The sequence below is a fragment of the Scyliorhinus canicula genome, chromosome 15 (genome assembly GCF_902713615.1).
Source record: "Scyliorhinus canicula chromosome 15, sScyCan1.1, whole genome shotgun sequence".
NCBI lineage: Eukaryota > Metazoa > Chordata > Chondrichthyes > Carcharhiniformes > Scyliorhinidae > Scyliorhinus > Scyliorhinus canicula.
Window position 1 is genome coordinate 143,653,611 of NC_052160.1, and position 144,179 is coordinate 143,797,789.

The following is a 144,179-nucleotide window of genomic DNA, read 5'->3' on the forward strand; positions in this document are numbered from 1 at the left end:
TCCGGGCCCTGGTTACAGTTACACTCCCATTCCCATCAACAAGATACACAATGGTAGCCACCAGTGTTAGTGGCCACACGGAAAAGTGGACCCAGCTGAGAGAACACTTTGGACTAACTAAAATGTCCCTGATTTCCCCCAACTGCGGCAATCACAGATTTCCCCCCAGCCATGCTAGATACCACCTTCAAAAAATGGAGGCGGGACAGGGGCACACTGACGGCCGGGGACTTTTACGCAGGGCACAGACTGGCGACACTAGCCGAACTGATGAGGAAGTGGAGGCTAGCAAAAGGACAGGAAATGACACACCTCCAAATAAAGCACTTCCTCCGCAAAGAGACAGTAGGGTACCCCAGGGCCCCAGAAACCACACGACGAGAGGACCTGATAGGCACAAGCAGCAAGAAGGGGGGCTTTGTGGGTGTGGCAGTCGGTATTAGGGGTATTACGGTATCCAGGTCGATGCTGTAAGACCATTGGTGTGGAAGGTACCTGAGACTGCTATATCATTGGTGAAGCCTGCCTACTGGTTCCGCCCAGTGAGGCGGAGTATAGGAGCCTGTGTCTCCCCAGCTGCTGCATTCTGTGCCTGCGCTGCTGGGGGTAACATCTAGTCCAATAAAGCCTTCAATTGTCGTCCAATCTCGCTTCCAGAAACATTGATCGAGCATCAGTGGGAAAATATATGGACAGCTACTGGACAAAGCCCGGACTCCACTGGACGAGACTAGACAAAAATGGGAGAATGAACTTGGAACAGAGATAGGGTGGGGATTCTGTGCGAAGCACTGAGCAGGGATAGCTCCACCTCCTCCTGTGTGTGGTAGTCACCACTGATGTATTATGCTGTATATATGGGTTTTACGGTAAGGCCCCTGTACTACAGGTACGGGGGTAGATCCCTGCCTGCTGGCTCCGCCCAGTAGGCGGAGTATAAATGTGTGTGCTCTCCGAGCTGCAGCCATTTCGTCAGCTTCTGTAGGAGGCCACACATCTCTGTGTAATAAAGCCTCGATTACTCTCGACTCTCGTCTTGTCGTAATTGACAGTGCATTAATTTATTGCACAGAGATTTTTCAGACCTCCGCATCATGCCGATCGCCTGCAGCTGCATCCTCAAGCAGACAACGCCAAAAAAGACTTTGAACATTGGCTGGCCTGTTTTGAAGCATACATCGGGTCTACGCCAGACCCAATCCCAGAAGCACAGAAGCTCCAGATTCTGTACATGCGGCTGATCTCCAAAGTTTACCCCCTTGTCCAGGACGCGCTGACCTACACAGAAGCCATGGCGCTACTGAAGGAGAATTACGCTCAACGGACCAACAAAATCTACGCCAGGCATCTCCTATCCACACAGCACCAACTTCCCAGTGAGTCTGTGAATGATTTCTGGCATGCCCTGCTCGCCCTAGTGAGAGACAGTCACTGCCAGGCAGCGTGGACAGAGTGGATAGTTCCAAAGGTGGAAGAGTCAATTACTAGGGGGCATAGGTTTAAGCTGCGAGGGGCAAGGTTTAGAGGAGATGTACGAGGCAAGGGACGATAGTGACATTTAAGGGGCATCTTGACAAATACATGAATAGGATGGGAATAGAGGGATACGGACCCTGGAGGTGTAGAAGGTTTTAGTTTAGACGGGCAGCATAGTCGGCACAGGCTTGGAGGGCCGAAAGACCTGTTCCTGTGCTGTACTTTTCTTTGTTGTTTTCGTTCTTTGAACACACCCATATCTGACCTTATATTGGAAGGAAGGTCATTGATGAAGCAGCTGAAGGTATTTGGGCCCAGGAAACTAACCTGAGGAACTCCTGCATTGATGTAGGTGCTGGTTTAGCACAGTGGGGTAAATAGCTGGCTTGTAATGCAGAACAAGGCAGCAGCGCGGGTTCAATTCCCGTACCAGCCTCCCCGAACAGGGGAAAATAATCCAACACAAAATACCCAATACTGACCAGTCAAGAGAAGCAACTTCCCCATCCTGGAGCTGGGAATCTGCTCAGTCACTGGATTTCCGTCTGGTGCCTTTGAGAGTCCCAGCACGAGACTAAATAAAGGATCTGGAGAAGAAATCAGAGAACAGTGAGGAATTTGCAAAGAAGCAATGGGTGGGATTTAATGGGGTCACTGGGCTGGGACTTGGTGTGGGGGGAGGTGTGGAATTGAGCAGAACCTCTCCAGTTGGAGGCTGACCCCAGGAAAGGAGAAGTAGGGTCAGGCAGGGAGCAGGAGGCAATGTTACATGGATTGAGGTCTATGACTGGAGCCAGAGGGCACTTGCGCGGCATGTTGGCGCGGTGGTTAGCACTGTTGAATCAAATCACCAGAGAGCCAGGTTCAATCCCAGCCTCGGGTGACTGTCTGTGCGGAGTCTGCACGTTCTCCCCGTGTCTGCGTGGGATTCCTCCAGGTGCTCCGCTTTCCTTTCTCAGTCCAAAGGTGTGCAGAGTAGACAGGGTTATGGGGTTGCGGGGATGGGAGTGGAGGGGGGGGGGGGGGGTACTAGGTAGGGTGCTATTTCAGAGGGTCAGTGCAGACTCCTTCTGCGCTGTGGGAATTCTATGTCTCTGTGGGCTGAGTGTTGAATGAAAACTTCACATCTGTCTTCACCCAAGAGAAAGAGGATGCAGATGTGGAAATCTGGAAGAGACACTGTGAGGTTTTTGAGCAAGTTGATATCGGGAGTGACAAGGTATTGGAGGTGTTGGCAGGTGTAAAAGTGGACAAATCTCCAGGTTCGGATGAATTGTGGGAGATGAGGGAGGAGATTGCAGGGCCTCTGACACAAATTTTTAATTCCTCCCTGGCCACCGGGGAGGTGCCAGAGGACTGGAGAACGGCTAATGCAGTCCCACTATTTCGGAAGGGTTTAACAGATAAGCCAGGGAACTATAGAACAGTGAGTCTCACGTCAATGGTACAGAAACTATTGGAGCTAATTCTGAAGGAGAGAATTGATCTCCACTGAGAGAGGTAAGGTTTGATCAGGGATAATCAGCATGGCTTTGTCAGAGGGAGGTCAGGCTTAACAAATCTGATTGAATTTTTTGAGGAGGTGACCAGATGTGTCGATGAGAGTAGTGCAATTGACGCAGTTGATACGGATTTCAACAAAGCCTTTGACAAGGTCCCACATGGAAGACTTGTAAAGACTGGTAAATGCACATGGAATACTGGTAACCTGATAAGGTGTATTTAGAATTGGTTTAGCTGTAGGACACGGAGGATAATGATAGATGTCTGCTTTAGTGACTGGAAGCCAGTGTCCAATGGAGCACCACAGGGATCTGTGCTATTAATCTTCATTGATATAATTGCCATATATGGCTATGGGGTGATAGGATCAGTAAGTTTATGGATGATACAAAGACTGGCTGGGTGGTTAACAGTGAGGTGGAATGTCGTGGGTTACAGGAAGACATGGACAGGATGGTCAAATGGGCAGGAAAGTGACAGATGGAATTTATCCCTGAAGAGTGAGGGCAAGGTACACTTTGGACGCAATAATTTGACAAGGAAGTATTCAGTGAATGGCCTGACACTGGGATATTTTGAGGAACAACGGGACCTTGGTGTGCTTGTCCGTAGATTTCTGAAGGCTGAAGGGCAGGTTAAAAGGGTGGTGAGAAAGGCAGATTGGGACACTTGCCTTCATCAATCGAGTCATCGATTACAGAAGCAGGGAGGTTGTGTTGGAGTTGTATAGAAATTTGATGATGAAGCCACAGCTGGAGCACTGTGTGTAGTTCTGCTCGCCACATTATAGGAAGGATGTAATTGCACTGGAGAGATTGGAGAAGAGATTCATCAGAATGTTGCCTGGAATGGAACATTTAAGTTATGAAGAGAGGTTTGATTGGCAGAGGTTGATTTTGTTGGAGCGGGGAAACAGAGGGACAATGTGACTGAGGTGTACAAGGTTATGAGGGGCATGGGCAGAGAGGTAGAAGCAGCTATTTCTCTGAAGAGTCAGTCACAAAGGGACACAAGTTCAAGGTGAGGGGGCAGGAGGTTTAGGGGGGATTTGAGGAAAAATGGGCGGGATGTTCGCAGCCCGGGGCCGGGCTGGAGAATCCCCGCAACCGGCGCGAATCGCACCATGCCGCCCCGACGCAATTCTCCGCAGAGCAGAGAATCGGCGCCATTGGTGCCGCTCGGCCCCCTCCCTGGCCAATTCACAGCCCGAAATGGGCCGAGCGGCCATAGCAGAAAACCCGAGTCGTTCCGGCGCCGTTCCAATCTGCTCTCAGCCGGCGGGGACCTCGGCGTGGAAGGGTCCGGGGGTCCCCTGTTGGGGGGGGGGGGATCGACCCGGGTGGGGGGGGGGCCTCCTTTGTGGCCTGGCCCGCGATCGGGGCTTACTCGGCCTTACGAGGCCTCTCGGGCTGGGGGCCTACTTTCTTCCGCGCCGGCCCCTTTAGCTCTACGCCATTTGGCCGTTGAGTCCAGTGCAGGAGAACGGAGCCATTGTGCACTCGCGCGTTGTTGCCGTTGCCACTGCGCATCCGCGGACGCCGCAACGTCCAGTTGACTCCGGAATCAGCAGCTGGAGCGGCGTGGGTCACTCCAGTGCCGTGGTGGCCCCCTGTAGGGGTTACCTCACATACTTTAAAACAGAGTTTTTCAAAGTGCAGGTTACAACCTGCTGTGCGTCGCGGGCGGGTGTCGAGTGGGTCGCAGAGCGATTGGTTACACCGTTCCCGCGGATGTCTGAATCACAGGTGATGTACCCAAAGGCCCTGCCGGCTTTTTTTTTAAAAATGAGGCTATGTGGAGTCTTCCAGGCAGAGGTGGCAGCAGAGAGCAGGTCAGGTGTCCGGCACATACACGTGATGTCAGGCGCTCTCCGCGTACATGCTTTTGACACCAAATCACAGAGCAGAGTTGCTATCTTTTTTCAGCTGCTGGTTGGATTGGATTGGATTGGATTTGTTTATTGCCACGTGTACCGAGGTACAGTGAAAAGTATTTTTCTGCGAGCAGCTCAACAGATCATTAAGTACATGGGGAAAAAAAAGGAAATAACAGAAAATACATAATAGGGCAACACAAGGTGAACTATTTACCTGCATAAGCTCCGGCATCGGATGAAGCATACAGGGTGTAGTGTTAATGAGGTCAGTCCATAAGAGGGTTGTTTAGGAGTCTGGTAACAGCGGGGAAGTAAGCTGTTTTTGAGTCTGTTTGTGCGTGTCCTCAGACTTCTGTATCTCCTTTCTGACGGAAGAAGTTGGAAGAGTGAGTAAGCCGGGTGGGAGGGGTCTTTGATTATGCTGCCCACTTTCCCCAGACAGCGGGAGGTGTAGATGGAGTCAATGGATGGGAGGCAGGTTAGTGTGATGGACTGGGCGGTGTTCATGACTCTCTGAAGTTTCTTGCGGTCCTGGGCCGGGCAGTTGCCATACCAGGCTGTGATGCAGCCAGATAGGATGCTTTCTATAACGCATCGATAAAAGTTGGTAAGATTAAATGTGGACATGCCGAATTACCTTGGTTTCCTGAGGAAGTACAGGCGTTGTTGTGTTTTCTTGGTGGTAGCGTCGACGTGGGTGGACCAGGACACTTTTTGGTGATGTGGTCAGAGGACTCTAAGATTGGCCATTGTCTCAAAAGTCAGAGACAGCCAGAGACTCAAATAGGCAGTGTACCGATTGGACATGATCTCACAACAGAATCTTCTGGAGAGAGCTGCCCAGGAAAGTCCAGGTCAGGACAGAGCAGTGCTCGTGTTATTTTTGTACAGAGTTCCAGGGCCTCTGATTAATAGCCTAGAAAGAAGAAAATGAGAGGTCTTTGATGGGTAGGATCAAGGAAAACCCAAAGGCTTTTTACACGTATGTGAGGAATAAAAGAATGACCAAGGTGAAGTTAGGGCCGGTGAAGAAGAGTAGTGGGAATGTGTGCATGGAGTCTGAAGATATAGGAGAGGCCCTAAATGAATACTTTTCTTCAGTGTTCACAAAGGAGAGGGGCCATGTTGCTGAGGAGGATAGTGCGATACAGGCTGGTAGGCTGGAGGAGGGAGATATTCAGAAGGAAGATGTGTTGGAACTTTTGAGAAGCCTGAGGATAGATAAGTCCCATGGGCCGGATGGGATATATCCTCGGATTCTTTGGGAGGTGAGCGATGAGATTGCAGAGCCTTTGGCTTTGATCTTTATGTCCTCACTGTCTACAGGAATAGTGCCAGAAGACTGGAGAGAGGCGAATGTTGTTCCCTTGTTCAAGAAAGGGAATAGGTATATCCCTGGGAATTATAGGCCGGTTAGTCTCACTTTGGTCATAGGTAAATTATTGGAAAGGGTCCTGAGGGATAGGATTTATGATCATTTGGAAAGATACAGCTTAATCCAGGATAGTCAGCACGGATTTGTGAGGGGTAAGTCTTGCCTCACAAGTTTGATTGTATTCTTTGAGGAGGTAACTAAGTACATAGATGAAGGTAGAGCAGTTGATGTCATATACATGGATTTTAGTAAGGCGTTTGATAAGGTGCCCCATGGCCGGCTCATGCAGAAAGTAAGGAGGCATGGCATAGAGGGAAATTTGGCCGATTGGATCAGTAACTGGCTATCACATAGAAGACAGACGGTGGTGGGAGATGGTAAATTTTCAGGCTGGAGACCAGTTACCAGCGGTGTACCACAGGGATCAGTGCTGGGTCCTCTGCTATTTGTGATTTTTATCAATGACTTGGATGATGGAGTTGAAGGTTGGGTTAGTAAATTTGCTGATGACACCAAGATTGGTGGAGTAGGGGATAATGTGGAGGGCTGTTGTAGGCTGCAAAGAGACATTGATAGGATGCAGAGCTGGGCTGAAAAGTGACAGATGGAGTTTAACCCTGATAAGTGTGAGGTGATTCATTTTGGTAGGACAAATTTGAATGCTGAATACAGGGTTAACGGCAGTGTTCTGAAGAATGTGGAGGAGCAGAGAGATCTCGGAGTTCATGCTCATAGATCTCTGAAAGTTGCCACTCAAGTGGATAGAGCCGTGAAGAAGGCCTATAGTGTGTTAGCATTTATTAACAGGGGGCTTGAGTTTAAGAGCCGTGGGGTTATGTTGCAACTGTACATGACCTTGGTTAGACCACATTTGGAGTATTGTGTGCAGTTTGGTCACGTCATTATAGGAAGGCTGTGGAAGCATTGGAAAGGGTACAAAGGTGATTTACTAGGATGCTGCCTGGATTGGAGGGTAGGTCTTATGAGGAAAGGTTGAGGGAGCTCGGGCTTTTCTCATTGGAGTGAAGGAGGATGAGAGGTGACTTAATTGAGGTGTATAAGATGATGAGAGGGATAGATAGAGTGGACGTTCAGCGACTTTTTCCTCGGGTGGATGCAACTGTTACAAGGGGGGATAACTATAAGGTTCATGGTGGAAGGTATAGGAAGGATGTCAGAGGTAGGTTCTTTACTCAGAGAGTGGTTGGGGCGTGGAACGCACTCCCAGCTATGATAGTGGAGTCGGACACTTTAGGAACTTTCAAGCGGTTATTGGATAGGCATATGGAGTGCACTAGAATGATTGGGAGTAGGTTGATTTGATCTTAGTTTCAGACAAGATCGGCACAACATCGTGGGCCGAAGGGCCTGTACTGTGCTGTAAAGTTCTATGTTCTATGTTCTATATAACTCAGAGACAAAGCAGTGTAAAGATGATTTCTTGAGGTATTTGTTTTCAATTGTGCCAACGCAAATAAGGATACCAACCCGAAGTGTGTCATATGCAGAGAAGTACAGGGTAAATGAGAGGAAAAGTTTCAGAATTTAAAAGAGAATGGGTGGGTGGAAAATTTGTTTTGAGGTTTAGACACCAGAGTCAGTTATCAACTTACAGCTGACTCCAAATGAAAAGACTACACTGCTGTAGCTGACCTGTGATACCACATTCAATACACGGTAAAAGCTCAATTGACGGTCAGCATTCTGGAGTAGTATCTCCCAGGAGTATCCAGTGCTGAGTAAAACAAGCATTTTGTTTCTATTGCCTTCACGACGACCTTCATGTGCGAGGTTGGATTTCCCATTTTCATAAAGGTGAAGACGGCACGAAGGAACTGGCTGAAGTCTGCACCTAATATGCACATTGCCCTCTCCTCCTGTGAACCTGATTCAAGTGAGATCATGAGGACCCAAGCAGGCTCCCATTCACCTTAAAGGCAAGCGAATAAGCCGTGTTTAGCAAAGGATGGCCAGCTGGGTCGCGAAGGTCGGCCGGTTGGAAAAAATGTGTCCTGGGAAAGAAAGTTTGAAAAACACTGCTTATAAAATACCTGGATGAGCACTTAGCACATCATAAAGTCAAGGTATGGGATTAGGAAGTTAGGTCAGATGTTTTTCACTTGTCGGTGCAGACTCAGTGGGCTGAAGGGCCTCTTCTGCGGTGTGTGATCCTGTGACAGAGTGGTCATGTGATGATGCAAGTACGAAAGGGTCCTGTGTCAGGAGAGCTGGTGTCTCCCCGTTAGCACAGGCAGAGTATAAACCTGAAGTATCTGCTTAGCTAGTGAATGTGTCGGTGTTTGGGAAACCAGCACTTTGACATAGTGTCAGGTTTTGGCAGTTGGACACGAGGGGCAGGAGTCACCACCGGCGGGATGCTCCGTTTTGCCGGCAGTCTGGGGTTTCCCGACGGCGTGGGGCAGCCCCACAATGGGAAACCCCATTGACCGGCCGGCGTGGAATCCCACCGGAGGGTCCAGGCAGAAATGTGGTGTGGTGGGGCGTGGCGGAGCCCGAGGACTTTGCCGCATTTTTAAAAATTTGTTCATGGGACATGAGTGTTCCCTAATTGCCCTTGAGGGGACAGTTAAGAGTCAACCACATTGCTGTGGGTCTGGAGTCACGTATAGGCCAGACCAGGTAAGGATGGCAGATTTCCATCCCTAAAGGACATTAGTGGCCCAGATGGGTTTTTATGGCGATCGACAATGATTTCATGGTCATCATTAGACTTTTAATTCCAGATTTTCATTGAATTCAAATTTCACCATCTGCAGTGGTGGAATGTGAACCTGGGGCCCCTGAGGAGTACTCTGGGTCTCTGGATTTCTAGCCCAGTGACAACACCACAAGGCCACCGCCTCGCCATCGACCCGCTTGTCTTTGAAGGAAACATTGCAACAGTTGGGAAAGGTTTGCGAAGGAGTGACATATTTACTGCTGTGCTGCATTATCTGACAAGTCAATAAAGGCACAAACTTTTCTCTTATTGAGCTTAGTGGCCGCTGAAGCCATCGAGAAATTCAAGTTTTTTTTTTAAATAGATAAGAAAGCAGACTCTGAAATAATTCTGCAAATAATTGAGAATATTCGTCTTCTGGTAAAAATATGATCCTCAACATGCGTGTGTTTAATTTAACAAACCAAAGGGCAGATGAATCAATCCAATTCTATATAGTGACCTGAGTAATCTTGTCCACAAACAGCTGCTACGAGAGAAAGATTCAGCACAACAGCAGCCATTAGCATCTGCATGTGAAACAATCAGAAAAAGCAGCATAGATTTTAGGTAGGAAACAGAAGTTTTCATGAAACAGGGCACCATCCATCCTGCTCCAACTGCAGTGGTCATCACCCTCAGAACAAAACATGTTTTGCGTCTGGTAAAAGATGCAACAGATGTGGCAAGTGGAATCATTTTGCTAAATGTTACAGATACAAAGCACAGCAACCTTCCTCTGCCATCTTTCACATTGCAATCGGTTAACTCTCCAGGGTTCGGAGCATCAGCAAGATGGACAAACTGAAGCTCAGCCAAGACACTGAGCCCCTGACAACACTCCACTGTGAGAGTTTCAACAATCACAGTCAAGGGCGAGATCTTCACCACCCTCAACATGATGTTCAGCAAGGCAAGACTGAAAGTAAAGGTTGACACTGGAGCAAAGTGTAATGTATTGTGCAGCCAAATCTCTGGGAACGAGATCCATCTGCAGCACCGCACCCAGGCCCCCAGGTGGACCTCATGGCTTATGGCAGACAAACCAGTCACATCAAAAGTATAGCCACTATTCACTGCACACAGAACAACTTCAAGTTTCAAATCGTTAGCCAGAAGAAAGGGGCAGTTACACTGGAACTCACTCAACTTGGTCCAGAGATGCATGAACTGCAACACCAGGCCCAGAAATGATAGGGTGAAAAGACCTCTTGAAACGTGACATCATTGCAAACTAGTTGTTTATCACGTTAGACAAGATGGTTTGGTGCCTCCGAACAGTTGGTGCACCGAGAGGAATTCCAAGAACCATGAAGCAGAAAGTGGTCAGTTAGGTGAATCAGATGACACTGGGCATCGTCACGCCTGTGGATGAGGCCACAGAATGGGTTTCAGTAATGAAGGATGGCTCGGCCAGGATGTGCACCGACCCAGTGCATGTGAACAAGGCGCTGCTCTGACCTCATCACTCTATGAAGACAGTGGGACAGGTGATAACAGACATGCCAAATGTTCAGGCTTTCAGTGTCTTGGATGAAGGGTTAACCGATTGCAAAGTGAAAGATGGCAGAGGAAGGTTGCTGTGCTTTGTATCTGCAACATGTAGCAAAATTATATTTTTCCGCGGGAATTCAGCGTTAACTCTGCAGAGCTACAGAGTCGAGCGGTGAGTATTTAAACTAGCTGCTTCGCGGATTCGAGTCTTTTTGGCGGGAATTCAGCTGTTGGAGTGGGTGGAGTTGCTTCGCTGCTTAAACAGCGGCCACAGGGTCTTTGGGGATAAATTTGAAGAGTGACATCACAGCAAAGCAGTGACCTGACTGGCTGGTAAGGAAAGTGCTCCAATTAGCAGTAACTGGGAGAAATGTAACTCTTCGTGTGTTGGTAAGTATTGTGATTGGTAAGTAAAATCTTTATTCCTTTTGCTTATTCATTATTTGATATTATATTTGTAATCAGTTAAGGTAAAGTGTAAAAATGGCAGGAGATCCCAGACCCGTGTTATGCTCCTCGTGCTCAATGTGGGAGTTTAGGGACGCGGCCGATGCCCCTGACTCCTTCATGTGCGGGAAGTGTGTCCAGCTGCAGCTCCTGCTGGACTGCATGACGGCTCTGGAGCTGCGGATGGACTCATTTTGGAGCATCCGTGATGCTGAGGAGGTCGTGGATAGCACGTTCAGTGAGTTGGTGACCAAAAGGCAGAGAAAGAGCAGGAAGGCAGTGCAGGTGTCCCCTGCGGTCATCTCCCTCAAAACAGGTATACCGTTTTGGAAACTGTTGGGGGAGATGACTCACCAGGGGAAAGCAGTAGTAGCCAGGCTCATGGCACCGTGGCTGGCTCTGCTGCACAGAAGGGCGGGAAAAAGATTGGCAGGGCTATAGTCATAGGGGATTCAATTGTAAGGGGAGTAGACAGGCGTTTCTGTGGTCGAAAACGAGACTCCCGAATGGTGTGTTGCCTCCCGGGTGCTCGGGTCAGGGATGTCTCCGATCGGCTGCAGGACATACTGAAGGAGGAGGGTGAACAGCCAGTTGTCATGGTGCATATAGGCACCAACAATATAGGTAAAAAAAAGGAATGAGGTCGTATAATCAGAATTTAGGGAGTTAGGAGATAAGTTAAAAAGTAGGACCTTAAAGGTAGTAATCTCAGGATTGCTACCAGTGCCACGAGACAGTCAGAGTAGAAATTCAAGAATAGTCAGAATGAATACGTGGCTTAAAAGATGGTGCAGGAGGGAGGGGTTCAGATGTTTGGACATTGGAACCGGTTCTGGGGGCGGTGGGACCATTACAAATTGTATGGTCTACACCTGGGTACGGTATGGGACAATTGGGCGCAGCCGTTTTGGCGCGGCCGTTTGGACGCAGCCGTTTGGGCGCCATGGGACAATTGGGCGCAGCCAATTTGGCGCGGCCGTTTGGGCGCAGACGACAGAATTTTTTTTATTTTTTGTGGCTATTAAATTGTTGCAAGTAAATTGTTGCAAGATTCAGTATCATTCGAAGGAAGGACTTAAAAGCAAGCTTAAAACTGTAAATTAAAAGATGAGCTTTAAAAAGTTTTTAAACTGACTTTACTGTAAATTAAAAACCTTAAATTAGTTCATTTAGTAAAAAACCTTAAATTAGTTCATTTAGTTTAGTTCATTTGGTAATTATGAGCAAGGCTCCTCAAGTACTCGATAGCATCCATGTTTTCAAATTTAAGAACAGTTTCATGTATTCTTTTATCTTTATTGTAAATTAAAAACCTTAAATTAGTTCATTTAGTTAAAAACCTTAAATTAGTTCATTTAGTTTAGTTCATTTGGTAATTATGAGCAAGGCTCCTCAAGTATTCGATAGCATCCATGTTTTCAAATTTAAGAACAGTTTCATGTATTCTTTTATCTGCATCTCTGTACTTTTTTAGTTTTTGTGGCGGTTCATGGCCGGCTAGTAACCTTTCATAATATGCATCTCTACCTTTCTGTACTTTACGCAGGCCATCAATTAGTTTCCATATGGTGGGATGATGCATGCCAAGTTCGTATTTCAATCGACGGCGGGCTGCCTCCGCATTATTGTTTGTGCGGTCTTCCCCGTTTAATGTTCTCTGATAAAGGTTCCAAATCCCAGGGCGAAATAAAGGTGTTCGTCTACCATTTCCAACGAAACACTTGTGACAGCAGACCCGCACCAGCAGCCAACTCAACTGAGGCTAATTTACAAATAAAGAAATGTTATTATGGCCAAAACGGCCGGCGCCAAAACAGCCGGCGCCAAAACGGCTGGTGCCAAAACGGCCGCGCCACAACGGCCGCGCCCAAATGGCTGCGCCACAACGTACCTAAACCAACTGGGTAGGACTGGAGCCAATGTCCTAGGGGGTGCTTTTGCTAACACTGTTGGGGAGGTTTTAAACTAATGTGGCAGGGGGATGGGAACCAGATTAGGAAGTAAGAGGTCAGTAAAGAAGCAGCAACTAAAGCCAGTAAGGTACTAGATAATGAACTCAATGTGACTAAGGAGAAGAGTAGACAGGGAAGAGATGATGAACGCAAAGGGACAGATAGTCTGAGGTGCATTTGTTTTAATGCGAGAAGTGTAGCAGGTAAGCCAGATGAATTTAGGGCTTGGATTAGTACCTGGGAATATGATGTTATTGGTATTACTGAGACTTGGTTGAGGGAAGGGCAAGATTGGCAACTAAATATCCCAGGGTATAGATGCTTCACGAGGGATAGAGAGGGAGGTAAAAGGGGTGGAGGAGTTGCATTACTGGTCAGAGAGGACATCACAGCTGTGATTAAGGAGGACACTATGGAGGATTCGAGCACTGGGGCAATATGGGTAGAGCTAAGAAATAGGAAGGGTGCAGTAACATTGTTGGGACATTACTGCAGGCCTCCCAAAAGCGAGCATGAAATTGAGGTACAAATATGTAGACAGATTATAGAAAAATGTAGGAGCAATAGGGTGGTCGTGTTCGGAGATTTTAACTTCCCCAACATTGAATGGGACTCATGTGGTGTTGGAGGCGTAGATGGAGCAGAATTTGTACGGAGCATCCAGGAGAGTTTTTTAGAGCAGTATGTAAATAGTCCAACTCGGGAAAGGGCCATACTGGACCTGATATTGGGGAATGATCCCGGCCAGGTGGTTGAAGTTTCCGTCAGTGATTACTTTGGGAATAACGATCACAATTCCGTTAATTTTAGAATACTCATGGACAAAGACGAGAGTGGTCCTCAAGGAAGAGTGCTAAATTGGGGAAAGGCCAAGTATTACAAAATTCAGTCGGAGCTAAGGAATGTGGATTGGGAGCAGCTGCTTAAGGGTATACATTTGAAATGTGTGAGTCTTTTAAGGAAAGGTTGATTAGAGTGCAGGACAGACAGGTTGCTGTGAAAATGAGGGATAGAAATGGCAAGATTAGGGAACCATGGATGACGGGTGGAATTGTGAGACTACCTAAAATGAAAAAGGAAGCATACGTAAGATAGAGGCAATTTAAAACTGATGACGCTTTGGAGGAATATCGGGAAAGTAGGACAAATCTCAAACGCGCAATAAAGAGGGCTAAAAGGGGTCATGAAATATCTTTGGCTAACAGGGTTAAGGAAAATCCCAAAGCCTTTTATTCGTATATAAGGAGCAAGAGGGTAACTAGAGAAAGGATTGGCCCACTCAAAGACAAAATAGGGAATTTATGCGTGGAGTCAGAGGAAATGGGTGAGATTCTTAATGAGTACTTTGCATCGGTATTCAATAAGGAGAGGGACATGATGGATATTGAGGCTAGGGATGGATGTTTAAATACTCTAGGTCAAGTCGGCATAAGGAAGGGGGAAGTTTTGAGTATTCTAAAAGGCATTAAGGTGGACAAGTCCCCAGGACCAGATGGGATCTATCCCAGGTTACTGAGGGAAGCGAGGGACGAAATAGCTGGGGCCTCAACAGATATCTTTGTAGCATCCTTGAGCACGGGTGAGGTCCCGGAGGACTGGAGAATTGCTAATGTTGTCCCTTTGTTTAAGAAGGGTAGCAGGGACAATCAAGGGAATAATAGACTGGTGAGCTTGACGTCAGTGGTAGGCAAACTGTTGGAGAAGATACTGAGGGATAGGATCTATTCACATTTGTAAGAAAATAGACTTATCTGTGATAGGCAGCATGGTTTTGGGCAGGGAAGGTCATGTCTTACAAACCTAATAGAATTCTTTGAGGAAGTGGCAAAGTTAATGGATGAGGGAAGGGCTGTAGATGCCATATCCATGGACTTCAGTAAGGCGTTTGACAAGGTTCCCCATGGTAGGCTGATGGAGAAAGTGAAGTCTCATGGGGTTCAGGGTGTACTAGCTAGATGGATAAAGAACTGGCTGGGCAACAGGAGACAGAAAATAGTGGTGGAAGGGAGTGTCTCAAATGGAGAAAGGTGACTAGTGGTGTTCCACAGGGATCCGTGCTCGGACCACTGTTGTTTGTGATATACATAAATGATCTGGACGAAGGGATAGGTGGTCTGATTAGCAAGTTTGCAGGTGATACTAAGATTGGTGGTGTTGCAGATAGTGAGGGGGACTGTCAGAGGATACACTAAAATTTAGATAGATTGGAGAGTTGGGCAGAGAAATGGCAGATGGAGTTCAATCCAGGCAAATGCGAGGTGATGCATTTTGGAAGATCCAATTCAAGAGCGGACTATCCGGTCAATGGAAGAGTCCTGGGGAAAATTGATGCCCAGAGACATCTGAGAGTTCAGGTCCGTTGTACCCTGAAAGTGGCAATGCAGGTTGATAGAGTGATCAAGAAGGCATACAGCATGCTTGCCTTCATTGGACGGGGTATTGAGTACAAGAGTCGGCAGGTCATGTTACAGTTGGAGAGGACATTGGTTTGGCCACATTTGGAATACTGCGTGCAGTTCTGGTCGCCACATTACCAGAAGGATGTGGATGCTTTAGAGATGGTGCAGAGGAGGTTCACCAGGATGTTGCCTGGTTTGGAGGGTGCTAGCTATGAAGAAATGTTGAGTAGATTAGGATTGTTTTCGTTGGAAAGACGGAGTTTGAGGGGGGACCCGATTGAGGTCTACAAAATTATGAGAGGTATGGACAGGGTGGATAGCAACAAGTTTTTTCCAAGAGTGGGGGTGTCAATTACAAGGGGTCACAATTTCATGGTGAGAGGGGGCAAGTTTAAGGGAGATGTGCGTGGAAAGTTTTTTATGCAGAGGGTGGTGGGTGCCTGGAACGCTTTGCCAGCAGAGGTGGTAGAGGTGGGCACGATAGCATCATTTAAGATGCATCTAGACAGATATATGAACGGGTGGGGAACAGAGGGAAGTAGATCCTTTGAAAATAGGCGACAGGTTGAGATAAAGGATCTGGATCGGCGCAGGCTGGGAGGGCCGAAGGGCCTGTCCTGTTCTGTAATTTTCCTTGTTCTTTGTTCTTTGAAAATGCGGGTATTGGCAGACCCCACTCAATGAAGAATCTTCAAAATTAACCACATTCATCTTTCATCGTATACCCTATTGGAATCTATATTTTCATCATATGGTGTATCTCGTTGCAGGCTTGTGAAGTCCTTGTCGATGGTATCCTAATTTGTGCTTATATTATGCAAGAACATGATGCACGTCTTTGTCTCAAATTCGATAGAATCAGGACCATAGAACTGACAATTAATCCTGTGAAATGAAGTTTCAGGGTCATGGAATATAGCACATAGAATATACAGTGCAGAAGGAGGCCATTCAGCCCATCAAGTCTGCAGCGACCCAATTAATCCCTCACTTCCACCTTATCCCTGTAACCCAATAACCCCACCTCACCTTTTTGGTCACTAAGGGTAATTTATCATGCCCAATCCACCTAACCTGCACGTCTTTGGACTATGGGAGGAAGCTGGAGCACCCGGAGGAAACTCACGCAAACTCTAGGAGAACGTGCAGACTCCGCACAAACAGTGACCCAGCAGGGAATCGAACCTGGGACCCTGGTGCTGTGAAGCCACTGTGATATCCAATTTCCCTGGTGGCTCAGTTCCTCACAGTCAATGGTGTGAAGACAGATCAAGCCAAGACAATGTCTGAGACAGACGGCCATCTCCATGGACAAGCACGGTTTACAGCACCTCCTCGGTCTGACAAATTATCTTTTTAGTTTCATTCCGTGTCGGAATGAGGTCACTGGACATCTTTGTCATCTTCTCTACAGGACGTTGAGTGGTGCTGGCAAGAGTACCACACAGCATCATCGACTGACTCACACCGGCACTCGCAGCCCCCCCCCCCGCTGTTACCATACTTTAACCCTTGATCATCCGTACTTATATCAGCAGAAACCCCCCCAGCATTGGTGCAGTCTGCATCCCGAATATCCGGCCAATAACCTTTACTTCCAGGGCTCTCACTGACACCGTGACTCATTATGGACACATTGAAAAGGATCTTCTTGCTTTTGTCTTTGATGACTTCACATCTGGTCATCCTGCAACTGTTGAGACAGATCATCGGCCACTCATAACAATCTTAAAAAAGCCTCTTCACACTGCGTCTGCACTACTGCATCACACGATGTTAAAGCTGCAATGCTACAATCTCAGCCTCGTCTACAAAAGCAGGAAGGAGCTGTACTTGGTTGATGCCCACACCAGAGCCTCTCTACCCACTATACACCAGACAGATTGTGAGGAAGACAGAGACACCATGACAATAGATTTGCTGCCCACTCAGAATTCCACAGAATTCCTACAGTGCAGAAGGAGGTCATGTGGCCCATCGAGTCTGCATCGGCCCTCTGAAAGACCTCCCTACCATTCCCCCGCCCTTTCTCCATAATCCTATCACCCCACCTAACCTGCACATACTTGGATTGTGGGAGGAAACACAAACACCCGCAGGAAACTCACGCGGACACAGGGAGAACATACAAAATCCACACATTCTCCCAAAGTCAGTATTGAATTCGAGTCCCTTGCATTGGGAGGCAGCAGTGCTAATCACTATGATGCCTTAGAAGTGAACATCACATGCAGACGACTGCACAAGTGTATCTGTACTGGTGGAGGGTGTAAGGGAATGAGGTGGTGCTATATCCTCCAACCTTTGGACAAGGAATCACTGAATCACTTGGGGCAGCACGGTAGCATTGTGGTTAGCACAATTGTTTCACAGCTCCAGGGTCCCAGGTTCGATTCCGGCTTGGGTCACTGTCTGTGCGGAGTCTGCACATCCTCCCCGTGCGTGCGTGGGTTTCCTCCAGGTGCTCCGGTTTCCTCCCACAGTCCAAAGATGTGCAGGTTAGGTGGATTGGCCATGCTAAATTGCCCTTAGTGTCCAAAATTGCCGTTAGTGTTGGGTGGGGTTACTGGGTTATGGGGATAGGGTGGAGGTATGTGTCATAAGAAGTAGGCTGACATTAACACTGCAACTAAATTACTGTGAAAATCCCCCAGTCGCCGCACTCCGGTGCCAGTTCAGGTACACAGAGGGAGAATTCAGAATGTCCAATCAGAACTGCACAGAATACTCTAGCTGTGGCCTAACGAACGTTTTATACAGTTCCAGCATAACCTCCCTGCTCTTAAACTCTATGCCTTGGCAAGTATACCATAAGCCTTCTTAACCACTGTATCCACCTGCTCTGCTACCTTAAGGGACGGGTGTACATGAACACCAAGGTCCCTCTGATCCTCGGGGCTTCCCAGGGTCCTGCCGTTTATCACGTATTCCCTTTGCTTTGTTTGTCCTGCCCAAGTGCATCACCTCACACTTATCTGGATTGAATTTAATTTGACACTGATCAGCCCATCTGACCAACCCGTCTATATCCTCCTGTAATCAAAGGCTACCATCCTCACTATTTACCACACCACCAATTTCCATATCATCCGCAAACTTACTGATCAACCATCCCATTTATATCCAAATCATTGAAATAAACTACAAACAGCAAGGGCCCCAACACTGATCCCTGTGGAACCCCACTGGACACAGGCTTCCTGTCAAAAACACACCCCTCGACCATCACCCTCTGCTTCCTGACACTCAGCCAATTCGGGATCCAAGTTGCTACATTTTCTTGGATCCCATGGGGCTCTTACCTTCATCAACAGTCTATCATGTGGAACCTTATCAAAAGCCTTGCTGAAGTCCAAGTAGACTTCGTCAAATGCATTTCCCTTCAACAAATTCCACCACCCAATACTCTCTGGGTGAAGAAATTGCTCCTCATCTCTGTCCCCAATGGTCTACCCCGTATTCTCAGACTGTGACCCCTGGTCTGGACACCCCCACCATTGGGAACATCCTTCCAGCATCTGCCCTGCCCACTCCTGTTAGAATTTTATAGGTTCATATGAGATCCCCCCACATTCATCTGATCTCCAGCGAATACAATCCTGACCTACTCAATCTCTCCTCATATATGTCAGTCCTGCTATCACAAGAATCATTCTGGTAAACCTTCACTGCACTCCCTCCAGAACAAAAACATCCTTCCTCAGATAAGGAGACTAAACCTTCACACATAATTCCAGGCGTTGGCTCACCACGGCCCTGTATATTTGCAGCAAGACATCCCTGTTCCTGTTCTCGAATCCTCTCGCTGTGACGGCCAGTATATCATTTGCTTTCTTTACGGCCTGCTGTACCTGCATGCTTACCTTCAGTGACTGTGTACAAGGACACCCAGGTTTCGTTGCACATTCCCCTCTGCTCATTTTTGGCCATTTAGATAATATCTGTCTTCCACCTTTTTCTACCATAGCGGAGAACCTCACATTTATCCAAATTATACTGTATCTGCCAATCTTTTGCCCACTCACTCAACTTGTCTAAATCACAGTGAAGGATTTCTGCATCCTCCTCACAGCTCACCCTCCCATCCAACTTGGTATCATCTGAAAATTTGCAGTTATTACATTTTGTTCCCTCATCTAAATCATGAATATGTATTGTGAACGTTCCCTGCAGTACCTCACTGATCACTGCCTGCCATTGGAAAAAGACCTGTTAGTTCCTGCTCTTTGTTTCCTATACTTCAATACACGACCCCGAATCCCAATTTTACACGCTAGCCTCGTATGTGGAACTTTGTCGAATGTTTTCCAAAAGTACAAATAAACCACATCCACTGGCACCCCCTCACGAATTCTACTAGTTACATCCTCAAAGAATTCCAGTAGATTTGTCAAGCATGAGTTCCCTTCATAAATCCATGCTGACTCAGTCTGACCCTGCCACTGTTTTCTGAGTGCTCTGCTATAAAATTTTGATTGTGGATTCTAGAATGTTCCCCACTACCAACGTCAGGATGACTGGTCTATAATTCCCTGGCCGAGAATCTCCGGGTCTCGGCGCCGCAATCGTGCTCAGTGCTGGGGCAGAGAATGGGGCATCAGACCCGCCATCGAGTCCGAAGCGTGCGGTCGACGTGGCAGCGGTTGGGAGCCATTGAAAGAGGCTCCCGCAGCGATTCTCCGCCGGCAACTGGCCGAGTTCCCGCTGGCGTGGTTCACTTGTGGTTCCACCCGGCGGGAGATTGGAGTGGCGGCTAAGGACACAGTCCACAGCTGCCCTGGTGGGGGGTGGGGGTATCCGTCACGGGGCGGGGGGGGCTCCAGGATGGCCAGGCCCGCGATTAGGGGCTACCGATCGGCGGGTGCGCGCGATCTGGGGGGAGGGGAGATTATATTGTTCGGGCTGCCCTGCTGTGTGGGTTCCGCCATGTTGAATGGGGCCGCCGGCGCAGGTAGCCGGCGTGCGTACACGCGGACCCGCGGCCAGAAGTGCAGGGCCCCGTATCGGCAGCCGGAGCTGCATCGAGCACTCGGGGCCCTGCCGGCCCCCTTCAAAATGGAGAATCACCCTGGACTTTCTAGAAAAAAGTCCAGAATGATTTGGCCCATTTTCCCGCAGGCGTGGGGACATAGCCCCATTATCAGAGAATTCCGCCCCCTGTTTTCTCTCTACCTCCCTTTTTAAATGATGGGGTTACATTAGCTACCGGGGTTTATATTAGCCATTGTCCAATCTGTGAGGAAATGTTACAGAGCCAACAGAATTTCGGAAAATGACCATCAATGCATCCACTATTACTAGAACCACTTCCTTCAGTACTCCGGGGTGTAGATTATCAGGCCCTGGGAGTTTATCAGCCTTCAATACCATCAATTTCCGCAACACCATTTATCTACTGGTAACGATCTCCTTCAGCTCCTCCCACCCACTAAACCCTGTGTTCCCCAACATTTCTGACACCTTATTTGTGTCCTCATTTCTGAACACAGAACCAAAGTATATATATAGTGGCTCTGCCATTTCTTTGTCCTCCATTATAAATTCCCATTTCTGACGGAAAACATTTGTCTTCACCAATTTTTTTCTCTTCACAAACCTACATGAACATTGACAGTCAGATTTTATGTTCCCTGCAAGCTTACTCTCGTACTCTATTTTCCTCTTATTAACCAACCCATTGGTCCTCCTTGGACAGCACAGTAGCACAGTGATGAAATGAAACGAAAATGAAAATGAAAATCGCTTATTGTCACGAGTAGGCTTTAAATGACGTTACTGTGAAAAGCCCCTAGTCGCCACATTCCGGCGCCTGTTCGGGGGGGGCTGGTACGGGAATTGAACCGTGCTGCTGGCCTGCCTTGGTCTGCTTTAAAAGCCAGCAATTTAGCCCAGTGTGCTAAACCAGCCCCTATTATTATAAACCAGCCCCTGATTGGCACAGTTGCTTCACAGCTCCGGGATCCCAGGTTTGATTCCCGGCTGGGTCACTGTCTGAGCGGAGTCTGCACATTCTCCCCGTGTCTGTGTGGGTTTCCTCCGGATGCTCCAGTTTCCTCCCAAAATCCAAAGATGTGCAGAGAGATAAATAGAAATGAGAGTCCAGGTCACTCCAGCTCACCTGGTCGTAACAGTAATACTTGGTGAGATACATGTGACCCATAAAGACAGCAGAGCTAAAATAGTTTATTAATATGCTACAGCAGACACTACTCTGCTGAATATTTCCCATGCTTCATAATATTCATACACAAGACTTTTGGGGGGGGCGCACACCCCCACACACACCCGCACACACCCCCACACACACCCGCACACACACCCCCACACACACACCCCACATACACCCCCACACCCCCCCACACACACCCCCACACCCCCCCCACACACACACATACACACACACACACACACACACCCACACACACCCTCACACACACACCCACACCCCTCACACACACACATACACCCACACATACACACCCCCACACACACCCTCACACACATACCCACACACACCCACACACATACCCACACACACACCCACACAAACACACCCACCCACACACACACACACAAACACACCCACACACACACACTCCACAAACACCCACACACACCCACACACACAACCACACACACACACACACCCACACACACACCCAACCAAACCCCCACACATACCCCCACACACACACACATAGAAACACCCACACACACACCCACACACACCCATACACACCCCCCACAAACAACCACACACACACACACCCACACACACCCCACAAACACACACACCCACACACACACACCCACAAACACACACACACCCCCACACATCACCCACACACACTCACACCCACACACCCACACACACACACACACACCCACACACACACACCCATACACACACACCCACAAACACACACACACCCCCACACATCACCCACACACACTCACACCCACACACCCACACACACACACACACACCCACGCACACACACCCACCCACACACCCACACACACACCCACACACACCCCCCCACAAACACCCACACACACCCACACACACACACACCCCACAAACACCCACACACACCCACACACACACACACCCACACACACACATACCCACACACACCCATACACACACCCCCACAAACACCCACACTCACCCACACACACACCCACACACACAACCACACACAAACCCACACACACCCATACACCCCCCCATTAACACCCACACACACCCACACACACAAACACACACCCAGACACACACACACCCACACACACCCATACACACCCCCACAAACACCCACACACACACCCACACACACCCACACACCCACACACACCCATACACCCCCCCCCCCACAAACACCCACACACACACACACAAACACACCCACACACACACACTCCACAAACACCCACACACACCCACACACACACCCACACACACACACACACCCACACACACACCCAACCAAACCCCCACACATACCCCCCACACACACACACACACATAGAAACACCCACACACACACCCACACACACCCATACACACCCCCCACAAACAACCACACACACACACACCCACACACACCCCACAAACACACACACCCACACACACACACACCCATACACACACACACCCACAGACACTCACACACACACCCACACATCACCCACACACAGTCACACCCACACACCCACACACACACACACACACCCACGCACACACACCCACCCACACACCCACCCACACACCCACACACACACCCACACACACCCCCCCACAAACACCCACACACACCCACACACACACACACACCCCAAACGCACCGACACACACACACACACCCCACAAACACCCACACACACACCCACACACACACACCCACACACACACATACCCACACACACCCATACACACACCCCCACAAACACCCACACTCACCCACACACACACCCACACACACAACCACACACAAACCCACACACACCCATACACCCCCCCATTAACACCCACACACACCCACACACACACACACACACCCAGACACACACACACCCACACACACCCATACACACCCCCACAAACACCCACACACACACCCACACACACCCACACACACCCATACACCCCCCCCCACAAACACCCACACACACATACACACACACACCCCACAAACACCCACACACACACCCCCACAAACACGCACACACACCCACAAACACACACACCCACCCACACCCACACACACAAACACACACCCATTCACACCCACGCACGCACACACCCATACAACCCCCCACAAACACCCACACACACCCACACACCCACACACACACCCACACACACTCACACCCACACACACACCCACACACCCACACACACACACTCACACCCACACACACACACCCCCCACAAACACATTCACACACCCACACACACACACACACACACACCCACACACACCCATACACACCCCCCACACCCACACACACACACACCCACCCACACCCACACACACAAACACACACCCATTCACACCCCCCACACACACCCCCACCCCCCCCCCACATACACACATACACACACACACACACACCCTCACACACACACCCACACCGCCCACACACACACATACACACACACATACACACCCCCACACACACCCTCACACACATACCCACACACACCCACACACATACCCACACACACACCCACACAAACACACACACACACGCAAACACACCCACACACACACACTCCACAAACACCCACACACACCCACACACACACCCACACACACACACACACCCACACACACACCCAACCAAACCCCCACACATACCCCCCCCCACACACACACACATAGAAACACCCACACACACACCCACACACACCCACACACACCCATACACACCCCCCACAAACAACCACACACACACACACCCACACACACCCCACAAACACACACACCCACACACACACACCCATACACACACACCCACAAACACACACACACACCCACACATCACCCACACACACTCACACCCACACACCCACACACGCACACACACCCACGCACACACACCCACCCACACACCCACACACACACCCACACACACCCCCCCACAAACACCCACACACACCCACACACACACACACACCCCCCAAACGCACCGACACACACACACACACACCCCACAAACACCCACACACACACCCACACACACACACACCCACACAAACACATACCCACACACACCCATACACACACCCCCACAAACACCCACACTCACCCACACACACAACCACACACAAACCCACACACACCCATACACCCCCCCATTAACACCCACACACACCCACACACACACACACACCCAGACACACACACACCCACACACACCCATACACATCCCCACAAACACCCACACACACACCCACACACACCCACACACCCACACACACCCATACACCCCCCCCACAAACACCCACACACACATACACACACACACACCCCACAAACACCCACACACACACCCCCACAAACACGCACACACACCCACACACACACACACCCACCCACACCCACACACACAAACACACACCCATTCACACCCACACACACACACACACACAAACACACCCACACACACACACTCCACAAACATCCACACACACCCACACACACACCCACACACACACACACACCCACACACACACCCAACCAAACCCCCACACATACCCCCCCCCACACACACACACATAGAAACACCCACACACACACCCACTCACACCCACACACACCCATACACACCCCCCACAAACAACCACACACACACACACCCACACACACCCCACAAACACACACACCCACACACACACACACCCATACACACACACCCACAGACACACACACACACCCACACATCACCCACACACACTCACACCCACACACCCACACACACACACACACACCCACGCACGCACACCCACCCACACACCCACACACACACCCACACACACCCCCCCACAAACACCCACACACACCCACACACACACACACCCCCAAATGCACCGACACACACACACACACCCCACAAACACCCACACACACGCCCACACACACACACCCACACACACACATACCCACACACACCCATACACACACCCCCACAAACACCCACACTCACCCACACACACACCCACACACACAACCACACACAAACCCACACACACCCATACACCCCGCATTAACACCCACACACACCCACACACACACACACACACCCAGACACACACACACCCACACACACCCATACACACCCCCACAAACACCCACACACACACCCACACACACCCATACACCCCCCCCACAAACACCCACACACACATACACACACACACCCCACAAACACCCACACACACACCCCCACAAACACGCACACACACCCACACACACACACACCCACCCACACCCACACACACAAACACACACCCATTCACACCCACGCACGCACACACCCATACACCCCCCCACAAACACCCACACACACCCACACACCCACACACACACCCACACACACTCACACCCACACACACACCCACACACCCACACACACACACTCACACCCACACACACACACACACCCACAACACACCACACACACCCATACACACCCCCCACACCCACACACCCACACCCCCCCCACACACACACACACCCACACACACCCCCCACACACACACGCCCACACACACCCCCACGCACACCCGCATACACTCACCACCACGCACACACACACACCCACATACCCACACACACACCCACATACACTCACACACACCCACACACACCCCCACACACACATGCCCCCACGCACACACACACACTCACACACACCCACCCACCCACACATACCCACCCACACCCAACCACGCACACACACCCACCCACCCACACACACATCCACACACAGACACCCACCCACCCACATATACCAACCCACACCCAACCACGCACACACACCCACCCACCCACACATCCACGCACACAGACCCACCCACCCACACACACATCCACACACAGACACCCACCCACCCACACATACCCACCCACACCCAACCACGCACACACACCCACCCACCCACACATCCACGCACACAGACCCACCCACCCACACACCCACACTCACCCACCCACACCCAACCACGCACACACACCCACCCACCCACACACACCCACCCACACCCAACCACGCACACACACCCACCCACCCACACACACATCCACACACACATCCACACCCAACCACCCACACACACCCACCCACTCACACACACCCACCCACACACACACACACCCACCCACACATACCCACCCACACCCAACCACGCACGCACACACACCCACCCACAAATCCACACACACACATCCACACCCAACCACCCACATACCCACCCACACACACCCACCCACTCACACACACTCACCCACACACACACACAAACACATCCACACACCCACACACATACCTACCCACCCACACACATACCCACAAACTCCCACCCACTCACATCCACACATACCCACCCACACACACACATCCACACACACACCCACACACACACATACCTACACACTCCCAACCACCCACACACATCCACACACACCCACCCACACACAAACACATCCACACACACCCACCCACCCACACACATCCACCCACCCACACACACACCCACACACCCACCCACCCACACACACCCACCCACCCACACACATCCACACACACCCACCCAAACACACACACACAAACACATCCACACACATACACCCACTCACACACACCCACCCACACACACACACACAAACACATCCACACGCATACACCCACTCACACACACCCACCCACACCCTACCACGCATACACACCCACCCACCCACACACACCCACCCACATACACATCCACACACACACATCCACACCCAACCACCCACACACACACACCCACACACACACATCCACACACACAAACACATCCACACACCCACACACATACCTACCCACCCACACACATACCCACAAACTCCCACCCACCCACTCACATCCACACATACCCACCCACACACACACATCCACACACACCCACACACACACATACCTACACACTCCCAACCACCCACACACATCCACACACACCCACCCACACCCAACCACGCACACACACCCACCCACCCACACACACATCCACACACACATCCACACCCAACCACCCACACACACCCACCCACTCACACACACACCCACCCACACACACACACCCACCCACACATACCCACCCACACCCAACCATGCACACACACCCACCCACCCACACATCCACACCCAACCACCCACATACCCACCCACACACACCCACCCACTCACACACACCCACCCACACACACACACACCCACACCCTACCACGCATACACACCCAACCACCCACATACACCCACCCACATACACATCCACACACACACATCCACACGCAACCACCCACACACACCCACCCACACACACCCACCCACACACACAAACACATCCACACACCCACACACATACCTACCCACCCACACACATACCCACAAACACCCACCCACCCACACACATCCACACACACACCCACACACACACACACACAAACACATCCACACACATACACCCACACACACCCACCCACCCACACACATACCCACACACACCCACCCACCCACACACAAACACCCACACAAACACATCCACACACACTCAACCACACACACACATCCACACACACACACACACCCACACACACACACATCCACACACGCACACACACATCCACACACACACCCACACACACCCGCGAACCCACACACACCCACCCACCCACACACATCCACACACACCCACACACATACACCCACCCACACACACATCCATACACACATCCACACCCACCCAACCATCGACACACACCCACCCACCCACACATTCACATACACCACGCACACACACATACCACACACACCCACCCACACATCCACATACACCACGCACACACACATACCACACACACCCACCCACACATACCACACACACCCACCCACACACATTCACACACACACATACACCCACCCACACACACATCCACAAACATCCACACATCCACACCCACACACATGCACACACACAGATACACACCCACACTCGCCCACCCACATACCCCCACCACACCCACACAGACACACACACATACCCAGACACACACACACACAAAGACACAGACACTCACACCCCCCACACACACCCCCATACACCCAAACATATCCACAAAAACACACCCACACACGCCCACACAAACACACACACACCCACATGCACACACCTTCACACCCCTACGTACACACCACCACCCACACACACACACCTACACACACTCCCACACATACCCACACTTACCCACAAACTCAGATACCCCCACACACACATACAAACACACCCACACACACACACACCTACCCACACACATACACAGTCACTCACCCACCCACACATCCACAAACACTAAATCGCGGAGGTCAGGAGGATGGGGGATAGAGATTCAAGGACCTGAATATATTGAAAGCTGGTTCATGTGAATTCCAGAGTCCAAAGTCAGAATCGAACGAGAAATTATTTCATGTCAATTTCAAGTTAATTTGTCGTGTTCACATTTCTGTTCTTGTTGTTGAAGCAGTTTCGCAGAGACGCTGTTTCTGTAGGCGCTGGTGTTAAATGTTCCCCCTGAGTCAGGGTAACTTGTTAATGGATAAATTGTAAGTTTTCACAAACAGCAATTAAACCTGGAACATTTGTTAATTTTAAATCTGAGATGGATAGATTTTTGTTCAGCAAAGATATCAAGGGATACGGGCCAAAGGCAGGTACATGGAGTTCGATCACAGATCAGCCATGATCTCATAAAATGGTGGGACAGGGTCGAGGGGCTGAATGGCCTCCTCCTGTTCCTATGTTTCTAAGAGCCGATGTTGAGCTTGGAGGAAACGCCTCTTGGCAATCAGGTCATTGCAGTTTCCCAATAATTAATTTCTGGATCCAACAAATTCAATCATGTTCACAGCCTTTAACCAACAATTACCTGAATCAAGGTCAGATATCCCAGCTCTGGGTTTCGGGGCAGCAAGGAAACATGGCAGGAGCAGGTCGTGTTCAATCCGCTGCGTTTGCTTCTGTTCGTTTATATCATTTTTCTTATGGTTGTTTGTCCACGTCTGTCCTCGGATCCGTATCAGTCAAAACTCATTGGCTCCAATCTGTCTCATTTCAACTAACCATTATCTGACACAATCACTGTCCAGAAAGCGACATAACCTTCCAGCAACCAAATGCCGAACAATCCAAATATAAATTGTTAAAAATTAACGAGATTAAGGACATCCAAGTCCATCTAACCATTGAACAGTTACACACACATCCTGATTGTGGCTCCACTCTGTCTAGCTTCAGCCAATCATTATCTTGCCCCATTGCTACCCTCCCTCTTTTTGTCTTGCACCATTATTCATTTTGCCATTTACTCACTCCTGCTTTCCACCCAAGCAGAGATATTCCCTTTTCTTCTCAACTCCCCTCCCATTTTTCTCTGCCTCTTACTGGTTAAAGGTGGTGACATCTCGGACCTTGACTACGTTTCCTCACAACCCACTTCTGTGAGGACTCTATTGTACTCTTGCAGTTCCCATGTCTCCACGGCAACTGTTTGGAGGATCCAACCTTCCACATCAGCATTTCCGATATGGTTTTCCTTTTTTCTCAATTGAGAATTCTCCCGGACTCTGATTGACTGGATCCTCATCAGTATCGGTTCTATTCCACACACTTCTGCTCTCATCCCTTCCCCTCCCTCCCACATCTCAATGTTGTTCCCCATAACAGTCCACCCAGCCTCTGTATTCAAAAGATCCTCCACTATTTCCCCCATGTCCTGTGTGATGCTTCCATGATACACATCTTCCCCTCCCCTTGCAGCGTTCCAAACAGACCATTCCCACTGCTCAGTCCTCATTCACTCCAACATCTCCTCGCTTTCAGGGGCACCTTTCCAGAAAAGCACAGGAGATGTGAGGACCTCGACCCCAAACACTCCCTCCAAGTGAAGCAGCGATTTCTCTGTACTTTCTTCAATTTAGTATATACTGTATTCACTGTTCACAATGCGATCTCAACACGGGGAAGGCCAAATGCAGACCGGGTAACTGCTTTGCCGAACATTCAGTTCACAAACATGAGTCCAAGCTTCCTGTTGCTTGTTATTTTCATTCTCCACCTCGCTCCCACTCGGACTTTTCAGTTTGTGATCCGCGACAATGTTCAAATAAAGTTCAACACAAGATTCAAAGCAGCAACTCGTCTTTTGACTGGGCAATTTGCAGTCTTTCCAGAAAGCCATTGTCCTGTAAGTGCTGTATTGAGTGAATGACTGAGCAAAGAGGACTATTACCAGCTGTCAGATTACTGGTTCCTAAAGGTGGGGTTTGTGATTTTGTAGAATGTGAGGAAAGATATGTGTGATGAATGGTATCGGTATAACTGTTGTAACCGTACCTTGCCTTTAATACATTGGCCCTTTAAGACCGGGCTTGGAACCCTGGGGGACTCCGCCTCTGGCTCCGCCCCAGGAAACGGTATATAAGATGATGCTCACTGGGCAGCGTGCTGTGACCACACTTCTCGGCAGCTGTCCGGTTCTCTGGTAATTAAAGCCTTTGAATTACTAATCTTCTCACCTGAGTAGTAATTGAGGGTATCTCAATTTAATTACCAGAAACATCAAGATGGACAGCGCTCTAAAGCCGGAGAAACTCAACCTAGACGCTCGGTCGCCGAGGCCCCAGAAATTTTTTAATATTGGCTCCGGTGCTTTGAGGCCTATCTAGACTCCTCAGAGACTGAAGTCGACGGCACTCGCAAGCTGAGCTTACTACATGCCCGGGTGGGCCACTGACTCTCCTCCGTGATCGAGGACGCTACGACATACGAAACTGCGGTCGAAATACTAAAGAAAAGCTTTGTAAAGCCGATTAACGAGGTACACGCCAGACATTTGCTCTCGACCTGCAGCCAGCGCTCCGGGGAAACTCTAGACGAATACGTGGAGAGACTCACTGCGCTCGCGAGGAACTGCAATCATAAAGAAGTGACAGCAGAAGTCCACATGAACTTACATATTCGTGATGCTTTTGTGTCCGGTATTAGGTCCTCGTACATCCAGCAGTGGCTCCTAGAAGACGGGGCAAAGGACCTCCAAGGCACGGTAATGGCTCACCTCTTCTCTAGAAACGGCCCACCGTAACCTCCGTACATACTCCACGGACCTTGTGAAACCCTCTCGATCCCCTCCAGACTCGGCCATACTACAGGCCTGCGCCGCGCGGCGATCCGCTCACTCCGGGGGTTCCCCATGCTATTTCTGTGGGCAAGGCCAGCGCCGATGTCAGCGTTGCCCGGCCCGCTCCGCGATCTGAAACAACTGCGGGAAGAAGGGGCACTTCACTAACGTCTGTCTGGCTGGGCCCAAAGGCTGCAAACAAAAGTCTCACCAGGCCCAGAAATCAAGCTCCCGGTCTCACAGGCCCCGTAACGCGGCCACGCAGTGGCCGGACACGCCTACTTCCGACGTGTCATCGACCTCGTGCAAGTCATGGGGGCGGCCATCTTGGCGGCAGCCATCTTCGAATCCCGACAGGTGCGACCGACGGCGGTGGCCATTTTGTGACTCCCGGCAGCCATTTTGTGAGTCCGACTCAACCGAGGACTCTGACTACCTGCAACTAGGAGCGATCACGCTCGATCAATCGCGGCCGAAGCACCTGCGGAACTCAATGATGTGGGTACAAATCAACGGCCATAACAGTCCCTGCCTATTCGACTCTGGGAGCACGGAGAGCTTTATTCATCCGGACATAGAACATAGAACATAGAACGATACAGCGCAGTACAAGCCCTTCGGCCCACGATGTTGCACCAACATGGGAAGTCAAAAAATAAAGGCCATCTAACCTACACTATGCCATTATCATCCATATGCTTATCCAATAAACTTTTAAATGCCCTCAATGTTGGCGAGTTCACTACTGTTGCAGGTAGGGCATTCCATGGCCTCACCACTCTTTGCGTAAAAAACCTACCTCTGACCTCTGTCTTATATCTATTACCCCTCAATTTAAGGCTATGTCCCCTCGTGCTAGCCACCTCCATCCGCGGGAGAAGGCTCTCACTGTCCACCCTATCTAACCCTCTGATCATTTTGTATGCCTCTATTAAGTCAGCTCTTAACCTTCTTCTCTCTAACGAAAACAACCTCAAGTCCATCAGCCTTTCCTCATAAGATTTTCCCTCCATACCAGGCAACATCCTGGTAAATCTCCTCTGCACCCGTTCCAAAGCTTCCACGTCCTTCCTATAATGAGGCGACCAGAACTGTACGCAATACTCCAAATGCGGCCGTACCAGAGTTTTGTACAGCTGCAACATGACCTCATGGCTCCGGAACTCAATCCCTCTACCAATAAAGGCCAACACACAATAGGCCTTCTTCACAACCCTATCAACCTGGGTGGCAACTTTCAGGGATCTATGTACATGGACACCGAGATCCCTCTGCTCATCCACACTACCAAGAATTTTACCATTAGCCAAATAGTCCGCATTCCTGTTATTCTTTCCAAAGTGAATCACCTCACACTTCTCTACATTAAACTCCATTTGCCACCTCTCAGCCCAGCTCTGCAGCTTATCTATGTCCCTCTGTAACCTGCAACATCCTTCTACACTGTCTACAACTCCACCGACTTTAGTGTCGTCTGCAAATTTACTCACCCAACCTTCTGTGCCCTCCCCTAGGTCATTCTGAACATTTGCCATCAACCACCACCCTCTGTCTTCTTTCAACTAGCCAATTTCTGATCCACATCTCTAAATCACCCTCAATCCCCAGCCTCCGTATTTTCTGCAATAGCCGACCATGGGGAACCTTATCAAACGCTTTACTGAAATCCATATACACCACATCAACTGCTCTACCCTCGTCTACCTGTTCAGTCACCTTCTCAAAGAACTCGATAAGGTTTGTGAGGCATGACCTACCCTTCACAAAACCATGTTGACTATCCCTAATCATATTATTCCTATCTAGATGATTATAAATCGTATCTCTTATAATCCTCTCCAAGACTTTACCCACAACAGACGTGAGGCTCACCGGCCTATAGTTACCGGTGTTATCTCTACTCCCCTTCTTGAACAGAGGGACAACATTTGCTATCCTCCAGTCCTCTGGCACTATTCCTGTAGCCAATGATGACATAACAATCAAAGCCAAAGGCTCAGCAATCTCTTCCCTGGCTTCCCAGAGAATCCTAGGATAAATCCCATCAGGCCCCGGGGACTTATCTATTTTCACCTTGTCCAGAATTGCCAACACTTCTTCCCTACGCACCTCAATGCCATCTACTCTAATAGCCTGGGTCTCAGCATTCTCCTCCACAACATTATCTTTTTCCTGAGTGAATACTGACGAAAAGTATTCATTTAGTATCTCGCTTATCTCCTCAGCCTCCACACACAACTTCCCACCACTGTCCTTGACTGGCCCTACTCTTACCCTAGTCATTCTTTTATTCCTGACATACCTATTGGGTTTTCCTTGATCCTACCTGCCAAAGACTTCTCATGTCCCCTCCTTGCTCGTCTTAGCTCTCTCTTTAGATCCTTCCTCGCTTCCTTGTACTATCAAGCGCCCCAACTGAAGCTTCATGCCTCATCTTCACATAGGCCTCCTTCTTCCTCTTAACAAGAGATTCCACTTCTTTGGTAAACCACGGTTCCCTTGCTCTACCCCTTCCTCCCTGCCTGACTGGTACGTACTTATCAAGAACACGCAATAGCTGTTCCTTGAACAAGCTCCACATATCCAGTGTGCCCAACCCTTGCAGCCTACTTCTCCAACCTACACATCCTAAGTCATGTCTAATGGCATCATAATTGCCCTTCCCCCAGCTATAACTCTTGCCCTGCGGGGTATACTTATCCCTTTCCATCACTAACGTAAAGGTCACCGCATTGTGGTCACTGTTTCCAAAGTGCTCACCTACCTCCAGATCTAACACCTGGCCTGGTTCATTACCCAAAACCAAATCCAATGTGGCCTCGCCTCTTGTTGGCCTGTCAACATATTGTGTCAGGAAACCCTCCTGCACACATTGTACAAAGAACGACCCATCTAATGTACTCGAACTATATCTTTTCCAGTCAATATTTGGAAAGTTAAAGTTTCCCATAACAACTACCCTGTTACTTTCGCTCTTTTCCAGAATCATCTTCGCCATCCTTTCCTCTACATCCCTAGAACTATTAGGTGGCCTATAGAAAACTCCCAACAGGGTGACCTCTCCTTTCCTGTTTCTAACCTCAGCCCATACTACCTCGGAAGAACAGTCCCCATCTAGCATCCTTTCCGCCACCGTAATACTATCCTTGACTAGCAGCGCCACACCTCCCCCTCTTTTGCCCCCTTCTCTGAGCTTACTAAAACACCTAAACCCCGGAACCTGCAACAACCATTCCTGTCCCTGCTCTATCCATGTCTCTGAAATGGCCACAACATCGAAGTCCCAGGTACCAACCCATGCTGCCAGTTCCCCTACCTTATTTCGTATACTCCTGGCATTGAAGTAGACACACTTCAAACCACCTACCTGAACACTGGCACCCTCCTGCGAAGTCAAATCTGTGCTCCTGACCTCTATACTCTCAATTTCCCGTGCCCATGGTAAGGCGCTGCTCCCTGCGCGTCCACCCCACCTCCCAAACTATCGCCTTCGCATCGGGGTCCCATTCGGTCCAAATCACGGGGTATTGTGTCGTGGACCTTGCGATTCAAGGCGCTGAATACACCCGCTTTAAACATTACATGCTCCCTCACCTCTGCGCCCCCCTGCTGCTCGGTCTGGACTTTCAGTGCAGCCACCGGAGCCTGACACTGAAGTCCGGCGGACCCCTGCCCCCACTCACAGTCTGCAGCCTGGTGACACTCAAAGTGGCGCCACCCCCCTCTTCGCGAACCTCACTCCCGACTGTAAGCCCATCGCCAGCAGGAGTCGCCGGTACAGTGCCCAAGACATGACTTTTATAAAGTCAGAGGTTCAGCGGCTACTAAAAGAGGGGGTCATAGAGGCCAGCAACAGCCCTTGGAGGGCTCAAATATTGGTAGTCCACTCCGGGGAAAAGCAACGAATGGTAGTGGATTATAGCCAGACCATAAACCGCTTTATGCAACTCGATGCTTACCCACTTCCCCGCCTAGCGGAAATGGTGAATCAAATCGCCCAGTATTGGGTATTCTCCACGGTCGACCTAAAATCGGCCTATCATCAACTCCCTATCCGCTCAGAGGACCGCCCCTATACGGCTTTCGAAGCAGCCGGTCAGCTGTTTCACTTCCTCAGGGTCCCTTTTGGTGTCACAAACGGAGTCTCTGTTTTCCAAAGGGCGTTGGATCAAATGGTGGACCAGTATGGCTTACGGGCTACCTTCCCGTACATGGACAACGTCACCATCTGCGGCCATGACCAGCAGGACCACGACGTAAACCTGAGGAAGTTCCTCCAGACTGCCCAGGCCCTGAACCTCAGATATAACAAAGAGAAATGCGTGTTCCACACAACCCGGCTCGCCATCCTCGGCTACGTCGTGGAAAATGGGATCCTAGGCCCAGACCCCGACTGCATGCGTCCCCTTAAGGAACTCCCCCCCCCCCCCGGTGCTTGGGGCTCTTCTCCTATTACGCCCAGTGGGTCCCCAGATATGCGGACAAAGCCCGGCCACTCATTATGACCACGGTTTTTCCGCTGACGGCTGAGGCCCAGTCGGCTTTCAGCCGTATCAAGGCCGACATCATCAAGGCCGCCATGCACGCGGTGGACGAAGCCATTCCTTTCCAGGTAGTAAGCGACGCGTCAGACGTCATCCTGGCTGCTACCCTCAATCAGGCGGGCAGACCAGTAGCGTTCTTCTCCCGAACCCTCATCGCCTCAGAAATTCGACACTCTGCAGTCGAGAAGGAGGCACAAGCCATAGTGGAGGCCGTGCGGCACTGGAGGCACTACCTAGCTGGTAGGAGATTCACCCTCGTCACCGACCAACGGTCGGTCGCCTTTATGTTCGATAACGCACAACGGGGCAAAATAAAGAACGACAAAATTCTGAGGTGGAGGATAGAGTTCTCCACCTATACGTACGATATTAAATATCGCCCGGGGAAGCTGACGAGTCCCCGGATGTCCTGTCCCGTGGCACGTGCGCCAACGTGCACAAAGACCGCCTGAGAGCCACCCACGATGACCTCTGCCACCCGGGGGTCACCCGGCTTGCCCATTTCATCAAGTCCCGCAACCTACCTTACTCCACAGAGGAGGTCAAGGCCATGACCAAGGCATGCCAGATCTGTGCGGAGTGTGATGCACCATCAATTGGACACGAGACGAAAATGAGATCCAAACAAAAGGCTTTAATGCACAAGATGTGTGCCCGACAGAAGAATGGCCGACTGCCGGGAAGCATGGGTTCTTATATCCCGCCTTGTAGGCGGAGCTACCTACCTCTCAGCCAATCGGCTGAGAGGCACATGACTTACCTGGGCCAATGGGCAGCGAGTCCTCTGCACCAATAGCAGCTCACTTCTAAGGTACCGTAATACCCCTAGTCATACTACCACATTCACCCCTTGTTGAAAAAGAAACGGGGGGGGGAAACGCGGGCATGAGGGGGCGGTGGTGTCCCGTGAGTACGTGAGACTGGTAGTATGACTAGAGATGTTTATGTCGTACCATCGCATCGACGATGGCTGCCCACCGACCCGTTACTTATGTGCAAAAGGAAAAAACAACAACTATGTACAGTGTGCATAATCGGGGGGGGGGGGGGGGGGGGGGGGGGGAGGGGGGAGGGGATGGGTGAACAGGTAAAGAACTAAAGAAAATCACAAGAGTCCATCCACAGGCAGAAGTCCACCAATAGGTCACATCGATTCAATCAGTCGAGTGGGCGCCTTCGATGTCCTGCTTGGCCTGCACAGCGGTGCCGGCAACGTCGGAGCGTTGATCGCCCGTGACTCCGGAAGCGATCATCTTGTTTCTGTGTCCGTACCCCTAGTCGGAGCCAGTGGGGGCCAGGCCGGGGGAGGGGGGCCCTGGCCGCTGGGCTGTGGGGTCGTCGGTGCTGGGGGCAATGGAGGACGGGGGGGGGTGTGCGCTGATGTTGGGGGGTGTGGCCGAGATCCGGCGGGTGCCAGGTCCGGAGGGAGACCGTGTCCTGTCGGCCGTCAGGATACTCCACATACGCGTATTGCGGGTTTGCGTGGAGTAGCTGGACTCTTTCGACCAACAGGTCCGACTTGTGCACCCGCACGTGTTTCCGGAGCAGAATAGGCCCGGGGGCAGCCAGCCAGGTCGGGAGCGGAGTCCCTGAGGAAGACTTCCTGGGAAAAACGAGAAGACGTTCGTGAGGCGTTTGGTTAGTGGCGGTACAGAGAAGTGACCGGATAGAATGGAGGGCGTCTGGGAGGACCTCTTGCCAGTGGGAGACTGGGAGATTTCTGGACCGTAGGGGCAGCAGGACGGTCTTCCAGACCGTACCGTTCTCCCCCTCGACCTGACCGTTACCCCGGGGGTTGTAACTGGTCGTCCTGCTGGAGGCGATGCCCCTGCTGAGCAGGAATTGACGCAGCTAGTCGCTCATAAATGAGGACCCCCAATCGCTATGAATGTAAGCGGGGTAACCGAACAGGGAGAAGATATTATGCAGGGCTTTGATAATGGTGGTTGTGGTCATGTCGGGGCAGGGGATGGCAAATGGGAAGCGGGAGTACTCATCAATCACGTTGAGGAAGTACGTGTTGCAGTTGTTGGAGGGGAGGGGACCTTTGAAGTCCATGCTGAGACGTTCAAAGGGGCGGGAAGCCTTTATAAGATGCGCTTGTTCGGGGTGGTAGAAGTGCGGCTTGCACTCCTGCAGATGTGGCAGTCCCTGGTCACTGTCCTGACCTCCTTGATGGAGTAGGGCAGGTTACGGGTCTTTACAAAATGGAAAAAGCGGGTGACCCCCGGGTGGCAGAGGTCCGCGTGGAGGGTTCGGAGACGGTCCACTTGTGCATTGGCACAGGGGCCATGGGACAGGGCATCGAGAGGCTCCTTTAGCTTCCCAGGACGATACAAGATGTCGTAGTTGTACGTGGACAACTCAATCCACCACCGCAAGATTTTATCGTTCTTTATCAAACATGAAGGCCACTGACCGTTGGTCTGTGAGGAGGGTAAACCTCCTGCAGGCCAGATAGTGCCTCCAATGTCGCACAGCTTCAACTATGGCCTATGCTTCCTTCTCGACCGAGGAATGGCGGATTTCGGAAGCGTGGAGGGTACAGGAGAAGAAGGCCATGGGTCTGCCCGCTTGATTGAGGGTGGCCGCCAGAGCAACATCAGACGTGTCGCTCTCGACTTGAAAGGGGAGGAACTCATCGATAGCGCGCATCGTGGCCTTTGCGATGTCTGCTTTGATGCAGCTAAAGGCCTGGCGGGCCTCCATCGACAGGGGGAATGTGGTGGACTGGATGAGGGGACGGGCTTTGTCGGTGTAATTGGGGACCCACTGGGAGTAATATGAAAAGAAGCCCAAACAGCGCTTGAGGGCTTTGAGGGAATGGGGGAGGGGGAGCTCCATCAGGGAGCGCATGCATTCGGGGTCGGGGCCTATCACTCCGTTACGCACTACGTAGCCGAGGATGGCTAGACGGTCGGTGCTAAACACGCACTTATCCTTATTGTAGGTCAGGTTAAGGAGTTTTGCGGTACGGAGGAATTTGCGGAGGTTGGTGTTGTGGTCCTGCTGGTCGTGGCCGCAGATGGTGACATTGTCGAGATACGGGAAGGTTGCCCGTAAACCGTGTTGGTCACCCATTCGGTCCATCTCCCTTTGGAAGACCGAGACCCCATTCGTGACACCGAAAGGAACCCTTAAAAGGTGGTAGAGTCGCCCATCCGCTTCGAACGCAGTGTACTTTCGGTCACTAGCGCGGATGGGGAGCTGATGGTAGGCGGACTTGAGGTCCACCGTGGAAAAAACCTTGTACTGCGCGATCCTGTTGACCAGGTCGGAGATACGTGGGAGAGGATACGCGTCCAGCTGTGTAAACCTGTTGATGGTCTGACTGTAGTCTATGATCATCCGATTTTTCTCCCCGGTCTTAACCACCAGCACTTGTGCTGGCCAGGGGCTGTTGCTGGCCTCGATAACCCCTTCCTTCAGAAGCCTTTGGACTTCGGACCTGATGAAGGTCCGGTCCTGGGCACTGTACCATCTGCTCCTGGTGGCAACGGGTTTGCAATCCGGGGTGAGGTTTGCAAACAAGGACGGGGGATCGACCTTGAGGGACACGAGGCTGCAGACAGTAAGGGGGGGCAAAGGGCCGCTGAATTTGAACGTTAAGCTCTGGAGGTTGCACTGGAAATCTAACCCCAGGAATGCCGCCGTGCAGAGGTGGGAAGGACGAAGAGCTTATAATTTTTAAACTTCCTCCCCTAGACCGCGAGGTCCGCTATGCAGCACCCTGTGATCTGGACCGAGTGCGAACCGGAGGCCAGAGCGATTCTTGTTTTACCGGGTAAACGGGAAGTGCGCAGCGTCTTACCGTGGAGGGGTGGATGAAACTTTCCGTGCTCCTGGAGTCCAACAGGCTGCTCGCCGCGTGGTCGTTGAGAAGGATCTTCATGGTCGCCGTGGACAGCGTGCGGGGCCGTGACTGATCCAATGTTACTGAGGCGAGTCGTGGCAGGAACTCCGATTCGTCATCCGGCAGCGAGTGGTCACTTGCGGGGTCCTCGGTGCCGATACAAGATGGCGGCGCCCGTTGGCCGCACGTGGTGGGGGGTGAACAAAATGGCAGCGCCCGGGGATCGCACGTGGCATCGGGGGCCAACCTGTAAAAGCTGCGGCAAAAAGGGCCATTTTGCGGCCGTTTGCCAGTCAAAGGCGTTCGCTGCAGTCCCGAGCATCGACCGCGGGTCCCCCCCCCGCGCGGCCCGCGGACCTCGCTACCCCCATCCCCCACCGTCACGAGTGATCACCGGGTGCCGTTGCGATTAGCGACATCTATAGAGGAGGCGAGGGCCCGTGCCTCGGTGCGGCTTAAAGTTTCTTTCTCTAAGAGTCTCTGGCGGATCTGGGAAGATTGAATATCCGCAACGAAAGCATCTCTAATTAAAAGTTCGGTGTGTTCGGCAGCAGAAACCTGTGGGCAGGCGCAATTTCTCCCCAGAACAAGGAGGGTCTGATAGAATTTGTCTAAAGACTCACCGGGGAATTGCTGTTTCGTGGCCAGTAAGTGCCGTGCGTAGACCTGGTTCACCGGCCGGATGAAATGTCCCTTAAGCAAGTCCATGGCTGCGTCACAGTCTGTTGTGTCCTCTATGAGCATGTACACGGCGGTGCCAACGCATGAGTGGACGATATGCAGTGGGGGGGGGGGGGATTGACGTGCGTCCAAGACGTGCCAGATCATCGATATCGATACCACCATTACAAGAGAACAGCACCCACCAGGTACGTGATACATACACATGCGACTCGGCCAACATTGTCTACCTCATACGCTGCAGGAAAGGATGTCCCGAAGCGTGGTACATTGGTGAGACCATGCAGACGCTGCGACAACGGATGAACGGACATCGTGTGACAATCGCCAGGCAGAAATGTTCTCTTCCAGTCGCGAAACACTTCAGCAGTCGAGGGCATTCAGCCTCTGATCTCCGGGTAAGCGTTCTCCAAGGCGGCCTTCAGGATGCGCGACAACGCAGTATCGCCGAGCAGAAACCTATCGTCAAGTTCCGCACACATGAGTACGGCCTCAACCAGGACCTGGGATTTATGTTGCATTTTATTAGATTGGATTTGGATTTGTTTATTGTCACGTGTACCGAGGTACAGTGAAAAGTATTTTTCTGCAAGCTGCTCAACAGATCATTCAGTACATGGAAGAAAAGGGAATTAAACAAAATTCAAGAAAATACATGAGAATACATAATAGGGCAACACAAGATATACAATGTAACTACATAAGCATTGGCATCGGTTGAAGCATACAGGGTGTAGTGTTAATGAGGTCAGTCAATAAGAGGGTCATTTAGGAGTCTGGTGACAGTGGGGAAGAAGCTGTTTTTGAGTCTGCTCGTGCGTGTTCTCAGACTTCTGAATCTCCTGCCCGATGGAAGAAGTTGGAAAAGTGAGTAAGCCGGGTGGGAGGGATCCTTGATTATGCTGCCTGCTTTCCCCCGGCAGCGGGAGGTGTAGAAGGAATCAATGGATGGGAGGCAGGTTTGTGTGATGGACTGGGCGGTATTCACGACTCTCTGAAGTTCCTTGCGGTCCTGGGCTGAGCAGTTGCCATACCAGGCTGTGATGCAGCCCGATAGGATGCTTTCTATAGTGCATCTGCAAAAGTTGATAAGGGTTAATGTGGACATGCCGAATTTCCTTAGTTTCCTGAGGAAGTATAGGCACTGTTGTGCTTTCTTGGTGATAGTGTCGACGTGAGTGGACCAGGACAGATTTTTGGTGATGTGCACCCCTAGGAATTTGAAACTGCTAAACATCTCCACCTCGGCTCCATTGATGCTGACAGGGGTGTGTACAGTACTTTGCTTCCTGAAGTCGATGACCAGCTCTTTAGTTTTGCTGGCATTGAGGGAGAGATTGTTGTCATTACACCACTCCACTAGGTTCTCTATCCCCCTCCTGTATTCGGACTCGTCGTTATTCGAGATCCGGCCCACTATGGTCGTATCGTCAGCAAACTTGTAGATGGAGTTGGAACCAAGTTTTGCCACGCAGTCGTGTGTGTACAGGGAGGCGAGTAGGGGGCTACGTACGCAGCCTTGCGGGGCACCGGTATTGAGGACTATTGTGGAGGAGGTGTTGGTGTTCATTCTTACTGACTGTGGTCTGTGATTGTGATTTGCCCCCCCACCATCTGGCCTGGGCTTGCGAAATCCTACCAACTGTCCTGGCTTGAGACAATTCACACCTCATTAACCTGGGATCACCCTCTACCTCTGGATCTGTAATGATTTGATTACCCGCAAATGCTCGCATTCCAAGCATTGTCTGGCATCTCTGACTTTGTTGTATAAATGTTTCTAGATCATATCTCTCCATTCACCTGAGGAAGGAGCAGTGCTCCGAAAGCTAGTGTTTGAAACAAACCTGTTGGATATTAATCTGGTGTTGTAAAGCTTCTTACTTTGGACAAGTAAACCATCAGCTGGTTACCACTTACTGGGCCCCATTAGCTGATTAATCAGTACTCTTCCACGTTGAAGACAATTTGGAGGTAGGACTGAGGGTGACGAAAATACTCTTTGCCCCTTTGCCTTAAATCATGCCACCTTGCCATTTTCCCCAGCCTTCCTTCCCCATTTCCCCCATTTTATTTATCAGCCTCACCCTCAGCATGCACCCCACCCCCGGTCAAACTTCTTATCAGTCAAGCTTGGGGCGGGGGGGGGGGGGGTCTGAAGGAGTTCCACAGCACAGAGCTTTTGTGGATAACAATGTCAGACACCAGGGGCAAAAGACCCCTGTTCACTCCCCTACTGCAGGCGTAGTACTGGCAACCATCTGAAGTGGAGGGTATACAAGTCCCACAGCACAGTGCTGTCCTCACAGATAACATTGGCATAGAGCAGGAGGGCACCAGGCTCAGACCCAGCAATGTAGTATTACTGCAACAAGAATAGCGCAGCGCTATGTCAGGTCGGCTAAATATGTTACACTCACCTTGAATTAGCACTGAACTGAGGTCTGACGTCTGCTCCTCATTTATTTTCAAACAGTTTTGTGATTGACATAAGATTGAAAGGCATGAGGAGATTGGGACAAGCAACTGTTTAAATTCATGAGATGTAAACGGTGTTCATGCCACCAGACAGCAGGAACACCGAGTTGCCATTACCCACCATTGGGAGAATTGCCCGATGTTTATGTCGGTGGATTTCCAGTTTTGGCTGGCTGCCAGATTCTCTGCTGTCACCCACCTCGAATCCCACCGCGGCCGAGTTGGGAGATTTCTGCTCAGTTTCAAGTCTGTAACCTCCCAGCAGAACCGAACATGACAATCGTCTGGCCAAATATCTCCTCATATGGCACAGTGTCAAGTTTTGTACAAACACCCTCCTGTAAATTGTATGGAATATTAAAATGCAATTTGTTATTGTGCTGAAAAGATTTTAAAAATCCTCAGAAATCAAAAGATCGAGCAGGATCATCGTTTACAGTGTCCAGATGTCGTTTTCAAATTCATTCAATTCCAACACCATTGTTTCTGTTGCCATTGACAAACAGTCACACTTTTCTGTTTCTGCATGATTCTCTGCTATCTATTTTTACAAATAAAACATCTTTCTTCTGAACAGATATATGTCATCGCAATCAGTTCACTGGCATGAAGATACAGCTGTGGTTATTTTGACACAATCTTGCCTTGATGCTCGACAAACACATTATCAAACTGATTTTCATTTTCTGTGCTTTAATTTACATTCATATTTTGATGCAACAAGTCACAATCAAATCTGTTCATTACTGTTACATTAATTAAGGCCAACTGCATCAACAACAATTTTCATCAAAGATCAAATTATCAGGACAAATCATGTATAAGGGATGGCCTTCATCACAAAGGTGATGTTTCTGCCGATCACTTGGTTCAACATGAAACCCATTAGACTTGCCACACCACCCTTCAATTATATTGGTGTCAGATCCAATAGCTGTGATTTGAGGGTGTTGAGAATAGTGGTTGTGATGTGATCCTGGATCCGATCAAGTGCTGCATCCTGGAAAACAAAATGGGGATAGTATTTGAATAACTTTGGCTTTATCACTTTGATGGAGATTTTCATTCTCTTGTCAGACTCCATTTCCACCACCCCACCCACCACCCCGCCCGCCCACACACACACACCCACAGTAACACACACATACCAACTCACACGCACACCCAGACAATCCTATAACACACATTCTCCAAATGCACGCACACACACACATATACATAGGGCAGAATTCTCCGCTCCCCGCGTGGTGTGGGAGAATTGTGCGAGGGCCTCCCGACATTTTTTATGTCCCCCCTGGTGCCCCCGCGATTCTCCCCCCCCCCCCCCTCGGGAAAATTGGCGCTCGCCGTTTTTCACGGCGACCGGCGATTCTCTGAGCCCGATGGGCCGAGCGGCCGGCCCTTCACGCCCGTTTCACCACGGCAGCAACCACACCTGGTCGCTGCATTTGTGAAACGGGCACCGGATGCCCGTTTGGGGCATCCAGGGGCCCGATTAGGATGGGAGAACCGCGACTGTGCTCCGGAGGGGACAGGCCCGCGATCGGTGCCCACCGATCGTCAGGCCTGCGTCCAAAACGGACACACTCTTTCCCCTCCGCCGCCTGGCAAGATCAAGCCGGGCGGCGGTTGAGAAAGATGGCACCGCACATACGCGGGTTTCTGCGCATGCGTGGATGACATCCGCAAAGCGCCATTCGGGCGTCATTTCCGGCGGCCGAGGTCGCGGCCGGGAACGACGGGGGCCCGCTCCTATCCCCCCGGGTGGGGGTGAATTAGGTGCGGGGAGCGGGCCCTGAGGCCGTCGTGAACCTCGGTCGAGTAAATTCTATGGCCGATTTTTGGAACCGGCGGAGAATACCGCCCATAGAATTTACAGTGCAGAAGGAGGCCATTCGGCCCATCGAGTCTACACCGGCTCTTGGAAAGAGCACCCTACCTAAGGTCAACACCTCCACCCTATCCCAATAAGCCAGTAACCCCACCCAACACTAAGGGCAATTTTGGACACTAAGGACAATTTATCATGGCCAATCCACCTAACCTGCACATCTTTGGACTGTGGGAGGAAACCGGAGCACCCAGAGGAAACCCACCCACACACGGGGTGGATGTGCAGACTCCGCACAGACAGTGACCCAAGCCGGAATCGAACCTGGGATCCTGGAGCTGTGAAGCTATTGTGCTATCCACAATGCTACTGTGCTGCCCTACATACACGCCCACCCTCACATACACACATATACCAACACCCACCCCCCCCCACACGCTCACACATATACACATACACACCCACCCTCACAGTCAGATACACAAACACCAAGACATACCTACGCATACCCGACACACCCACACACATACAAACACACACATATTCTCATATACACATGCACGTATATCCCCTCACCCCCCCCCCTCCCCCCACACACACACACTCACATATAGACCCACACAAACACCCTCACACACTCACACTGACATGGAGAAGGCAAAGGAGACACTGCAACAGTCAGAGTGGACATGACTGAAGTGATGGAGGAAGGATTTTAGGAGGATCTATAGGGAGACAGGGATGGTGAAAGCATTAGGATCAAAGCTCCGGACAGTAAGACAGTTGGAGTAAAGGATAAACGAGAGATAGAAGTAGGAAATGCCGGGCACGATTCAGTGACCGCATTGCGTCTGGCGTGGATCCAGGTGTGCCAGGTGAATAGTGGGAGGGCAAAATCGAGCTTCGTACTGGGCGCAAACTATGTAGCGATTCATACGACCTAGACCCGATGTCGAGCTCCGGCTCGCACCCAGAAATGGAGAGAATATCATTAGCCCTCATTTGCATTCATTTCAATCTCATTAAAGAGATTGAATTTGAATGCAGTGGCCTCCTGGGAATTACCAGATTCCCCAGCGGGAAATCACAAGGGCGTCGTTTAGTACTCCTTTTCAAAAACCTAAAACTGCCGCAACGGTTACTGAGAGAAAATGAGGAGGTGAGTAGCTATTTCCATTGTCCAGCATGCAGCGTAACGGCATCAGAGCTGCTGCATCAGTGCTCAGAGTGGGTTTGGTATCCCTCAGGGGGTGTTTGACCGGTTGGCGGGAGGGGGTACACACACTCAGGGCAGCTGGGCTTGTTCGAGTGGCATCCCCATCAGGGCCCGCCGCTGGGTCGGGGTGGCTGAAGGATTTTGCGTCTGTGAGGCCTTCAAGCCATCTTTAAATATTGTGGAGACCCATAACAGGGGCAACTACAGCCGCTACATATCTGCCCGACCAAACGCTTCCAGGACAGAGCCCTGCTATCCTGAAATTAGATTTCACTCCTTTTAACTGTGAGCAGCCTCTAGCTTCACAGCTGAAGGTTATTTCAAATGAGGAATCAGTCTTATTAGTTGCTCCTCAACTCTCAAGACCCTCTCGAGGGTACACGTGCCATGCCTCAAGAGGATAATGAATGAAGTGGATGTTCAGCAAACTTTTCTTTTGCCCAACAAACTTTGATGTCTAAACAGTGTGCCTGAACTCAAGGAGTAAAGCACCATAGATGCAGCTGCCAACAATCAAACACTTAAGAACAGCGATTTACCACTGATGGATCTTCTCTCGGCCACAGGGTAAGTGTGTGGATGAGCAGAGGGCAGCTGAGCTCCTGAATGTTGCCAGCAGAGGTCTGGCATCTGGTGGTTCCTGATGTTGCTGGGGGTACGTGAGGAGAGCAAGGTTAGCCAGCACAACTGGCCCGCTGGTTGGAACTCTGAGAGAAGGCAGGGCAGGTAAGAGTGGGGAGGCTTGAGGTATTTGAGGGCCAGGGGTGGAAGCCCTACCTAATTGTCAGTCTCTTACCCTCTCCAAATCCTTCCAGGCAAAACAATGTTTGCTGGAGTTGATACCGCTAGGCTGTCCAGGCGTTGCTTGTGGCAGCCGAGGTGGGCAGACACCAGAGATGTCATCAACACTAACGCAGGAAGGGGGTGGCACATGTGCAGGGGACTGTCACACACAGGGAAGACCAAGGCAGTATAGCTGATCCTGCTACTGGTCCTCTGACTCCCTCGGAGGAACAAGATAGCCGATATCTCCTCCAGGGCATCTAGGAGTTTGGCCAGGTCGTTATCTTCAAAGTGAAGAGCCGGTCTGTGCACTGCTATGCTTGTGTGTTGACTGGGATTAAGTAGTGAGGGAGCGTTTAAACAGAGCTCTCCTTTGTTACCAGCGAGGTACTGAGGTGTGATTCAGCTGAATCAGACGCCGAGGCAGCCAGTAATGTTGAGAATCTCGTGGGGCCCATTTTTTGCACTAAATCCTATTGAATATGGGCCACAATCTTCTCAATGCGGCCATTGCAAAACACCCCGTTAAACGCACACAAAACCGTACTTTGAGATTTTTCTGTTGAATCGCGTCTGTAGATATGGAGGTTAGCGCACAGACCTGAAGGAGAATGAGGAGGATACGTGGATTGAGACCATGGAAAGAATTTGAAAGCCTCATTGAGAACTGGCTTTTGCATTTGACCTACTCACACCTTCTCCCAAGATCATTGAAACATCATTTGTAGTTTCAAATCTCTATACTTTTAGACATCTTGACATTGCCATTATTTGTGTAGCATTTATATCTTTACAAAAATACCATTCAGCCTCCCATGGCCCTGGACATGAGTAAGTGGAGACTTCAGGCAGGAATTGGGTTATTGGGTGGGGAATAATTGGATCAATGCTTTGATGTCATAATGTTCTCATTGGGAGTCCAAAAATATGCCATTATTGTTAGAATAGAGTTTCATATTACTATGTCACGTGTTACAGGAAAACATACTGCAAATTGCAAACCAGCTATGAGGGAATTGAAACATTATGCTCTATATTTCTCTTAGAATATTTAGAAAGACATGCTCATTTCCACCTCGAAAGAATCCAAATTGAGTGGCAGGATAGCACACTGGGTCACTGTCTATGCGGAGTCTGCACGTTCTCCCCGTGTCTGCGTGGGTTTCCTCCGGGTGCTCCGGTTTCCTCCCACAAGTCCCGAAAGACGTGCTGTTAGGTAATTTGGAGATTCTGAATTCTCCCTCTGTGTACCCAAACAGGCGTCGGAATGTGGCGACTAGGGGCTTTTCACAGTAACTTCATTGCAGTGTTAATGTAAGCCTACTTGTGACAATAAAGATTATTATTATTATTATACCTCGGTCACTAATACAAATCAAGATAAGCAGTGACCCAAATATCTGAAGCCCCACAATGCATCCATTCACCCCTAACTCTGTCTCCTGTCATTCATTCAACTTCACACCCATGCTGCCACTGTTGCTTTCATCCCATTGGCCTTGACTTTGATGATGAGCCATTTCGATGGAACCTTTGGAAGTTTTTGCACACATCAGTCACTTCACTCTCAACAACCCTGGTCTGTTGTCGGGATTAAATAAGTTAGTTAAACGGGATTTTCCCTTCACAAACCCAGGTTGGCTTTCTTTAATTAAGGCACATTTACCCAACTAACTGTTCATTCTGTGACGGGGTATCATTGCTAAAGTTGAAATAGTCTGGATTGCCATTGCTTGGGTTAGCCTACATCCTATTTTGAATAGAGAGGAAACATTTTCAAATCTCCAGACTTTTGGCACCACTCCTGCTCCCTTACATGAAGCCGATAGGTCTTCAATTTTAGCTGGGTTACATATAATAATTTACCAGAATCATTAATGTTCAGGTGTATCTTCAATGTGCTGATCAAAGGATAAGCCCCTTGACCACAGTGAGACCCACTGTAATCATCCAGATCCAAAGTCCAGACCATGGCACCCCCAAAGCTGTTGTCCTTCAGCCACTGAACCTACAAGTGAAAAGATATAAAAATGCAATTAAAATGTGATGAATAAAATTGGCACTTTGTTGATAATGTAATGCTTTTCCTTCTAAAAAATATTATTTCTGATTTATTGGCTGCAAAGCGACTCTACTAGCCTCTGAATACTCAATTCCCAAACATGTAGAGAAGAGGCAAAAAGGAAGGAGACCTTCACAATGAATGGTTAACATGCTTTTGTTTTGTCATTTCTGGGACGTACTCTGGGGAAAAAGAAACAGCAGCAGGCTTTGTAATGCCATGGAAATTAGTTGGGAGAAGTCGAACTGGGCCTTCTACTTCAGTTTTCCTTGGGAATGATAATTGTTTAGTGGGATACATGAAGAAACTGTTACTGTCCCTCAGACCCAGCTCTCCTCAGGCAGGAGGGTCTGAGATTGCAGGCAATAAGAGGACCGGGCCTAACAGGGTAAGATGCCTTTCAGGCCACTCTGGAATCAGCTCAGGTGAGGCACCGTACACCTTGGGGATGTTGTGGCAAGAGAACAATGAGGCATTGCTGCCATCATTCCCAGATGTTTCTTTTCATGTCAGCATGTTTTCCAATGAAAACTGCAACCAAATTAGATTGCACTGAGCTGCTTTCTATCAGAATTCACATAATAGCTTGAGATCAGCTTATAGCTCTTTTGTTTATTGTTCCTTCGGTGAGTAATGTCAAAGGGCATTCTACTGGTCCAAGCTGCCAACATTAAACATCCAGAGTTCTGTCAATAACCTTTCACCAGACAAGGGCCGGAATCTCCGATGACTGAAATCGCGTTTGGCGACAGGGAGGAGAATCCTCAATGACGACATTATCAGGAGCGGGGCTGCTTTCGGAATGCTCCGCTCCATGCCGCACGGCGTATCCAAGGCCTCAGACCATTGCCCCCCCGTGATGCTCCGTCCCGGACCGACCGAGTGGGTCTCTCATGGTCTCGCCCGTCGGGAACTCAGTGTAGCAGCTGCGGACTCAGAGCAGCGGCGCCACAGTCAGGGTAGGGCCAATCCAAGGGCAGAGGGGGGCATTATTCGGGGCTGGGGACACTGAAGGGGGGCAGTCCTGGTGCGCGAGCCAGCTGAAGGGGGGGGGGAGAACTATTTTTGCGGTTCGGGTCTGCGGGCTGCGTCAGCCATGAAACACAGCATGGCCGCTGCAGGTGGCCGCCGTGCGCCTGCGCGACCCTGGACCCCGCAATGCTCCGGGCCGTATCGGTGCTCTACGCTGCCTGGCTGCCAGCCCTCCTCCCCCAGAGCAGAGAATCGGTGGCCGTCTTGCGCTATTTTTCCTGGTACCACCGTTTTCACGCCGGCGTGGGGACTTAGTCTCCCAAACGGAGAATCCAGCCCAAGATCTATTTACTTCCACTATAAGAATGGAATATTATCCATGCTTCTTATTTTCCAATATTTAAAAACCTTAACACACTGAGTGATTTTTTAATAAGTGAACAACATTACTGAAAAAGAAAAACGATTTCCTGGAAAAACGCAGCAACTCGATCGGCGCAGGCTGGGAGGGCCGAAGGGCCTGTTCCTGTGCTGTAATTTTTTTTTGTTCTTTTGTTCTAACTCGGGCATTTATGGAGAGAGAAACAGTTAATGTTTTGAGTCAGTAAGGCTCTTTTTCCAAGCTAAAGAAAGGGTGAAACTGTGGTGAGATAACCACTGTAGTTATGCGTACTGCAGTAGGGGGATGTATGCCTGTACCTGTAATACAGGTTCCTCCGGTCAGCCCCTGCCGGCTAGCTCCGCCCACAGGGAGCTTATGTATAAATGTATGAGAGCTGCTCAGACCCTCAGTCTACAGTTGCGGATGGAGGGACAACATCGTACAGCAATAAAGCCTCTATTGTACTAGTCTCTCGGCTTTGAGTATAATTGTTAGCGCCACAGAAACGTGCTAGATTTTATATTGTTAGAGAGTGGGGTGGAGCAGACGGAGCAACTCACCACCTTGCTGTCCTGCCCACAAGTCCATGCTGTTCCAGTGATACCCTATGCCAACTCGAGGAACAGCACCTCCTCTTCCGATTAGGCACTTTACTGCCTTCTGGACTCCACATTGGGTTCAAAATCTGTGTACTTTCTTCTCCAACTGGGGCTCCTTTTTGAATCCAGAAATGTTGTTGCCCTAAACGCCACCATCCTCAACCCCCACAACAGGGCCATCTGTCACTTGTTTTTCAGTTTTGTTTTCACTGAGCACTGAACTTTGCTCTCCTATTAGATATTCTTACCTTCTATAGCTCTTCACGGTGCCATTAACACTTCCTCTCTCTTGACGTGTGTAGTTTCTCCCAGCTCACACCAATCACTGACGTTCTATTTGGCTCCCCCTCTCTAACAGTACAAAATCCCTCACATTTCTCCCTCTCTCCAACTCAGAAGGAGAGCCACATAGACTCAAAATGTTAATACTTCTTTATCTCTCCACAGACGCTGCCAGGCCTACTGAGGTTTTATGGCATTTTCGTTTGATTTCAGATTTCCAGCGTTTGTAGTTTTTTGCTTTTATTTCAATATTTCATAACCAGGCGTGGGCAGCACAGTAGCATTGTGGATAGCATAATTGCTTCACAGCTCCACGGTCCCAGGTTCTATTCCCCGCTGGGTCACTGTCTGTGCGGAGTCTGCACATCCTCCCCGTGTGTGCGTAGGTTTCCTCCGGGTGCTCCGGTTTCCTCCCACAGTCCAAAGATGTGCAGGTTAGGTGGATTGGCCACGATAAATTGCCCTTAGTATCTAAAATTGCCCTTAGTGTTGGGTGGGGTTACTAGGTTATTGGGATAGGGTGGATGTGTTGAACTTGGGTAGGGTGCTCTTTCCAAGAGCCGGTGCAGACTCGATGGGCCAAGTGGCCTCCTTCTGCACTGTAAATTCTATAATTCTATGACTATGATTAAGCTGATGATTGAACAAAAATCCCCACTGATTAATAAGATTAACTCATGGGGCCCTGTGTAGCTCTCGGCTCTTATTGGACCCCAAGTTGAATACTTAAGCAATAAGTGTGGCAGTACATTTTGAGCACGTACTTTGGTTATAAAACTCTGCTGATTGTCATATCCAAACCATTGATTATCTGAGAATGCATAAGGTGCTTGTTGGTCTTGAATAATTACTGTTGTAGCAGTTCTCAAAAATGGGCAGAGCTGTGAATCAAAATTAATAAGTATTATTAACACGCCAGACAACTTAATGCTGTTTTGCAACATTTTAGTTCAGTTTGCACTCAGTATTTTGTCAAATCTCATCGTTAATTAATCAAAGATATTTAACCAGAGCTGAAAAGAATGTTGATGTTACCAGAAAAGAATAATTCTCTTAAAGTAAGCTATTACCAAAACACATTTTAAAGGGTTATTGAGCAATGAATGGGTTTGTTTCTTTTTTAATAATAATAGCGAGGAATCACAAAGCGACGGGGAGTTATCAACTCAGCAAATCTTTTTCAAAGACAGAGTGTGTGAACATTTTAAATGTTCACAGCTCAGTCGTGTACATTTTATCTCCTTTTCTAATAAATATCATACAGGCAGATCATTCCTGTAGGATCTTGCCACTTGCCAAATGACTGTTGTGATTGTTCGTTGTACTTGAAACACACAATGATGTCTCTGCCACCTGTTGGAAGATGTGATATAAAGCTGCTGGGTCTTCCCTGAAAGTTCCATTGACCTCCAATCAGATTTGGTGGAAGATGTACAGAAATTCTGCAGGAACAACATTATTGTCTACGTATGCCATTTTGTTAGGTTTTGTGCTGCAGCTTTTGTTTTGGGTGGGGGGGGGGGGGGGGGGCTGTTTGTAGAGGTGGATAGGGAGCAGCATAGGGGACACTATGAAAATTCTGCCCAATATTTTTCAACAAATTTAATCCTGGTTACTTTCCTGATTTACTTTGAATGGAATTCTCTGTTTGAGAGTCTAAGGGGTGAATTATCCGCCGTCGGGCTTTCTCTATACCTGGCAGGATTCCCGCGCGTTCCCGCAGGACAGGATCGGCCATGATAAATTGCCCTTAAGTGTCCCAAAAAAGGTTATTGGTTACGGGGATAGGGTGGAGGCATAGGGTTGGGTGCTCTTTCCAACAGCCGGTGCAGACTCAATGGGCCGAATAGCCTCCTTCTGCTCTGTAAATTCTATGATTCTCTGATTGAGCTTGGCCACGCCCATCCCGGTAATGGAGCTTGGCCACACCCAGCCCAGTGATGGCTTCGCTGTGGTCTGAGGGTTTCCAGAGTGGCGGCCTGGGTGGGCTCTCAAATGACCAGAGGCTCTCAGTCAGCAGAATGAGCAGCCAGGAGCCTGTAACTTGTACCAAATGTGTGTAGTAATGGCGGTCTGCGTGAGGCCACCTTCATCCCGGGAGGGGGGGACCCCGAATCCACAGCTCTGACAGTAAATATCTCCCCGCTACTCCTCCCAGCCCTGACAGCCACCCCAACCGCCCCCAGCCCACCCCATCCCACTCCCTAGCAAGCGCTGCAGTTTTTAACAATTTTACAAACTTTTCTTACCTTCTCTCTCCTCTCCACAGCCAGGTCGCCCAGTCCTCCTTTGTAAATACCTGTAGTAAACCACGCCCATGTGACTTCCATCAGACAGGGGTGGAGAATCACAGAGGCCCGGATCAAACCCTGTAATTATATGCCAAACGTGGGGCACAAATTGCGTTATCGCCACCAGGGAGGCCTTGGAGCATGTCTTCCAGCTCGGCGACAGAAGCGAACCCCGATTTTCTGCGGATGCCCGATTCTCTACCTGATCGCGATTCACGCTTCCAGTGTCATGGGGTGGAGAATCCAGGCCTATCTTAACATTTAATAAAGTAATAAAGTTTCTCGGCATCATTACCTCAAAGTAGGACAAGAACCCAGGTGCCCTGGTGTATGGACCAGCTTGCGCTGATCCTGATACTGGAGCACCAAGACGTGTTTCCGAGGTGCTGAGGGTGAAGCCACGTCCATACGTAGGAAATCCAACCATTAATTTCTCAGCTGGGGCACCATTATCTCTCCAATATTTTACAGCAAAGTCCTGGCAAGATAATTTAGCTGGATATATTTATCCAGGTTTTACAAACAGAAATGTTTCATTATAATACATTGGCAGGGTATGACAGGAGTCATAAAAACAATAGGGCATGTATGCCTCTTTATGTAGATATACTTACAACATTAAAATAAATCACAACTCCTCGGTCAATAGAGCTACGATACAGAGGGCTATTATGTCCAGTCACTGTTTCCCACGTCCCATGAAAATCATATGTCATCACACAGATCATGTCCAGGTATCTGTTAAATAAAGTTGTTGTATGTAGCATTACACTTCAAAGTTCTGTTTCATGGTTAATTATGAGAAGCATTATATGGATGGGCCAAGGATTCTGACAGTAAAACACTGATTTCCAGTCAAACCTCCAGGATTGAAGTCAGGAATATGAGAAAGAGGAGAGGGAGCAGCCAACCTGAATCTTCAATCATGCTCCACCATTCAACATGATCATTTCTGATCTTCTGTCTCAACTCACCCTTCCCACATCATTCACAGAATCACAGAATAATAGTGAATGGCCCTTTGGCCCATCGAGTCTGCACCAACACATGCAACACCTGACCTGTCTACCTAATCCCATTTGCCAGCACTTGGCCCACAGCCTTGAATGTTATGATGTGCCAAGGGCTCATCCAGGTACTTTTAAAGGATGTGAGGCAGCCCGCCTCTACCACCCTCCCAGGCCGTGCATTCCAGATCGCCACTGCTCTCTGGGTAAAAATAATGTTCCTCAAATCCCCCTTAAACCTCCCCCCTGACCTTGAATTTATGTTCCCTCGTAACCGATCCTTCAACTAAGATGTTCCCAACCACCCTGTCGATGCCCCTTGTAAACTTGTACACCTCGATCAGGTTGCCCCTCAGTCTTCTCTGCTCGGTGAAAACAACCCAAGCCAATCCAACCTCTTTCATAACTTAAATGTTCCAACCCAGGCAACATCGCCTCTGCACCCCCCCCCCCCCCCCAGTGCAATCACATCCTTCCTATAGTGTGTCAACCAGAATTGCACACAGTACTCCAGCTGTGGCCTCATTAAAGTTTTATACAACTCCAACACCACCTCACTGCTTTTGTAATCTATGCCTCAACCAGTAACGGCAAATGTCCCAAATGCCTTCTTCGCCACCCTATTAACCTGCCCTTCTGCCTTCAGTGATCTATAGGCAGAAATTCCAAGATTGTTCCTCAGAACTTCCAAGTGTCAGGGCAGCATGGTGGCGCAGTGGTTAGCACTTCTGCCTCACAGCACCGAGGACCCGGGTTCGATCCCGGCCCCGGATCGCTGTCCGTGTGGGGTTTGCACGTTTTCTGCATGTGTCTCACCCCCACAATCCTAAACATGTGCAGGGTAGGTGAATTGGTCACGCTAAATTGCCCCTTAATTGGAAAAAAAGAATGGGTACTCTAAATTTATAAAAAAGGAACTTCCCAGTGTCAGGCCACTCACTGAATATTTCCCTGTCACATTCCTTTCAAAGTGAATCACTTTACAATTTTCAGGGGTAAATTCCATCTGCCACTTTTCTGCCCATTTGACCATCCCATCTGTATTCTGCTGTAACCCAAGACACTCAACCTCACTGTTAACCACCCGGCCAATCTTTGTGTCATCCGCAAACTTACTGATCCTACCCCCCACATAGTCATCTATGTTGTTTATGTAAATGGAAACAATAGGGGGCCCAGCACAGATCCCTGTGGTATGCCATTGGCCACTGGCTTCCAGTCACTAATGCAACCATCTGTCATCACCCTGTGTCTCCTACAGCTAAGCCAATTTTGAATCCACCTTATCAAGTTAACCTGTATCCCATGAACAATTGCCTTCTTTATTAATCTCCCATGTGAGGCCTTGTCAAAGACTTTGCTGAAATCCATGTAAAAATCAACTGCTTTACTCTCATCTACACATCTGATCACATGTTCAAAAAATTCAATCTCATTATTTTGGCATGACCTCCCTCTGACAAAGCCATGCCGACTATTCCTGATCGAACCTTACCGATCCAAGTGGGGATAGATTCCCTCCTTCCGAATTTTCTCCAATAGTTTCCCTCCCACTGATGTGAGACTCGCTGGTCAGTAGTTCCCTGGCTTATCTCTACACCCTTAAACTCCCTTAGTATCAAAAGATTTATCCACCTCTCTCTTAAATATACTCCATGACTGAGCATGGGGAGTCAATTGAATGAGGAAATGGCCCCTCATTTCAGCCCCAAATGGCTTGCCTCATATTAAGAAATTGTCCCCATGTTTACATTCCCTAGCTATGGGAGTTATTTTCTGAACTTTTAACATCTTCATGCCCTTAAAAATGTTATATATTTCTATTTGCACACCTCTCATTCTTCAAAGCTCCAGGGAATATTGGACTTGTCTACATAAACTCTTATCACAGGACCATTCCCAACTTCCACGAATAATAGTGGCGATAGTAATCTAACATTAACACTGCAATTAAGTTCCATTACTGTGAAAATCCCTTAGTCACTACACTCTGGCGCCTGTTCAGGTAACAGAGGGAGAATTCAGAATGTCCAATTCACCAAACAAGCACATCTTTCGGGACTTGTGGGAGGAAACCAGAGCACCCGGAGGAAACCAACCAGTCTGGTGAATCTTTGGTACACTCCCTTTAAGGAAAATCTGTCCTTCCTTTGTGTCATGCCCAGTGATGGCATATCCTTATGAAAAAAGCTTGTGAGAGGAGGAACCTGGGACTGTGGCAGTCAGCAGCACATAGAGGAGAGGGCAAGAGGAGGACTTTGAGTCTTTTTTTCCCTTTCTAAATTTTTTTTTTAAGAGTACCCAATTATCTTTTGTTTGAATTAAGGGGCAATTTGGTGTGGCCAAGCCACCTATCCTGCACGTCTTTGAGTTGTTGTGGGGGTGAGACCCACGCAGACACGGGGAGAATGTGCAAACTCCATGCAGATAGTGACCCTTGACCAGGATCGAACCCGGGTCTGTGCCGCTGTGAGGCAGCAATGCTAACCACTGCACCACCGTGCTGCCCGAGGGCCTTGAGTCTTAACTATGTGTAATGACCTCTTCTCTGGCTTACTTAATACTGATTAAAAATTCAAACACACACCCATCGGTTCCCCACTTATCCAGCCCACTAGTCACACCCTCAGAAAAATGCTAAATGATTTGTCAAATGTGACTTCTCTTTGATAAATGTGGGTCAACTCAGCTTCATCACATTAGGATTTTCCAAGTGGCGGGGTATTTTGCCTCATGATGATGTTATGCTGATTATATAGGTCCCCATTTTCTCTTCTTCCTTTCCTAAATAATGGGGTTATGTTTGCTTCCAATCCTTAGGAATTGTTCCGGAATCTATTAAGTGCCAATGCATCCATTATCTCTACAGCACCCACTTTTAAAATCTTAGCATGTAAATGGTCAGGTCCTGGAACATCATCACCACCTCCGCTTATTCATTCCCTAAGCACTCTTCCTTTACTTCCACTGATTGCTTTAGGTTCCTAATTCTCGCTAGAATCTCGATTCCACATTATTGCCAACGTATTTTAAATGACATCTGTCATTAAGATCGATGCAACATATTCATTGATTTCGCCATTTTCCCTCTGACTTATAATTTCATGTCTCCGCCTCTAAATGGCCCATGTTTACTTACACTCAACTCTTGCTTTTACAAACCTATGGAAAGATTTACAATCTAGTTTGCATATATCTTCTCTTCTATTTCCTGATACATTTCGTGGCCCTCCATTGCAGAATTAAGATGCTTCAGTCCTATTTATGACTCTTTTGGCAGATTTATTCCATGTTCCCATGGGATATGGGAGGAAAGTTAGAGTTGGATTACTAGCCATGATTATAATGAATGGCGGAGCGGGCTTGAAGGGCCGAATGGTCTCCTCCTGCTCCCAGTTTTTTTCTACGTTTCTTTCTATTTATGAGCCTTTTCCTTGTGTTAATATTATCTTTCACTCTTTCTGTTAACCATGTTTGCACCCTAGTTTCCATAGAGTTTTGTAGCCTTTAGGAAATATATATCTTTCAAATTCTTGATAATACCAACAATGCAGAAGGAGGCCATTCAGCCCATCGAGTCTGCAATGACCTTCTGAAATAGCATCCCACCCATCCCAGTAACCCCATAACCCCGCGTCTTTGGACTGTGGGAGGAAACCGGAACACCCGGAGGAAACCCACGCAGACACAGGGAGAACGTGCAGACTCCACACAGACAGTCAACCGAGGCTGAAATTGAACCCAGAACACTGGTGCTCTGAGGCAACAGCGTTAACTACTGTGCCACCATGCTACCAAAGGACATTTTTATAAGAATGGTTTCATGGTCATCTATTAGACTTTTTAATTCCAGAAGTTTTATTGAGTTTAAATTCCACCATCTAACGTGGGATTCAAACCTGGGTACCCAGAACATTACTCTCTGTCACTGGATTACTAATTTAGAGACAATTTCACTGTGCCACCACTATCTGTGATGATATGCATAAAGCATTTCTGTCCAAAATATAATGCATAACCTCCAACCACTAGATGGCAATGTAAACCCACCACGTGACCCGGTGTCTGGGGAGTTGGGACTCAGTCATGTTGGAGAATAGATATATTTTGCAGCAATTCTATAATAATTAGCTAGTGTTAGTAGTTTGTTATTTATTTATTCCAGTTATCTTTACCACACAGTTGTTTCATGATAAATTATTTAAACTAGATGTTCTACAGTTCATCATTCACATCGGCCAGTCTACGGAACATGACATGGTACCAGGATTGATGATTGACTAAGAACAAGAGGATTCTCAAACAATTCAAACCACTAAAGTTAACTTTGAAGAAGAACAAAGAAAACACTTTTTTTCTACTAAGCTTGAAAGCTATTGGCAACTGGTGCTCAACGCACAGTAAAATGTTGAACCCAGGTTGGAAGGTATCAAGGCACCTCAACAACTTTGGATTACCGGTAATGTAGACAACAATTGGAGGGTGATTAAGCAACAGTTTAAACTCTATGTTGGAGCCCTTGGTCTGCAGGCACAGCCCAATGGGAGGAGTATCATGTTGCTGCTCACTACAGCAGGTTCAACACATTTGTCTTTGAAGGCGATCCAGACAGTGAGAACTTTGCCGAAGTTCTCTAGCAATTCAATCGGCATTGCTCTCCTAAAAGAAATGAAATGTTCGAAAGGTATTTATTCCGTTCGCACGCCCAGAATGTGGGAGAGGTATTTGATAGCTTCCTCACTGACTTGCGGCTAAAGACGCAGTCGTCCAATATTAGCACCCTCCAGTCATCAATGATATGCGATCAGATCGTTTTCAGGATTTCTAATGATAAGGTGCATGAGTGGCTTCTACGGGAAACCAACCTTCAACTCAAAGATGCTTTCCAATTATGTCATGCTAGTGATCGTGCAGCAAAACAGATCAGCACGTAGAATCTCCGGCATTTTGGCGCGAAGGTAGAAGAGGCGGCTGATGTCATTAGTGTGGTGACGAAGTCGAATAAAAAATGTGCGCCAGTGCGGGTGGCCATTTTGAACGGCTGATCCGATCCTCCATTTTATGTCCACGGTATTTGCCACGACAATACCCAGCGTTTGGAAAAACATGTTGCAAATGTATGGCAGAAATCACTTTGTGACACTGTGATATTCTCCCTCATCAGTAGCTCACCTCCTCCACCCCTTTTACATCTCCCTCTATACCGCCTGAAACACAACCTTCTCCACTCTCCACGATCTCACCAATCTTGGTGTCATCTGCAAACTTACTAACCATATCTCCTAAATTCTCAGCCAAATCATTACGATAAACAACAAATAACAGTGGACCCAGCACTGACCCCTGAGGCACATCCCTGGTCACAGGCCTCCAGTTTGAAAAACAACCCTCTACAACTATCCTTTGTCTCCTGTCGCCAAGCCAATTTTGTATCCAATTGGCTACCTCACCCTGGACCCCATGCGATTTAATCTTCTGCAACAAACTACCATGCCATCTCCCTGGCTACTGGCACAGTATTCACCATGGGCAGATCACAGGAGTAAAGCGATAACAAAAAAATATAAACCTTCACAATCTAATCTAGCTCTCACTCAAACATTCTTGATTGTTCAAAACATGAAAAATGAAATGAAAATCGCTTATTGTCACGAGTAGTCTTCAAATGAAGTTACTGTGAAAAGCCCCATACATCCCATACATGCAACCTAATCAAAGGCCCCACATCAAAGACATCTAATCCTTTAATATCCTGTTTAAGTTGTCAATCATCTCTATCATCAGTATCCCTAGCTCCAGGCTACTACATGTCATTAAAAGTGTAAGTTGCCACAGCAAATCATACTCCTTGGAGGTATGAATCAGATTAGTGCCAACAGCAAGAGGTTTGATCCCCTTGTTGGCCATAGTGGACTCTCAAATTGCTTGTTGCCCGACCTATGGTGAAGATTAAGATACTGTATGATGGATCTGCCTGTGGGCAAAGAATTAAAGAAGAAACTGTCAATGAAACTGTGAATTCAGAACATCATGGCAAAATAATTAAAGCTTTTGAAACTCAACCAAGCGTTCATAATGAAATTATAATAACGCTTGCAGAATGTAAATAAAGAATTCTATTGAAACCAAATGAACAGATGGTTATTTTTCTCTGTCAACACCAGATAACATGTCAATAAAAGCTATCAAGCAGGCAGTGCTGTTTTTAATCCTCAATGACTGCTTAATTCTGTTTTTGTTTCTCTAAAGAGCAGGGGATTTAGGAAACTTCAGACCACGAGACTTAAACCATCCTTATCCACACTTCAAGAGAATTTATGCTGACTCCATCATTTTGTGATAGTGGATTAAGGCTCTTGGACCAATCAATATGGGATATGTTTGAACTGAGCACTAAGTTCAAATGACTAAGTTTAGGTTTCACTCCTGTGTCATTCACAATGCACCCTCTTCCCTCCTGGTTAAAATTAGATCTGTTGGAAATGGGGCAGAGCTTCAACATTTAAGTGCCACTGAACATTTTTAAAGGTTTGTGGAGTAATAAGATCCCACAAAAAAATCTGGCCCAGTATCTCACCCAATGGAAAACGTCAAATGGCCTCATGCTCCTGGAAACCCGACAGGTAAACACTGGAAAACTGCCCAGGAATTAGCGCTGTCGCAGAGCTCGGTGAAATTGGAAACTGTACAGAAAGAATAAAAAAGATCCAAAGAAAAATGAACCAATATTATTCCAATTGTGGCCAGAACGGTGTGATATTGCTAGTGCAGCTCTGTGTTCAATTTCATTGTGGGGTGTGTGACATCTGCTGGTCATCTGGAAATATCATTGGAACAGATAATTAACTTGAGGCAGAGGGCGAGGTGCATTGAAAGGGGAAGAAAGTGATTTAATGAGGCTTTTTGTACTGTGATTGGGGTTGAGGAACATTTTACCCTGGACCATATTCAAAATTACTCTATGTCAAAAACATTTCATTGTTCTTAACAAGACTCAGTGAAATTCCTTGAATTAGTCTGGTCATAATTTTATTTAAAAACCTTTCCCAAAGACTATTTCAATCTTTCTCAAGACTCTGCCCCGACTATGTGACTATATCACAAGACAGCCCCGAACGTCACCCAAGCACAATGTAAGGCCACCCACGCTCTCAAGACCAACTGCTACATTGTCATCAAACCAGCAGACCAAGGAGGGGCATCCATCATACTGAACAAAGCGGACTACTGCAAAGAAGTCCACCAACAACTCAACAACCAGGAAGACTACAGACAGTTACCCGCCAACTCAACTGATTGATCAATAGCTTGGATTCAGATCTTCAGTACACCCTATGTACTCTCATCCCATGTACTCCCCATGTTGAAGATCTCTACTGCCTCCCGAAAATGCACAAGGCCCACACAGCAGGCCGTCCTCTCATATCAGGCAATAAGACCCTGTGTGAGAACCTCTCGGGCTACAGGGGCTGCTATAGCACACTGGGCTAAATAGCTGGCTTTTAAAGCAGACCAAGGCAGGCTGGCAGCATGGTTCAATTCCCGTACCAGCCTCCCCGAACAGGCGCCGGAATGTGGCAACTAGGGGCTTTTCACAGTAACTTCATTTGAAGCCTACTTGTGACAATAAGCAATTTTCATTTCATTTACGGGCAGCAGGGTAGCATGGTGGTTAGCATCAATGCTTCACAGCTCCAGGGTCCCAGGTTCGATTCCCGGCTGGGTCACTGTCTGTGTGGAGTCTGCACGTCCTCCCCCTGTGTGCGTGGGTTTCCTCCGGGTGCTCCGGTTTCCTCCCACAGTCCAAAGATGTGCGGGTTAGGTGGATTGGCCATACTAAATTGCCCGTAGTGTCCTAATAAAAGTAATAAAAGGTTACGGGTATAGGGTGGATACGTGGGTTTGAGTAGGGTGATCATGGCTCGGCACAACATTGAGGGCCGAAGGGCCTGTTCTGTGCTGTACTGTTCTATGTTCTATTTTCAATTCGAGGACATCTTGAAACGCATCGTAGAAGGAACCCCCAGCTTCCGTTGCGATATGACGGGCTTCTTACAAAAACTCAGCACCCATGGACCAGTTGAACCAGGAACATTCCTCGTCACAATGGATGTCTCGGCACTCTACACCAGCAACCCCCATGACGACGGCATTGCTGCAACAGCCTCAGTTACTGTAACACCGAAAAATGCCAATCTTCAAATGCAATTCTACAACTCATCTTCTTCATCCTGGATCACAATGTCTTCACCTTCGACAACAGGTTCTTCATCCAGACACACGGAACAGCCATGGGGACCAAATTCACACCTCAAAACGCCAACATTTTCATGTAAAAGTTCGAGCAAGACCTCCTCACTGCACAGGACGTTCACCCGACATTATACACCAGATACATAATGAAAATAACCGCTTATATTCACAAGTAGACTTCAATGAAGTTACTGTGAAAAGCCCTGATGTGAAAATCCTCAAAAATTCATCAATGACATTTTTTTCCTTTGGACTCACGGTGAAGAATCACTGAAATGATGACACGTTGACATCAATAAGTTCCATCCTACCATCAGACTCACCATGGACTACTCTCTAAAATCGGTTGCATTCTTGGACACACTCATCTCCATCAAGGACGGTCTCCTCAGCACTTTGCTTTACCCCAAGCCCACGGATAACTTCACGATGCTCCACTTCTCCAGCTTTCACCCGAAACACATTAAAGAAGCCATCCTCTATGGACAAGCCCCACAGGATCTGCGCAGATGAGGATCATAGAATTTACAGTGCAGAAGGAGGCCATTCAGCCCATCGCATCTACACTGGCCCCTGAAAGAGCATCCTATCCAAACCCACACCTCTAACCTATCCCTGTAACGCAGCAACCCTACCTAACCTTTTATACTCTAAGGGGCAATTTAGCACGGCCAATTCACCTAACCTGCACATCTTCAGACAGTTGGAGAAAATGTCCGTCGATATAAAAAAAGGCTTTGTTCTTGGGAAAAATAAACTTCAATTGTGCGGCAATGGGTTTTAATATTTTAACTCCATTTTCTCGTTGCATAGAAAGAGAAGGAGGGCTGTGTGGGGTGGCAAATAGCATTGGAATTGCATTGTCAACCATTGAATGATACGTAGCTAGATTACAATATTAGCACTGGACTCTGAACGCACGGCTCCTTCACTTGCTTGTATTTCCCAATATGCTCCTGTGCAATAATCAGTTTCTGGATCTGAGCAGTGCCTTCGTAGACCTGGTAGATTTTAGCATCTCTCATCAGTTTCTCCACAGGATATTCACTGTTGAACCCTTTGCCGCCGAATATCTGGATGGCGTCATTAGCGACCTGATTGGCAATGCCGCCTGCAAAGGCCTTTGCTGTGGAGGTGTAGTAAGTGATCCTCCACCCCTGATCCACTTCCCAGGCTGCTCCCTGGTAACTGAGCTGGGCCAATTCCACCTACAGAGCCATTTCCGCCAGTGAGACTTCCTGATGCTCTGCAAGTAACTTTCCAAAGGTTTTCCTTTCCAAAGCATATTTGGTAGCTTCATCCAAAGCTCTCTGGCCTAAACCAACTGCTCCAGCAGCGACCGGTGGTCTGGTTTTATCTAATGCTCCCATTGCAATTTTGAAGCCAGCCCCCCCACCTCCAATGAGGATATTCTCCTTGGACACTCGCACATCTTCAAAGACAATGCCTCTGATACCTGAGCATCGCTGACCCATGCCCATCTCCTTTCTTCCAATCTGGATTCCGGGAGAGTCAGCGTCCAGAATGAAGCCAGTGAAGGACTTGTCCGCAGAGGCTTTGGGATCTGGGTTCGAGCGGGCCAGGAGGTAAAACCAGTCAGCCTTGCCCACGTTCGTGATGCACATCTTCTGACCATTAATTATGTACTCGTTGCCCTTTTTCTCTGCTCTGGTCTTCATCCCAGCCGCATCAGAACCAGCACCTAGTTCTGTCACACAATATGCACAAATCAGCGGAGCCTCAGTCATTCACCCCAACTACTTCTTCTGCTGTTCCTCATTGCCTGCGAGGATGACGGGCATTGGCCTCAGCGAGTTGGCCTCAATTGCAGTCTGAATGCCGGTACAACCGTACATTATTTCCTCAGTGATGAGACAGGAATCAAAGATGCCTAGCCCCATTCCACCACAATTCGCCGGCATGTGTGTGTTCATCAGACCCAGCTCCCATCCTCTCTTGATAAGTGGAACTGGATACTCCCCACTCCTGTCGTACTCACCAGCTGCAGGAACCACCTCCTCCCGAGCAAATTTCCGTGCTATGGTCTGGAACTCTTTCTGTTCGTCCGTGAGTTCAAAATTGAACCCGGGTGCTGCTTGGCTTCCTTCAGTACAGCTGCTGAAGCCCTGCTTGTTGACCGAAATCGCAAATCAACTCGGACACTGGCCTTCAGCGCACGCTCAGTCTGAAGCCACATCACCACTCCCCTGAGGAGGAATGTAACAGACATCTGCAGACAAGGAAAGATGCCCTCGTAAGAACAGGATATGGCGCTCGACTCATCGATCGACAGTTCTAATGCGCCAAAGCAAAAAACCGCACCCACCTCCTCAGAAGACAAAAGCGGGACACAACCGACAGAGTACCCTTCATCGTCCAGTACTTTCCCGGAGCGGAGAAACTACGGCATCTTTGCAGCCTTCAACACCTCAGCGATGAAGATGAACATCTAGCCAAGGCCATCCCACGCCCCCACTACTTGCCTTCAAACAACTGTGCAACCTCAAACAAACCACTGTTTGCAGCAAACTACCCAGCCTTCAGGTGAACAGTGACCACGACACCACACAACCCTGCCATGGTAACTTCTGCAAGACGTGCCAGATCATTGATATGGGTACCACCATTACACGTGAGAGCACCACCCACCAGGTACGCGGTACATACTCGTGCGGCTCGGCCAACGTTGTCTACCTCATACGCTGCAGGAAAGGATGTCCCGAAGCGTGGTATATTGGCGAGACCATGCAGATGCTGCGACAACGGATGAACGGACATCGCTCAACAATCGCCAGGCAGGAATGTTCCCTTCCAGTCAGGGAATACTTCAGCAGTCAAGGGCATTCAGAGTAAGCGTTCTCCAAGGCAGCCTTCAGGACGCGCGACAATGCAGAATCGCCGAGCAGAAACTGATAGCCATGGCCTCAACCGGGACCTTGGATTCATGTCGCATTACATTCACCCCCTACCATCTGGCCTGGACTTGTGAAATCCGACCAACTGTCCTGGCTTGAGACAATTCACACTTCTATAACCTATGATTATCCCTCTCTCCAGTTGAACCAGCTGGACCTGTAAAGACTTCATCACCTGCAAAGACTCGCATTCAAAGTATCATCTTGCATCATTGAATTTGTCTATACATGTGTCTGTGGAACCCACCTCTTCATTCACCTGAGGAAGGAGCAGTGCTCCGAAAGCTAGTGACTTGAAACAAACCTGTTGGACTTTAATCTGGTGTTGTTAGACTTCTTACTGTAATCTTTCTAAAGGTTGTACTCACTGTGAAACCTCGGCTATCTCATATCCAGCATCAATACTTGGTTTACCAGCAGCAACTGCAGCTATAACAAGGAGCCTGTTCTGCCCAGAAGATTCTGCCTCTTGTTCAAATCCTTCCTTCAAGTCCTACAAAGGATGGGTTTTTAAGCGGTGATATTCTTCAGAACATAATCAGTGTCAAAGAACAAAGAACAATACAGCACAGGAACAGGCCCTTCGGTCCTCCAAGCCTGTGCCGACCATTGTACCTACCTAAACTAAAACCGTATGCACTTACGGAGTCCGTACCCTTCCATTCCCACCCTATTCATATATTTGTCTAGATGTCCCTTAAATGCCGCTATCGTACCGGCTCCCACCCCCTCCCCAGGCAGCGCGTTCCATATATTTACCACCCTCTGTAAAAAGCTTGCCTCGCACATCTGTTCTAAACTTTTCCCCACGCCCTTTAAACCTCTGTCCCCCAGTACTTGACTCTCCTACTGTAGGAAAGAGCATCTGACTATCCACTCTGTCCATGCCACTCATAATCTTGTAGACCTCAATCGGGTCGCCTCCCAACCTCCGTCCTTCCAGTGAGAACAGACCGAGCTTATCTAACCTCTCCTCGTAACTAATGCCCTCCATACCAGGCAACATCCTAGTAAACCGCTTCTGTACCCTCTCCAAAGCCTCCACATCCTTCTGGTAGTGTGGCGGACGAGAATTGTACACAATATTCCAAATGAGGCCTAACTAAGGTCCTGTGCAGCTGCAACATGACTTGCCAATTTTTATATTCAATGCCCCGACCGATGAAGGCCAGCGTGCCGTATGCCTTCTTGACCACCGTATCCACATGCTTTACCAGACCTCCTGTGACAGCGTACCCTTCATGGGCATTCTGTCCTTCTTAACCTGTTGCTATTAGATATGTATTAGTCTCATTTCGGATGAAGCAGTGGCCTAGATTTTCTGGCCTATCCCATAGCGGGATTGTCACAGGTGGAATGGACAATGTGACTGACCAGCAAAAAGCATGTTGACTTTGGGTGGGAATTTCCAGTCCAATGGCAGGAGGGGTAGGAAATTCCAGACCTGTACGTACCTCCCTGCCATCCTGCTGAAACCAAATACGCTAGGGTCATTTTCTGTGGTCACTCTCCCATTTCCATGAAGGTTTGGCTTTTCCCTGATAATGGAAATGCATTTGTGGTTTTCAGAAACTTATTTACATATGCTTTGTTGCTCCACAGTTTCTTAATGATTTTAGTGGAACTAAAATCTTATCCTGGGGGAATGAGACGTAAAATATTTGATTGCTGAAGTTGATGTAAAGCTATTTTTTTCTGAACTCTTGCCACAAACAGGGGGCGTGATTGTCCCACCCCACCTGACTCGACGCAGAGCCGGCGTGATGGGTGAAGTGCGGTGGGTCCAAATTGGGCTTTGCGTCGGGTGCAACACCTCGATGCCCGGTGTGATTTGGGTCACACCCTCACTGGGCTGACCCAGATAATGATTTTTCAATGAGAAATTAGGCTCATTTAAATATGCGCGGCCTATTTGATGTCGCATCCACCCGGAGCCCCGGGGACACCGGCCATACCGGAGAGGCCTCAATCATGTGCCATTTAGCACTGGTCTCCACAAGCAGAGTGACCAGTCGTGATGACCACTCTGGTGTCTCGGAGGCCTTTTGAGCCCACCAGGTTTTCGGGGATGGGCAGGCAGTGTCCATCATGCCAAAATGCGTGAGTGCCAGGTTGGCACTGCCAAGGGTTGGGGCCTAAGGGGGGCAAACCCCATAAAAGGGAGGGTAAGGGGGTATGAAGGTTGTGAAGTGAAGAGGGTGGTCCGGAATGTGCCATAGAGAGGCGTCCTCACTTGAGGGGAGAGTAATGCCCACGTCTGCGGGGGTGGCATTTAGCCTGGGTGGGGATTTATGGGACCTTCAAGCTCACTGAGAGATTGTGGCACCCTTTCAAAATGGCGGCCCGCTCACCGAGGAACCAGTCTCACCAGCTCCCCAGTGCTGAAAAATGTGGGTAAATACTAGTCTGGATCTCATCCCAATAGCCAGTGGGAACCACCTCTCCAACCTGTCCAAAATTACACTTTTTTCAAAATGAGATTTTCTGGGTGAATCGCCCAAGATGTTACATTGAAGACCGTTCACCTTGATCAAGAGTGTGAAACGGTGTTTATCTTCAGGTGGGCTGTCTCGAGATCCAGGATACTCCCAGTCCAGGTCTAAACCATCAAATCTGTGCTGCCGCAGAAAGCCGATGGCAGAATTGACGAATGTTCTTCGCGTTTGCGCTGTAGCGACCATGTCAGTAAATCTAATCACAGGAACAGATTGGAAATAAGGAAAGCAATAAATTCATCAATCTCCTTTTGAAAACCAATGAAGTATTTATTTCTGAGAGGTGCTGTTTCTTCAAACACTTAAAACGTTCTCACATTGAACACATTTTCAAAATAAGGTTTAAAAAGGAAGCACAGGGAAATTGAGTCTGATTGTGTTGAAGTTTCCCAAAATGAACAGTGATGCTGTGCAATGGTAAATCTGGGATTTATCTGGGATTTATTTTACATTCCAATGTTTCGGGTTATATTTCCGCCTCAGATTGGAACTCAAATTAATCACACACCGTATGTTCAATGAGTGGCTTCTGGAATGAACTGCTGATTAATTAATGCTCACTTAAGGATCTCCCAATACTCACCCAGTGAACCCGCAGAACAGGAATCCCCAAAAAACGTACACCATTGGGTTTGCTTGAGGGATCTCGGAGAGCCACCCTCTTTTGAAAGGCACTCGGTGCCTGGCCATGGAGCCCAGCATTGGCAAAGTTGGGTGCTGGGGCGGTGGTGTTGGTGTGGTGGTAGCCACTGACAGACACCTCCGCTGTCCTTGCTGCTGACCGATCGTCGGGACTCCCATCCCGCACCCCCCTCCCCCACCACCATCCCTCTCCTCAGGCCTGGGTGTTGGCATTGCCAAAAGCAGCCACTGTCTTCCTGGTTGCATTGACCAGCGATAGCGAGCTGCTGGACCCTGATTGGGTGAAACCCCCCCCCACCTTCTTCTGTGATGTTGATCCTGAAGGAGGTCTGTTACTGCCCAGTTAATTCCCTGACTGCATTTAATGCAGCGAGCCTACCCAGAAAGAGGTGACGCACTTTTCTTGCCAGTGCTACAGCCCTGCCGCCTACGTGAAATTCTGCCACCTACGTCATTGGCTGTAGAACACTTGGGAGGTCCTGGCAATGTGAAAAATGCTGCATCAATACACGTTTTTTCATGGGGAAGACTCCACTTCTGCTATTCCCCTTCAATGTAATGCTGAAGTCAGTAACTGTACATTTTCAGATCAATACATGTTCTGTACATGGCACACACATGGACAGGATTATGAAGCAACAAAATCAGGCCTTGTTTGTCACAATAATCTTCCAACAGGTCTTCAGTCGGTGCAACACTATGAAAATAATGACAATTTTCTCGGGATATAATACTAACTTCTGAAAGACTGTGTCAGTTACCGAAAGTCAAATCGGAAGATAGAAATTACAATCCCAAAAAAGATTTCTCACCAGGTGTTCAAAATAGAAATAAATGTGTGTTGGTAATGAAATCCCAGGTATCAGCTTGTAAATGGTAAATTTTGGATTGAGATAAATGGCTGGATTCTCCGATTTAGGGGTTCTGTCCAGAGGATCCATGGCGTTTTGTTCACAATTTACATCGATGATTTGGAGTTGGGAACCAAGGGCAATGTGTCCAAGTTTGCAGATGACACTAAGATGAGTGGTAAAGCAGGGCAGCACAGTGGCGCAGTGGTTAGCTTTGCTGCCTACGGCGCTGAGGACCCGGGTTCGGATCCCGGCTCTGGGTCACTGTCTGTGAGGAGTTTGCACATCCTCCCCGTGTCTGCGTGGGTTTCACCCCTACAACCCAAAAGATGTGCAGGATAGGTGGATTGCCCACGCTAAATTGCCCCTTAATTGGAAAAAATAATTGGGTACTCTAAATTTTTTTTTTTTAAAAGATGAGTGGTGAAGCAAAAAGTGCAGAGGATACTGGAAGTCTGCAGAGGGATTTGGATAGGTTAAGTGAATGGGCTAGGGGCTGTCAGATGGAATACAATGTTGACAAATGTTAGGTTATCTATTTTGGTAGAAATAACAGCAAAAGGGATTATTATTTAAATGATAAAATATAAAACATGTTGCTGTGCAGAGACCTGGGTGTGCTAGTGCATGAGTCGCAAAACGTTGGTTGACAGGTGCACCAGGTGATTAAGAAGGCAAATGGAATTTTGTCTTTCATTGCTAGAGAGATGGAGTTTAAGACTAGGGAGGTTATGCTGCAATTGTATAACGTGTTAGTGAGGCCACACCTGGAGTATTGTGTTCAGTTTTAGTCTCCTTACCCGAGAAAGGATGTACTGGCACTGGAGGCTGTGCAGAGGAGATTCACGAGGTTAATCCCAGAGCTGAAGGGGTTGGATTACGAGGAGAGGTTGAGTAGACTGGGACTGTACTCGTTGGAATTTAGAAGGATGAGGGGGGATCTTATAGAAACATATAAAATTATGAAGGGAATAGATAGGATAGATGCGGGCAGGTTGTTTCCACTGGCGGGTGAAAGCAGAACTAGGGGGCATAGCCTCAAAATAAGGGGAAGTAGATTTAGGACTGAGTTTAGGAGGAACTTCTTCACCCAAAGGGTTGTGAATCTATGGAATTCCTTGCTCAGTGAAGCAGTTGAGGCTCCTTCATTACATGTTTTTAAGGTAAAGATAGATAGTTTTTTGAAGAATAAAGGGATTAAGGGTTATGGTGTTTGGGCCGGAAAGTGGAGCTGAGTCCACAAAAGATCAGCCATGATCTAATTGAATGGCGGAGCAGGCTCGAGGGGCCAGATGGCCTATTCCTGCTCCTAGTTCTTATGTTCTTATGTTTTACTTGGGAAACATTGGGCCAGAGGAGTGATATGATTCAGCTGTCTTCTGATTGTTGGGCCTCTCACACATATGAATAATTTGTAATTGTCCATAATGTCCCGTGAGAGAAAATCCACGCCGGGCAGTTCCTGATGAAAAATCTACAATTTAGATTTAAAATTCTGATAGAGCTGACCTCTTTTCTTTGACTTGTCTGTCTGACTGGGTAACAAACACTTTTCATTGGCTGCAGTGGAATTCTAACAGGAAGAACGGAGTTCCCTGATCTAGCTGTCTGTCACCATTTTTCTGAATGAAAATTGCCAAGTTCATTTTCCTGTGCTGACCACAGAACAGCCAAGGTTGATTTTTCACAATCCCTGGCACAGAACTTTGGGACTATTTTACGATTTTGTGAAAATAAACATATTGCAAATTTTACCTCCTGGTACCAAATGACCAACTTCCAAGAGCTAAAATTGTTTTCAGGTTATTATTTCTGAAAAAAAAATAGAGAGGATTTTCAATATTGTAGCAAGGTAAAAGTATATGACATCAACATTTATTCTCTCTCCCCACACAAATATGCACAATAATTAGTTCAGCGATCAGTTTATTAAATAGATTAACGCAAAATAATTGTAAATGGATCTGAAATTTGTATCCCATGTTGTAAAGAGGGAGGGATATGAGTTACCTATTTTTCAGATTGTTGAATCTCTCATACATAGCGACATCATTCCATTCGTAGGTGGTGAGTTCATGGTTTGTCATGTTGGCAAAGGCGTAAATCAAGTGGGTGCACAGGCAGGGGTCAACATTTTCTGGGAAGAACTTACTGCCCTCTGGTCTGTACTGTGACCAGTTTGTGTAGTAACAAACCAGCTGGCAGGAGGAGGCTGAAAAATAAAGAACATTTTGCAGTTATTCCAAATATTAAAGACAATTAAAGTTGGTAAAACTGAAAATAAAAGCAACTGATGATTTGTGATGAGCCCTTGGCCCTGGTGGGGATAAATAGCATCATAGAATCTCTGCAGTGAAGAAAGAGGCCATTTGTCCAATAAGTCTGCACTGATCCTCCGAAAGAGCAACCTACCTGGGCCCAATCGCCCGCCCTATCGCCATAATCACACCTAACCTTTGGAGCAATTTAGCCTGGCCAGAGCAGTCTTGTCTGAAGACAAGGAAGAGACTGAATCAACCCAGTTGAGCAGATACTGGAAGATATTCAGCCAGAGTCTGAAGGGGTTCTATCCAGGGCCCAATCTGTTCTGCAGAGCAAGTATTCATCTATGCCCTGCTGATTCAAAGCTAGATTGAGAGCTGTATGTTTCTCTTCTTGTTGTTTAATGGGGAATTGGGTTGCCGTGTTTTCTCAAATTATTTTTTTCCCAATTAATGGGCAATTTATCGTGGTCAATCCACCTATCTTGCACATCTTTGGTTTGTGGAGGTGAAACCCACACAGACATGGGGCGAATATCAGTGACCCGGGGCCGGGATGAAACCCGGATACTTGGCGCTGTGAGGCAGCAGTGCTAACCACTGCTCCACCATGCCGCGCCAGGTCATGTTGAGGGGTAATTGTAAGGAGTAATTTTTGGGTGTGAGGTTAAAGAGTTTAATACTGTATTGATAATTAAGTTTTGTTTCGAAATACCAAAGCCCTATTTTTTCATGCAATCAATCCTGGAGTGAAACAGCAGAATCATACAAATTAAATTAAAATATTGGGGATTTGGTCCAGTTTCCTAGCTACTGTTGGGGTCGGGGGTCTGGTCTGGGACCGAAATACATCTCCCACAATTTTTTGTTCATTAATATTAATTTGAACTTTCTCATCCTCCTTTTCCCACTCCTACCCCCTGCTTCACTGACATGAGCCAAACCTGTTTTGAGAAATTTGAACAACAGACAGAAACAGGAAAACTCTTAACATCTTTTAGGATGTGGAAGGGAATCCTTACATTTCCCTGGACACGGTTTTTATAATTTGATTATGGCTTGGGAATCCAAGATGCGGAGATTATTTGGGTGGAGTTAAGAAATAGCAAGGGAATGAAGTCATTGGTTGGAGTAGTCTATTCACCCTCTAAAACTAACTCCAATGCAGGGCAACTTTTGAATCAGAGAAATCAAGAAATAATGGGAAGTTGTAAGAAAAGCAAAACAACAATTGTGCATCAGTTTAATCACCATACAGATTTGACTGAGCAATTTGGAAACAAAATTGCCTTGAGGATGAGATAATTAAATGTATTTGGGAAAGTTTGTTAGAACACTATGCTCTGGAATTAACATGGAAACAGGCAATTTTAATTTGGAAATCTGTAATGAGACAGGATTAATTAAAAATCTCATAGTAAAGAATCCTCAATGGAAGAGTGATCATAATATGAAGGATTTCACATTCAGTTTGAGAATGAGAAATGTGGATCTGAAGCTAATGTCTTAAACTTAAATAAAGGTAATTACTAAGGCATGAGGACAGAGTTGGCTAAAGATTAAAAATTAAAATGGTAGATAAGCAGCAGCAGATAATGAAGGAGAAAATTCACTATTCTCAACAAAGACAAACTGAACCATCCATAGCTAATGAATGGTGAAAGCAATTGGATCAAATTGAAAGAAAAACATCCACTGTTATGAAGATTAATGGTTGACCAGAAAATTGAGTACATTTTAGAAACTAATGAAGGATAACTTTAAAAAAAAGTAGGGGGGAAAATTAAATAAGAGGGAGAAAATAGATTATGTGAGAAAACCAGAAAAAGTATAAACACAAAGAGCAAGTGATTCTACAAGGATATAAAAAGGAAGAAAGTAAACCTTGGTTCCTGAGGGAATGAGAGTGGAGAATCAGCAGTAGGAAATGAGGAAATGGCAGAGACTTTGAACAAATATTTTTGTTCTCTCTTCAGTGGAAGTCTCTTTGAACATCCACGGAAGTTAGTTTCATACCATCTAGAAAATACACGGATCTATCCTTTTTTGGTCCAAAATGGATAACCTCACAGTGAAATCCATCTGCCACTGTTTTCCCCATTCATCTCGTCTATCAATATCCCTTTGTAACCAAAGAAAAAATGCTGGAAAATCTCAGCAAGTCTGGCAGCGTCTGTAGGGAGAGAAAAGAGCTAACGTTTTGAGTCCAGGTGACCCTTTGTCAAATCTGACAGCCCTTTTGCTTTGCTAATCCATTAGCTTTGCTAATATCCCTTTGTAGTTTGTTTTTGTAAATTCACCACTCTGTCTTAGAATTCCCCCTATACCAAAAAAAGGCCAATATTCTAAATGGTGAACAGGGATTCTCACTCCCTGACTCCGATGCAGGCTTCAGTGGGTGCCATTCAGGTCAAACTATATTTCCAAGTTATTCCCCGGTATAACCCATACCTTCACCGAAGAATTTTACCTACTTACCCCTTAATAGCATCGATGTCCTGGGTCCTGCATTATTAAGGAAGTGAAGTAAGCTAATAACCACTTTTTCAGGTTAAATTATTTTATTATTATTATACTTTTTTTTAATAGGTTGCAAACACTTTCTTTACAGAAAGGAAAAACGATTAGTGATTCTGGATGCTGCTGGTTTGTTGTAGGGACCTTCAAACTCTCTCTCTCTTGTAGTTCTCCTCCCCTTCTCTCCTGTTGCTGTTTCTCTGTTTTCTCTGTTCTCTGTGTTCTGTCCTCTGTCCTCCCCATTGCTGCTGCTGGTACACTTCCTTAGGTTGGGCCAATTTTATTTCAACCTTGCCCTTCATAGCCTGAGCTTTCTTGGGGTCAATAACTCTCCCATCAGTTTGTGCTCCCCATTCAATACCCTGTCTACTCTTTCAGGATCCGTTTTAATTAAGCAGTCTACAATCTCTCCACCTCCAGAAAAGCAGTCCCTTAAATCTTTCTTACTTGTTTCCCAGATGAGTCCACCAACAAACATCTTCCTTCTCATCCTCATCATTCTTGCTGCCGTTTCTTTGAGCCTTCCACCTCCTTAAGGGGAGCGGAGCTCCCCCGGGCCGTCAGCTGTTCTTGCTTCGCGTTCTGCTGCTCTCTTCTTCTGCTGCTCTCTTCTGATGGCTGCTGCCTCGCGCGTGGGGGGAGTGGGAGGAGCGAGGGAAGCCCGCGCTTAGTGATTTTTGGCGGGAGATCGGGACCTCCGATAGGGAAAGGACTACGGGGCTTAAAGGGGCAGTCCATTACAATATTTCAACAGCACAAAGAAATCTATGCAAACTCTCTTTTTTTCTTTTTCCCTTTCTCCTGCTGCAGGTTGTAATAACAATTCTGACAGACTGAAATTGACTGCATTTTTGACAGAAGAGCTGGCCACAGTTTCTGCTCTTTTCAGCTGCCACCAACCTCTTGTGGGATCTTTCCCTGCACTCTCCCAGACCAGATATCGGCAGACTTCTATGTTTCAAATGACACATTCTGTATTTTCCAGAACACCCCGTCTTGACATTTGAAACATTACTATAATTTGGTTTATTTTCCCCCCATCCAATTGTACTAACATACATCCCCGATCTTTGTCATTTGTATGCATATCACAGACCAGTGTCAACAAGAGTCTTGTTTTCCGTTCCAGTCCAATTACCGTGAACCATAGCCATAGCCGCTCAGGAAGGTAACACAATAGCTTTCCGTGTGTTCCACTACCTCCAAAGCATTTTACTTCCTTGGGATAGCAGCACCGTATAAGCTTCCTCATGTCCCTTAGAACCAGCACACAACTCAGTTCATCAGTAACCAAAAGATCTTTTGTCCATCATTGGCTGTTACGTGTCCCATTTTTCCGTCGTCCAAATTGTTTTCCATTTCTGATTGGAATGGGGTAATTATATCATGTACCACCCACTGATCCCCTTGTTTTATTAATTTAAAATGTTCAATTGATCCTGCTTGTATTCCTAACTTCCCCATTAATGTCTAACATTGTCGTGAATCATGTAAGTCTGCCAACCTCTGGTTTACATGAGAGAATATCTTTCTGACAAAGTGTGTATTTTCCATTACAGCATTTGCAAAACCACATTGAACTGTCTCTTTTTCAAACAAATTCTCCCTATTGTTAAATACATAGTAAAAATTTTAAGTCTTATCTTAACACATTACTCATTACCTAACCACATAAATAGACTGTGTGTTACCACTTTACATATTTTCAACGGTTAACAAAATTTAATATCAATATCGAAACATTCCTTCTTGGCTTTGGGAACAATAATTATTACATACTAAATATGGCATATAAACAACATCAATATTATTTGTAATGTACTATATAGTTAAATCAAGAAAACACACTAAACTACCCCTCTATTAAAACATTCACACAGTTTAGAAATGCGGATCAAGTTATTTAACGACACACATACCCCCCTTATCATATATATATAACAGTCCCTATCAATTTACATGAAATTTTTTTTTTTTTTTTGGTATAATAACGATTACAGCTCTTCAATGCAATATTGTTTTGCTGCATTGGTAACAATTTTCCCGCCGTGGTATCAAGCTACAAAAATTCTTAAACTATTGTCATTTATCATATTGGGGTTCCTCGTCAGTCGCTGTTATCTGCCGAGACCCTTAATAATTCCACCGCGTAGTACATACTCCATGGAGACCGCAGATCACCCATCAGCTAATGTCCAGTTAGAGATGTCTGACCGCAGGTTTCACTGTCCAGTTATAATTTGATATTTTAATTTGTTTCTAACCCGTAAAGTTTTCCTCCGGGTTCTGTCATTTAATTCCCTCAAATATGTAGCCAATTGTATCATTAGTTTCCCCCCCCCCCCCCAATCCTGTCTAAAGGATTCCTCTCTGGAGTGTAGTTCTCTTCCTTCTTGTGAACTGGTTCGTTATTTATTTTTTCCATCTGAAAATCAAATGAACAGATCAAGGGTGGAGAGGGCCCTATTCTTTAATTTGTACTTTCTATTTTCATTTGGATTATCCCAGAAGTGCCCTCTCCAGGACTTCCGGATTTCTTTTGCCACCATTTCTTTTTGAACTGGTTTATTTTCCTTATCATTGATGTACATCATACAATTAAGGCCTGTTAAGCCTCCTCCTTCTGTCATTGCACCCCTGAGTAAGATACAATTTATTTTGCTCCAGATACTATGCTTCTCTAATTCAACTGTATGTGTACCCAGAATCTGAACAATCTTGTCTTTACATTTTACAGCTTCACAGATTATTTTCCCTGCAGTCTCAGTGGGTAGCTTCACCCAAATTTCCTCTGTATTATCAATTGGTTTTAATATCTTTATTTTCTAAAGCTCCTTCTTCAAGGTATTTAGCATTCTAAACATCATTATTTCTGCATATGACTTTGTGTGATGACTTTGTGTGATCGCCAGGCACTAGGACCCTGCGGAGCCATGCAGTTTCAATTTCAACGCAGCAATTTCAAAGTCTGCAAAGCAGCTGACTGCTGCCTGCTGTTTATAACTTCCAATTTATGTGAAAATCGGCTTTACAAAATACAACATTTTTTTAAAAATACAAACATTAAAGGAAATTCACAATTCCTTATTAGACATACACACACACATTCATCCACTCAGATCTTGGATCTCTACTCTGTAGGATTTCACAAATCCTTATTAAACACACACATACACATTTATCCACTGAGATCTTGGACCTCTTTTCTGTAAGGTTTTAGTTATTCTTAACAAAATTTTGAGACCCCTCCATGCGGTTAAGTTTCACTTCTGCAGGAGATTTTTTTGCCTCTGTTAAACTTTTCTACTCTTGTTTCATTGTTTCAACTCTCTTGACCATGTTTCAGAGCAAGAGGATTATTCTCATTGCCATTTTTCGGAATTCAAGTTCTGTTCCTGGTTGTCCCTTTCAGTTGCAATCTGAAATTAAGGTTAAGTACCCTTTCTGGACCCTATCCAAGGCTGACTAAGGCACTATCTTCCTGTTTTAGTTAAGAGTCGATTGGTTATCTTTGAACATCCACGGAAGTTAGTTTCATACCATCTAGAAAATACACGGATCTATCCTTTTTTGGTCCAAAATGGATAACCTCACAGTGAAATCCATCTGCCACTGTTTTCCCCATTCATCTCGTCTATCAATATCCCTTTGTAACCAAAGAAAAAATGCTGGAAAATCTCAGCAAGTCTGGCAGCGTCTGTAGGGAGAGAAAAGAGCTAACGTTTTGAGTCCAGGTGACCCTTTGTCAAATCTGACAGCCCTTTTGCTTTGCTAATCCATTAGCTTTGCTAATATCCCTTTGTAGTTTGTTTTTGTAAATTCACCACTCTGTCTTAGAATTCCCCCTATACCAAAAAAAGGCCAATATTCTAAATGGTGAACAGGGATTCTCACTCCCTGACTCCGATGCAGGCTTCAGTGGGTGCCATTCAGGTCAAACTATATTTCCAAGTTATTCCCCGGTATAACCCATACCTTCACCGAAGAATTTTACCTACTTACCCCTTAATAGCATCGATGTCCTGGGTCCTGCATTATTAAGGAAGTGAAGTAAGCTAATAACCACTTTTTCAGGTTAAATTATTTTATTATTATTATACTTTTTTTTAATAGGTTGCAAACACTTTCTTTACAGAAAGGAAAAACGATTAGTGATTCTGGATGCTGCTGGTTTGTTGTAGGGACCTTCAAACTCTCTCTCTCTTGTAGTTCTCCTCCCCTTCTCTCCTGTTGCTGTTTCTCTGTTTTCTCTGTTCTCTGTGTTCTGTCCTCTGTCCTCCCCATTGCTGCTGCTGGTACACTTCCTTAGGTTGGGCCAATTTTATTTCAACCTTGCCCTTCATAGCCTGAGCTTTCTTGGGGTCAATAACTCTCCCATCAAGTTTGTGCTCCCCATTCAATACCCTGTCTACTCTTTCAGGATCCGTTTTAATTAAGCAGTCTACAATCTCTCCACCTCCAGAAAAGCAGTCCCTTAAATCTTTCTTACTTGTTTCCCAGATGAGTCCACCAACAAACATCTTCCTTCTCATCCTCATCATTCTTGCTGCCGTTTCTTTGAGCCTTCCACCTCCTTAAGGGGAGCGGAGCTCCCCCGGGCCGTCAGCTGTTCTTGCTTCGCGTTCTGCTGCTCTCTTCTTCTGCTGCTCTCTTCTGATGGCTGCTGCCTCGCGCGTGGGGGGAGTGGGAGGAGCGAGGGAAGCCCGCGCTTAGTGATTTTTGGCGGGAGATCGGGACCTCCGATAGGGAAAGGACTACGGGGCTTAAAGGGGCAGTCCATTACAATATTTCAACAGCACAAAGAAATCTATGCAAACTCTCTTTTTTTCTTTTTCCCTTTCTCCTGCTGCAGGTTGTAATAACAATTCTGACAGACTGAAATTGACTGCATTTTTGACAGAAGAGCTGGCCACAGTTTCTGCTCTTTTCAGCTGCCACCAACCTCTTGTGGGATCTTTCCCTGCACTCTCCCAGACCAGATATCGGCAGACTTCTATGTTTCAAATGACACATTCTGTATTTTCCAGAACAAGTTTTATGCTGTCATCTATACTGTCTACAATGTCACCCAACTTTGTGTCATCAGCAGATTTCAATATATGAATTTCTATGCCATTATCCAAGTCGTCAATGAATAATGTGAACCATTGAGGCCCTAATACAGATCTATGTGATACACCTCTCGTTTCCATGGTGACCTGTCAGTGTAGTCCTCAGTGTATTGGCCTGATGATGCACCTCGGACTGAAGGTCGGCAGACACTTTCGTCACCTCCCACAATCTGAGGAGGGCTGCTGTCATCCCTTACCGATGTCCCCATGTTTGTCGCTGAAAGTCATCTGACAGATTCCTTTCCTCCAGCAGTCCTCCGAGCTCTGGTGACCTCGGTTGTACCTGCCTTCGTCTGCTGTGGATCAGGATAGGTGCTGGGAACCAGCTTATGCTCCTGAGCTGCTCTGGATCGCGGTCCCACCGAGGTGGGTATTGTTGTGGAGGGTGTGATTGAGTGCAGTGAAGGGTCCTCTTGGGTGATGTCGTCAGGGTCCCCACCCGAGGTGCTGTCAGGGCTCGAACCAGATTCGAGGTTGGCTGCGGGCGTCATCTTTGTGGCAAATGTGCCGAAGAGAGAAAGTGGAGATTATTAGTGCCTGTTAGGCGGGTAACACAGAGGCCAGCAGACTCAGATTAGCATTGACAAGGAGATGATCTGGTGGAGGATCCTCCTGTGATTGTTTGTCGCTGACCTCACACCGTCACCACGGGAGCAGCCAAAGCTACCTTCATTCAGCAGAATGGCTGCTTTCCAATTCACCAAACCCCTCAATGTCCACCACACCATCCTGCCGGGGACTTCTCCCTTTCATTGTGGGTGATCCTATCCTCCATCAAGACCGAAGAAGGTGTAAGCAATGATGCATGGCAGGGCAAATGAGAAGATAACCTGGCACTGTGCGGGTAATTAATGCAAACATGGACAGAATGAGGATAAGATGAGCAGAGGGAATGAGGCCAGATGGAGATGTGAGGGTGTGTGTGAGCGAGTGTGAGCGAGTGAGTGGTGATGTGCAGTGGGCTGGTAGTGAGTGAGATCCCTGTGGAAGTGTGAGGGCTTTGTCAGCTGAGAGTGATGAGGTAGTTGACTTACCCGAGCAGAAAGGATGAGACCATTCATCTTCTTTCTGAGCTGGCTGGCTGGGCAATTTTCACACTGACCATCCCTACCACTGCCTCCCAAGCTGGATTTGGGACATTGCTTCCCCCCTACTGTGGCCAGTGGAGGGTCAAAGGACTTTGCAGCAGGCCCCCATGGTGCCCAGCAGATGCTCAAATGAAGCATCACTAAATCTGGCGGCAACATTCTTGAGAAAGCCCTCTTCTTCGGGCTACCTCATCAATAGAACAGTCCTGCAGGAGAAGTGTGCACGCAGCTGAAGTTTAAATGTGGTGCCCAGAGTAAAGAATCAGTGAGGTAATAGCGTGGCGGGCGAATCAGAGGGCGCTCGCCAACAAGACAGCATGTTTCTCGTGCCTACATAGTTAATGAGGTGGAAAGTGGGTGATTTGGTGCAAAAACCCACTTTAATGGTCGGCGGGAGGAAGGCCAATTTTCCCTCCCACTCGTACACTCAATGCCATTGTGGAAAATTCCACCCATTGATTCAGCTGCCTGGTCTCTCTCTCGCTCTCCATCCTGACTTTCATTATCTTCTGTATTTGAAGCAACTGCAGATTCTCAAACTGCCAAGGCGGGATTTGACCTCACGTTGGATTAATCCTCAGGGAAAATAACCACTTCATTACTATACTCTGGACCAATAAAATGTACCACTTCATGTGAATTATAAACGTACAATGACTTACCCAGTGAAATGTGCAGTAAGAAGATCAAACTCACTAAAATAAAAATAAATATACATTTTTAATTCATATCAAATTAGTAACAACTCTATTAAATATCTGCAGACCTTTAGTGATAAAAGATCCATGACAAACTGAACTAACATTTTAATTTGATACTGAAAAATTGTATTCTGACATCAATATTGAAAGTCAATTGCTATGCAGTTTAATCCACTTATTACGTATTAGATGTTGATTTTTTTTAAGGTAAACTGGTTGCAGGTCTTGAGGAACTTACCATAAGACCATAAGATGTAGGAGCAGAATTAGGCCACTTGGCCCATCAAGTCTGCTCCGCCATTCAATCATGGCTGATATTTTCTCATCCCCATTCTCCTGCCTCCTCCCCATAACTCCGATCCCCTTATTAATCAAGAACCTATCTATCTCTGTCTGAAAGACACTCAGTGAATTGGCCTCCACAGCCTTCTGCGGCAAAGAGTTCCACAGATTCACCACCCTCTGGCTGAAGAAATTCCTCCTCACCTCTGTTTTAAAGGATCATCCCTTTAGTCTGAGATGGTGTCCTCTGGTTCTAGTTTTTCCTACAAGTGGAAACATCCTCTCCACGGCCACTCCATCCAGGCCTCGCAGTATCCTGTAAGTTTCAATAAGATCCCCTCTCATCCTTCTAAACTCCAATGAGTACAGACCCAGAGTCCTCAAACATTCCTCATACGACAAGTTCTCCATTCCAGGAATCATTCTTGTGAACCTCCTCTGGACCCTTTCCAAGGCCAGCACATTCTTCCTTAGATATGGCGTCCAAAACTGCTCACAAATGGAGTCTGACCAGAACCTTATACAGCCTCAGAAGTACATCCCTGGTCTTGTATTCTAGCCCTCTCGACATGAATGCTAACATTGCATTTGGCTGCTTAACTGCCGACTGAACCTGTACATCAACTTTAAGAGAATCGTGAACAAGGACCTCCAAGTCCCTTTGTGCTTTTGCTTTCCGAAGCATTTCCCCATTTAAAAATTAGTCTATGCCTAGATTCCTCCTTCCAAAGTGCATAACCTCACACTTTTCCACATTGTATTTCATTTGCCACTTCATTGCCCACTCTCCTAGCTTGTCCAAGTCCTTCTGCAGCCCCCTTGCTTCTTCAATACTAGCTGTCCCTCTACAGATCTTTGTATCATCTGCAAACTCAGCAACAGTGCCTTCAGTACCTTCTTCCAGATCATTAATGTATATTGTGAAAAGTTGTGGTCCCAGCACAGACCCCTGAGGCACACCACTAGTCACCGGCTGCCATCCTGAAAAACACCCCTTTATCCAAACTCTCTCCCTTCTGCCAGTCAGGCAATCCTCTATCCATGCCAGGATCTTACCCTGAGCACCGTGAGCACTTAACTTATTTAACAATCTTCTTTGCGGCACCTTGTCAAAGGTCTTCTGGAAATCTAAATAAATCATGTCCACTGGTTCTCCTTTGTTTAACTTGCTTGTTACCTCCTCAAAGAACTCGAACAGATTTGTCAGACACGTCCTCCCTTTGGCAAAGCCATGCTGACTAAGTCCTATTTTACCATGCACTTCCAAGTGCTTCGCGGTCTCATCTTTGTAGTTACCCTTATTTAATTGTAATACCGTTACACCAGATTGCAGCTTCGCTCTCTCAAACTGCAGGGTAAATTGTATCACATTGTGGTCACTGCTCCCAAAGGGTTCCTTCACCTTAAGTTCCCTAATCAAGTCTGCCTCATTGCACATCACCAAATCCAGAATTGCCTGTTCCCTAGTAGGCTCTGTCACAAGCTGCTCCAAAAAAACATTCTTAGACATTCCACAAATTCCAGTTCTTGGGATCCACTGCCAACCTGATTTTCCCAGTCCACCTGCATATTGAAGTCCCCCATGATTATTGTAATATTGCCGTTTTTACATGCCTTTTCTATCTCCTGATTTATTTTCTGCCCCACATATTGGCTACTGCTAGGGAGCCTGTACATAACTCCCATCAAGGTCATTTTACCTTTGCGATTCCTCAACTCTATCCACAGAGATTCTATGCCTTCTGATCCTGTATCGCTCCTTGCTATCGATTTAACTTCATTCCTTTAGAAAACAATGCACCCAGCCCCCTTTGCCCATCTGCCTGTCCTTTTGACAGGACACACAGCCTTGGATATTGAAATGAAAAGAAAATGAAATGAAAATTGCTTATTGTCACAAGTAGGCTTCAAATGAAGTTACTGTGCAAAGCCCCTAGTCACCACATTCCGACGCCTGTTCAGGGAGGCTGGTGCAGGAATTGAACCGTGTTGCTGGCCTGCCTTGGTCTGCTTTAAGAGCCAGCTCTTTAGCCCTGTGCTAAACCAGCCCCTATTGAGATCCCAGTCCTGATCCCCTTGCATCCACGTCTCTGTGCTGCCCACAACATCGTACCTGCCAATTTCAATGTGTGCAACAAGCTCATTTACCTTGTTTCGTATGCTGCGCGTATTTAGGTTACCACACCCTCAATCCTGCATTGGCCACCTCCCTTTTCACACTCTCCTCAGTCACTGTAACCTGTACTGTGGCCCTTTTAGATTTTTGACTGTGGCTTCTCTGCCTTACACTTTCCCCCTTACTGCTTTTTGTTTCTGGCCCCGTTTTACTTCCCTCCGACTTCCTACATCGGATCCCACCCCCCTGCCACATTACAGCGGTGATAATAGTCTGTGATTAATCTGGACTCAGAAGGATAATTTCCCGACTGTGTGCTGTGTGATGAATCCAGGAAATTTTGATATATGTTGTATTATGTGTCTGTCGCAGTAATGTTTTAAGATAACTTAAGTGAAGGTATATGTCTGTGAAAGCTGTGGTTAAGGGGTTAACAGCGAGGCAAACTGTGATGTCCCTCATGGGAGGAGCTGGGTCTGTTTTTAGTTCCATTTTCAGCTCTGCCCTGTGTCTGCTTTTAGTTTAATTTTTAGAATTCTGCTCTGGATTCTGAGACAAGGATGTGTTTTTCTCAGACTGACTGCTGAAAGCTTCTCTCACAAGGACTTTGCGAATAAATCTGTCAGTCACTGGGGGTTCTCTGTATTAATAAGTGGCATCTGACCTGTGTGGAGGGGGGGGGGGGGGGGGGGGGGGGGGGGGGTGTGGGGGGGGGGGGGGGGGGGGGGGGGATTTTGCTTAATTTAAATTTTACAAGGAAATGGGAAAGTAAGGTTGCACCATCATTTTTTTGTAATCGCTGTTTAACTGTTCATTGGAAAGCTATTTATTTCCTTAGATGTTAATTCTGTGTTCAAAATAAAGTTTGTTTTAATATCAAGTGTCCAATGTTCTCAGTGGAATCCTCTTGGAGCAGAGTAACTAATTGAAAAATTGTTGGGATCTCGCCCGGGAGTTGGCATGGAGAAGACCCACCCACTCCCAGCACAAATGGGGCAATCAGGGGGATGATGTCCACACAAACAATGGCCATGAATTTCCGCCCCCCACAGCAGCGGAGAAGGACAGCCATCGACCACCGTGACACGATGTGAGCAATACCCACGAGAAGACAGAAGGAGAGGAATGGGTAGCTTTATGATAACACCCAGTTATTTGGCTGATTTTGCCATTTCAGTTAGACCGAAATCAAAGGAAGAACACAAAAAACCCAATACTGACCAGTCAAGGGAAATGCCTTCCTCATCCTTGAGCCCTGAATCCGTTCAGTTACTGGTTCTCCATTCAGTGGTGTCGTTATCTTTTGTACACAACCGTGGATCTGTAGAATGCATCATAGGGAAGTAAGCCATTTGCAAAGAAACTATCAATTCAGTGTCATTGGGGTACCTGTTTTTTAGAATTATTCTGGTCGTATATAAGCCTAAATGCAAAATAATTTAAACATGCAGCAGCTGAGGGCTAAGCTGAGAGGGAGCTGCACCTGCTGGTGATCCGTAACCAGGGCTGGGCAGAAGGGGCATGTAGGTGCCCGGTGGGCAAGGTCACCCATGGGTTTGGCTGCAGAGGACTCAGATGTGGACTGCAGTGGGTCAGTGCCCAGTAAAAAATAGTTGGTGATGCACAATGGAATGCATTGTTCAGCCAGTCATGGAGCCTGCAGTCGATATCAAGGAACATGGGAATGTCTAGCACGAGCTTGGCGCAGAGCTGGGGGCTTATCCTTTCCAGTGTGGAAGCTGTGATTTATTCAATTAGCACACTTGTGGAGCCCGTCATGATCCAGGATCTCACGACACAGCTTCCATTGCAGCTTAGGTAGGAGCCAGCCATGGTCTAACTGCTGTGTGCAAGGTCAGACTGGCACAGTTTGGTGCCATGCAGTGCCAGCCTGCTGCAAACATGGCTGTACATCCAAGTATTCTATTGAAAATGCAAGCTTTTTCAACAGGCCAGCAATTTACCCTCCAACAGTTACTGGGATCACTGAAGAGGTGGTAGTGGTCCGTGGAGCAGGAAGCCTGTTTCCTCTCTCCCAATGAAAGCGTTTATCCTTCAAGTAAAGCCACTTTGCCAGGTCTCTCATTGCCACCCATTTGTTCTTCATAGGGGTAGCATGCTAGCTGTTGTCCCTGTGTGAATCTTGGCCAGTAATGAGCAATTGCCAACTTTATTAGAGCAGATAGTTCAAATCTTGGCAAACACTGCGGACAATGGGCTAGCATCTATGGTTTTCCACGAGATTGATGGTGTGAAGCTTGTGTTTGTTGCTCTTTGTCTCATCGTGTACATCATCATCATATTCTGGTTTGTCGTGTGTATATTTCTGCTGGGATACCAGATGGTTCTGCTTGTTGCTCGAATGTACCCATTATGTGTGGTCTACGTGAAACAGTGCACGGCTCTTTGTAGCTGCATTTAGTGTCCTAGTGTATTGCCACAGCCAATGGCATTTTCTGCCGCATGTCCTGCAGGATTGATGAAAAGATGTGTATTTCCTTGGTGCATGCAGAAAGCCATAGTCTCCGCATGTTTTGCTCGGTTGGGTGCTCTTGCAAGTACGTCAACAATTGGGGTTGTATATAGAGCTTGTAAGCTTCAACAACTTGCGAGGATCGTTTCATATTTATGTCCATTCTTGAGTAGTTCCTGTGATGATATGCATTAAGCAATTCTGTACTTAATATTATACATGACCTCTGACCACCAGGTGGCAGTGTAAACCCACCATGTAGCCCTGTGAGAGTAAGTCATGTTGGTGGATAGACACATTTTGCAGTAGCTCTGTAATAGTTAGTTAGTGTGAGTAGTTTGTTATTTATTTATGCTAGTTATCTTTATCAAGCAGTTGTTTCATAAAAAATTGTTTAAACTAGATGTTCTGTAGTGCGTCATTCACACCGGCCAGTCTACAGAACATGACATGGTGCCAGGATTGATGATTGACTAAGAACAAGATTCTGCAAACAATCCGAACTATTAAAGATAACTTTGAAGAAGAACAAAGAAAACACTTATTTTCTACTAACCTTGAAAGCTACTGGCAACTGATGCTCAGCGCACATAAAACTTCAAAACCCAGAATGGAAGGTATCAAGTCACCTCAACAGCTTTGGATTACTGGTAACATAGACGGGAATTGGAGGGTGCAATAGTTTAAACTCTTTGTTGCTGCCATTGATCTGCAAGCACAGGCCGATGAGAGGTGTATCGTGTTGCTGCTCACTGTAGCAGATCCCTAAACAATTGAAATCTTCAACATGTTTGTCTTCGAAAGCGAGACAGACAGCAAGAACTTCAGCGAAGTTCTCAAGCAATTTGATCGTCATTGCTCTCCTAAAAAAAATTAAACCTTTGAGCATTATATATTTTGTCCGCGCACCCAGAACGTGGGAGAGGCATTTGATAGCTTTCTCACCGACTTGCGGCTGAAGGCGCAGTCGTGCAATTTTAGTACCCTCCAGTCGTCAATGATATGCGATCAGATCGTTTTCGGGATTGCCAATGATAAGGCGCGCGAGAGGCTTCTATAGGAAACTGACATTCAACTCCAAAATCCTACCCAAATATGTCACGCTAGTGAGATTGCAGCAAAACAGATCAGCGTATCGACTCATCGGTATTTTGGCGCAAAGGTAGAAAAGGTGGCCGATGCCATTAGTGTGGTGATGCAGTCGAATAAAAACCGTGCTCCCAGTGCAGGTGGCCATTTTGACCGACCAACCTGATCCTCCATTTTATGCCCGCGATGTGGCAAATGGCATTTGCCATGACGCTGTCCAGCGTTTGAAAATACAACCTCCAACTGCAAATATCATTTTGTAACACAATGGGCGGAATTCTGCAATCCACAGTGTGCATGCCGTCGTAAACGCCACCACGTTTTACGATGTCGTGAACGGGCCACTCCCACATCTCATTCTGGCCCCTACAGGGGGCCAGCACATCGCTGGAGCGGTTTGCGTTGCTCCAGCTGCAGATCCCGGCGCGAACTGTGCGCCGCGGGATCCGTGCTTGTGCAGTTGCGTTGGCGCCGAGGACATGCAGTGGCACCGGCGCCAACGTGCTCATGCGCAGTGGCCTCCTTCAACGCGCCGGCCCCGATGCAACATGGCGCAGGACAACCGGAAAGGAGGCTCCCAGCCAGAGAGGACGACCTGCCAATTGGTGGGTTCTGATCGCGGGGCCAGGACACATCGGAGCCCCCCCCCCCCCCCCCCGGGGTTGGACTCCCCCTCCCCTCTCCCCACAGGCCGTCCCCCCCGACCCTTACACGCCGAGGTCTCGCCGGCCCAGAGCAGATTAGAACGGCGTCGGCAGGACTCGGCTCCTGTCCTACGGCCGCTCAGCCCAACCAGGCCGGAGAATCGGCTGGCAGGTGGCCCGCAACCCGGCGCCGCACCAACCACGCCGGCACCGATTCTCCGCACGGGGCGGCGTGGCCCGTTCGCTGGGATTCTCCGGCCCGGCCCAGGGCTGGGACAATCCTGCCCAATGTTTTTCCGGCAGTAGGTCTGAACAAACAAAGGTTATCAGCACAGTTGATAAAGTGTGCTTCGAGGACACATTTTTTTGTAGACGTGATTTCCAGTGAAGACAAGGTGACTCAAGTCATGCCAAATGGCGGTGCGTTTGGAACAATTTGTAGCAATAGTCAATTAAAGGCAAATAATCAGAAGGATAAATGGACAGGGCCAACCTCATCAATCTGTCCGATGTGAAAAGGCTGCCAACTGAACCGAAGGTAGTTAACAAAATAATATTGTTAAGGTTACAATGGTAATGAAATCATGATGTTGGGAGCATGTGAACTCGATGTCAATGTAAAAAAACAGAATTCACAAGTTGAACTGTTCCGTGGTGGGGGCGGACCGTGAATCTTTGATTGGAGTAGAAGCGTGAGGAACTGCAGCTAGTCAAATAGGCCTACAGTGCTGACAGCTGTACAACTATCACACATTCCTCAGGAGACTCCATACCAAATGATATCCGTGAGATTTTCCAAGGGTTCGGTATTCTACCACACGCATTACAAGATTCAATTAAAGAAGAACGAAAAGCCTGTGATTCACGCACCGAGATGTGTACCAGCTCCATTGAGAGATACACTAAGGCAAAGCTGGAGACAATGACAGCTTTCGGTGTAATTAAGCACACAGAAAAATCTATGGACTGGATAACCTGTGTCAGAATCAAAGGAAAAACCACGAAGGACTTGCAGATGGTGAGAAACTATCTCCATGAAGGGTGGCCCAGAGGATCGTGCTGAAGATTTGACAATGTAAGGGCAGAGTTGAGTGATGCAGATGGATTCTTGGTGTGAGAAAGGAGAATAATGATTCCAAAATCTTTAAGATCAGTGGTTCTGAGCAAAATTCATGAAGGGCACACGAAGACACTGTCTATCGGCCGGTATCCTCCGAGATATGGAATGCTTCAGTTCTAAGTGTTACAAGAATCTCCTCTTCCGGAAGCAGAGAGGCAACCACTCTGTCAAAAAACGACAGATCCATATATTTACCAGCTCTTCATTTATATTTATACTGTATCATCAAGGTTTTTCTGCGCATCAGCACATTGCAATTTCACCATTCTCCGAATCTGAAAGCTCATTGATCTGTCCAGAATGTCAGTTTCTCATGCCATGTATCATGATCTCAGGTGTTTCAGCATGTCATACCTGCACTAAATTGTGTTACCTTGCTGGTGCCCACCATGTGCCGTGAGCAGGATATAAAGGCGTAATCACGCGTAACCGATGTGCAAATACATTTGTAAAGGGCTCTCTATCGTGTGCTGAAATATAGCAGAGGCTGATGAAATCCCAAAGGGAAAACTCATATACTGCAACAAGCTCTTGTGTATGTTTATGGTGATGAAGCTCCTCGATGCATGACCTAGATCCAATTTTGTGTACTTGAGGCCTCCTACTAATTTTGTACTGAGGTCCTCCATAGTAGGTATGATGCACTATCAATTACGACGAGACAAGAGTGGAGAGTAATCAAGGCTTTATTACGCAGAGATGTGGAGCCTCCCGCAGCTGCTGACGAAATGGCTGCAGCTCGGAGAACCCACACATTTATACTCCGCCTACTGGGCGGCGCCAGCAGGCAGGGATCTACACCCGTACCTGTAGTACAGGGGCCTTACCGTAATACCCTTGTATGCAGTATACACAATACAACAGTGGTGACTACCACATTCACCCCCTGTTAAAAAGAATCCAGCGGCGGTGATGGAAACTATTTACATACAGGTTGTTTAAAATTTAAGAAACGGGTTACAAATTTAGACGGTCGGGCGCCTTGATCCTCCGTTGCTAGCGCCGCAGTCTCGGTGGCGATTCAGGCGTCGGTTCGGTCGTCGGTGACTCCGGGAGCGTGTCGACCTCATCTTCATCCCTAGGTGGGACCAAGGGGAGGGCGGATCGTCCTGGAGCCGGGGCTGTGGTGGGGTGCGGCGGGGGGAGGGAGAGTGGCGCTGGGGCAGAGGGGAGGGGGTGGGGACCCAGCTGGTGCCAGGTTCCTTAGGGAGACTGTGTCTTGGAGGCCGTCGGGATACGCTACGTAGGCATACTGCAGGTTCGCGTGGAGTAGCTGTACCCTCTCAACCAACGGGTCCGCCTGGTGGAGCCGCACGGCCTTGCAGAGGAGAACAGGTCCTGGAGCTGCCAGCCATGTTGGGAGCGAAACCCCGGAGGTGGACCTCCTGGGGAAGGGAAAGAGACGTTCATGGGGAGTTTCATTAATCACATTGCACAGGAGTGACCGAATGGAGTGAAGGGCGTTGGGAAGGACCTCCTGCTAGCAGGAGGCCAGGAGACTTCTGGATCGTAGGGCCAGCTGGACGGCCTTCCAGGCCGTCCCATTCTCCCACTCCACCTGCCCGTTTCCCCGGGAGTTGTAGCTGGTCGTCCTGCTCGAGGCAATGCCCCTGTGGCGCAGGAACTGGCACAGCTCATCGCGCATAAATGAGAATCCTCAATCACTGTGGACATAGGCAGGGAAGCCAAACAGAGCGAAGATGGTGTTGAGGGCTTTGATGACGGTGGCAAACGTCATGTCGGGGCAAGGGATGGCGAAGGGGAATCTGGACTCACCGACCACACTGAGGAAGTACGTGTTACGGTTGGTGGAGGGGAGGGCCCTTTGAAGTCCACGCTGAGGCGTTCAAAGGGGCGGGAGGCCTGCACCAGGCATGCACGGTCTGGCCGGTAGAAGTGCGGTTTACACTCCGCGCAGACCTGGCAGTCTCTGGTGATAGATCTGACTTCGTCGATGGATTAGGACAGATTGCAGGCCTTTATGAAGTGAGAAAAGCGGGTGACCCCTGGGTGACAGAGATCGTTGTACAGGATGAGGAGTGGGTCCACTTGTGCGCTGGCACATGTACCTCAAGATAGGGCATCGGGGGGGGGCTCATTGAGCTTACCGGGACAAGACAAAATCTCGTAATTGTAGGTGGAGAGCTCGATCCTCCACCTCAAGATCTTATCATTTTTGATCTTATCCCGCTGTGTGTTGTTAAGCAGGAAGGCAACCGACCGTTGTTCAGTGAGGAGAGTGAATCTCCTGCCGGCCAGGTAATGCCTCCAATGTCACACAGCTTCTACGATGGCTTGGGTCTCCTTCTCGACTGAGGAGTGCCAAATTTCGGAGGCATGGAGGGTGCGTGAAAAGAATGCCACGGGTCTGCCTGCCTGGTTGAGGGTGGCGGCCAGAGCGACGTCTGATGCATCACTCTCGACTTGGAAGGGTAGTGTCTCGTTGACCGTGTGCATCACAGCCTTGGCAATGTCGGCCTTGTTACGGTTGAAGGTCTGGTGAGCCTCGGCCATCAGTGGGAAAACGGTGGACTGAATGAGTGGGTGGGCCTTGTCCACATAGTTAGGGACCCACTGGGCGTAGTACGCGAAGAACCCCAGGCATCGTTTGAGGGCCTTGAGGTAGTGAGGGAGGGGGAGTTCAATGAGGGGGCGCATGCGATCGGGCTCGGGCCCTAGAACTCTGTTCTGAACTACATAGCCAAGGATGGCTAATCGGTCTGTGGTGAACACGCACTTCTCCTTGCTGTAGGTTAGGTTTAAATACTCTAGGTCAAGTCGGCGGGAAGTTTTGGGTATTCTAAAAGGCATTAAAGTGGACAAGTCCCCAGGTCCAGATGGGATCTATCCCAGGTTACTGAGGTAAGCGAGGGACGAAATAGCTGGGGCCTTAACATATATCTTTGCAGCATCCTTGAGCACGGGTGAGGTCCCGGAGGACTGGAGAATTGCTAATGTTGTCCCTTTGTTTAAGAAGGGTAACAGGGATAATCTAGGGAATTATAGACCTGTGAGCTTGACGTCAATGGTAGGCAAACTGTTGGAGAAGATACTGAGGGATAGGATCTATTCACATTTGGAAGAAAATTGACTTATCAGTGATATGGGCTGTTTAGCACAGGGCTAAATCGCTGGCTTTGAAAGCAGACCAAACAGGCCAGCAGCACGGTTCAATTCCCGTAATAGCCTCCCCGAACAGGCGCCGGAATGTGGCGACTAGGGGCTTTGCACAGTAACTTCATTTGAAGCCTACTTGTGACAATAAGCGATTTTCATTTTTCATTATCATTTCGATAGGCAGCATGGGTTTGTGCAGGGAAGATCATGTCTTACAAACCTAATAGAATTCTTTGAGGAAGTGACAAAGTTAATTGATGAGGGAAGGGCTGTAGATGTTATATACATGGACTTCAGTAAGGCGTTTGACAAGGTTCCCCATGGTAGGCTGATGGAAAAAGTGAAGTTGCATGGGTTTCAGGGTGTACTAGCTAGATGGATAAAGAACTGGCTGGGCAACAGGAGACAGAGAGTAGTGGTGGAAGAGAATGTCTCAAATGGAGAAGGGTGACTAGTGGTGTTCCACAGGGATCCGTGCTCGGACCACTGTTGTTTATGATATACATAGAACATAGAACATTACAGCGCAGTACAGGCCCTTCGGCCCACGATGTTGCACCGTCCTGTGAAACCCCTCTAATTCCCATCTACACTATTCCCTTATCATCCATATGCCTATCCAATGACCATTTGAATGCCCTTAATGTTGGCGAGTCCACGCCCTTACTACTCTCTGAGTAAAGAACCTACCTCCGACATCTGTCCTATATCTATCTCCCCTCAATTTAAAGGTATGTCCCCTCGTGCTGGACATCACCATCCGAGGAAAAAGGCTCTCACTGTCCACTCTATCTAATCCTCTGATCATCTTGTATGCCTCAATTAAGTCACCTCTTAACCATCTTCTCTCTAACAAAAACAGCCTTAATTCCTTCAGCCTTTCCTCATAAGATCTTCCCTCCATACCAGGCAACATCCTGGTAAATCTCCTCTGCACCCTTTCCAATGCTCTGGATGAAGGTATAGGTGGTCTGATTAGCAAGTTTGCAGATGATACTAAGATTGGTGGAGTTGCAGATAGCGAGGGGGACTGTCAGAGAATACAGCAAAATATAGATAGATTGGAGAGTTGGGCAGAGAAATGGCAGATGGAGTTCAATCCAGGCAAATGTGAGGTGATGCATTTTGGAAGATCTAATTCAAGAGCGGACTATACGGTCAATGGAAGAGTCCTGGGGAAAATTGATGTACAGAGAGATCTGGGAGTTCAGGTCCATTGTACCCTGAAGGTGGTAATACAGGTCGATAGAGTGGTCAAGAAGGCATACAGCATGCTTGCCTTCATCAGACAGGGTACTGAGTACAAGAGTCGGCTGGTCATGGTGCAGTTGTATAGGACTTTAGTTAGGCCACATTTGGAATATTGCATACAGTTCTGGTCGCCACATTACCAGAAGGATGTGGATGTTTTAGAGAGGGTGCAGAGGAGGTTCACCAGGATGTTGCCTGGTATGGAGGGTGCTAGCTATGAAGAAAGGTTGAGTAGATTAGGATTGTTTTTGGCACTGATTGAGGTCTACAAAATTATGAGAGGCATGGACAGGGTGGATAGCAACAAGCTTTTTTCCAAGAGTGGGGGTGTCAATTACAAGGGGTCACGATTTCAAGGTGAGAGGGGGAAAGTTTAAGGGAGATGTGCGTGGAACGTTTTTTGTGCAGAGGGTGGTGGGTGCCTGGAATGTTTGCCAGCGGAGGTGGTAGAGGCGGGCACAATAGCATCATTCAAGATGCATCTAGACAGATATACGAACGGGCGGGGAACAGAGGGAAGTAGATCCTTGGAAAAAAGGCGACAGGTTTAGATAAAGGATCTGGATCGGCGCAGGCTGGGAGGGCCGAAGGGCCTGTTCCTGTGCTGTAATTTTCTTTGTTCTTTGTTCTATATCAGATATGCGAGGGAGGGGGTACGCGTTGAGCTGCGTGTACTGATTGATGGTCTGACTTTAGTCAACGACCATCCTGTTTTTCTGCCCATTTTTCACCACTACCACTTGGGCCCTCCAGGGGCTGTTGCTGGCCTCGATGATACCTTCCCGCAGCAGTCGCTGGACCTCAGACCTGATGAAGGTCCTGTCCTGGGCACTGTACTGTCTGCTCCTGGTGATGATGGGTTTGCAATCCGAGTGAAGGTGGGTCGACCTTAAGTGTTGTGAGGCTGCATACAGTAAGGGGTGGTAGGAACCCGCCAAATTTCAGGATTAGGCTCTGGAGGTTGCACTGGAGATCCAGTCTGAGTAGCAAGTCAGCACGGAAGTTGGGGGGGACGTAGAGCCGGAAGCCGCTGAACTCTACGCGCTGGATGGCGAGGGTGGCAGTGCAGTACCCCCGGATCGCCACAGAATGGGATCTGGAGGCCAGGGAGATTCTCTGGTTGGTGGGGTGGACCGTGAGGGAGCAGCGCCTTACCGTATTGGGGTGGATGAAGCTCTCAGTGCTCCCAAAGTCCAGAAGGCAGGAAATCTTGTGCCCATCAAGCTTCACTGTCGACGCGGTTGCGAGGTTGTGCGGTCGTGACTAGTCGATCGTGACGGAGGTCAGATGTGGCTGGTCGGCGGTGGTTGCAGGCGATGAGTGGCCCCATGAGGTGTCCGACGAGCAGGGGTCCAGAGGCGGGGAAGGTGGCGACGCCCACAGGCCGCACGTGTTGTGAGGGGAGCAAGATGGCGGCGCCCACGGGCCGCACAAGGTCTGAGGTGAGGAAGATGGCCGTGCCCGTGGGTCGCACATGGGGGGGTTGCCGGGGTAACAGCGGCGACCGAACGGGCCTGGCACACAGCAGAAAAATGTCCTTTCTTACCGCAGGCTTTGCAGAGCGCACTCCGTGCCGGGCAGCGTTGTTGGGGGTGTTTTGACTGTCCGGAGAAGTAGCAGTTGGGTACCCGGGGTTGTTTGGCTGCCACGCGGCTCAGGCCTGGGGTTGTCTGGGGGAGGTCGCTGGTGGGGTGCACGGTAGGGTGTTCACTGGCGGGGTCCACGATGTCCAGGAGTGGTGGGCCGTGCGGTCGGGGGCATACGCCTTTATATTGCGTGAGGCGACTGTGAGGGAAAGCGCTAGTTTCTTGGTCACTGCGAGGTTGAGGGCAGCCCCTTCTAAGAGTCGCTGGCGGATGTAGGCTGACCCTATGCCCGTAACGAACGGGTCTCTAAGTAGCAGGTCCGAAAGTTCAGCGGCCGAAACGGCCTGGCAATCGCAGTCCACCAGGGCGTTCAGGGCATGCCAGAAATCTTCCACAGACTCACCGGAGAGTTGATGCCGCGTAGAGAGGAGGTTTTGTTGGTCTGCTGAGCGCAGTTCCCCTTCAGTAGCACCATGGCCTCAGCGTATGCCGGCGCATCCCGGATGAGGGGGAAGATGTCTGAGCTCAGCCGCGTATAGAGGATCTGGAGCTTCTGTGCCTCTGAGGGTGGTTTGGTCGCAGATCCTATGTATGCCTCGAAGCAGGCTAGCCAGTGTGTGAAGGCCGACCTGGTGTTGTCTGCTTGAGGGTGCAGCTGCAGGCGATCAGGCTTGATGCGGAGATCCATCATTTTAAAATCTCTGCGTAATAAATTGATGCACTGTCAATTACGACGAGACGAGAGTGGAGAGTAATCAAGGCTTTATTACGCAGAGATGTGGAGCCTCCCGCAGCTGCTGCCGAAATGGCTGCAGCTCGGAGAACCCACACATTTATACTCCGCCTACTGGGCGGAGCCAACAGGCAGGGGTCTACCCCCATACCTGTAGTACAGGGGCCTTACCGTAATACCCTCGTATGCAGTATACACAATACAACAGTGGTGATGACCACAAGGTATAGGATATCTGTTTACTTTAGCAGCCCTGTTCATGATCATCTTGTAATCGCCACAAATCCTTTTCATTTCATGAAATTTTAATTTCATTCGTTTCATTTCAATCCTTACTGTGCGGTCCAGCTTTAACACGGGGACTATTGGTACTGCCCACTCTGAGAACTTTACTAATTATCCACGCAGGTCTTTCAAAAATTCAATCTCATTTCAACTTTTTAATGCAGGGCTTAAAGTACAGCCATCAGCTGTGAGGCTAGAGGCTGCTCACAGTCAAAGGGAGTTAAAGTGACCTTCAGCATAGAACCAAGAACATGCCTCTGTTCTCGAGTGATGGTAGGATAGACAGGAAGCATCTGTAGCTGCTCCTTCCATTGGTCTCAATATTTATAGATGGTTTGAAGGCCTCGCTGGCAGAAAGCCCCTCACCCCCCTGCTCCCATGGACGGCCTGATTTGGAATGCTTCAGCCCTCCTACCAAGCTTAATCCCCCTGAGGGGTCCCCCACTAACCCCCCACGCCCTCTCCGAGCACTGGGGTAGCAGTTCCGGTGCCCTTGGGCTGCACACCGGAAGACGGAAATGGTTACTCAACTCCTCAGTTCCTCTCAGCAGCCATTGTGGCAGCTTCATACCTTTTAAAAAGAATACTAAATGACAGTAGCGTGATTTCTCATTCGGGAGCTGGTTAATTCCCAGGATTCCCAGGTTCTGGGCTGGTTACGCGCAGTGGGCTAAACAGCTGGCTTGTAAAGCAGAACAAGGCCAGCAGCGCGGGTTCAAATCCCGTACCAGCCTCCCCGAATAGGCGCCGGAATGTGGCGACTAGGGGCTTTTCATAGTAACTTCATTTGAAGCCCACTTGTGACAATAAGCGATTTTCAGGAGGCTGCTGCATTTGACTTCAATCTTGCTAATGAAATGGGAGTTAATGCAAATTGAGGTTAATGATATGCCCGCTATATTTAGCGTGACCCAGACCTCGCCGTTTGGAGTGGGCTGTTTAGATAACAAACTGATTTGCGCCTGACTATTTGACCGGCTCGCCCAGATCAGCACCTCCCGCAACACGGTGGGTAAATCGTGCCCTATATTTATATACACGCACAGCACTAACACAGGTCTCGTCCCCACCGACTCCGGAGCTAAGACTGCTGCTTCCACTCTGTGCTCTGGCACCTGATCGGCCCAGTTTTGTACGTTCCACCCCCATAGGTTACAGGCACGTCACATGGCCCACAAAAGCTCGCCTCTTAATGGGGCCATGCTGTCTCATAATCTCATCCGGATTCTCATTTTTTTTTTCTTAAATTTTAGCGTACCCAATTCATTTTATTTCCAATTAAGGGGCAATTTTAGCGTGGCCAATCCACCTAATCTGCACATCTTTGGGTTGTTGGGACGAAACCCACGCAAACACAGGAAGATTGTGCAAACTCCACACGGACAGTGACCCAGAGCCAGGATCGAACCTGGGACCTCGGCGCCGTGAGGCAGCAGTGCTAGCCACTGCGCCACCTCGCTGCCTGGGATTCTCATTTTCAAAGAAATAAGCAGAAACTTTACTGTGATCTCAGAAGCAATAATAATCGTGAAATCCAATGTTGTAAACAGGTGTAAACTATTCATTCATTAAAGCAATGGATACTCCCCTCCCCAACTACGATAACTTCTTGAGTTGTCAGTTTGTATAGGGCTGAATCAACATTGTGAAGCTGGTTGGCAGCTTTGCTGCATCCTCCAGGTTGTCACATTGGTCGTGCAAAGCATTAAGATGGTTAAAACTGACCAGAAAGTACAGCAATTGGTATAATTTTGAGCGTTTAAGGGGAGTTGGCCGATTTAACCTTTCGAGCAATAGTGACAATTTTGTGCCTTTAACATTTAGATTTTTCCTTCAAGCTTTCAAGTACTTACGTTTTTCCTTTCCTCCAATACTGGCAAAAGTACTTTGGGGATATTGACAGTTTAATCTCCAAATGCCAGGTAACAGGTTATTTTTGCATGTCACAATCGGGTCCATTGTTGTGTCACCGGACTGGGGTGGGGTGGTGGGGGCAGGAAGAGGTGGAGGGACGGTGTGGCTTGTGGGGGGGGGGGGACGGTGGGTTTTATCAAAGTTGATGTTCAGCAGCTGGGTATTTCTGCACATTTTTAGAACATTCACTTTTCAAGCCGTGCACTTGCACATGACAAGTTGTTCTCTGTTTCAGGAATGGAATTACAAGCCACAGAATATTCCAATCGCTGCTCTTTATTGAATCACTGCTTTCTGAGTTGCACGCTTGGAGGGAAGCATAGATTATTTATTTGGCTATTACCTCTGTTACAGTGTTGCTCCTTTATAGCATATTGGCGCCGTTTAGCACTCGGTTACCCTGTCCATGATTTGGTCTGTTAATCCGAATTGGTTTTTAATTGGTGTGACAGATTCAATCATACAGTCAGTAAGAAATAAGAAACAAGGTCAGAGTTAGCAGGCCAGAGTCTCTGGACACCTGTGCAACACGATAGTTCTTGGTGACGCCAGCTGCCTTTTCTTCTGTGTATGTCCTGTTATCCAAAACGGTATATTGGTACTTTCTTTCATTTAAAAACACTCTTCCAAAACTCATATCTTCCCCTCAGCTTTTAATCACTGCTCTTATCTCTGTCCCCAGTTGCCCATTCCATGACCCTGAATGTTTTGCTCTTGTTATGTGTGCAGAAAATTGGGCAGCACGATAGCACAGTGGTTAGCACTATTGCTTCACAGCACCAGGGCCCCAGGCTCGATTTCCTGCTTGGGTCACTGTCTGTGTGGAGTCTGCACGTTCTCCCCGTGTCTGCGTGGGTTTCCTCCGGGTGCTCCGGTTTCCTCCCACAAGTCCCGAAAGATGTGCTGTTAGGTGGATTAGACATTCTGAATTCTCCCTCTGTGTACCCGAACAGGCGCCGGAGTGTGGCGACGAGGGGATTTTCACAGTAACTTCATTGCAGTGTTAATGTAAGCCTACTTGTGACAATAATAAAGATTATTATTAAATTGAATTGTTGCTGAAGTTGTATATATTTGAGCATATTGAAGCTGCATTGATAACCAGAATGTAAAAATTCCAGAAGAATATACAAAGGTTTTGGACATTACACCGGTTGGCAGCATTTTTATTCCATTGTGGTGTCTGTTGCCTGACATTAATTTCCAACACACTAAGGAGCAGAATGGGAGCCTGGATGAAAATGGTCTTCACCAATCAGTAGACCATTGTGCTTGATCTTTGGCTATGGAACATTTCGCCCTCAGTACCTGCACGGAAGTGGGTTCTGCACTTTGTTCTGCATTACACTCTGGAAATTATGATAATTTTCCCAAATGTGGAAGTTCTCAGATTAAAATTGAAGTGTTTTGCAGTCAGCCGGTGCTGTTGGCGCGAAACTATCGACGATTCGGGTCCAACTTGAATGTTGGAACAGGCTCGAGGGGCTGAATGGACTGGTCCTACACCCAGCAGTGGGTGGTGTACATTTAACCGCTGATGCCATGGAGAACTTGGATCTAATTTCATTAAATTTAAGCAGGGAAATGGAAAAAGGGCAGCAGACCTGTGATTCAGACCTGCTCGTGTGGAGATAGAATCAAGGACAGACTGATTGGGCAGAATGGCCTCATCCCATGGTATTTGATATATTTCTTTTTAACTATCAACGTAACATAAATATGGATAATCATGGCTAATAGTCTCTGCACTGAAGGGAATTCTTTACACAGAGAATTTTGGGATACAGGTTACAGAAATGCACCTATTTTATGTATTTTTAAAAAAATACAAAGTAGTCAGATCTCCAAATATTATTTTTCGATTTCAGTCTTTATTTGGATTTGAGCCAACATTCTTCTAGTCAGAAACTTAATGGTTACTGTTCATTGCCAGGGGACGGTGATCATGAAACCATTGTTGATTGTCATAAAACCCATTTGGTCACTAATCTGTCATCCTTACCTGGTCTGACTTCCAGGTTACTTTGACTCTTAAATTAGGGATGGGTAGCAAATGCTAGCCCAGCCTCAAAGCCCACAGCCCTTGAAAGAATGTTGAAAAAAATTGCTCTGATAAGTGGTGCCATTTTCATTGATAAAACTGAAGGTCAGTTAGAGTTTTGTAATTCAACTGCAGACAGTTGGGTACAATATCCCTGTTGACACTCCAGTGCAGTACTGACAGTATCCTGCACTGTCAGAGATGCCACCTTCTGGCCGAGACATTAAAATGAGTCCTTCTCTCCCCATCCAATTTGATTCAGAAGAATGCATGGCCCTATGTTTATCACCATGCAGAACTCCCGCCACGGGCTACCTATCTTCCCATGTGGCTCGTCCTTGGGAAGTGGCCATCCTCGATTCTGTGAAAATAGCCAAGACAAAGAAATCTTCTTTCCTCGGCATGTTTAGTATGTTTGACCTGGAAAGGGCTGCTTCATTGGGGATCTGGCCTATCCATGTGATGCCAAGACTGCATCCAGCGTGACCAATCCCCATGAAGCGAATTAAATAATAATAATCTTTATTGTCACAAGTAGGCTTACATTAAAACTGCAATGAAGATCCTGTGAAAATTCCCTAGTCGCCACATTCCAGCTCCTGGTCAGGTGCACTGAGGAAGAATTCAGAATGTCCAAATTACCGAACAGCACGTCGAAAATGAAAGGACAGCATACCATGGATGTTTGGATGATCATGGGGTTGCCAAAACTATCAGAGCAAACAAAAGGAGAGTGGATACTGCGCATGCACAAAGACTAAAGGTATGACTTAGAGGACAAACAGCTCCCGGCACCATGCAACCCAGGAAACAGGACTGTGGTGCCAGATATTGGATAACTCCATCAGATGAGGAACAGTTCACCATCCTAAATGCATAATTGGCACCACAAATGGAAGGTTGCCTGGACTTGCTCTCAGGCTAATACTCGTGTTCTCAGTCCGCAGCTGTGTTCCAATGACATTCAGCACACCTTTGAGAAACAGCACCTCATCTTTTTACCAGGCACTCTTCCATTAACATTGAAATATGGTCATGGAAATAATTCAATATTAAGATTGATATTAGTGAGATTAAATAGGGCACTGGCCTTCCGGGAAATGTATCAACGGCGTCAAAGTCAAATCCAGAAACAATTGTCCAGCAACAATAGTTGCCAAACTAGCTGTCTCTACATGGAGCCTGTTATCCCCACCTTCCTAATCCCAGCCACAGGCACATTAAGATTATACTCAACCCGACTCACTTGGCTCTCTATCCTGGCAAATCTCATTCCTCCACATATCTGCTAACTTGCAGCAACTTTATGGTTGCATGGGGCTTATGTGCAGGTTAGGTGGATTGGCCATGCTAAATTGTCCCTAAGTGGGGTTACGGGGATAGGGCAGGGGATTCGGTCCAGGTAGACTGCCCTTTCAGAGGGTTGATGCAAACTCTGCGGGCCGAATGGCCTCCTTCTGCAGTGTAGGGATTCTATGATTATATGATTCTATGAAACCCTGCCACTTTATGCTGATCTGCTCAGCCCACCCAATGTACAACTCCCATCAAGAAAGCCGGTCTGGAAAAATCCTCCCACACAGGACTTCATCGTAAATTCATCCTGGACAAATGAATGGGAATGATTGGTCATGGTGAACAAATATGTGGTCTCAAATCCAACCGCTGCCTGCTTTCATTTTCCAGGGAAAGTGTTGCCCACCCGTATCAGGTTCAGGACCGGCTACGGCCCCTGTTTGGCCAACTGCACAACTGGGGCATTAGTGCCTGTCCACCGTGTGCCTGTGGGAGAGAGAAAACTGTGCAGCGCATCAGAGAGCGATGTCCCATCCACAGACTCAGCGGAGGCCTATCCGCACTCTATACAGCAGAACCGGACAAAACTGCTAACAAATAACATTGATATTGAGATGATAATTGACAGCTTTGAAGTAAGCAAATGCAGTTATGAGCATTAACTAGTTTCCAGGTGGACACGGATAACTGTGAGAGCTCTTTCTAAGAATGGTGGGAAATAAAGCCGACACATCGGTATAATTGGTAAGAAAACTCGCAATCACAAGTCATAAAACGTAATGATCTTAACAGGATGGGTAATTAAACATTAGGATGATAAGAGCACAGACTGGGAGGTGTTAGAACTGAGGAATTTCCCAGACTCCCAGTGAACTAACGAGACATCTGCAGCCTGTATAATAATGCCCTGTGTGTATATTGGAGGTTGGTGAGGCAGCCTCGTGAAATTTGATAACTGAAAGATATCAACATGTGACACGATCTTTATAAGAGGGAGATGCCCTGTAGAGCCAGGCTGTCTCTTCCCAGTTTATGCAAGATTGTGAATAAAAAACCTTGACTACTCATAGCTTGCAAACTTCTTGATCCACAACAACGCTTAGTAAATTCTGTCACCCGATTTTGTGGATTTTTTGCATGTGCAAGTCTTAATCAGGTTTCCATGTCTCTTTCTTTCAGGCACAACTATTCATTCTATTCACATCAGCCCTGGATAAATATTTGGTTTCTTGACTGTAACCATTGCCACTTGCTTTGCCAGTGAAATCTTTTGTCACTAGATCTTTACCCTATCGCAGTGATCCCCTTCTGTTCTTTCCATTCTCCACCCTGTCACTTGCACAAAACCGATTAATTTCCAAAATAAAAACAGAAAAAGCTTGAAAAACACAGCAGGCCTGACAGCATTGGTAGAGAGAGAAACAGCGTTAATGTTTTGAGTCGGTATTGTTCTTCTTCAGAACAGAAGAGGGATAGACACGTGATGGTCTTTACACTTTTGAAGTGAGAGTTGGAGCTCGAGAGGCAAAATAGAAGGTCAGGGGTAGGTAGGATCTCAGGATGTTAGCCTTTGGCTGCTGTTGAGTGAAGAGTCAAGAGTTCTGCTCCTTCCCCCATACACCTTTATTTTTCCTTGAATACACTCTGTACCAAAACTCTATCATCACATCACATGCTTCAAAGACCAACTGCAGCCTCTTTACATATCAGTGTCAATTATTGGATACTTAACAACAATGAGACATCTAATTGGAATGTTTATTAACCCATTCCTTAACAGTCTCCCCTTCCTTGGAGAAAAAAAAATAATTTGGTGAAAACAAAATTTCAAGAAACTCAAAAACACACGCAATTTCCCCCACTTTTTTTTATTTCAAACAGTCATAGAAATAGGTCCCCGTCATTAACAATATCCAAATCTTTCTGTGAACTAGCCCCTATTTTCATAAAACAGTAGGGCAACTGATAGCTACTGTTGACCCATTTAATTTTTGCTATCTCCCCTCTGTCCAACATCTGCTTCAAACTTGCGATGTCTATCCTTAACCTTTTCTCATTGACACTTTTTGGAGAGTGCACATTTTCCCAGAGGGATTTATTGTCAATGTGACACTCAATGGGTATGTTACCCAAATCCCTTAATCCCAAAATGGCTGTCAATATCTCAGATATATAAAAGGCTATATCCACTGCCTCTACAAGGCTTAACGTCTCAGCAGCCAAAGTGCATTTGACCACTCCTTATTTTCTTTGTTTCCCACACAAGAGGACAACATTTACCATTGTTCCTCAAAAGAAAAATTATAAAACCTCCTGCGCTTGAAACCCCATCGCATAAATTTGCATAGGACGCATCACTATAAACTATGAGTTTCAAGTGTCTAAAATCACCTAAAACTGGGAACCTCAAAATGCACTTCTCCATTTTTAATTTGACCAACACTTTATTTCCTCTTATTATGTCTTCCACTTTAGGATCATCAATTTTTGTTCTCAACTCTAAGACATCTGTCTACCTAACCAATTCAGTTGCCCAATTAATATTCACAGTTGCTCTTTTTCCATCTTTGAAACCACTGTGTCTTTTTGTGAAACCCGAGCACGACTAATTGCTATTGGGCTGATGCTCTCCAAATAAGATTGCTGACGTAACGTTGCCCCTAACTGAGTCTGTCTGATTTCCAGTCCAATATATTTAAATGCACCGGAAGCCTGACTTCCAACCCTGAATTCTTTCCTCAACTCAGAGATTGCAGCAGCTTCGAAATCACTAGTCCCACCCCACAAAAAATCACCATCGTGCATCATAAAAATGCCAGAAAGATTTCCTTTATAGTGTCGGTGAAACATTGCAGGATCTGCTTGCAACTGGCAACAGCCTAACTTTAACAAAACTGGCCTTCCCAAAAAATACCAGACTCGAGACGCAGCCTTTAATCTATATATACATTTGTTCAACTTCCAGTGTACCCCTTCTGTGTTGGCTGCCTCTTTAGAAGGACGGAGAAAAATGTCGCTCTGAAGCTGATGCCTTTTCAAAAAGGCAGCTTTTATATCTACAGATTTACATTCACATGCCTTTGTGGCTAATAGAGCCAAGAATATCTTTAAAATAACCTTTCCTATTGTAGGTGAATCTACCCTTAAATCCTGATCTTCTAAGTTTTCTTCAAATCCCCTTGCCACAAGACCATAAGACCTTGAGACATAGAAGCAGAATTTGGACACTCGGCCCATTGAGTCTGCTCTGCCATTCAATAATGGCTGATATTTTCTCATCCCCATTCTCCTGCCTTCTCTCCATAACCTCTGATCCCCTTATTAATCAAGAACCTATCTATCTCTGTCTTAAAGACACTCAGTGAATTGGCCTCCACACCCTTCTGCGGCAAAGAGTTTCACAGATTCACCATCCTCTGGCTGAAGAAATTCCTCCTCATCTCTGTTTTAAAGGATCGTCCCTTTAGTCTGAGATGGTGTCCTCTGGTTCAAAAAGCAAATTACTGCGGATGCTGGAATCTGAAACGAAAGAGAAAATGCTGGAAAATCTCAGCAAGTCTGGCAGCATCTGTAGGGAGAGAAAAGGGCTAACGTTTCGAGTCCGATGACTCTTTGTCAAAGCTGTCAACTGAGATTTCGCTGAGATTTTCCAGCATTTTCTCTTTTGTCCTCTGATTCTAGTTTTTCCTACAAGTGGAAACATCCTCCCCACATCCACTCTGTCCAGGCCTCGCAGTACCCTGTACGTTTCAATAAGATCCCCTCTCATCCTTCTAAACTCCAACGAGTACAGACCCAGAGTCCTCAAATTTTCCTCATACGACAAGTTCTTCATTCCAGGGATTATTCCTGTGAACCACCTCTGGACCCTTTCCAAGGCCAGCACATCTTTCCTCAGATACGGGGCCCAAAATTGCTCACAATACTCCAAATGGTGTCTGAACATAGCCTTATACAGCCTCAGAAGTACATCCCTGGTCTAGTATTCTAGCCCTCTTGACATGAATGCAAACATTGCATTTGACTTCTTAACTGCCAACTGCACATGTACATTAACCTTAAGAGACTCATGAACAAGGACTCCCAAGTCCCTTTGTGCTTCTGCTTTCCGAAGCATCTCCCCTTTTAGAAAATAAGGGGAAAAACCTGGCCTCTGCCTTCTAAGTGCCATCCGGAATAACCTTTTCCATGAAAATCCATCTGTGGGATAGAGCTTTTAGTCCCCTATCCGGTACTTCAGTGTATACCCCAAATTCACTCCAACTATGCAGTTCTTGCTGTTTGTCATCTTTGATAACTTTTTCATCTAATTTATTGGAGGCCACCAAAATCTCATGAGCATGTGGGGTTCTACTCTAGTAGTATTCGTAGTCTTACCCATGTTCTGAGACCTTGACAAACTATGTCCCCTATCCCGCTTGTATCTCATTCTGTACTGCTACTGCTTAACCTTTCACTTCTGCTGTGGGATGTCCTTTCAATAGTTCTCGACCTTTCCTGCAGACCTGTTCACAATCCGATGTACTATCAGAACTGGCACTTCGTTTCTGTGCCCTCCATTTTTGAACTTTGTGTTCCCAATCCATTGTCTTGATACCCTCCCCTGTATACTGTCCATTCAATCAGTGTGTATACTTTCCAGTCGCCTTCCCTGCTCTACTAATAACAGTTGCATCGTGCCATTGACTAGACCCTTCAGGCAAGTATGTCACTTTTGTACCAACTTTTGGCAGTTGCCTTTTCAGAAAAATGGCCTGTTCTAATTCATCAGAAGTGTTGTGTTCCTCTACAAAACACTGTCCATATCAGTTAACTACTCCTTATAGTTCTGTAGCACATGCATACCAGATGATCCTGGTTCCTCATCATGTCTGTCTGCTCTGTCTAAACTTGAAAATTTGTATTCTGTACCCATTATCCTTGATGAATGTACCCTGACAGTCTGATTGTCATGTTGCAAAATAATCATTTTGCCATCTATGCTCATGATCTTCCCTGGACCTTTCCATTCATTAAAATTGTCTCCCTTATAATATACTATGTCTCCTTGCTGAAAAACAGTGTTTGATGGCCGTAATTTATGCCTTAAAGCTCTGCGAATTCTTTCAGAGATTTCTGCTTCCAAAAAAAGCTTTTCTACTGCTTTGTAATGCATTTAAATGCTCAGCAAAGGCAGAAATAATTGTAGTCCCTTCCCAAGCTGGAGGCTGGTCATCCAAAATGGATGGAATTTTAGGATTGCTACCAAACACTAATTGATAGGGACTATAGCCTCTGCAACAAATTCTTTGCATGTACTGCCCATGCTAAGGCTAAATTTAACTTGCAATTTGGTCTGTCTTCCAAAATTTCCCAGAGCATGTCATCTATTACTGCATGGTTTCTTTCACACACACCATTACTAAATGTACTTTCTGCAGCTGTTTTCATAACTGTGATAGTTACGTTTTCACACATATGCCTAAACTCATCATTAGAAAACTTCCCCCTGTTGTCTGTAAGGAATTTTGCCGGTGAGCCCATTCCTGTCCCTATTCATTTTTCCATGATATGATCCAGGATTACTCTCTTTTCTTTACTTCGTACAATGGTTGATTGACTAAATCTGGTTGCTAAATCTACAAAATGCAGAATAAATATATTGTTAGCTTTATCCCAGATCTTAAGGTCCATGACCACAATGTTGTTAAAATCCCTGGCCAAAGATAGGGTTACTATCGGTCGTGATGGTGTCCTTCTGTACTTCCTACAAACCTCACAGTGAACACTAACCTGTTCCATTAGCTTAGTATAATCTTCATCCCTTACCCCTGCATTTTTAAATACATTTTTCAGCCCCCGAGGAGACGGATACGCAAATTGCCTATGCAGTTTTATCAGTTAAAGTCCCATTTCCAGCTACCAATAACACATCCTTAACAACTGCACCTCAAATATTATTTGTCAGTAATGGAAGACAATCATGTCCCGATTGTGTAAATTGTAAGTCCACTGTCTTTCCAAAAACTGTTGCCTTATCCTGTTCCATATCCAATTTCAGGTGTGCTTTCTTCATCGACGGTCTGCTCAGAAGCAAAGGCATCTCACTTGATACAACTTCCGTGCTAATGAAATTATTCACTCCGGCAATATTGCAAGGGATCACCAGTCTTTTCAGCGACTTCAGAGTATTATCATCCCCAAACCTGAAACTTGTGGAACTTTCAAATTCCATAACCTTGTTACGATTTTCAGCATTCAAAGAGTCCAGGTAGCATTTTAACCGGTCAATTCCACACACAGTAGTTGTGCAGCCACTGACCAATACAGCACAATTGAAGGATTCTGCAACCAACACCCTCATTACTGGAGCAAAACTGCTTGTTAATAGGACAATGCCTTCTTTCTGGTCACTATCTTTTTCCTCTTCTGACTCTTCCATGTCATGTGTAGCTTCAAACACTATTACAACATGTTGGACAGTTGAAAGCATAATGGTATTGAGAATCACACCAAAAACATCGATTTATCGTACCCCGGGTATTTCTGGGCTTCATTTTCTTATTACCATTCTCCATGTCCCTTCTTCTATTATAGGTTTTAAATGGGTTTCTGTCCTCATAATGTCCGGGTCCCGATTTCCTTCCATACTCTCGTAACCTGTTCGTAGCCGTACGACCTCGCCATCCAGTCAGTAGTCTATGTTCCATAGTTTGCTTTATTGCTGACTGACCTATTTGTGTCATAAGAGACATAGGAATTGAATGTTTCCCCAGGAACTTATTCAAGGCCTCCATCATCTGATTGAATAAGGTATCATTATCCGCAAACGTAACTCCTGTCAAAACCAGGAGCCTGTCCATGTTGCTCACTCCAGCACAGTCCAGTAACTTAAATGCCAACACGGACTGTGGTAATTCCAGGCAGTGTTTGTGCAGCCTTCTGTATAGTCTGCTGAATTCCATTATATAGTCCTCAATAGAGATATCCTCTGTTTTCCACAATCTATCAAATCCTGACCATGTTTCATACACACTTGTCAAGTGATCCTTTTGATAAATCTTATACATAAAATGCAAAAGAGTCTCCAAACCTTCTTCTGAGTCCAATTGCTCCAATTCCAGTTCAGAAAACACTTTGTTTCGGAATTTACTCTCATAAGGAAGAGAAAGAGCCGATGTCAGAGCCAAGGGCAGGACGGTGGCGCAGTGGGTTAGCCCTGCTGCCTCACAGTGCCAAGGTCCTAGGTTTGATCCCGGCTCTGGGTCACTGTCCGTGTGGAGTTTGCACATTCTCCCCGTGTTTGTGTGGGTTTTGTCCCCACAACCCAAAGATGTGTAGGGTAGGTGGATTGGCCACGCTAAATTGCCGCTTAATTGGAAGAAATGAATTGGGTACTCTAAATTTATTGAAAAAAAGAAAGTCGGTGATCCAGTTGCAGAGTGAGGAGACAAGTCCTCGGTTTTGGAGCTTTACTATGAGCTTGGCTGGGATTATGCTGTTGAAGATGGAGCTGTGGTCAATAAATAGGAGTCTGATGTTGGAGTCCTTGCTGTCGACATGAGGGAAGGTTGGACAGGCTTGGCTACTTTCATCTGGAGTTGAGAAGAGTAAGAGGCGACTTGATTGAAACATAAGATCCTGAGGAGTCTTGGCAGGGCGGATGTGGAGAGGACGTTTTGTCTGGTGAGAGTATCTGGAACTTGGGGTCACTGATTAAAAATAAGGGGGCATCTATTTAAGGCAGATGTGAAGAAAAAAAAATTTCTGGCCAGAGGGGAGCAAGTCTTTGGTACCCCTTCGAAAGGCTGTGAAAGCAGAGTCTTTGAAAATGTTCAAGTCTGACATAGATAGTGGGAGGAGTTATCAGAGGTATCAGGGATGTTCTTATTGAATGGCAGAGAGGGTTCAATGGCCCGAGTGATCCATTCCTTCTCCAAATTTGTATGTTGATTTGAATGCAATATATCAAAGGAATCCAGTCAAAGGAAGTTACTGTTTCAATTTGACAGTGTTTCAGGCCTTGCATGCAGCAGAGGGAGGACGTTCAAAGGCAGATGCCACAATTCCTGTGCTTGCCAGGAAAGGTGCCTCCGAAAGGGAGGGACAGTTGGGGGTGACTGAGGACTGAGCAGAGGAAACAGTCCCTATGGAATACTGAAAGGGAAAGGGAAGGTCTGTTGGTGGGGACATCACACTGGAGGTGGGAGTAATGGTGGAGTGTGAATCTTTGATAACTGAGGCTGTTTGGATGGACAGGGGAGATGCTACCATTGTTCTGGGAGGGATGGGAAGGAGTGAGAGCGGTGTGTGTGAAATAGAACAAACATGGTTGGGGGCCCTGTCAGTCACGTTGAGGCAAAAGCAAGATAAAATGGAAATGCTAGTATGGAAGATTACTTCATCCAAATACATCAAATGGAGACATGGAAACTGGTAGAATACAATGGAGTCCTTACAGGAAGTGGGCTATGAGGGTGCGTAATCAAGATTAGGGATTTGAGACTCATTTAAAGTGGTAAAGATGCAGAGAAAGATGGGCGGGGAGGGGAGGTAATAAGAAAAGGGAAAGTCTTTGCAATGGGGAAAGCACAAATGATCAAATGACAAAAATACTGATGGTGCAAAATGATAGAGGGTGACTGAGACAGATAATGAGACAGCTGTCTAGCTGAAGCTAGACAGAGTGGAGCCACAATCAGGATGTGTGTGTAACTTTTCAATGGTTAGATGGACTTGGATGTCCTTAATCTCGTTAACCTTTAACAATTTATATTTGGATGATTCGCCATTTAGTTAGTAGAATGTTGGGCAGCACGGTAGCACAAGTGGATAGCACTGTGGCTTCACAGCGTCAGGGTCCCAGGTTCAGTTCCCCGCTGGGTCACTGTCTGTGTGGAATCTGCATGTTCTCCCCGTGTCTGCGTGGGTTTCCTCCGGATGCTCTGGTTTCCTCCAACAGTCCAAAGATGTGCAGGTTAGGTGGATTGGTCGTGATAAACTGCCCTTAGTGACCAAAGACGTTAGGAGAGGTTATTGGGTTGTGGGGATAGGGTTGAAGTGAGGGCTTAGATGGGTCGTTGCAGACTTGATGGGCCGAATGGCCTCCTTCTGCACTGTGTGTTTTATTTTCTAATGTTGCACTGCACTCTGGGCATTGGTTGCTCAAGATAATAATTGGTTGAAACTTAACAGCTTGGAGCCAATTGGCTTTACATCATCATAGAATTTACAGTATAGAAGGAGGCCATTCGCGCCATCACTTCTGCACGGCCCTTGGAAAGAGCACCCCACTTAAACCCACACCTCCACCCTCACCTCGTAACCCAGTAATCCCACCTAACCTTTTCAAAACAAAGGAGCAATTTATCATGGCCAATCCACCTAACCTGCAAATCTTTAGACAGCGGGAGAAAATCGAAGCGCCCGGAGGAAACCCACGCGGACACGGGGAGAATTTAGCAGTGAGTCTCAGCTGTAGAAAATTGATAAATTGCTTTAACTCTGCTGTCTTTGATCCGATCTTTATCACAGGGTACACAGAGGGAGAATTCAGAATGTCCAATTCATCTAACAGTACGTCTTTCAGGACATGTGCGAGGAAACCGGAGCACCCGGAGGAAACCCACGCTGACACTGGGAGAATGTGCAGACTCCGCACAGATAGTGGCCCAAGCCGGAATTGGACCTGGGACCCTGGCGCTATGAAGCAACAAATTTGTTCTACCGTGCCGGTCACTACTCCATTTAATCTGTGAATCCCTCCAAACCTCATCCAAGTGAAACACACCGGAGGCAAATTTGAAAAACACGATTCTCTCTGTTTCATGAGAACTGCTGAGATTCTCCATCATTTTCTCTTTGGTTTCTCTCTGGCGTGATTGGCTTTTGGACTTTTCACCACTCCTTTGCGGTGGTATAGTGCGCGTCATGCCGGGGGAGCCGGGGAACCTCACTTTGACAGCTTGACCGTCCATTGAATCATGGAATCTTCCCAGTCCCATGAAAATGGCTTCAGTGACGGGAGCGTGAGGAATCTTTGAGATCATTGCATTTGGCCAACTAATTGATGAGCTCAAGAGCACAACTATCCTGCTCGAGGGAATGTTAATGCACTAGTCAGCTCACTTCTTCAAAGGAGAAAGCAGCCTGTGGCCATCTGGGAATCTGGTGACTTTACTATTGGGACCATCCAAGTAGAATCTTAAACTGGTGCAATAAATCCTGTTCCCAAGTCTGAGATTTACACCATCTAATTCTATAAAGGAAAACACTTGGACTGTTGTTCGCTGACACAGCTCATGGTTCCATCAGGTGATAGTTGGAACAAAGTGATAATAAACCCAAAGCAAACGTTTACTACCGGACTCTTAAAGGAACACCTCAGGTAATTGCTGCCACTATCAAACTCAACCGCAGTATCAGCCGGAGATGGTGGGTGTTCGGCTCGACAAGTGTTTCCAATTTATTCTCCTCTAACCCCCAGTTGCTTTGTTCTGCATAAGATCCCCTGTATTCTTCTGGATGTTGTACTGAGTACAGAAAAAAATCACCAGAGTTTCGTATTCTGAGGAGAATTCAAAACAATTACTTTTCCAGTAAAAAACCATCACATTGCACAAGCTGTCAAATGCTTAACCTCTCCAGCTTGTGGTGGAGATTCAGTTTCTCTCAAAGACAACCAAACCTGTACCACAGTAATTCAGTTACACACACTTAGCTGAGATTTCTGCAGGTTTAGCAAAAATCTTAAAGTGAGAGTAACACTGTTAATCGCTGTTAAGAAGCTTTGTGCTTCTTAAATGTTCAGAATGCACCATGTAGCACCTCCATTTTACGATGCCCTCGAAGGCCCATCAACAATCAGCTGCACCAACTTGTCCTGATGGAGCTGCCAGTCGGCCACAACCTCAACACCCCCTGATTGGGATTTCCACTCAGGGACATGGAGGGTGTCCTTAACTGAACGGCAGAAGTGGAGACTGTGGTGATGTGCCTGTGCACAATTCTGTATATAGTATATTGCGACCTCCAACCAGTTGGTGGCGATGTAGATCTATCACATGACACAAGACACTTGCCAGTTGGTAGTCAGACGTACAAGAAGATAGTCGGACGTAGAGTAGCTCCAGGAGAATTCACTGAATTAATTCAGTAGACATCGTCTGTATTATAGTTTATATAACAGGGGGTGTTGAGGTGGTGGCTCACCAGCAGCTCCATCAGGACAAGTTGGTAGACAGGTTTGGTTGACTACTTGATTGGGAGAGGGAGCTTTTCATGTCCATGACCGACATGAAAATGCTGGCAAAAGATTTCCTGACACTTATTGCCATTGGGAAGTGTCAGATCCCACTTTGGACTTACGGGACGGCAAGGATTATCTTCCGTGTGGTTGATGAGGCATTTTGTCCAGAGACGAAAATGAAATGAAATGAAAATCGCTTATTGTCACGAGTAGGCTTCAATGAAGTTACTGTGAAAAGCCCCTAGTCACCACATTCCGGTGCCTGTTCGGGGAGGCTGGTACGGGAATCGAACCGTGCTGCTGGCCTGCCTTGGTCTGCTTTCAAAGCCCTGTGCTAAATTTACCCCTGTGCTAAACAGCCCCAGAGATGACATTTCTTCACACAGAGTGGTGAGCCTGTGGAATTCAGTACCGCAGGAAGTAGTTGATGCTAAAACTTTGAATATATTCAAGAGGCGGCTGGATATAGCACTTGGGGAGAATGGGGTCAAAGGCTTTGGGGAGAAAGCAGGATTAGGCTATTGATCCTGATGAATGGCGGAGCAGGCTCGAAGGGTCAAAAGGCCTCCTCCTGCTCATCTCTTCTATGTATCTATGTACCTGCGAGGTACCTATGTGGCTCCCACCTAGGGCTGGGGTATCTCTGTTAACCTTTGTATAAAAGGTCTGCAGTAAGCTGCCATGTGTGAAGAGGCCCGGGAGGGATCTACCGGGAGTTGTATATACCTTAACTGCAAAAAACCCAAAGTGCATTACTATTGCTCGGTGTGGACTCCCCATGTCCTTATTAAACTGGCGACAAGGAGTAAACTGGTTTATTATCGACTCTGCAACCTCCTCGGCTGAGCCACCTGGGCCCAGGTTGGAAATGATGTTGGATGATTGGATGCATTTGACACCAGTGTTGAAGACTGGAACTAGCCTGCAGAAAGTATCCGTTACGTCTTCCGGGCCAATATCATCACAGATGGTCGGCCTGCATGATCAAAGTGATTCAGAGTCTTACTTAACCAGGAGAGACACATACACTCTCATTCGGCCCAACTTGTGGCACGTGTGCTAAAACATTTTAACCCGACCCCGTCCGTGATTATTCACAGGTATTGTTTTAATACGGCAGAGAGGTCCCCCAGGGAGTCTGTCACTGAGTTCATATCGTGGCTGCTGAAGATAGCTGGGTTTTGTGAGTATGCAACTGCTTTATGTGATATGCTCCGTGATTGTTTGGTCTGTGATATAAATAACATGGAGACACAAAAAAAACTTTTGGGCGAAATCTCCCTGACTTTTCAACTTGCACAACAGATCACTTTGTCCCGAGAGAGCACAGAACACAGTGTCCCAGAATTATAGGACATGAACGTTTTTGGGCATCACCTCTCAGGTGGTATCGTCATGGCTGTCACGGACTCCGCACGGACAGGGACCCAAGCCAGGAATCGAACCTGGGACCCTGGAACTGTGAATAGCCAATAGCTTGGAACACCGAAATTGCTCGGTGGGGGAGGAGGAATTGGGGGCAGTGGTGTTGGGATTTAATTCCCAGCAGGTTTCGAATGGGAAAGGCAGCATTATATTGAAGCAGCTTCCTCTTGTCCGTGGATGATATCGGCTCAGACTACAGAGTATTGTGTCTGTGTATATACCCGCCCCAACAGCTGAAAATTTCTGTGTCTGTGTGTAAATAAATAGGAGACACAAATCCTAAATAAAAGAGCAGAAAATGTTGAATCCAAGATCTTTCTTTCACATTTTATAATTGTTTTTATGCTAAGAAGGAAAGAGACTTAAATAGAGAACAAGGGGATCATGTAAAATATGGCTGCTTTAATGAAACAGGATAATATTCATCCAGAGGCAGATTCTAAACATCTTCTATGCTCATGCCTTGTTTATTTTTCTAATGAAGGGGTAATTTAGCGTGGCCAATCCACCTACCCTGTACATTTTTGGGTTGTGGGGGTGAAACCCACGCAGACATGGGGAGAATGTGCAAACACCACATGGACAGTGACCTGGGGCTGGGATCGAACCAGGGTCCTCGGCACCATGAGGCAGCCGTGCTAACCACTGCGACACTGTGCTGACTCCCCCCCCCCCCCCCCAGCTTCTTTGTTGACACCGCCACACATGTTTCTATTAGAACATAGTCAAACCATTCTCTTTTGCATAATTCTTTGCTATTGACTGTTTAATGATCAAAATATCTCCTTGTAAATAAGTCATTCAGTACAACAATCAATTTCTTCAAGCTAAATATGGCTACAGTTACTAATGAAGCCATCATAATGACTACATTGAATTCTGGCAATGCATTGCCAAACTAACATGTCAGACTCATTTTTATTTTGAGTGCTTTAATTTAACATTCAACTCCGATGCAAGTGTGTAATATTATTCAATTGAGAACTTTGGCATTGCTTGCTGCAACAATGACAACTATGGTCATAGGTCAAAGGAGCAGTGCAATTCATAATGTCAGTTTGTCCGCTACCACAGTTGTAAAATTTACTAGGTTCATTTTGGATAGGATAGAACCCATCTGGCTTCCCAGAACACCAATGTTGTGCTCCAGCGTTCTCTGAGGGCTCATTTGATCCACACCCTATAAAACAAAGCGTTAACAATAGTTTAATGATTTGAATTTTACGAAAGATTTTCATTCTCAATTCAGGCTTAATTGCCTCCACAAATAATACACTGTAAATTTAGAACAAGTGGGAAAACTCTACGAAAATACAAATTTAGACCTGATATCTGGAATTTCTGCTTCCCAAAATATTACAGTACACCTCGAATTCAAAAAGCACCCACAGAAATTGAAAAATATTTTGAACAGCAGTTGTAGAAACTGGAGGAAGTAACTGTAGTCATGGAGAATGCGGAAGGGTTTGAGGAGTCCTTGTAGGGGATCGGGATGCGGAAAGATTTAGAAACAGAGCTTCCGAGTGTACGGCGAAGACAGTTGAGGACTTTGCTGTGGTGGGTGAAGTGGAGAATGCGTAAAAGAACAACTAGACCTGGAAGAATAGGGCAGGCTTATAAGAGAATTATAAAATTCTAACAGGACTAGACAGGATAGATGCAGGGAAGATGTTCCCAAAGATGGGTGTGTCCAGAACCAGGGGTCACAGTCTGAGGATTCAGGGTAAACCATTTTGGACAGAGATGAGGAGACATTTCTTCACCCAAAGAGTGGTGAGCCTGTGGAATTCATTACCACAGGAAGTAGTTGATGCTAAAACTTTGAATATATTGTTATGGGCCAGGGTTTAGGGAACCCCAAAGTGTATTATGGAGTTCACCTGACCCACAACTTTTAATAGATTTTGGTATGGGGAGACACGGCCCACTCTACAGGTGTACAGCAGAAATGGAAGAGTATTTTTTAAAGCAAAACAATGTTTATTCTATGAACTCAAGTTAACCTTTTTTAAAACATACAGTGAACATAGAACATTGAACAGAGAACAGTACAGCACAGAACAGGCCCTTCGGCCCTCGATGTTGTGCCGAGCTTTGTCCGAAACCAAGATCAAGCTATCCCACTCCCTGTCATTCTGGTGTACTCCATGTGCCTATCTAATAACTGCTTGAAAGTTCCTAAAGCGTCCAACTCCACTATCACAGCAGACAGTCCATTCCACACCCTGACCACTCTCTGAGCAAAGAACCTACCTCGGACATCCCTCCTATATCTCCCACCTTGAAACTTATAGTTATGCCCCCTTGTAACAGCTACATACACCCGAGGAAATAGTCTCTGAATGTCCACTCTATCTATCTCCCTTATCAACTTATAAACCTCTATTAAGACACCTCTCATCCTCCTCCGCTCCAAAGAGAAAAGCCCTAGCTCCCTCAATCTTTCCTCATAAGACCTACGCTCCAAACCAGGCAGCAGCCTGGTAAATCTCCTTGACACCCTTTCCAATGCTTCCACATCCTTCCGATAGTGAGGTGACCATAACTGCGCACAATATTCCAAATGTGGTCTCACCAGGGTCATGTACAGTTGCAGCATAACCCCACAGCTCTTAAACTCAAGCCCCCTGTTAATAAACACTAACACACTATAGGCCTTCTTCACGGCTCTATCCACTTGAGTGGCAACCTTCAGAGATCTGTGGACATGAACCCCAAGATCTCTCTGTTCCTCCAGATTCCTCAGAACCCTGCCATTGACCCTGTAATCAGCATTCAAATTTGTCATACCAAAATGAATCACCTCACACTTATCAGGGTTAAACCCCATCTGCCATTTTACGGCCCAGCTCTGCATCCTATCAATGTCACTTTGGAGCCTACAACAGCCCTCCACCTCATCCACCAATCTTGGTGTCATCAGCAAATTTACTGACCCACCCTTCAGCCCCCTCTTCCAAATCATTGATAAAAGTCACAAATAGCAGAGGACCCAGCACTGATCCCTGTGGTACACCGCTGGTAACTGGTCTCCAGTCTGAAAATTTTCCATCCACCACCACCCTCTGTCTTCTATGTGATAGCCAGTTACTTATCCAATTGGCCAAATTTCCCTCTATCCCACACCTCCTTACTTTCTTCATGAGCCGGCCATGGGGAACCTTATCAAACGCCTTACTAAAATCCATGTGTACGACATCAACTGCTCTACCTTCTTCTACACACTTAGTTACCTCCTCAAAGAATTCAATCAAATTTGTGAGGCAAGATTTACCCTTCACGAATCCGTGTTGATTATCCCGCATTAAGCTGCATCTTTCCAAATGGTCACAAATCCTATCCTTCAGGACCTTTTCCATTAACTGACCGACCACCGAAGTAAGACTAACAAGCCTATAATTACCAGGGTCATTCTTATTCCCTTTCTTGAACAGAGGAACAACATTCACCACTCTCCAGTCCTCTGGTACTATCCCCGTAGCCAGTAAGGACCCAAAGATCAAAGCCAAAGGCTCTGCAATCTCATCCCTTGCCTCCCAAAGAATCCTAGGATATATCCCATCTGGCCCAAGGGACTTGTCGACCCTAAGGTTTTTCAAAATTGCTAATGCATCCTTCTTCAGAACATTTACCTCCTCCAGCCTACCCGCCTGTATCACACTCTCATCCTCAAATATATGGCCCCTCTCCTTGGTGAACACTGAAGAAAAGTATTAATTCAATGTCTCTCCGATCTCTTCTGACTCCATGCAAAGGTTCCCACTACTGTCCTTGACCGGCCCTAACCTCACCCTGGTCGTTCTATTATTTCTCACATAAGAGTAAAAAGTATTGGGGTTTTCCTTGATCCGACCCGCCAAGGACTTCTCATGCCCCCTCCTAGCTCTCCTAAGCCCTTTTTTTTAGCTCATTCCTTGCTACCTTGTAACCCTCAAGCGACCCAACTGAACCTTGTTTTCTCATCCTTACATACGCTTTCTTTTTCCTCTTGACAAGACATTCAACCTCTTTTGTGAACCATGGTTCCCTCACACGGCCATTTCCTCCCTGCCTGACAGGGACATACCTATCAAGGACACACAGTATTTGTTCCTTGAACAAGCTCCACTTTTCATTTGTGCCTTTCCCTGACAGTTTCTGTTCCCATCTTATTCTCCCTAATTGTTGCCTAATCGCATCATAATTACCCCTCCCCCAATCATAAACCTTGCCCTGCAGTATGGCCCTATCCCTCTCCATTGCAATAGTGAAAGACACCGAATTGTTGTCACTATCTTAAAAGTGCTCTCCCACAAACAAATCTAACACTTGGCCCGGTTCATTACCCAGCACCAAATCCAATGTGGCCCCGCCTCTTGTCGGCCTATCCACATATTGTGTCAGGAAACCCTCCTGCACACACTGTACAAAAACTGCCTTTCCAAACTGTTTGTTCTAAAGAGGTTCCAATCAATATTTGGAAAGTTAAAGTCACCCATGACAACTACCCTGAGACCTCCACACATACCCATCATCTGTTTTGCAATTTCTTCCTCCACATCTCTATTACTATTTGGGGGTCTATCGAAAACTCCTAACAAGGTGACCGCTCCTTTCCTATTTCTAACTTCAGCCCATATTACCTCACTAGGCAGATCCCCTTCAAACTGCCTTTCTGCAGCCGTTAAACAGTCCTTGATTAATAATGCTACTCCTCCACCTCTTTTACCACCTTCCCTTCTCTTACTGAAACATCTATACCCCGGAACTTCCAACAACCATTCCTGTCCCTGTTCTAACAATGTCTCCGTAATGGCCACAACATCATAGTCCCAAGTACCAATCCACGCTCCAAGTTCACCTACCTTATTCCAGATACTACTTGCATTGAAGTAGACACACTTCAAACCACATTCCTATTTGCCGGTACACTCCTGTGACTTTGACACTGATGGAACCATCAATTCACCAGACACGTGTTTCCGATGTGAATCTAGGCTTTAATCGACTTACTTCAGAGCCAGCCTGTTACCTGGACACGGGTACTTATACAGCTGCACTAGGGGAGGAGTCGTGGGCGGAACCAAGGGTGGAGCCCAGTACAAGTTCCTAGGTGCTCCCAGCGCTACTCCCCCTAGTGGTAGGAAAGCGCTACAGCGCTTACAACAACAGTGTGAATTAACATATATATTAACATATATTACATTCACCACAGATACCCTCCTCAGTACCTCACTACTCTCAACACTGGCTTCTGGACGACAGCCCGTTTTCCCATCCCTCTGACAAATTAGTTTAAACCCCCCCCCCCCCCCCGAAGAGCTGCAGCAAATTTCCCTCCCAGGATATTGGTGCCCCTCTGGTTCAGGTGCAAACCGTCCTGTCTGTACAGGTCCCACCTTCCCCAGAATGTGCTCCAATTATCCATGTACCTGAAACCCTCCTTCCTACACCATCCCTGCAGCCATGTGTTCATCTGCACTCTCTCCCTGTTCCTCACCTCGCTAGCACATGGCACCGGCAACAAACCAGAGATGACAACACGGTCTGTCCTGGCTCTCAGCTTCCACCCTAGCTCCCTAAATTCCTGTTTTAAATCTCCATCCCTTCTTTTACCTCTGTCGTTTGTACCAATGTGTACCACGACTTGTGACTGTTCCCCGTCCCCCTTAAGGATTCTGAAAACACGGTCCGAGACGTCACGGACCCTGGCACCCGGGAGGCAACATGCCATCTGTGAGTCTCTTTTGTTGCCACAGAACCGTCTATCTGTCCCTCTAACTATTGAGTCCCCAATAACTATTGCTCTCCTGCTCTCTCCCCTTCCCTTCTGAGCCACAGCGACGGACTCAGTGCTGGAGATCCGGTCACCGTGGCTTACCCCTGGCAGGTCGTCCCCCTCAACAGTATCCAAAGCGGTATACTTGTTACTGAGAGGAACGGCCACAGAGGATCCCTGTACTGACTGCTTCCTCCCAGCCCCTCTCACCGTCACCCATCTATCTTGATTCTTCGGAGTAACCACATCCCTGAAGCTACTATCTATGACCACCTCTGCCTCCTGAATCAGCCAAAATTCATCCAGCTCCAGCTCCAGTTTCCTAACGCAGTTTCTGAGGAAAAGGTATCTGACCAGCACGTCCCACAGGTGAAATCAGCAGGGACACTGACGGCATCCCTCACTTCAAACATTCTGCAGGAGGAACATTGCACTGACTTCCCTGCCATCCCCACTAGATAACTTGCGGATAAAAGAAAAGAAAGAGCTTACATGATATTCACTCACCCCCTTAGGTTAGAGGAGGTGGAAGGGTGGGGATCACTACAAGTGTAGTGTCTCGGGTTTAGCTGCCGCCCAATTTAAACCGTTTAAACAGTCCGTCGGTATCTCAAAAATACAGTTCTGTGATAATAAAGTAAAAGTGATCCCATTTGTAGTCCTAAACCCATTAGACTAGACTTAGACCTCAGTGTGCCATGTTCAAAGATCTGTGAAATAAAGGTAAGAATATTCTCTTTAATGTGGTGGAAACCTTTCAAGTTGTTTTTTCAGTCAATTTTATCGCTCTTTAACTTTTACCAGGCTGTTTGTATGCTGAGGAGGCTAAAATATTTGAATTGCATTGTTTACATTCAATTTTGTGGACCATTGCCTTTCATAAGCTTCTGATTGACAGGCTCAGGCAGTTTCAAAGGGAGGATGAAGATAGTTGATTTTTATAGTTCTGCAGGGATCCATTAGTTCAGAAGAGCAGTTGTTTCTCTAACTGCGATTTGCTTAAAGAGTCTGTCTCTTTCTTGTCAAGAGCTTCTGGGTGCTGAATGCCAAGTCCATCGGGATTTCCTTCACTGGCGGGTGGCCCCAGAGATTCCCAGCCTTACAGTAATTTAAGAAGCAGAGAAATAGAGTTGAATCATGCAGAGGACCTTCTTCTCAGCATAAGACCGGCACTGAGAGGAGCAGTGATGACGTATGACAGCATCACCATTGATGAGAATGTGTAATTACAGAGTTAGGAGCAGGAACATAGGAACAGGCCATTCAGCCCATCGAGCCTCATCCTCCATTTGATACGATCCTGGCTGGTCAGATACCTTTTGCACTCAGTACCCCACATGACTCAATCCCTAATTATGAGTCAGTTTACATTAAACATGTGGACATAGGAAGTTAAAATGGAAAATACAGGGAGTCAGGTTTAGTGCACAGGAAATATACATTGGAAGAAGACTTGTTAAACAAAATCATACATCACAGCAAATCATTATTGGAATAGGCTATTTAATTTTAAAGGGTTTACATTTCATAAATTACCAGAATCACTGGTGTTAAAGACGGTCTTCAAGACGTTTGTCAAAGGGTAAGGTCCTTGATTGCAGTAAGATCCAGAATAATCATCCAGGTTCAAAGCCCACAGCATGGCACCTCCAAAGTTATTCTCCATCAACCATTGAACCTTCAAATGACAAGAATTCAGGTCAGGTGAGTCACAGCGCACAGTGGACACATTGACAAGGAATAGAGGGATATTGCTGTTGTTATTTCCAGACTTATTCTTCTATAATCGGCTTGTTTTTCAGTTATTAATGTACCCCAAATATAACATACACGTTTCTTCCAACAGAATTGATTTGAAATAAGCTTTTCCAGTTGACTATATTTAATGTTGCCCCAACAAATAATGAACCTTCTTCTGTTCAATACAAGTCCAATTTCCTTCATCTCAATTCCATAGTCAATTTCACACATGTTGCCAAGATCCTAAACCCTCAGTGTTTCCATCTATCACCCCATGTGATATCCTCTTGCTCACCGCCTATTCCAATAATGATTTGCAAAATCTGTTTTTGTATCCAATCCAAAATACAAATGTGTCCATCACAGACAGTGAAATATGGAATGGGTCCATCACATCACATGGAGTGTGGAATGGGTCATACAACATGAAATGAATGTGGAGAACAACAAGAGTGACCAACTGCTGGATGTCCCTTCGCTGTGGTGACATTGCTACAATATCTCTCCCCAATCTCACCCCCCCTCCCCCACTTTTCATGCAGATCTATCGGTAATGCAATTTTATTTTAATTCATTTTTCCTGCTATTATCAGAGAAGAATCATAATAACAAACAAATTTAAAGCCAATGGTCACATTTTCATACTCAGATCTTGCTGAAAAATGCGATTACGTCCTATGCCAGGAGAAGTGCCAAATGAACATATGTGAGACATGGGTACAGAGTGAGACATGCCCACGTTAGGCAACATTCAGAGTTGTGACAGTCATTACTGGACAGTACTGGACAGAAAGAATGGCCGAATTGTCAAAAGGAAATTTGATGATTATCATTTGTGATTTCCCTCCGGGCACACGGCTGCCAATCTGCACATGTCATGCCATACAATATGGCACCGGCAGTGCACGTAACCTAACCTGCAGATCACGCCCCACAGCCCACTCCGTGGACCCCCCCAGGCCACCCCCCCACCATTCCCCCCCAGCCGGGCCAACGGCATAGATCCCAGCCGATGCCGATTTGGAGAGGTGGAGAATCACAAACTGCCGTCAAATTGGTGTTGGCCCTGATTGCGGCGTCGGAATCGATTCACCGCTCAATCGCCACAATCAGAGCCGGCACCGTCGGGTAACAGAGATTCCCACCACATCTGCTCCCAATGAACCACAAAAAAAAACTTCATTTTATTCTTTCGTGGGATGTGGGCATCACCAGCAAGGACTGCATTTGTTGCTAATCCCTAATTGCCTTTGAAATGAAATGGCCTGCTGGGCTATTTCAGACGGCAGTTCCAAGTCAATGACATTGCTGCAGGTCTGCTGTCACATGATGGCCACACAAGAACAACAGATTTTCTGCCCAAAAGGACATTGGTGAACCAAATGGGGATTTACAGCAAAGGTTTCATTTTAATTCCAGATATGCAACAAATTCAAATTCCACCACCTGTGGTGGGGTACAAACCCAGTTCCCCATAGCATTACCCTGGGTCTCAAGATGACATGTCCAGTGAGAATGCCGCAACATCATCACCTTTCATTTGGAGCAAAGGTGTGAAATTACGGAGGGAAGTTCAAAACTCCTACTTTGGTTGTGAAGCTCTGATGGTCATCATATCCAATCCATTGATTACCCTTGAATGCATAAGGAACCTTCTGATCTTCAATAAATTTAATGGTCGCATTTTTCAAAAATAGACAGACCTGTCAATCAAAGGCAATAAGTACAGTGAACGTGTCAAACAAATGGATGGTCTTCTCCCATAGTTTCAATCATACATTTATACTCAGTACTTAATCAAATTCTATTCATATTTAATGAAATATAGTTTCAACTGTAACAGTAACTTCATTGCAATGTTATTTTTCTTTTAATAAACATTTTATTGAGGTATTTTGGTATAGTGACAACAACAAAATAAACAATATACATGAAACCATAAACATAGTGCAAAAGCCATTTACCTCTCGTACAGGTCCCATCCTTATTAACACCCTACTCTAATCTAAACTATTCCCCCCCCCACCCCACCACCCCCATCTGCTGACGATTACTTTCCCGCAAAGAAGTCGACGAACGGTTGCCACCTCCGGGCTAACCCTAACGCTGACCCTCTCAAGGCGAACTTGATTTTCTCCAAACAGAGAAAGCTAGCCATGTCCGATAGCCAGGTCTCCGACTTCGGGGGCTTTGAGTCCCTCCAAGCTAATAGTATCCATCTCCGGGCTACCAGGGAAGCAAAGGCCAGAACATCTGCCTCTTTCTCCTCCTGGATTCCCAGGTCTTCCGACACCCCTGAAAATCGCCACCTCTGAACTCAGCACCACCCTTGTTTTTAACACCGTGGACATGATGTCCGCAAACCCATGACAAAATCCCCTAAGCTTTGGACATGTCCAAAACATGTGGACATGGTGCGCTGGCCCTTCAGCACATTTTGCACACCTGTCCTCAACCCCAAAGAATCTGTTCATCCGGGCCACTGTCATGTGAGCCCGGTGAACAACTTTAAATGGTATCAGGCTGAGCCTGGCACATCTTGCTGACATATTGACTCTATTCAACGCATCTGCCCATAGGCCATCCTCTATCTCTCCTCCTCCCACTTGCTCTTCAGCTGCTCGGTTTGTGTCTCATAAGCTCCTTATAAATGTCTGAGATGCTCTCTTCTCCTACCCAGCCTCTGGAATCCCCCTTAGTGGTAGGAGTGGGAAGGTTGACACCTGTTTACCAAGTGTCATGTGAGAGTACCTTTAAGAAATGCATATTTAAGCAATGTACCTTTAAGAAATGCAGTGATGTTAGAGTGTGGGTGGAGCTGGGCTTCAGCTCGGCCATTTTGAAGTTTTTAGTTTCAGTTTGAGAGAGCAGCTGGGAGTGTCTGTGTGTTTTGCTGAGAGCTGCAGGAAGGAAAAGAGCTGGTCTGGTGATTTTTGCAAATCCAAAGACTATAGATATATTGAATGTAACCTGTTGTGCTCCTATTTTTGAAGGGTTGAAGTCTTTTAGATGTTTAAAATAACAGTTTGCAGGATTGGGTAGTGTTGTATTATTTTCGGGGTTATCTTTAAAGTAAGGGGTGTTAAGAGATCCAATGTTTATTTTAAAAGGTTAAGTTGATTTCATGGAATAAACATTGTTTTGTTTTAAAAACCACGTGTCCATAATTGTAATACTACACCTCGGGAACAAGCCGTGTGCTTCAAAAGCAACAATCTATTAAGGGGGGGGGGGGGTTGGTTGGACTCCATGATACATTTTGGGGTTCTGAAAACACCTGTCCCATAACAATTGGGGGCTTGAGGGGGATAAAAGTCTATCTATTGGATTGGCTTTTGTGAACTTAAAGGCAGTGAAGGATTGTTGCTTTTCCGGTGTGGTATTTTAGTTTAAGTGGGGAGTGTGTTGTGGACAATGGCTCTTTCAGAGGCTCAGAAGTTTTTGGGGGTGGAGAATGTCACACGCAGTACCTTACGGACAGAGACGAAAAGCAGACTGTTAGATTTGGCAAAAACATTGCAGTTAACATTACCTGACAAAATGCGAAAAGATGAGGTAATTATGGCGGTGGCTAAGCATTTGAAGTTGTCTAAGATAGAGTCTGACTCATTGGAAATGGCAAAAATTCAGTTGTAAATTAAACAAATGGAACATGATAAAGAATTAAAGTGGCTTGAATACGAGAGAGAGAGAGGAAAAAGAAAGCGAACGAGAGAGAGAAGAAAAAGAAAAGGAGAGAGAAGAAAGGAGAAAAGAAAGAATAGCCCTAGCAGAACAAAAAGAAAAAGAAAGGGAGATACAGATCAGGGAAAAAGATAAAGAGAGAGAGTTTGAACTTCAGAAAATGGCCATGAAACATGACAATCAGTTAAAATTGGCAGACATAAAGGGAAACGTACAGTTGGATGATAGTGATGGGGATAGTGAGAAAGAGCATCATAGTCGAAGGCTTGGTGGGAATCTATTTAAATATGTCCAAGCATTGCCAAAGTTTGACGAGAAGGAAGTAGAAGCCTTTTTCATTTAATTTGAAAAGGTAGCTAAACAAATGAAATGGCCACAGGACATGTGGGTGTTACTGATTCAAACAAAGCTGGTAGGTAGAGCTTGTGAAGTGTTTGCATCATGACCGGAGGAGGTATCTGGAACGTATGAGGAGGTGAAAAAATCCATCTTAGGTGCATATGAGCTAGTGTCTGAAGCTGACAGACAAAGGTTTAGAAATTTAAGGAAAGAATTTGGTCAAACATAACATGGAGTTTGAAAGGCTCAAACAGAGTAATTTTGATAGGTGGATAAGGGCTTTTAAAATAGATCAAATGTATGAAGCTCTCAGAGAAATTATACTTTTGGAGGAGTTTAAAAATTCAATTCCTGATGTACTGAGAACTCATGTGGAAGAACAGATGGTTAAAACTGCAAGATTAGCAGCAGAAATGGCAGATGATTATGAATTAGTTCATAAATCAAAGATTGGTTTCCGACATCAGTTTCAGCCGGTGAGGGATATAAACTGGGGACATGAGAAATACTCAAGTGGTAAAGGTAAAGGTGATCTGATGGGAGACAATAAAGAGAGTGCACCTCAGATTAAAAAAGAAATCCAGGAGGGTGGAAAAGAAATGAAAAGTTTCAAATGTTTTCACTGTAATAAATTAGGCCATGTAAAGTCACAGCGTTGGTGGTTGTCTCCCATCAGATCACCTTTACCTTTACCACTTGAGTATTTCTCATGTCCCCAGTTTATATCCCTCACCGGCTGAAACTGAAAAGTACTGGAAAGGCTGATGTGGTAAAACAGGATAAGACAGTGGGATTTGGTAGAGTGGGAAAGGAAAGCCCAAGGGAATCGAAGGAGGTGCAAATGATTGTACAGCCTGTTCAAGAAGTAATTGTTAAGAAGGTGCCAGATGTCTTTAAATAATTTACTTGTGTGGGTAAAGTTTATTCATTTTTATCAGGAGGAGCAGGTAAAGAAGTCACAATTTTAAGAGATACAGAAGCTAGTCAATCTTTAATGGTAAGAGATGAGGAATTATGTAGTTTGGTAAGAATGTTGCCAGAAAAGGTGGTGATATGTGGAATTCAGGGTGAGAGGAGTAGCGTTCCATTATATAAGGTAAGGTTGGAAAGTCCAGTGAAGACTGGTGCAGTGGTAATAGGAATAATAGATAAACTATCTTGTCCAGGAATACAGTTTATCTTGGGTAATGATATAGCTGGATGGCAGGTAGGAGTGATGCCTACTGTGATTGATAAGCCAGTGGAAAATCAGACAACTGAAGTGTTGAAGGATGATTAAAGGGGGGGTTGGTTGACTCCATGATACATTTTGGGGTTCTGAAAACACCTCTCCCATAACAGAAGGAAATCCCGTACCTGCGGATACCTGAATTTGTTTCCCCTTGCCAACCCAAACTTTTCCTCCAATGCCCTCATACTCGGAAAGCTCCTTTCTATGAACATATCCCCCATTCTCTCAATCACCGCTCTCCGTCATAACCGGAAACTCCTGTCCATACTCCCCAGGGAAAACCAGTGATTATCACAGATTGGGGCCCAGACCGATGCTCCCACTGCTCCCACATGTCTCCTCCACTGCCCCAAACTCTCAGGGCCCCCACCATCACTGGACTGGTGGAGTACCATGCCAGCGGGAACGGAAGAGGCACAGTTACCAACGCCCACAAACTGGTGCCCTTACATGAAGCCACCTCCATACGCACCCATGCCGACCCCTACTCCACCACCCACTTCCTGATCATGGCTATATTAGCCGCCCAGTAATAGTTGCTAAAATTTGGCAGCACCAGCCCACCCACTCCCCGACTCCGCTCAAGCATTACCTTCCTTACTTGCCCACCCAGACGAAGCCCGTGATCACTCTGTTGACCCGATTTAAAAAGGACCGCGGAATAAAGATGGGAGACACTGAAGTACAAATAGGAATCTCGGGAGTACCATCACCTTCACTGTTTGCACCCTCCCGGCCAAAGACAACGGAAGTACGTCCCATCTCCAAAAACTGCTCTTCCTTTGGTCCACCAGCCGGGCCAAATTCAATTTATGCAGCCGGTTCCATTCCCACGCCACTTGGATGCCGAGGGACCTAAAGCTTCCCTTTATTAACCTAAATGGCAACTATCTCAGTCGCCTCTCCTGTCCCCTCGACTGGACCAGAAACATCCCCCTCTTTCCGATATTAGGTTTATACCCCAAAAACCGGCCAAATTCCACTAGAGTCCTCATGATTTTTCGTTGCAGTGTTCATGTAAGCCGACTCGCGACAATAAAGATTATTAAGTCTAAATTCAAATCTAGCCTGGTAAAACCAATTTCCCATTGATGTGATCATTACCTCACTGTACGACAAGAATCCCGATCTGTCTGTGTACGGACCACGGTCACCTCCTCCAGAAACTGGAGCACCAACCCTTGTTTGGGAGGTTTTAAGGGTGTAGCTATTTGCGTAGGTCGGAAATCCAAGAAGTAGTTTTTCTGCAGGTGCACCTTTATCCCTCCAGTAGTTCATAATATATTCCTGCAAAAATAATAGAGTTGGTAAATTTATCAAAAAATTTCAAACTAAAAATGTTTTCGTTTGATTGGAAGAGTTAAAGATCATACCGGCTCACACAGGCTGCTGCTTGCCAGCTGCTGAATTCTTACAGGCGGAAAATTAGTTGCCTTCAGCTCAGACAGTTGAACGATGCAACTCAAGCAGCATTGCCTGACAAACCTCATTAAAGTTTGTGACGAGGTGGCTAAGGTAGTGGACACGGGAATGTCTATGGATGTTATTTATATGGACTGTCAGGAGGCATTTGATAAAGTCCCATACAAAAGACATATCTTTATTTTAATCATGTCAAGCAGATAATAGATAAGTAGAGACATATAGGTGCAATATTATAATTAAACATAAGTGCCCTGATTATGTTTGGTAGCGACTCTCATACGTCATACATAATGTAGTCCGAATTATTAGTTGTAAATGGACATAGACAACTTCTCTGCAAATGTATTCTTTTAATTGGGTATATTAATTCCTTGCAAGATAAGCAACGATATCACTGCTCTATATTTTCTATGATCGGGGAGCTGGCAAGCCATCTTGTGGATGCTTCGCTCCTCTGGTGCAGCAGGAATAAAGTTCTTGAACTGAAACTGGAAAGTGTCGTCTGGTTAGTTGGGGAATGAAGAACACTGTTCGAACAGCTGTGAAACGCCCACAGCAGTAATATGTTCATAAAATATTGAAGCGATAGTAAGAATAATAAAACAATTATTAGCAGACATACTTACAATATTAAAGTAGGTTTGTGGGCCATAGTCCTCAGAGCCACGATATAGGGGGCTGTTGTGTCCAGTTTCTTTATTCCACACGCCATGAAAATTAAATGTCAGCACGGAAATCAAGTCTAGATATCTGTTTTAAAAAATCTAAATGTGTTATTACAATTCAAAATTCTATTAGTTAATTCATATCATTGTAAGTTTCACTGTGTCAGTCCTTCCAATAACTAAACACTGATTGCCAGTTAGAACGGCCCAGTCGAACCCAGTGATCGGCACGGTGGCACAATGGTTAGCACTGTTGCCTCACAGTGCCAGGGACCCGGGTTCAATACTGGCCTCGGCTGACTGTCTGTGTGGAGTTTGCCCTTGTTTCCCGCGTCTGCGTGAGTTTCTTCCGGGTGCTCCAGTTTCCTCCCATAGTCCAAAAATATGCAGGTTAGGTGGATTGGCCAGAATAAAAATGCCCCTGAAGTGTGCTAAAGGTTACGGGGTACTGGCTGGAGGTGTGGGTTTGATAGGATGCTCTTTCCGAGGGCCAGTGCAGACTCGATGGATCGAATGGCATTTTAGGGATTCTGTGAACTCCTACGATTGGTTTGTCTGTAATATTGTAAATGATTCGGAGCAAGAGCTGTTTTCTTGTACTCACTGTGAAACCTCAGCTACATCATAGCCCCAGTCGACAACCTTTTTATTAGCAGCCACTGGAGTTGTAAGCAGCATTCTGTCCTTCCCCGAAGTTTCTGCCTCTGCTTTAAACGCTTCGAATAATTCCTGTGACGGATAAGCAATTGTTAATGATGATAAACGTTCTTCAGAACATAATTCCTGATGTCACAGCCCTAACTGATATTCTACAATCATGGGCATTCTGTCTCTCTGAAAGAACCGTCATTGGATGGGCATCAGACTTCGTACCGTGACTGCCTCAGAGGAGCAATCTCCAGTGGATTGCTCTCCGCAGCGACTTCTTTTCACTTGAACTCCAAAGCTCCCGTCTCTCCTGACCTTCCCGCCTCGGGCCGGTTGAGACTGAAACATCCAAGAGGAGCAATAAAGTGGAAAAGGAGAGGAACTGAGAAGGACACGCCCCCTTGTTACAGCACCAGCTGCACTACAGCAGGTGAGTTTAAAGGGCCCATTGAAAGGGAGGTGGTAATTTTGAAAGGTAAGTGAATGGGACGTGGGGATGGGTTCAGACATCAGCAGGGGAAGGTCTCAGATTGGGCGGAGATGAGGGGGCAGGCCAGGCTAGGGGGCTATCCGTTGCCAGGTGTGATCTGATTGATACAGGTGGTTGGGGGGGGGGGGGGGGGGGGGAGGGGGATATTTGGCCAAGTCGAGTTGGGTGAGGGTTGTGTCCAGCACCAGGTCAGGCGAGGGTGGAGGGGGTATAGTGGTGTGTCGGGTGGAGTCGGGCTGGCAGGGCAGGGGAGGTGAGGTGTCGGGCTGGGTGGTGGGCTGTGGTTGTCAGTTCAGGTCTGGATGGGGGGGTGCTCAAACCTGGTTGGGTAGGTTGCCCGGTTGGAGCAGGGTGTGGAGGGTCCTCTGGGGTGGTTGGGCGTGTCGCTGGCGTCCCATGTGGGGCTCGGTCTGGGTGTTTAGAATACCTACGCAGAAGTTAGAAGTACTTACTTCCCATCTAAATCTTTCAGAGGCTAAACTTGTCAGAACCATCCAAAGTTATATAGAACATAGAACATAGAACAGTACAGCACAGAACAGGCCCTTCGGCCCTCGATGTTGTGCCGAGCCATGATCACCATACTTAAACCCACGTATCCACCCTATACCCGTAACCCAACAACCCCCCCTTAACCTTACTTTTATTAGGAAACTACGGGCAATTTAGCATGGCCAATCCACCTAACCTGCACGCCTTTGGACTGTGGGAGGAAACCGGAGCACCCGGAGGAAACCCACGCACACAGGGGGAGGACGTGCAGACTCCACACAGACAGTGACCCAGCCGGGAATCGAACCTGGGACCCTGGAGCTGTGAAGCATTTATGCTAACCACCATGCTACCCTGCTGTTGGTGATTTAAATCGCTTTGTCGGATGGCGGGACGGTAACACAATACTTAGCACTGCTGCCTCACAGCTCCAGGGCCCCAGGTTCAATTACAGCCTCAGGTAATTGTCTGTGTCGAGTCTGCACGTCCCGTCCCCCCCCGTGTCTGCGTGGGTTTCCTCCGGTTTCCTCCCACAGTCCTAAGATGTGCAGGTCAGGTGGATTGGCCAAACAAATTGCCCCTTAGTGTCCAGAAGGTTAGGTGGGGTTTTGGAGTTACATGAATAGGGTGGGGGATTGGGCATACAAGGGTGTTTTTTCGGAGGGTTGGTGCAGACTCAATGGGCAAATGATCTCCTTCTGCACTGTAGGGATTCTGTGATTAATGGTATGGTTCTCAGACCAGCACAATTGTCCAGGAGAATTAGTCTTTCTGGACAATTGCCAGGTAAACCATTACCTGAGAACATGCAAGACTGATTCTCCAGCGCATCTTTGGGGTACGTCCAAAAGTGACACTGTGAAACCAGACAATGATGGCCTAACAATTGCACTGTGCTAATTTCCCTGAGATCCTGGTTGAACTAAAAATGCTGGAGTCATTTTCAGTGTCTGCCCAGCAATTATTTTCTGGAGGTGTGGTTTTCTCTGATGGTGGGGTGTAGCATTTTAGTTTTAGACCATTTGTGAATGTTTTTAGAAGATAGACTGAGACCTTCACCTTGACCAAAGATGTAAAATGTTGTTTATCTTCCTTTGAACTGCCTTGGGAAGCAGGAAACCTCCAGTCCAGGTCTAAACCATCAAATCTTTGTTTGCGCAGAAAGACAATTACGGCAGAGATGAATCTTTCCCGATTTTCACGTGTATTCGCCAAGTTGGTGAATCTTATTATTAGAAGAAATTGAAAGAGACAAATCATAAATGATAAATAATTAAATTTCCTTTTGACAATTCGGCTGTTCTTTCTGTCCAGTACTGTTTTCTGCAACAAAAATAAACTCATTCTAATCTCCACTCACGTATAAAGGGTTAACAGTTGGTATATTCTAATGCATGATGTAGATGAAGGTGCACCATGGAAACTAGTCAGCTGTGTGTTGGACTCTCTTGACAGATAGAGAGGTTGTAATCATGTCCAACAACTACGTGTATCCTCTGCAACCTCTTAAGTAATGGTACAAATATACAAGTGCTATCAGACACCAGAGCATGTCTGCAGTTCACCTGAGAACCAAGCCTCACCCCCAAAATCCAAGACAGAAGGATCCAATCTCAGAGCATGGTAGGAGCAGTGGAGACATTGCTGTAAAGACACATCAGTGTTATTGGAGGAACCAAGGGGAGCAGAAATGTATGACAGCAGTTGAAGAAATTTTGGTTGCAGAATGGAGCACTCTGGAAAGAGGTAACAATGACCAAGGGCCTGATTTTTCAGCCCTTCCCACAGGAGGGACTTTCATAACCCAGAAGAACCATCATCAGGACTGAAAAGTCCCACCAGTGGCCAATGTTGAGCCACCTCTACTGCCTCTACCACCAGAAAACACGCCTTGGGTAGGGGCCAGAAATTCCCACACCATATCGAGCAAGCAGTCCTTGTCCCTGCCTTTCCTGTTTGACTGTCTCGAGGGCCAGAGGTGAAGTCAAAGCTACAAGTTAGTTCCTCTCTTCATGGCATAGACCCAGCAGCAGACAATGTTCTCCTAAGACAGGATGTGCAGGAATCCACTGCACATATTGATGCCATTATTAAAGGGACGATTCTCCCCGACGCACCTCCCACTATTGGCAGAGAAGAGGGGGCGAGCCCCTCACTGGGTGTGAATCAGATTCACGTATTTGAACTGATTTAAATATGCATTTCTGGATTTTATCAGGAGAGTCCCAGTTTCCAGGATTCACGGCTCCTGTCGACACAGCCTGAGGCCAGCAGGAATCGCGATTGATCTCCATCAATGGAGACTGGACATGATGATCACGCCCAGGACTCAGAGGCCATCGGAACCCCTGATTGTTGGGGGACAGGGCTGGGCAGTAACCTGACTCTTCTCCCTGGCAAATGTCAGAGCCAAGCCTGGTTTCCAGGCTGACATTGCTAGGGTGTCAGGAGACACTTCCAAGGTGTGTGGTCTGAGAGGGGCAAGGCCAGAAAGGAGGGGGCTAAATGGGAGCACAAAGTGGGAAATTAAGGGGGTGCATGGGTGGGAGGGGCTTGAAAAAAAGGGGCTTTAAAGGGGGCCCCATAGCAGGGCGTTGGTCATTTTGGGGGTGGGCTGCTGGTATCACTTATGGGCCGGGCAGGGGGAGGCCTATGCCAGCAATTGGGGTGAGGGATCTTTGCGGGTGAGCACGAGTTACGGGGTTGCTTTAGGATTGTCTGGAGCTAGGAAGGAGCCAAGGAGTGGCCTATCAATATTTTAGGTCCTGCATATCTCTTTCCAGCGGGAATTTCCCGAAGTTCAAAAAAAGTGGGTGGGATTTTCAGTCCCACCAGCCAGCCAATGGGGTTTCCCATTGTGGGCAGCCCCATGTCATCAGGAAATCCCCAGGCATGGGTACGCTGCTGGCAAAGCAGAGAATCCCACCAACGGAGAATCCCGCCCACACTCTGTGTGGGAGAATGATGCCGGAATTACATTGCCACAGCTGGTGTAACAGCTTTCCCGCCCGAAATGACACCTTTTGGAGAACTCCACCCAGCATCTTTCATATCTTTTTAGCCCATCATCCAAACCTGTTAGCAAGCAAATGATTGAGTAATGTAGGATCACATCTGGTACCATGTTGTAAAGTGGTACATTAAAATTTAAAGCTGTCCACTCCTTGTACCATGTTGTATTCTCTATTCTGCTTTATCTGGATGGCTTGGGTGCGTAATGTTGAATAAACAACACAAAGCTTTGTTAATGAACAAAACGATAAATTTATTACACTACTAACTAAGATTCGTTCACGTTCCTAAAGTAGAAGGTTATTGTATAAAGCTATGCTATCTCTAACTTACAGAACTCTCAAGTATACAATTGCTCTCTATGCCTGAGACTCTTCCAGCTCTTTCCTAACCTTAAATCATCTAAACATCTTCTGATCCCAGAATCCCCAAGTCACATGATATTTATATGACTGTTCTTTGGCTCCCTCTAGTGGTAAGAAACGTTATCATTAACTTGCTAACTCTTTCCATCCAAGTCAATATACATATCATTACAGTGTGGTCTCAGCAGTCGGGAACCCGGCATGACGGTTCGGCACTGTGTCCAGCACCGTCACAGTCAGCCAGGAGACGTGCCGTTGGCCGGGGCACTTCCACTCGGCCTGGGGGGGGGGGGACTGGTGGGGGGTGGCCAGGGGGTGGCCGGTAGGGCTGTATTTGGCAGGTCGGGTCCACGCACGACTGGCGCCATGCTGTATGCCGCGACCATGCAGGTTCTCACCATGTGCATACGCGGTCACAGACCCGGCCATTCTCCAGCCGTTTTTGGCCCGTTGGCTGGCACCGCTGCTAGACCCTCACCAGTCCCGCAATCGGTGAGGAGTCAGCACCAATTTTGATCATTCTCCTTCAGAATGCACAGAGTTCCCCGTCCAACAGATGGTCACCAGTAACTTATTGTTAAATTCTTCCTAAAGTCATTGGATTGTCCGTCTGACAGGAAAATCCTAATTTCTCAGCATCCAATAGGAAATCTAATAAGAAACCTGGAATTCTATAAACAAAGTGTATGTTGCCATCGCTCTTTTACATCATTGATAATGGCCAACTTAATTTTAGCAAATAATCATAGAAATGATAGCGTTGATATTTTAAAACACTCGACACACTGAGCTTTGAGACTTATACAATTTTGGGAAATTAAATTTTACCTGTCAGTCCCAAAAGCCCAACCTCCAAATCCGAAAAGCGTTTTCAGATTCTTATTTCTGTTCAGAAAAATGACAGAAACCACGAGCGTCAGTACCACGGAGAATATCAACAGTGAACATGAACGGCGAATGTCAACAGTGAATGTCAGTGAATGCTTAGGTATAGAATTAGTTAGAGAATAATTCTGAATCATAAATTCTGAAATGTGTAACTAATGCAATTCAGAGAGAATGATATGACTTACCTATCTTTCAGATCATTAAATGTATTGTACATAGGTTCATCTTTCCATTCAGTGATTTCATCCGTTCTATTGCCATGTGATAAAACCAGGTGGGTACATAGGTAAGGGTCAATATTGTCTGGGTAGAACTTAATATTTTTAAAACTTTGTGCCGTCCATTCCAAGTAGTAGCAAAGCAGTTTGAAGGAGGAGACTAGAATGTGAAGAAAAGATTGCAGTCATTTGAAATTTTAAGTTGATAAAACAGAAAAAGAAACACATGACGGACTTTGCTAAATCCTTGGGCTTGTTGGGAATAAACATGTGCTGAGGCTCCAAACTTAATTTCAATCACGGATAATTTTTTGCATTTGCCTTCAAGGTGAATTGGTTGTCTTCATTTCTCCTCAATGCAGATGCACAGACAGTTTATTGTGTCTCTGCGAAAGCTTTTATTGCACTGATCTTAGGATGTCTGTCTCCACAGACCAAATCAAAGCAGAGTCACATGTCCATTGTTGGTCATGTGGTGTAGGATGGCATTTTCAAAACCCAAAACATCCCGGGCTGGATTCTCCGAAAATCGGTGCCGAACACTCACCGTTTCCGGGACTGGTGAGGGGTTAGCAGTGGCGGCTGGTAAAACCCCTGGCTCCCATAGCAAAAACGGCTGGAGAATGGCTGGGTCTGTGGACGAGCATGCGCACGGCGACAACGTGCAGTGGTTGCATCATACAACATGGTGTCGGCTGCACACAAACCCAACCTGACAGATAGTGCCACCTGGAGCCCCACTGACCACCCCCGGACTCCCCGCCGAAGCTCCCCCCCCCCCCCCCATCCTCCCCCCGGCCAGTGACACAGCCCGCAACAGGGCCGTCAGGTGATGCCTTGAGGCCGTCCCAATGCCGTGCGGCATACCCCCTGATTTTGGTGACAAAAGGGATTCTCCGCCCGATCACCGAATGGGATTTCAGTGTTGGCAAGCGGGGAGTCCCATCCCCCCCATTTCTACATCGTTCTCAAAGTTGTTTATTTTAAATATAAATTTAGAATACCCAATTATTTTTTCTCCAATTAAGGGGCAATTTAGAATGGCCAATCCACCTACCCTGCACATCTTTGGGTTGTGGGGCTGAAACCCACGCAGACATGGGGAGAATGGGCAAACTCCACACGGATAGTGACCCAGGGCCGGGATCGAACCCGGGTCCTCAGCGCCGCAGTCCCAGTGCTAACCACTGCGCCACATGCCACCCTCATCATTCTCAAAGTTGATGGTTTTGTAAACGTTCCAGTGTAGATTCCAAACTCTTTAAATGCTCTTGTTCACTCGAGTCAGTGATGAGGATGCCAACATGATAACATTGCACACAATTAGTACTCTCTGAATTTGATCCATAGACTTCTGAAAAAGAGCAGGAGTAGATGTTATTCTGTAACGGCACAGTCTTTTGTTTGTTTCGAGACTGAGTAGAAGCTGTGATTCTGCAACCACATTCATTTGTACATACGCCTGTGATAGATCTATTTTACTGAATTTCTGTCTTCCAGAAAGTCCAGCAAACAAGTCTTCAATCTGCGGCAGTGGATGGTGATCTGCACATAATATCGGGTTTATAAATCTCCACACATCCTTACTGAGCTATCTGGTTTTACTACAGGACCCAATGGCATGGCCCAATCACTTGTTGTAACTGGTTCAATGACTCCTATTTGGACTCGTCTTTCTCGTTCTTCTTCACCTTTTGGCCTGATGGTGTCCAGTCTGGTTCTGGCTCTGAGACATTGTGGTGTACTGTTCGACTTCATTTTGAGTTGGTCTTCGACTCCTGTCATTGAGCCTCCTGGGTTTTCAAACACCTTTTTATACTTTTCCAGAAGTTGCTACAGGTGACTCTTGGAATCAACCTGTTGATTCACCGCTCCACAGTTGAGTTTAACCTTTCCCAGCCATGCTCTGACAAATAAATTAGGTAAGTTTCCCCGCGCAACTTGGAGAGGAATTCCATTGTTTATCCATTTACTTCCACTTTTACGGTCATGTAAAGTAAAAGTAAAACAGGGGGCCATTTGGCTCAGTTTTTAGTGGTGTGACTTCTTCTGGGTACATCTGTCAAATAACATTTGATGGATTTCATGGCAAATGCTTTCACTTCTGATTATAGATTTTCTTGCGTATCAATGATGCAGCCACACCCATATCCACTTTCATTTTGACTTGGTTAGCATCAAGTTTTGGGATACCCAGAAACGTTGTTGATAACCCCGTACCGACAAGCCGCCTAGTTTCAGCTCTTGAATTTGTTAGTGTATATCGTCTCCTGAGCGGGTCTTGAACCTTGTCTATCACCTTGCGGACTCGATTCGCAGGCTCAAATGTTTTCTTCGTCTTACACATCTTAGCGTTGGTGAGGTTTTCCATGAGCAGCATGCTTTGGCAATATGGCCCTTTTTGGCACTGGTTTTGTCCTTGTTTTCTCTACCCCTGCATTTCCCCGCTGAGTGTCCAATCTGTGTACATCAGTGTCATGGGCGCACCCTTACAGACTTGTTTTTGACGATCTCCATCTTGTGGATCTTTACTCCAGCTCCTGTCTGCCTCTTTCACAGCTAGCTCCATGGGCATGCCAATTTCTACAGCTAATCAAGAAAATAAGTTGCTTGCAGTTAGCAGCTTGCTCTGAATATCTTTGTGGCAGACTTTGCATATTAGCACAGCAGGGGTGTATTACTTAAATACCTGACAGCGAACTATTGCAAATTTTGCCTAAGGTTGTATTTATGTTGAAAAATATTGGGCGCGATCAAACTAAAAAATTTCTAAGTCTCATTTGTGGTGGGTTTTATTGGGAGTTTCCAGCTGGCTGTATCGGTGAATTCCCCACCGCTATCTAACAACACTGTGCGATTTTACTTCAAGTGAAGAAAGTCCCATAGTGAGTGTGTTTAGCCGCAAGTTCCCAGACACTCCCAATGCCGAGAAACACATTTGCTACAAAACGCCACCCGCGTTGTGTAAGGGGCCTCAGCAAGGAATAAGCAGCCGAGGCCACACACAGTGCGGTTTTGTGCAGTGAGGAGCTCCACTCGCTGGATCTCCTCACTGTAGCGAGAGATCGGGACGCCCTCGAACTGATCTGTTCCCTGTAAGAACACTATTCACGACGCCCTATGCTGCTCTTGCTCATCTATTTGCTTTGTTTGGCCCCTTGTTCCACACTGTAACCAATCACTGTTTGTTGATGTATCATTTGTCAATGGCATCTTATCGATTATTCTTTTTTTGTCTACTATGTACATACTGTGTACATTCCCTCGGCCGCAGAAAAATACTTTTCACTGTACTTCGGTACATGTGGCAATAAATCAAATCAAATCAAATGGTGTCCTGATCTCCGAGGCCCCTAACCAGCCCCAACAGACTATGGGAGGGTCCCCGGACCCCTGAATCCACCCCAAACACCCATGCACCTCAGGCCCAATCATCAGCGCACACAAAGTGGCAGCTTAACCTGGCACCTGGGGGCCTCTGATCCTCTGGGGGAACACCCACGGGTGCCATTCCATCTGGTGCCCATTTGTGCAGACCAGTGCTGAATGGCACCTGCCCGGGGTCTCCAAGGTGAAGGAGATTGATTCCACACCTTGGGTACCTCGAGAATCTGCATTTAAAGGTGAGACTAATCACCTCGGTCTAATATGCAGATTTGCTGGAAAATGATCCCACCCACAATGGGTAGGTTTTACATCGCAATGTCTTGTGAGACCACGTTAGATCTCGCGAGGCGTTGCGAGCCAGGTAGCTCCTGGGAGCGGGGTCTCCCGGCTTCTATCAGCCATGCCGCGCTATCGGTCACCTTTTCTTATCGGTTCAGCCCACACTTCGAATTATTTTCATCACACGGTGGCGCAGTGGGTTAGCCCTGCTGCCTCACAGCGCCGAGGTCCCAGGTTCGATCCCGGCTCTGGGTCACTGTCCGTGTGGAGTTTGCACATTCTCCCCGTGTTTGCATGGGTTTCACCCCCACAACCCAAAGATGTGCAGGCTAGGTGGATTGGCCGTGCTAAATTGCCCCTTAATTGGAAAAAATGAATTGGGTACTCTAAATGTATTTAAAAAAAAGAATTATTTTCATTACTAGGGAGCTGAACTCACTAGTCAGACCAGCTCCTCAGAGATCGGGACACAATTTTGAAGGGTGCCCGTCTCTAAGTGAGATTGTGGGTCCCCTCCCCCACCTATGGACAATGTCAATCCCACACACATGGGCATTACCCCACACGTGAGGACTCCTTGCTTCAGGGTCCCTGAGGGACCCCTCTTCAGGCCATCCACACCTCCTTACAAGCACCCCCCCTTCCAGGATCCACATTCATCACATGTCTGATGTCCCTGAGGCTTCTACTTACCTGCACTACACCCCTCCCACCCTTTATACCCTCCTTCATGGGCATGGCCCCCTTCAGACCCTGACCCTTGGCAGTGCCAATCTGGCACCCTGGCAGTGCTTCTGCTCGCTTTGCAGTGCCACCCAGGCAGCTTGGCATGCCTGAGTGACAGAGCCAAGGTACCAGTCGGACAGTGCTATGGTACCCGCATTACAAGGGGAGGGCTAGAGGCAACGCTGCACTGTCCCTGACTTCCCATGGGCCTTGGACGGCCTGGGAAGCTTCTCGGGTGCCGTTCCGTCTGGTCCATGTTTGTGAATGGCACTTATCTGAGACCCCCTTCGGAAAGGCCGGTAGATCCCTGGAGGCTAGTAGATTGCGGGTAAGCACGCTTAAGACTGGTCCCACGCATTGTGGCCAGGATTTGGTTGCATCGCCTCGTGGGTCTTGGGTAGATCCTGCGAAGTATCGTGGCTGCCGGGAAGCCCATGGTGGCTTCATCCAGCATCTACCGGCCACACCTCGCTCTCAGTTGAGCGCAATATGCCCCGTAGATTGCCTCCATTGTTCTCCCCTCGAATTCCTCCTCAAACTCATTTGTATATTACCAAGTACAAGCTACCATGTATCAGTCCCATCAAACAGAGTCTGAAAATGTGAATCTTTTATTAAAAGCACATTTTCCTTTTTACAATTAGAACATAGAACAGTACAGCACAGAACAGGCCCTTCAGCCCTCGATGTTGTGCCGAGCAATGATCACCCTACTCAAACCCACGTATCCATCCTATACCCGTAACCCAACAACCCCCCCCCCCCCCCCCCCCAACCTTACTTTTTTTTTAGGACACTACGGGCAATTTAGCATGGCCAATCCACCTAACCTGCACATCTTTGGACTGTGGGAGGAAACCGGAGCACCCGGAGGAAACCCATGCACACACGGGGAGGACGTGCAGACTCCGCACAGACAGTGACCCAGCCGGGAACCGAACCTGGGACCCTGGAGCTGTGAAGCATTTATGCTAACCACCACGCTACCGTGCTGCCATTATCCCATGATACATTGAAAAAAACTCACCATATGTGATTCAGCCTATTAAACATGTCTGAAAATGATTTGTTGACCATGTTGGACAATAATGAATCATATTGATCAATTTTCCAGTTATATGTAGGATAGAGTGGTCAGTTTCCCAGTGAAGTAGAAAGATATTCAGAATGGTTAACCTCTTATTCCCGTACCAGCCTCCCCGGACAGGCGCCGGAATGTGGCGACTAGGGGCTTTTCACAGTAACTTCATTGAAGCCTACTCGTGACAATAAGCGATTTTCATTTTCATTTCATTATTGTCCCTGCAAATAAAAATGTTTGCTTATTCAAAGCTCAAGCCTTTAAGGCTGAAAATTCATCCGAGGACATGGGCAGTATTGTTGGGTGGACCAGATTCTAGCACCATGGCCAAAATCATCCATCCGCCTTGGTGGCTGCGATTTTCCAGTGCTGTTGCCAAGTGAATGGACTTACAACCAGAACACCAAATTCTCCTTCTTGTCCGCAATGGCTCCCACCATGGACAAGATCCTGTCCAATGATTTTTAAACCAGTGAAAATGATCAGAACAAATTCATTTACACTGAATATAATTTGTGTGCTGAACATCCCAGCATCATGAGAACTCTGATTTTGGCCAAATTCAGCAAATAGAAATAGTGCAATCAAGTTGTAAATTCTGCACTATCAGCAAATCCCCGTCATTATCTTCATTGTTTAAACCAAACTGAAATTCTCAATTCGCTGTGGTAGGATTGAAACTCAGCTTCGATTGGATTGAGACTCCAGTAATATAAGACAGGCTGAATTTAATGCGAGCAATGGGGTTCTTGCTCACCAGCTAATGAACTGCTGAGGGCCCCATGTCATTCCTGTTGGGCAAGGCCCATTGGAATTATTATAGAATTTACAGTGCAGAAGGAGGCTATTCGGCCCATCAAGTCTACACCAGCCCTTGGAAAGTGTACCCTCCCCAAAGGCACACCATCACTATCCCCGTAACCCTGTAACCCCACCCAACCTTTTTGGATACTAAGGGAAATTTAGCATAGCCAATTCACCTCACCTGCACATCTTTGGACTGTGGGAGGAAGCCGGAGCACCCGGAGGAAACCCACGCAGTCAGGGGGAGAACATGGAGACTCTGCACAGACAGTGATCCAAGCTGGGAATTGAACCTGGGACCCCGGAGCTGTGAAGCAACTGTGCTAACCACTGTGCTACCTTGCTGCCCAAAAGGAAGACACGTAGTAAGCAGGATTAAGTGGCCATCAGGCACTTAGCTGGCCAATAGCAGGACTTCCCTTGGGTTTAAGGCTGCAGGTGCAGAAATCGCCCACGCCAAGGGCTATCAGCCAATCAGAGACTGGCAACTCACCCTGACTCATTAGCGTCACAGGGATCAGTGGCTGCTGCCGGTACTGCACCCACCAGAGTCGATGGATTATTGAGGGAACCAGACAGCAGTGACTGGTATAGCAGAGAGGGAATGGATGCCAGAGGGGCGAGGGAGTGAAAGAAAATTCAGGATTTAGTCTTGAAGTGCGTTCCCCATCCTAATCGGCATTGAGAGTCTTTGAAAAGGGGAAAATTGGAGAAGCCTGAAAGCAACACTGCCAGGGTTTGCTTTTTGGCTTCCCCCTTTTAATAATGCCCCTGCCAGGCACTATTTAATACCAGTGATGGCAGGCTGATGTAGTCAAGTGGGCATTAATGGACCACGTATCGGCTTCAGTTAACGGCGAGCAAGAAGATTGCTATGGGTCTCCCAAACTGGACTTCATCAGACAAAGATGAGAAGGTGTGAAGGAAAACCCCACACCCTGTTATCCAATTAAATGCTTCCGATCTCCTAATGCACTGTCAGTAGAGATATTGGGCGCGATTCTCTGCCCCCCACGCCGGGTGGGGGAATAGCGGGAGGGACTCCCGACATTTTTCACGCCCTCCCGCTATTCTCCCCCCCCCCCCCACGCCCAACCAATGCCACGAATTGCCGCTCGCCATAAAAAGCGATTCTCCGAGGCCAATGGGCTGAGCGGCCGGCCATTCACACCCGTGTCACCATGGCAGCAAACACGCCTGCTCGCTGCCGTCGTGAAACGGGCGCCAGATGCCCGTTTGGGGCATCTAGAGGCCCGATTGGCACGGGAGCACCACGACTGTGCTCGGGAGGGGACAGGCCCGCGATCGGTGCCCACTGATCGTCGGGCCAGCGTCCAAAACAGACGCACTCTTTCCCCTCCGCCGCCTGGCAAGATCAAGCCGCCACGTCTTGCCGGGCGGCTGAGGAGAAAGACGCCAACTGCGCATGCGTGGGTTGGCGTTGTCCAGCCTGCGCATGTGCGGCTGACGCCATCGGCCATGTCAGCCGCCGTGAGCTTGACGTGAGGCCTTGACGACCGTCGTCAAGGCCGCGCCGCCGTGACGCACGGGGCTGCGCTCCTAGCCCCGCCCGGGGAGGAGAATCGGACCCGGAAGTGGCCGTGAAGGTTGCCGTTGGTCACGGCCTGTCCCACGGCAGCCTTTACGATTCTCCGCATTTGCATTTGCGGAGAATCTCGCCCATTAACTTCCATTATATATCACCATACCCTGGCTGGAAATGTTTAATGACTTACCCAGTGATGCGTGCAGCAAGAAGACCAAACTCACTAAAATAAAAGTAAATATACAATTATATTTCATGTAGCATTTAGCAAAATTATATTAAATACCTACAGATCATTTGTGTTAAAGTATCCATTACAAACTAAACTAAATTAACATTTTGGTTTGCTTATTTAGCTGGTTGGAAAGGCATATTTTAACATCAATGGTGTAGGTTTAATTGCTATTCTCCAGAGCCTGATGCAGGCTGACAGTTCGTGAAAATAGATTTGGACATATGAGGATAATTGCCGAAAAGAGGGAAATGTTGCTGGAGCTTTTCATCTCAAAGTCATCAGGACAAACACAGGATTACCGAATTTCAAAGGATCACAACAGTTTATGCCACATGAGAAAATCATACATAGAATCTTACATAGATAGTAGAAGCAGGAGGAGGCCATTCGGCCCTTCGAGCCTGCTCTGCCATTCATTATGATCATGGCTGACCATCAAGTTCAATTCCCTGGTCCCGCCTTCCCCCCCATATCCCTTGATCCGTTTAGCCCCAAGAGCTGTATCGAATTCCTTTTTGAAATTACACAACATTTTGGCCTCAACTACTTTCTGTGGTAGTGAATTCCACAGATTCACCACTCTCTGGGTGAAGAAATTTCTCCTCACCTCAGTCCTAAAAGGTTTGCCCCGTATCCCCAAACTATGACCCCTAGTTTTGGGCTCGCCTACCACCTGGAACATTCTTTCCTAATCTGGTGCTGGTTCTGGTTCTGAAAATTGTGCTGATTAATTGGAAAGTCAACACTGATTGTGTGATGTGTTACCCTGTTAAAAGCAACAAAGAACAACGCCCTGAGCTCCCGGCTAATTTATAAAAGGCTGCCTACGTATGAATGTTCACAAATTCTAACAAGTGATAAGGAATCATATGAGCTGGACTGATTATCTGACATTTGTTGTTAGTGTGCCTTTCAGTGCATTCAGGATTGTTCAAGAAGTGCTGCCCAGATGTGGTACAGCAGCCGAAATATTATTTCACGTCTTGCCAACATGAATAGGCTGTGTACGGTCTGTAATCTTCCCATTTCAAATAACCGATGGAATGCACAGTTTGAATCAATTGGTTAATCACTG

General features: G+C 47.2%; 1 protein-coding gene and 1 pseudogene across 3 annotated transcripts; both read right to left on the reverse strand.

The window, feature by feature from the left end:
* Positions 1 to 43,909: 43,909 nt before the first annotated feature.
* Positions 43,910 to 98,101, reverse strand: LOC119978217 (acidic mammalian chitinase-like). Of its 3 annotated transcripts, none has more exons than XM_038819664.1 (12): positions 98,042 to 98,101; positions 85,112 to 85,211; positions 81,454 to 81,486; positions 71,825 to 72,026; positions 71,570 to 71,626; positions 68,352 to 68,517; positions 66,195 to 66,319; positions 54,266 to 54,389; positions 53,947 to 54,129; positions 52,125 to 52,241; positions 48,930 to 49,071; positions 43,910 to 44,233 (listed from the first exon to the last, which is right to left on the reverse strand). In XM_038819664.1, exons 2-12 carry the CDS (start codon positions 85,134 to 85,136, stop codon positions 44,220 to 44,222), a joined length of 1,188 nt encoding a protein of 395 aa, XP_038675592.1. In that variant the 5' UTR covers positions 85,137 to 85,211; positions 98,042 to 98,101; the 3' UTR covers positions 43,910 to 44,219. The 3 variants fall into 3 exon arrangements, with proteins under 3 accessions (XP_038675592.1, XP_038675593.1, XP_038675594.1); XM_038819665.1 differs by lacking the exon at positions 98,042 to 98,101 and adding an exon at positions 94,740 to 94,912; XM_038819666.1 differs by lacking the exon at positions 81,454 to 81,486.
* LOC119978920 lies at positions 63,802 to 65,108 on the reverse strand (annotated as a pseudogene).
* Positions 98,102 to 144,179: the final 46,078 nt, after the last annotated feature.

Excerpts from the sequence above, each read along its gene's own strand:
- LOC119978217 (XM_038819664.1), bottom strand. The coding sequence starts at position 85,136 with ATGAGGAAGGCATTTCCCTTGACTG. Across the intron at positions 81,487-85,111 it reads GAAGGCATTTCCCTTGACTG|TGAGTTTGATCTTCTTACTG; the intron begins GTCAGTATTGGG and ends TTTTTATTTTAG. Across the intron at positions 71,627-71,824 it reads TTCAACAATCTGAAAAATAG|AAATAATAACCTGAAAACAA; the intron begins GTAACTCATATC and ends TTTTTTTTTCAG.